Source organism: Megalobrama amblycephala, linkage group LG2 (genome assembly GCF_018812025.1).
Source record: "Megalobrama amblycephala isolate DHTTF-2021 linkage group LG2, ASM1881202v1, whole genome shotgun sequence".
In the NCBI taxonomy this organism is placed as follows: domain Eukaryota; kingdom Metazoa; phylum Chordata; class Actinopteri; order Cypriniformes; family Xenocyprididae; genus Megalobrama; species Megalobrama amblycephala.
In genome coordinates this window covers 8,577,061-8,721,239 of record NC_063045.1, presented here as the reverse complement: position 1 = coordinate 8,721,239, position 144,179 = coordinate 8,577,061, and the positions used below count along the sequence as shown (strand labels likewise).

Sequence of the window (144,179 nt, the reverse complement as noted above, 5' to 3'; positions counted from 1 at the left end):
ATCTCAGTACGATCTGTACAGATGTTCAGTGTAATGAAGGAACTGAGAGATTCAGAGACAGACTGAAGCTGGATAATCAGACTGGATCTCTGACCATCATGAACATCACAAACACAGACTCTGGACTTTATAAACTACAGGTCATCATCGAGACCAGCAACAGTGAAAATGTGTTCAATGTTACTGTCAGTGGTGAGCCATTAATGAATGTTTAAATTAAAATATAGTACCTGACTGTATATGAATTCACATACAGTTATAATATCTTAACAAACCTGCTGTGCAAGTGTTAGTTTTGGCCAGCTTATATTTTTAAGAGTATTATTTATTTATTTTTCATAAGAAGCTGCTGTTGAGCTCAGATTGAGTTGACAGCATCTAATCATGCCATCTCTGATCATCTGTTTAAATTAGGAAAATAAAAATATATATATATATGTAAAATGTTTATGAGCATTGAGCATGTTTAAATGGTATTTTCAGAAGGGCTTGTTCAGTCGCATTCATCTTCACAGTCCTTACATTTTTTGTTTGTTTTCAGCAAAGATCCTCCAGTATCTGTTGGTTTGTGTTTCAGGTGTTTCTGCTGCTGAACGAGATGAAGTGAAGAGAAAGTCAGTGAAGGAGGGAGAATCTGTCACTTTAGATCCTGGTGTAATAAACAACCCAAATGATGAGATGACGTGGTATTTTAATGAGACTCTCATCTCTGAAATCACTGGAGATCAGAGTAAGATCTGTACAGATGTTCAGTGTAAAGAGAGATTCAGAGACAGACTGAAGCTGGATCATCAGACTGGATCTCTGACCATCACAAACACCAGAACAGCAGATGAAGGACTTTATGAACTACAGATTATCATCATCAATAGCAGCTTCAGCATCACTAGAGTGAAGAGATTCATTGTCACTGTCACTGGTGAGTAAATAATTCAGTCATTCAATGCATTTCCTTTGAGGAGAAATAAAAAAGTAGTTCAATATTTTTAAATCAACGCAATAAAAGTTGTGATATGGACTGTTTAAAAAAGCAAGCTTTGAGTTAACCATCTGATATTTTCTTAGGAATCTTTTTATTTTCAGTAAAATCAAGGTAATACATGCTTGTTCCAAAAAAATTCTGTTTTTATTTTGTATTTTGAGACTTAATATGGTGCTAATTAATGTTTATGCAATAATATTTTCTATTTTTTTTTAAATTTTCAATTAAAGCTGTTTTTCATGTTAAAAGAGAGACAAGGCCTTTAAAGGGTTAGTTCACCCAAAAATGAAAATAATGTCATTTATTACTCATTTATTACACTTATTTATTAACCCCAACCCTCATGTCGTTCTGGACCCATAAGACCTTTGTTAATCTTCGGAACACAAATTAAGATATTTTTGATGAAATCCGATGGCTCAGTGAGGCCTCCATAGCCAGCAATGACATTTCCTCTATCAAGATCTATTAAGGTATTTAAAACAAAGTTAAAACAGTACTTTTTGTACAGAAAAAAACGAAATAACCGCTTTTCAACAATATGGGCCGATTTCAAAACACTGCTTTACGAATCGAATCAGTGACACGGAGCGCCAAAGTCTCGGGATTTCAGCAGTTTAGCCATTTGATGGGAGATCCGAATCACTGATTCGATTTGTAAAGCTCCGAAGCATTGTTTTGAAATCGGCCCATCACTATATTGTTGAAAAGTCTTTTTTATAGTCTAAATAATATAGTCTTTTAAAGTCTATTTTATATTTTAGAGCGTCACCCCTTAATTTGCTGTGCACTTTTTCTGCATCGTGGCTGATTTGTAGATCATACAAATTCTCTGTATTTTTGTATTTTTCCTGTTTCACATTCACAATTTCCTATGGAAAACCAGGAACAACACGAATGCGACGAATGAGAATATTTTCTTACAACCATTTATCTTTTTTGAATCAAGCCCATGATTTATTTTTGTGATCACATCAACTGCCATAAGCGTCACAGAAGGTGTGTCCCAATTCACGTACTTATGCACTATTCTATGACGTTTTTAAGTATAAATAGTGCAAGTAGTGCGTTCACACAGAAAATTCCAAAAATAAAAAGTACACTTTAAATACCCGGATGATGCACTAAATTAACGGAAAAAATGAAGTGTGGAATGTTGGACACTTCGTGCACTCAACTGTCGCAGCTTTAATTACGCAGTGGAGGGGAAGGGAGGATCGGACTCTGTTGTTAAATGACAAAATAACCTTATATAATTCACGCACTACATGGATAAGTACATAATGCATAAGTACATAGTGTATGATAGCATAGTGTTTAGTGCATCATTTGGGACGCAACTAGAGTTTTGTACCATTCCGATAAAATAGCATTTTTTTTAAATAGTCTTTTTAATAGTTTTTTCTCTAGTCTAAAATGACCAAACAACACCAGCGGGTCAATAACACTTTGACTAATGTTAACATGAAACAATGCGTACAGTCAGTTTTCCAGTGCGCTCTGATTGCTGTTTCCTGTTGATCTCACAGTGCTGCCATGCTTTTAGCTGCTGTTGCTAAGAACACCAGATGGCGCCATTTATTAGTTAAACCAATATCATACAACTGATGAGCAATGTAAAAAGATGAATGTCAATATTGTGAAATATTGGATGTATAATCATTCACTCTCTAGTAATAATGACTGTCTGTCTTCAGCTGTTCCAGATTCAGGTTTGTCTTCAGCTGTTGTAAAAGGAATATGTGCTGCTGCTGCTGTTATTGCTGTTCTGCTGGTTGTAGCTGTAGCTGTAACTGTTGGTGTGATTTACTGTTGCCGCAGGAGCCATGCGCTAGTACCACAGACTGTAAGTATTACATACAGCTGATTTAACACAATATATAAAATTTACTTTGCAAAAGTCCTTAAAAAAACACAAAATAAATACATTTTTAAATTATTAAATAATTACGATTAATTAAAAAATGTTGGATGTAACAAATGTATACTCTATTTTATCCTTTTTTTAACACTATTAACACAACAGAAGCAGAGTTTACAGGTGAGGCAGTGTCAAAACAATCAAAAACACAAAGAACTCCCTAACTTTTAATATAAAAACAATGCAACTTCTTTCTGTCACAGTCACATGGACTTTCAGTTTGTTTGTTGTCATCTGTCACATGTTCCTTTGTTCTAGTTTCCCGCCACACTCAATATCCATGGACACTAATCGATTCATCACAGCTGTTTGTCATTTGAGTTAATCAGTCTGTCTATTTAAGTTCCTGTATCTGTTCAGTTAGTGGTCGGGTGTCGTTTATGTGTACCTTGGTGTATGTTCCTGTCCTGTTCCTGTACTCGCCAGTTGAATTCTCTAGTAAAAGACTTTTCTGATCTTATCTCCTCGTCGTGTGCTTTATATACACCAGTGGTATTGTAACAGAACACCCGACCCAAACCAGTAAGTGACGTGTTTGTTGGTAGTATTTTCTTTTTTGTTTTCGTGTTCAGTGTTTTTGTTTCCGTGTTTCACTCCTGCTTTCTCTATGGACCCAGCCGTTAAACTCATGTGCCTTAAGCAGGGGGAAATCTCCCTCGAGAGACATTTAGAAGAATATCTGGATCTCGCACATCACACCACCTTCCCGGACTACTATCTGTGCTCGTTCCCGCACACCGGACTCAACAACACCGCACAAGCACAACTGTCCGGGGAGGGTCCTCGAGGGAGCTTCATGTCATATGTGGAGTGGGTGCTGGCATCCTGTGGATCAGCATTCACTGTCGGAGTTGCCGCCAGCCCCACTCCCCAGCCAGAACCACCCAGACGGTGAGGATTTTCGACCTGAGCCCACCGCAGGTAGCACGATGGAGACCGCCGCGATTGAGCCGCCCACGCATACAAGAGCGATCGGGGGTAACATCGCCATGGAGCCTGAGCAGCGTGAACCTGACCAGGTGTGTGAGCCGGCCGAGCCATCAATCGCCGAGGGAGTGTTGGTGGACGTCGAGGGACTGGAAGTGAGCCCGCCCACCCACCCACCCGCTACTGAGAGTGAGTTATTTGCTGAATCACTGCTGGACCTAAGGTGTTCGAGAGGACATTTTCCTTGGCCCTGTACTGTCGCCTGTCCAGCTGGTCCCGTCCAGCAGGCCTCCCCCACCTTATCTACAACCTGTTTCCCTGCCTCCTACCATCTGTGCCATCCAGTCATCTACGTCTCCCTTCAGTCCCACAATACCACCTCCTCTCAGTAGCGTGGTACCATCTCGGGCCTGCCGGGATCCGTTTCCTCCTGGGCACGAAGAGCCCGAAGCTCCGCCTCCAGCTTCGGGCGGTCTCGAGCTGCCTTCATCCATCGCCCTGACCCTTGCACTTGCGCTCCTTCCACCTTCGACCTCGGAGGTGACCATCGGCCTTACGACCACGCTGGACTCCCTCGGAACGTCGGCTCCACCTGAGTCAGACATCGCTGCGCCTCCGCTGTGGACCTACGGACCATCCGCTGCTCTCTGGTCCTCCACCCCCTTCACTACAGCTTGCTCCGCCCTACCTCAGGCTCCGTCTCCACCCTCGGTCACTCCGACGCGTCTACTGACCTCCGGATCCCCTCCTCGATCGCCGGAGGTCGTCATTGCGGCTCCATCAGGGCCGCTTGGATCATCACCATCTCTCCACCACCTCAGCATGTCGACTACACGGTGGGCTCAATCCTCGCCGTCGTTGACTGCGGTCCTCCCCATGGCGTTCTACAACTACCTTCCATGGCTCCTCCCTCCATCAACGCCGCCATGGGGCACCATCCTGGCTGTGGCCTGGCTCAACATTCTGCAGCCCCTGTTTAAGGCCATCCACCACCCTTCATCACCTCCTGCACCACCCTGGACCCCTTTATTCCGCCTCCTCCCGGTGAGCCGTCCGCCTCCTGAACCACCTCCAACATCGTCATCTGCATCCCATCGTCAGCTTCCTCCCTCTTTACGGCGTGAGGACACGCCTTTCCGGGAGGGGGTGTAATGTCACAGTCACATGGACTTTCAGTTTGTTGTCATCTGTCACATGTTCCTTTGTTCTAGTTTCCCAACACAATCAGTATCCATGGACACTAATCGATTCATCACAGCTGTTTGTCATTTGAGTTAATCAGTCTGTCTAAGTTCCTGTATCTGTTCAGTTAGTGGTCGGGTGTCGTTCGTGTGTACCTTGGTGTATGTTCCTGTCCTGTTCCTGTACTCTCCAGTTGGATTCTCTAGTAAAAGACTTGTTTGATCTTATCTCTTCGTCGTGTGCTTTATACACCCTAGGTAATGTAACACTTTCAGAGAGCAAGTGTCTTATTGGAAAACAGCAATACAGAGTGTTAAATTTAGTAAAAGAAACACTCCTCCAACAACAGGAAGAACACAATCCTAATTCTCAATCCACCTCATTACTTTAAACCTTATGAATCTGTATTTTCATACAGGAGCATGATACTCCGATGGACGAGCAGCCGAGCGAGGGAGGGGCTGGAGGTGGAGTGAGGATTTGACTAAAAATGATTAAGAAACAATACTATAATAAAAAAAAAAAAATTGTCAAAACTCTGTGAAACTACACTGCTCAATGCTGCAAATACATGTTAGGCATGTAAATGACACTGAAGAGAATTGTTGGAGAGAAGAGGTCACTCACAGAGTAAAGTGTCACAATTACAGGATTTTAATAGTCGGCACCGTGCACTACCAGTCATATTTCACCTATTATCAATTTAATAGTTTACATCCTCAACATTATCAAGTTTACATCCTCTTATAACTGATACCTTACCAAGACAGGCATTATGACCCAGACTTTACTCCTCAACACAGTCTTGTACTGAAGGACAGTCTGTACTATACTGTGATCATACGGTGCCACTACTAACACCAACACTAGACATCCGTCTTCATCAGAAAACACTCTCCGAACAAAACCTACCTTAATAAGTTTGAGTATTTATTCTGTTACGTACGTGATACAGGCTGTGTTAAATGTTGAAAAACACTTGATGGAGGAATGTTCCAGCAAATAAAACACACAAATGAGTTTATACTTGATAAAACAATGTGATTCATTTATAGTGGTACCTAACATGTTTGTTAGATATATATCTTTATCTGCTGCTGAAATGTGCAAAAATAACTAACAGGGAAATTGCAACATTTAGTCTTTTTACCAGAAGTTGTGAACAAATCTGTGACATTTTATGAGGTGCTTATTAGTTTTATTTGTTGACATGTGAGGAGATGAAGACCTGTCATGTCATTTGTCTTTTTTTCCACATCTTGTGCCTCTTTTAGTGTTCAGCTGTTGTCTTTTTAAACTCGTGGCATTTTTGTATTTTGGTGGTTGTGTTTGTCTTGTAGAATATTATGACTGTTTGATGGAGACGATTGCCTTCATTTAAATACTCTGTTTGGCCTTCTAGTCAGACTTTTCCATGTTCTTATTTTTGGATTTATATTTCATCTGGTGCTCATTATAAATATATAAATAGCCTCAGAGTGTCTCATGAAGTTTATGTTAGGTAAATGTTACAAAAGAAATCAAATGTGACAAAACTAATATATGCTAAAAGCCTGCACCAAAGGTTTCTTTTTACTAATTATTTTATTATTATTATAAAAATAAGCTGTTAAAGACAAATATTGTGGGGGTTTTTTGCACTCTGGGTAGAATATTTTTATATTCATTTGTTTTTCTGTCTTCCTTATATTTTATATTAGCCAAGGGGAAATGCGCCTTGAAATAAAACGTACATAATTGTTTTCTGAAACAAGGCAATAAACTTGCAAAATCATTGTATGTTTATGTGATAAATGTTATTAAAAACTTCATTCATTTATATTGGCTGGAATCTGTGTGTCTCTAATTTTTTTGTGTGTTATCAGAAATAATAAAGCTAATACTGAATTATTGAATAAACTCTTACTTAACAAACGACCAAATTTAACTATAGATATTTTATTTGTATTTGGTATCAACCCTGGTAAAAATTGGTGGGGACATGTCGCATATGTTACGCATATGTTCACTATTAATCACATTTAATATAAATGTGCGGGATGCAGCTGATGAGCTTGAGTTTATTGTCGATGAAATTTGTACAGGAGCTCAGAATGCAGAAATGAACCAGCGCACTTTAAGGCATTTATAATATTTAAGTAGCATTTATAATTGTACATAAATTATAATTGTAAAAAAAGGTGTGCATCTTGCATATTAATGCTCCATTTTCACTCTAAAACACACATTCAAATGCACACATTGAATTTAATATGAAATTGAAAACTGTAAAACATACAAGTGTAAATCAAAGTGTAGACCATAACTCTAGCCATAAACCATGTAGGCTATATATAGTGTTGGTAGCAGATTGGTCTCATATACTAGTCATATAATAGTCAGAACACCAGCAGTATAATATTGTCTGTTTTCTGTTGATTTCACAGTGATGAAGCAGTTTGAGCTGCAGTTCTTCAAAAACACACCAGATGGAGCCATTTATCAGTTCAATCAATATCAACTGATGATTATTCTAGAAATGTTTTACAGTTTTTCTCGAATGCTTACACACATTTTCTGAAAGCATGCCTCATATTCTCAGAACTCTACACACAAATCAAAAAACACACACACAATGGGCAAAACTCCTCAATTCTCCTGCAAAATGAAACTTTACATTCAAAACAATGTTATTTCTTCTCAAAATGGTATTTTGTTTTCAAATGACACACACAAACCATCATATGAATAGACATTTATAAGAACCAGTTGAACACTGATGTGCTCTATGTAAAACACTATGATGAATGGAAAACACTTCTCCATTCATCATAATGACTTTGGTCTTTATTTGGTTCAGTGTTACATTTACTACAGACAGTACATACATAAGTGTGTTGTAAAATATTTGTAGTATATATATATATATATATATATATATATATATATATATATATATATATCGGATCTCATTAGAGATTACGGTCCTTGCCCTTCCTCGTCCCCGTCCCTGTCCTCTCCATCCTCCTCCCTGTCCTCCCTGTCCTCCCCATCCTCCTCCCCATCCTCCTCCCGGTCCTCCTCCCGGTCCTCCTCCCCATCCTCCTCCCTGTCCTCCCTGTCCTCCCCATCCTCCTCCCCATCCTCCTCCCGGTCCTCCTCCCCATCCTCCTCCCGGTCCTCCTCATCTTACTCTCACTCCTCTGGCTCTGGCTCTGCCTCTGTTTCCATGGTTGGCATCCATTGCTCCAAAACAGAAGAGCTCACCTGTTGCCCTTTTATGCTAAAGCTCTGTTTGCTAATTGTAAAAATGTGTGACAGGTGTTTGCCCATGTGATGAGTCAGTGTGCATATTTGAATGGCAGTGTGTTCCTTGTGAAAACAAGAGATTTCTCTGCCCGAAAACTGTGCCAAATGCAGAGAATTGTGTGTAGAGTTTTGAAAAAAGTGTGTTTTAGAACTGCAATGTGAGTGTAAAGCAGGAATAGTGCTTGTAGTTTAGCAGAATTGGTTCAGGGGGTTGGTGCATAAGTTACATGTTGTGGTCATTGTGTCTCAAGTACCAATATTTGTGTGTAAACAATTGAGAAAAACTGTAAGATTCATCTTTTGACCTTTACCTAAGCCAACCATCTGATCACAGTCTTAAACGGTCATCATGTTGATTAGAAATAGAGAAGAGGTTCAACATCCAGTCGAGTGGTGTTCAGATACTGTGTCCTGGTTTTGAACACCACCAAAACAAAGGAAATTGTCATAGATTACAGGAAAACCAGGAAAACGTCAACTTCCCCTCTCTATGGAGAGGAAGATGGAAAAGTTAGCAACATCAAATTCCAGGGCCTGTTTATCACAAACGATCTAACATGGACTGGTGATACACGGTATGTAATAAAGAAAGCTCAGCAGAGACTTTTCTTCCTGAGAAAACTCAAGAAAGCCACAGTACCCAGTAGCTTTTGGCAGATTTCTACAGCAGAAAGCATTCTTTGCCGCTGTGTGACACTGTACCAGCTGGATACACAGAATCAAAGAGATTTGGCCCGGATAGTCAAGACTGCACAAAGGACTGTGGGAATCCAGCTTCCCAATCTGGACACAGTTAATGCCAGCTGTCTGCATGAGAAGGCTAGCAACATCATCAAAAGTTCAACTCACCCAGGTCATAGACTGTTTGAACCACTTCCTTCAGGGAAAAGATACAGAACAATCAGAACACACACAAATAGGCTGAGGAATAGTTTTTTTTTTTCCAGAGCTGTAGCGTGTATCACACCTGTTTCCCATACATACACACACACACATAGCTGTGGCAGACTGGATTGAACAGTGACACACTTATGCATTGCTGCTAATGTACATATACTTGGTTAAATTTGTTTGCACTGTGTTGTTTGCATTATTTAATTTCACTGCATACTTTGCATACTGTGATATTATTTTGTAGTTATCTATACTATGTGGATTCTGCTTTTTGTTTTTCTGAGGCTGCTGGTCTCTGAGTGCTACTAAACAAATTTCGTTATATTTTTTAATGACAATAAAGTTTCTATTCTATTCTATTCTATTCTAAACGGATAATTCACCCTAAAATTAAAGTTATTATTTACTCACTATTGTTCTAATGCCGTATTGTATGCCTTTTATTCTGTTACATCGGTCACATGTCGTATATTCCCAGTGTTCTGGGGGTATACGATATGAAATTTAATGTATTTAATGAAAATTCTGTGTGAGTCTCTTGTCGCCACAGTTCATTCTGACTTGCCCATAAAAACACATAAGTCAAGATTAAAGGGATAGTTCATCCAAAAATACAAAATCTGTCATCATTTACTCTCCCCCAAGATGTTCCAAACCTTTGTAAATTTCTTTGTTCTGTTGAACACAAAGGAAGATATTTTGAAGAATGTGTTAAAGTGAACAGTTCTGGAGCACCATTGACTTCCATAGTATTTTTTTTTTCCTACTATGGAATTCAATGTTGCCCCAAAACAGCCTGGTTACAAACTTTCTTCAAAATATCTTCCTTTGTGCTCAACAGAACAAAGAAATTTATACAGGTTTGGAACAAATTGGGGGTGAGTAAATGATGATGACTTTTTGGGTGATCTGTCCCTTTAATAAAGAGGTAAGATTTGTGATTTGCAGTACAGTATAATTTCTCTCTCTCAAACATTACACACACACACACACACACACAATTTAGTACACACAAACCATACTCTGACATCCATACCACCCGTATAACACATTTATATTTACAAAATGTATTCACTTGTCTTGTAATGGAGCAGATGCAGAAAAAGTGAGTAGCCAAACCTGAGAAAATGATGCCATTTTGTAAAAATAGTAAAAAATCTAATTATGAAGCCTTGCCAAAAGAATGAAAGCCTATAAACTGACTGTGTCAATTTAGAGTTTTATTGATTAACCTGAAGCTTTCACCCGAACGAACAGTAAAGCTTAATTAAGTAAGAACGAGAACAATTTTTTTAGAGCAACCCAACATAATATTCAGAGAAAAAAGGCTCTACTCACCATAAACAGAAACACATTTGATCTTTAATGTGTTGTAAAATACTATTCTTATTATTGAATTTCTATAACATTTGCTGTTGTTTATTATTACCGCAGAAGTATTTAAAATGATTATTTTTAGAAATTTGTTTGGGTAGGATTTGCATCTTCTAAAATAGCAATACAGATTTGAACACAATAGATTAAATTAATTTAATTTGAACCACAGCAGGATCTTATTAATCAGAAATGTGAATAAATGACACAATTATGTTTATAACTTACCGTTCAGATGCCAGTAGCACAAACAGAACAAAACAAGCGTGTGAAACATTTTCTTATAATGTTAGTGAAAGTCTGTCTACTGATAACAAGCAGCCTGTGTGAATCCTCCCTTCACACACTTGTGTGTGTTGTATAGTTACAAATATAATATAAACACTTTCTGCCTCTTAGAATTTAGAATTTAACTTTTGATAGTGGATAAAATTCTTAATTTTTAAAATTAACAGTGATATTTTTTAAAAGCTAGTTGCCTCACTGTGTTGCATATGTAAATAGAAGAATTTTGTTGGATTAACTATATTTCATGGTAAAATGGAGAGTAACTCTTGTGTGATATTAAAAATTGTTGTTTATATTATTCTCAAGTATGTGGGTGTGTGTGTGTGGGGGGGGTAAGGAGGGGTAAGGGGGTAATTTGTTTAGGTAAGGAGTTTCTTCATGGGCTGCTACTATGAAGAGTTTTTAAGACTCTTTAATCTGCAGGGAAATAAATATGAAAACTGTGTTTGACACAGAGGGAGAAAAGCAATAGAAATGATGATAATATTTAATACTTCCATTCACAAGTTTAGCTTGTAAAAGTTTTTTGCTGTTTTGTTTTTGAAATTGATACATCTATATCAAGCTAAAAAAAAAAAAAAACATTTATTGGAAAATAATGCCATCTAACCTTTGGTTCCATTGATTACTCTTGTTTACATCATAACACATAACACATATCATAAGACAACTTCTAAAAGTTTGTAATATTTTGAATCAAGAAAATAAAAATCACCATGTTCTCTCCATTCCTGCAGATTCATAGCCTTGGTTCCCTTCATCTGAGAGGGAAAAATCAAACAAAGCACAACAACAGAGCCACAGATTCTGGACTCTATAAACTACAGCAGAAGAATCATAACAGCTTCAGTGTTTCTGTTTTAGTAGTGGTAGTGTTTGAAATTCTGGTGAAAAACAGTTAATTATTAAGCTTTTCTAAGACATGTGGTCAAATGGTGGAAAAAGCTGCCTTTGTGTTCCAGATGACTCTGCGAATTTTTGGACTCTTTCGTATAACCAGTTAATGCTATGAAAACCTGACCTTCCTATAGCAATGAAAATATTTAGACTGTAGGTGGAGGAGTGAATGAACAGCGCTCTCTTTCACTCTTTACCCACAACTGGGGTGCCCTTGAGCAAGACACCAAACCATCACACCAACCAGCAAGACACCATTACTCACCGTCACCACAGCAGGAAAAATGTCACTCATCTAGGTGTGTGTTCCAGTGTGTGTGTTCAATACTCACTGCTGTGTGTGTGTACTTGGATGGGTGAAATGCAGAGCACAAATTCAGCGTGTGGGACACCATACATTTCTACACGTCACTCACCTTCAGTTGTTGGCGAGTATCATTTAGTATTCCCCTGCGTATTCCTTTTAAGGAAAGTGAAATCGATTATTTTGATTATTTGATTGATTATTTTGAAATCAATCCAGATTAATGATGATACCATAAGCAGGTTTAGCTGGATAGGTAAATTTCAGTTTAGTTTGACAGAGAAAGTTGATGATCAGCATCATGGTACCAAGAAAACCGGGCTGGAATGGTTTTGTTTTGTCAACTCGAAACTAATCCTGTAACTCTGAGTTTGTTCAGCTACCATCATGGTACTGACCTGATGTCTTTGCTGAAAGTGGCTTTTTTCACTGATATCACTGGTAAATTCCATACTAGATGAGTAAAGTTTCTCAATAAGTTTGAAAAACACTTATCTGTCTGAAAGTTTGAAATAACTTTGAGAAGCTTAAAGTCTGAATTAAATTGTTGAAATTGAAGTTTGGGACAGAGAAGGAACATATTTCTAGCATGATTTTTCATGATTCGTATGTTGCTAGCATTTTAGAGTGATTTATGAAATTGTTTGCATATTTATTTCATGTTGATAACATGATTTGGCATGTTGCACTGCAAAAAAAAAAAAAAATGCTTTTCTTACACAGTATATTTGTCTTCTTTACAGTCCAAATATCTAAAATCCTTAAATCCAGATGCTTTTACTGGATAAGTAAAATGACATCAATATTTCAAAATCAAAATGAAGCAAGTTTTTGCTTAAAACAAGCAAAAATATCTGCCAATGGGGTAAGAAAAATTGCTTGTTCAGCATCTGGATTTAAAGGGGTTAGTTCACCAAAAAATGAAAATAATGTCATTTATTACTCACCCTCATGTCATTTCACACCCGTAAAACCTTTGTTCATCTTCGTTCATCTTTCGGAACACATTGCTAGGATAATACCACGCAAAAAAAAACAAAATAACGACTTATATAGTGATGGTCGATGGTGGTTTGACATACCACACGCTTTATAACACTCCGAAGCTTCCTGAACAGTGTTTTGAAATTGGCATCACTAAATGTGTGGGGTTTTTTTGTGTTGTTTTTTTTTACGCACCAAAAATATTCTCATCGCTTTATAATATTAATATTGAACCACTTACTCACATGAACTGATTTAGTTTTTAGTACCTTTATGGATCTTAAGAGAGGAAATGTCTTGCTCCCTAACATGATTTAACATGTTAAAGATTAACATCTTGCGGGTGTGGAACGGGATGAGGGTGAGTAATAAATGGCAGAATTTTCATTTTTGGTGAACAACCATTGATTTTTATATTTACACTGATTAAAAATATTAAATAACCATGTTGATTTAGTATGTTGTCTAGCAAGATTTAACCTGCTGCTAGTATGATTTAACACATTTAACACATTGTTAGCATTTAACACATTGATTTGGTATGTTGCATGATTTAGTACATTGCTTAGATGTTACTTTAATGATTTGGTTTGTTGCATGATTTAATACATTGCTTAGATGTTACTTTAACACATTACTAGCAGGATGCTAAAATTAAGCAGATTTTTTTCTTTTTCTTTTTTTTAGTTTAAAAACAAAAATGAAAAATGAAAAAAGACACCTTTTTTCATTTTTCTGATTTCAATATTAAATTAAAAAATAAATGATCGGAAGATACCCTAGCTTAGGGTATCTGGAGGAGCTCCAGCCCTGTACTTGTTGTATGTCTCTCTATATCTGACACATCCAGTCTCTACTAATGAGCTCATGAGTTGAATCAGGTGTGATAGATGAGGGAGACATACAAAATGTGCATATTGCATTGCATATGTTGGCGCCGATAGCCTAGTGGTTAGCGCGCTGAAATATTCTATTCCATTCAAATTAAACAAAGACAAACATTTCAGACATAACAGTATAAATTTATAAAAAAAACAAAACCAAACAAAAAAACAGATGAAATTACATGATGTGATACAAAGAGCAAAATCAAATGACAGTAGTAAATATACTGGCAGAAAATAGGTATGAACCAAGAGGTGTGAGTCAATGAGCTTGAACATTTATTCCAGCAGATGCAGCATTATATCGCTGTATTGTCATGCGGTTTTCATACACGGTTTCCTCTTTTGATTTCTGCAAGGAAACACACATTCAATCAGGAACCTGCTGATGCAATATTTTAAAAAGTATAGACATTTAAAAATAATTAAATTTTACTTAAAATTCACTAACTTGAGTCCAACCTTTACAAGACCTTAACAAAGTTTCTGTAAAATAATTTCTTTCACTGGTCACTTTCCCTCCCTACACCTGCCCCTGACAGGATGAAACTTTCTAGAGCGTGTGCTGCGCAGCGACCCCCTGCGCTGTCGCATTGATTAAATTATTGGATGTGTTCAGAACCCATGATGTCTTTATTGAAGTTTTTGGTTAATTCACTCAAAAATGAAAGTCTACGCAACTACCACTTTCAAGGTCCAGAATGGTAGGAAAGCCATGTGACTTTTATTTACAAAATACACCAGCGCACAAGAGCACCATGATACTTCAATTTAACGAGTGCCACTAGATCCTTTTAAGACTTTTTTTCAAAAGCCTAACAACAAATTTACAAACTTCTTGGTCAGACCTTATCTATATTCAGAGACTCGCTCACTGATCTATATTTATATTCATGTGGACTATTATGACATCATCTAGTGACATTTAGTGACCAGTTTTAGCTACTTCCCATACTGTTATAACCAGCAGCAACCTCCTCCAGTTTCTCTTGAAGCCAATAAGGAAGTGACTTATACTGCAATTCATTGACTGGCCGCTAGGGACAGGCTCCAAAAGAGAGCAGAATCTCATTGAGCCCCATGGTAAAATGCCCAACTTTACAGCAGAAAGAAACATGTTTACAGCCTGGATAAAATTGTGGAAGATCAACAGAACACACGTTGTTGGATCATCTTGACATTGGCTAAAAGATTTTTTTCGTGAGATTTACAATGACAATGTCTGGAGAATATGCCTCTCAAGACATCACAAACTCTGACAGCACTGGATATTATAACTAAGACTGCTGCACTATTTTGAACAAATTATACTTTGGACCCTGGCTCATTTGTTTGTGAGAGTCCAATGTTCGTATAGAGTTTTACAACATAAACAGTGCTCATGTTGCAAAATTTCTTGAAGAACGATGATGGACAGCAGATCATTAAGAAGAAATGTGATGCAAACAATGGATAATATATCAATATTTCATAAATGTATAATGCTTTTGTGGACAAAAAGTGCTGTTGTTTGTTTTTTAATGGATGCTCATGGACATTTTAACCAAGTCCTGTTTTGATTTTGCGTGTTGTCATTTGAACAGCCAACACAATTACTGGTGCTGAAGCATCTATATCATAAAAAAAGACACCGTAGATTGACAGTAAACCTTTTAGAGCTTTCAAATGATATAACTTGTTATTCTTATTAATATTAGATAGTATCTAAGATAGATAGATAGCTTCTTTTGCCTGCTAACATGATCACATCGAGCTAGGGAGGCGTGGTTTCAGTAATCAGGCACCTCCGTTTCAACCACATCCCGCCTCTTTGCCCATTTTCAGTTTTCTGGGAGTGACGTGCAGTGACGCGGCCTCATTTTCACTTCAAAAATGCTCTCCAGAAATCTACGGGTGACGTCACGGACACTACGTCAATATTTTTTTACAGTCTATGGTTATAACTCGCTATGGAGATATGTTTTTTTTTTTTTTACAGGAAACACAAAAGGTGGTGGTAGGCAGAAAGTTAGGGACTGACGGATACAGTTCACATTTGGAAAAAAGATGTAATGAAAGTGAATAGTGACTATGGCTGAAAGAAACTAATGCTCTTGTAAACTTTTGGATGAAATAATCATTGAATATAATATTTTTTTCAATAATAATAATAATAATAATAATTTTAAAAAGTACAATACTAATTAAAATTTGCTTTGAACAAAGTAATTTATGGATATACTGTAGTATTAACAATCAGGTGCAAACAGTACAGCATAAAATCTGGGATCTGTTCACTGACCGCTTGATGCATATTGCAAAAAAACTTCAGACTAACTGACAGCAACAACACAGTCATGAAGTGTCTTACCTTATTTCGTCTTTTTGGTGTAATGAATGAATCAGTTCTGTGGTTCTCCCGGATCACGACTGCATAAACAAAATCACAGATGTGTGAAAACAACAAACCTTTCAATCTTACATTGAAATCTGTGCCTTATAAAAGATAAATATTAAACATTAATTGCTTGCTGTACTGACCTCTTTTTCTACTTTTCTTGCAGAGGCAGCAGATCAGGACTAGAACGACTATCAGAAGAAATACAGCAGCACCAGCAGCAGCAGCAGAGATCAGCACTATCTGAGAGACTGGAGAAACTGAAGGAGAGGAAAAGAGAGACCGTCATTAATGTAAGTGACTGTCAGTCTGATCTACAACAGAAGACAGAGATCAGATCAGTAAATAATCACATATATCAGCTCTGCCGTACCTGCACATGTGTGACAGAGGTGAGTGATGTCCAGATGTTGAGTCTGGTTGCTGATGGGATTGTTCAGCACACAGCTGTAGGTGTTTTTATCCTGATATTCCACCTCCAGAGGTAGAGAGAGACTGATGCTGAGATCAGACACACTGATGCTGGACAATAAACTGTTTCCTTTGTACCAGGAGAGAGTCACATGACTCACATTCACAGCTGAACACACCAATGAACAATTTGATGAAGATGATGAAGAACATTGTGAAGAGTTACTGCTGATGACAGGAACAGGCAGACGAGCTGAAAAACATCAGAGAGTAAGTAACCTGGGTAAATCTAGACAACAATCATATTTGCATATTTACAAATTATAGCTCAAATAATAAACAAGGATTACGATTTTTAGATTTCATGCAAGTGCCTTTATAAAAATAAGCTTCACATTTCTGCTTTTAAAATTTCCATTGACATAAGTCTCCCACAATAGCAATGAGTTTTGCTATAAAAAAACAAACATAACCAAAAAAAAAAAAAAAAAAAAAAAAGGGAACTATTTATATTTGGTAATGACCATTATGTCCAAATGCTGTTAACTGAGCTCAACTTGAACTGAATATTCTTTTAACGAAACAAGAATATTTGAATATTCGGTAACACTTTAGATTACAGCCCGGAAAGTACTGCGTAATTACAACAAATTTACAGCATAACTTTCGATAACTATAGTGTAACTATACAGTAAGTACATGTAAGTATAGGGGAACAATATGTAAAGTATTGGGAACAAAGGGGTAACAACCAGGAAAATAACAAATTATTTATAAATATTTTATAACTAGGTACTTACGCTGTTATTATGATAGACAGCAATCTTACATTTGGGAGCAATTTAGCGAGAAAGTGCACTGATTAAGTTGTTTCAAGGCAAAGTAGAAAGAACTATTGGGACCCACTTTATATTAAGTGGCATTAACTACTATGTACTTACATTTAAATTAATCATTTAATACAATGCACTTATTGTGTACATACATGTTTTTACAATGTACTTATATTTTAAAAACACCTGCATGTAATTACATCTGTAATTAATTTTTGTAATTACATTTATAATTACACTGTTGACCCATCCCTTAACCCTTACCCCTACCCTTAAACCTACCCATACCACCAAAGCTGTCCCTAACCTTACCCATATCCCACCTCAATAGCTGCAAATGTGTTTTGCAATTCATTATGAACCCATAAGTACATTGTACTTACTTTCTGATGTAAGTACTTAGTAGTTAAGGCCACTTAATATAAAGTGGGACCAACTATTGCAATCTTTTTTAATACATGGGGAAATATGCTTTTGTTTCATGTAGTTACAGGGTAAGTATGACATTACGGGCCGTAAATTAATGTGGAGCTTGTTACCCTCTTAATTCATGTAAATACAGGGTAAGCAATTAAAAAAAAAAAAAAAAAACAGCACAAACAGTCATATCATTTGGAAATCCTTTATTTGAAATACAACTTATTTCAATTTAAAGTTACAACACTTCTTGTTAGTTTCTCTTGCTTGACTACCTCCTCTTCCTCCTCTTGTTCCTCTTCTTCTTTCTTTCCACCGATGAATCTTAAGAGGGAATCCCATGTCATTTGCTATTCTGTATTAAAAGAAAATACAGTACACCCAGAAATGTGGTCACCGTTTACTCATCTTTTACCCTCATGCCATCTGAGATGTATACGACTTTCCTTCTTAAGATGAACACAAAAGGTTTTTTAGGAAAAAATAAATCATCTGGGAACGCTTTATATTGCAAGCTCACGTGTTCCTAAAAGTCGAAGCATCAAACAGCACAAAGAGTAATAACTACGGTAGCCTAATCCATACGACCCCAATGGATGAAGCAATGTCTTCCGAAGTGAAACGATACGTATTTGTAAGAAAAATACCACATATTTGAATATTTTTTAAACTGTCTTCTGGTTTAGAGTTCATGCTTGACGTAACTTGAAGCGTGACGTAAGCGTGCCGAGAAACTCACGCAGATGTTGGATGCGTCAATTTTTTTTTATATTTTTTGATTAATGCTTACAACAAAATACACAGAATAACAGATCAATGAGAAACAAACCAAGACAGAATAACAGAGACGGCAGTTCTCGCATGAATCTCCCGCGAAAACGTCATGAAAGCTTCACGTTGCTCATTTCAATGCTTCGTCGAACGCGAAGTCGACTCTCATGCAGGCGCTGGTGACAGCCTAAACCATGAGAACATTTCTGGGTGTACTGTATTTTATTATAATACAGAATAGCAATGAGATTCCTTCTTAAGATTCATCAGTTGAGAAACAAGAGGAGGAAACCAAGCGAGAAACAAGAGGAAGAAACCAAGCGAGAAACAACAACAACCAAAAAACGGACAAACTTGTTACTTTCTCTCAGGACTTTAGAATTTGAAAAGAAAAGTTGATTTAAAAAAAATAATAATAAGTGTTGTAGACCTGTTTTTAATAAAATTGTCTTTCAAATAAAGGTTTCAGAGTCAGTGATATCAGATTGTTTGCATTTTATTAATTACTTACCCTGTAACTACATGAAATAAGAGGGTAATAATAATAATTAATAATTAATAATTCCTTACATTTATATAGCGCTTTTCTGGGCACTCAAAGCGCTTTACATATTGAAGGGGGAATCTCCTCAACCACCACCAATGTGCAGCATCCACCTGGATGATGCGACGGCAGCCATATTGCGCCAGAACGCCCACCACACACCAGCTTATTGGTGGAGAGGAGACAAAGTGATGAAGCCAATCAGTGTATGGGGATGATTAGGAGGCCATGATGGACAGAGGCCAATGGGCAAATTTGGCCAGGATGTCGGGGTTACACCCCTACTCTTTTCGAAGGACATCCTGGGATTTTTAATGACCACAGAGAGTCAGGACCTCGGTTTAACGTCTCATCCGAAGGACGGTGCTTTTTGACAGTATAGTGTCCCCATCACTATACTGGGGCATTAGGACCCACACAGACCACAGGGTGAGCACCCCCTGCTGGCCTCACTAACACCTCTTCCAGCAGCAACCTAGTTTTCCCAGGAGGTCTCCCATCCAGGTACTAACCAGGCTCAGCCCTGCTTAGCTTCAGTGGGCAACCAGTCTTGGGCTACAGGGTGATATGGCTGCTGGTAACAAGCTCCACTTTAATTTACGGCCCGTAATGTCATACTTACCCTGTAACTACATGAAACAAAAGCATATTTCCCCATGTATTAAAAAAGATTGCAATAGTTCTTTGTATTTGCCTTGAAACAACTTAATCAGTGCACTTTCTCACTAAATTGCTCCCAAACGTAAGATTGCTCTCTATCATAATATCAGTGTAAGTACCCCTAGTTATAAAATATTTACAGATTAAATAATTTGTTATTTTCCTGGTTGTTACCCCTTTATTCCTAAGACTTTGCATATTGTTCCCCTATACTTACACATACTTACTATATAGTTACACTATAAGTATTGAAAGTTACTCTGTTAAATTCCTTTGTAATTACGCAGTATACTTTCCGGGCTGTAATCTAAAGCGTTATCGAATATTTAGATAAAAGTTCTCTACTCACCATAGACAGAAACACTGAATGTTTTTGATGATCTTTTCGCTCCACTTATATCTAGTTTATAATCTCCAGCATGTTCAGTTGTGATGTTTGTGATGGTCAGAGATCCAGTTTGATCATCCAGCTTCAGTCTGTCTCTGAATCTCCCATCAGTACCATTAAATGTGTTGAAGATTTGCTTCCTTTTTTTAATCTTGGCTATTTGCAACTTTTTAACTCCATATTCCCACAGTATGTCGTCATCTTCATGTATTTCAGTTACAGTGTATAAAGTGACAGAATCTCCCTCCATCGCTGACACTGAATCACCAAACACACCTGGAGAACAGACAGATTTTACACTGATTAAAGCTTCTGATGGCCTGAAATCAGCTGAAGTTTGTTAGTAAATGTGAAATGAAAAACATTCAGAACAGAGAAGCAAATGCAATGTGAGATATATGAACATGATATTAAAGGTATTTTAGAATATTCTCCTATCTCGAGCACGATCTATGAAGTTACGAAGTCAATTACAACATGAAAAGTTGAATTCGTCTAGATATTGTCAAAGCCTTGATATTTTAAATATGTGATTAGATCAGTAGACAAAACCGGGTTCTTGCACTTTGACTAATGAATTTATATTATTTTTATTGCTGTTCATGGTTACTACTGAAAGAGGATTTGCATTTGTGATACTTGAAATTAAGATAATTAAAAAACAGCCAGAGATTTTGAAAGTGCCTCACTTTCTGAGTTTCCAATGGTAGAAGCAAGTGAAAAATGTTACTGATATTAAGCCAAAATATATATTTATAACTTACCAGTCAGACTCCACCAGCACAAACAGAGCAGAACAAACACATGAAACACCATCTTCCTTTGAGTGACAAGTCTGAACTAATAATAAGACAGTCTAATGGCAAGTGAATCCTCCCACAACAGATTTTGACCCTCCTATTGGGTGAAATGCACAGGCTCTTTATGATGCATGGTTACATATAAGCACTTAACTGACTAGAAAACATTCTATCATTCAGCAGTGGTCATTTTTATGAAGTAGTTACCTTACTGTGTTAAATATGAAATATTAGAAGATAAATGAGTTATTGTGTACGCATGTGCCATCTCACTCTATCAGCTCATCCTCTGAGTCAAACTGAAACCTGTTGCTGTCAGGTTTATTCTGAGATGTGGTTTGTTCTGTTGGATGGGAAAACATCTCAAAGGTGTGAGTGGGCATTCAATGCGTATGTTTAGTTTGTAGATAAAGAGTTTAGTCCTTTTCTGCTTTTTATGAACCTCACAGTTGATGTCCTCACAGAAAGTGGAAGTGACGTGTCATAGCCAACTAAGTATAGTGTCCTTTGGAATTTGTGCACTAAAAATAGTATTGAACATCCTCACATAATAAAAACATGATGTAACATTACCAGCAGGGCCTGAAACTAACTTTATAAAATGGTTAGTTCCAGTCAACACCGTTAGCAAGCAGATTAGCAACATAAACATGTGTTTGTTCTCATTAATATCGTTCATTGAAGCTTACTGTATTATAGTAGACTATTGTGAGAGAGAGATCGAATGAGCGACTGTATTTTCCTCATGTCAGTCCTGTGTTCGTAATAAAAAATTTGAATGTCTGCTGCGATATCTTGTCTTTTAACAGTTAAAAAGTTTCCCCGTGCCCTGACACTAACAGCGCTAGTCAAAGCATTTGGCAGTGCACAATAGAGGTACTGAATTAAAGGTCTTTGCACACTGAGTCCGAAAATTTCATATGCATTTTTTTGTATTCGTGATCCTAAAAATTCGTCACGCACAGAGACCTAGCATACTGATCTGATGTGTGTTAATGAATCCGTTGCGAAAAAAAAAAAAAAATTTAAAAAAAATTGCAAAACAATACAAAATGGAGTCTTCAAGCAGTGAGAATAATTTAGTTGTCTTCTAGCCTAGTAAACACTGCACATTCGGTTCCGGTTGTAGAAGCCACGCAGCAGGCTAACTGGGTGACTGTGAGGCGGCATAATGGCAAGAACAAACACCACTCTTCCGTTCCGATTAGAACATCAAACAGGTTCTCCCCACTCAGTGACGCACCCACTGAGAATCCTGTTGAAAGTGCCCTAGTTATTGGCGATTCTATTACACGGAACGTGAAAATAGAGACACCAGCCACCATAGTCACATGTTTGCCGGGGGCCAGAGCACCTGACATCAAAGCAAATTTAAAAGTGCTAGCTAATGCTAAACGTAAATATTCTAAAATCATTATCCACGTCGCACAAATGATGTTCGACTTCGCCAGTCGGAGATCACTAAAATTAACATTAAAGAGGTGTGTGAACTCGCAAATTCAATGTCAGCAGAAGTAATTTGTTCTGGCCCTCTTCCTGTTCGTCGGAGTGATGAGATAGTTAGCAGGTTATCATCACTCAATGGCTGGCTGTCTAAGTGGTGTCCGCAGAATAATATAGGTTTCATAGACAATTGGAAAAGCTTTTGGGGCAGACCTGATCTGTTGAAAAGAGATGGTATTCATCCCTCCCGGGATGGTGCTGCTCTTCTATCTAGAAATTTGGCAAATAGTCTTAGAGCTGAAACATGACAAACCAGGCCCCAGATCAGGACGCAGACAAACTGGCTAAACCGACCGTCTGCTAGCTGCCTCACGTCACAGAACTCAAATAATTCACAGCACATAGAAACTCTTTCACCTAGATATTATCACATAGAGACTGTGTCTGTACCTCGAACTAGTAAATACAAAAAACTTCTGAAACCTTTTAAGGGTAAAAATTTAATTGATGTTCAAAAAATGAAAATCACAGATAAATCAGATAAACAAATGATAAAGCTTGGGTTACTGAATATTAGATCTATTTCTTCAAAAGCACTTATTGTAAATGAAATTATCACAGACAATAAACTAGACTTGCTGTGTTTGACAGAAACCTGGCTAAAACCAGACGATTACATTACTTTAAATGAATCTAGTCCTCAAGGTTATGACTATCGACACAATCCTCGACAGAAAGGCAAAGGGGGAGGTGTTGCTGTAATTTATAGTAATATATTCAGAATCATTCAAAAGAATTTCAAATATAATTCCTTTGAAGTGATGGTGCTTTATGTAACATTATGTAAGTTGACATTTGTGCTGGCTACTGTATACAGGCCACCAGGGCACCATAATGACTTTATCAAAGAATTTGCTGATTTTCTATCAGAGTTAGTACTGGCTGCGGATAAAGTCCTTGTTGTTGGTGATTTTAATATCCATGTAGATAATAATAAAGATGCATTTGGATTGGCATTTGCAGACATTTTAAACTCTATTGGAGTTAGACAACACGTGTCAGGACCCACTCGTTGTCGTAATCATACCCTAGATCTAATACTGTCGCATGGAATTGATATTGATGCTGTTGAAATTCTACAGCAGAGCGATGATATATCCGATCATTATTTAGTCTCGTGTATAATACAATTAGCCAAGGCTACAAAACCACCACCCAGCCATAAATATTGTAGAACCATCACGTCTACCACTAAAGATTGCTTTATAAATAATCTCCCGAGCAGTTTCATCGCCTTAGTATACCTGACAACTTAGAAGAACTCGATGCTGCAACAGAAACTATTGGCTCTCTCTTTTCCAGCACATTAGATGCAGTCGCTCCTTTACGTCTAAAGAAGATTAAGGAAACTAATCCAACGCCGTGGTATGATGAGCACACTCGGGCTCTAAAACGAGCTGTGAGAAAAGCTGAACGTAGTTGGAAGAAAACAAAACTAGAAGTTTTTGCCTTTCGTGGAAAGAAAAAATGATTGAGTACAGAACGGCTATAAGAAATGCTAGATCTACTTATTTTTCAAATCTCTTAATAGAAAACAAACATAATTCTAGGTATTTATTTGACACAGAGGCTAAATTAACTAGAAACAGAGATTCAACTGCTGACGTTTCCATAGAGCACAGCAGTAATGACTTTATGAACTTCTTTACTTGCAAGATTGATAATATTAGAGAGAAAATTAAAAACATGCAACCGTCTACAGTTTCGCTTCAGACAGTGCACTGTAGTGTCCCTGAGGTAAAACTAGAATCATTCGCCGCTATAGGAGAGGAAGATTTATCTAAACTCATCAAATCATCAAAATCAACGACATGTATGTTAGACCCAATGCCGACTAAACTACTGAAAGAAATGCTTCCAGAGGTCGTAGGTCCACTTCTTGATATAATTAATTCATCCTTAACACTAGGATACGTGCCAAAAACCTTTAAGCAGGCTATTATTAAACCTCTTATTAAAATACCTCAACTAGATCCGAGAGATTTAGTAAATTACAGGCCAATCTCGAATCTACCTTTTCTGTCAAAGATACTAGAAAAGGCAGTTTCAACACAACTGCGCTCCTTTTTAGAAAGAAATGGAATCTGTGAGGATTTCCAGTCAGGATTTAGACCATACCATAGTACTGAGACTGCTCTCGTTAGAGTTACAAACGATCTACTCCTATCATCCGATCGTGGCTGTATTTCTCTATTAGTGTTATTAGATCTCAGTGCTGCTTTTGACACTATCGATCACAACATTCTTTTAAAAAGACTTGAAAACTACATTGGCATTAGTGGAATTGCTTTGGCATGGTTCAAATCGTACTTATCTGACCGTTATCAGTCTGTAGTAGTTAATGAAGAGATGTCGTATCGATCACAGGTTCAATATGGAGTACCACAAGGCTCAGTACTAGGACCGTTGCTTTTCACTCTGTACATGCTGCCCTTAGGAGAGATAATTAGGAAGCATGGTGTTAGTTTTCACTGCTACGCTGACGATACTCAGCTCTATATTTCCTCGCGCCCTGACGAAACCTACAAATTCACAAAACTAACAGAATGCATAGCTGACATTAAAAACTGGATGACAAGAAATTTCTTATTATTAAATTCAGAAAAAACTGATATCCTAATCTTTGGACCAAAAACTTCCTCACGAAAAAACCTTGAATACTCTCTAACACTTGACGGGTGCTCCATTAAATCTTCGTCCTCAGTTAAGAACTTGGGTGTGCTCTTCGATACCAATCTTTCATTTGAAAGTCATGTTTCTAGTATCTGTAAAACCGCCTTCTTCCATCTAAAAAATATATCTAAATTACGACATATGCTCTCAATGACAAATGCGGAACAGTTGGTTCATGCATTCATGACCTCAAGACTAGATTATTGTAACGCTCTACTGGGTGGTTGTTCTGCTCGGCTTTTAAACAGACTACAGTTGGTCCAAAATGCGGCAGCTAGAGTTCTTACTAGAACCAGAAAGTATGACCATATTAGCCCAGTTCTGTCAACATTACATTGGCTCCCTATTAAACATCGTATAGATTTCAAAATCTTGCTACTTACTTATAAAGCTCTAAATGGTTTAGCTCCCCGGTACCTAAGTGAGCTCTTAATGCATTATAGTCCTTCACGTTTATTGCGATCTCAGAATTCAGGCCAGTTGATAATACCCAGAATATCAAAATCAACTGAAGGCGGCAGATCCTTTTCCTATTTAGCACCTAAACTCTGGAACAATCTTCCTAGCATTGTTCGGGAAGCAGACACACTCTGTTAGTTTAAATCTAGACTAAAAACACATCTCTTTGCTCTTGCATACACATAACACATTATCAATACATTAACATTTTTCAAATCCGTTAAAGGATTGTTACGCTGCAATAATTAGGTCGGCCGGAACCGAGAACATTTCCTATAACACTAGATATACCTGTACATCAGAATAAGAATGGCATCTACGCTAATATCTGTCTCTCTGCTTATCCTGAGGTTTTCCGGGTGCTGGATCCAGGCCGTATCCAGATCAGATGGAGAACCTGTGTCTGGACCTGACTACAACGTAGCCCAGGAGACAATGGGCCTACAGATCCAGTTCTGGCTGCATCTATAAATTCAGATTTTTAATCCCCGTATCCGCTTACATATATTTATATATAATCTATTTTTAATCTCTATAATAAAAATGTATAATTCAGATTTTGATCTCCATATCCATTTACATATATTATATATATCTTCCAAGGGGTTTTTTCCCTCCTAGGACTTTTTTCCCAGTGTTAGCACGCTGGGTTTTTCTCCTAGGGGGTTTTTTCCACCCCTGGGAGTCAGCCGACATTGGCTTAATGTAGCACCATCTTGTATATGTTACATATTACCACGCTTGTTTGTACAGCTTATTTCTAACCACTTCCCTTTTTTCTGTGCTTCTAATATGTAAAGCTGCTTTGAAACAATTACCAATTGTAAAAGCGCTATATAAATAAATTTGACTTGACTTGACTTCTCTTCTTAAAAAAGAGGAAATATTGGGTCCATCCAATCCCGAGATTGCGTAGAGAGAAAGAGGAAGGAGTGTTCTACCTCATCAAGGAGCTGCGTGATTATCCCGAGCATTTCACAACGTGAGGTTGTATTTATTTTTTAACGTGCAGAAATTTTGGATGCGAATTTCGAACTCAGTGTGCAAAGACCTTGAGTCCAAAATTTGCGTCTGAAAGTTTTGCACGTTAAAAAATAAATAGCCTACAACCTCACGTTGTGTCAATCATGTTTACACACTGCCTCCAAAACTTTCGTCCATCATAAAAATATTCGGATCAGGTTCGATTTTCTGCGTTTTTCGCATTCGTGGCACACATTTTGACAGACGTTTTGACAATTCAGAGCCACCATACAAGCGAACGTCAAAATCCTGAATGCCATCTGACAAACGTCCACAATTAAAGCAGTAGCACTGTATGACAAAGTGTGGAAAGAGACAGAATATAAAGACAGATTGTGCCATTGTCACTAGCAAAGCATCAAAATGAGCCACTGACATCCAGGTGGAACTCTCCTTCCTGTCTACGCAATCTCGGGATTGGATGGACCCAATATTTCTTTTTCTCTTTTTCAGAAGAGAGAGGACAACTAAATCATGCTCACTGATTGAAGACTACATTTTGTATTGTTTTGCAATTTTCTTTCGAAACGGATTCATTAATACGCATCGGACTCAGTGTGCAAGGTCTCTGTGCGTGACGAATTTCTAGGATCACGAATACAAAAAACGCATACGAAAATTTTTGACTCGGTGTGCAAAGGCCTTAAGTCTGTACTAAGGACACTATCATTTTGCAGACCATTTTCTTTAGCAAGTAGTTACAAGTTAAAGTTAATGCTCTTTATGATACATGGTTACATGCTTAACTGACTAGAAATCATGCTATCAATCGTAGTTACCTTACTGGTTAAATATGAAAAATTTGAAGATAAATGAGTTGTTGTGTATGTAAAAAAATGTTTACCATGTGCCTTCTCACTCTATCAGCTCATCCTCTGAGTCAAACTGAAACCTGTTGCTGTCAGGTTTATTCTGAGTTGTGGTTTGTTCTGTTGGACAGATAAACATCTTGAAGAGTGGGCATTCAATGCATATGTTTAATAGATAAAGAGATAAAGAGTTTAGTCCTGTTCATATACTCGCCAACACTGCATTTGATGCTTGGCGGGTGTTCATTTTAGACCCTGATTACCCGTATTGGCAGTGCAATAAAGGTACTAAATTAAGTCTGTACAAAGGATGCTATAATTTTGCAGACCATTTTCTTTTGCAAGCAGTTACAAGTTTTACCTCTTAAATTTTTGGCATTTATGTTAGTTCAACCCTGTAACACAGTTCGTAGATACGGGAAGGAGGCGGGAACCGGCAAATGTTCAAACCATAACTTAAATATAAAATAAACAAAGAACAAAACGAAAGTAATGCCGGCAGAACCTCACGGATGTCTGCTGGCCACACAAACATAATAAAATATAAAGTAAAGTCCAGGCCTGGTCCTCTCTCGTCCTTCACTGTCGTCGCTCCTCCTTTTATGCTTCAGGAGCTCCTCCGTGAGAGACTCGAGACCGGTGCAACGTGCAGCTGACGCTCATTAACACTCGCATCACCGGCCTCGTGCCCTTCCTTCATGGCTCTCGCCCGCCCTGCTCGTCACATACCCCCATTGCCTCCCGCAGGGGTAAGGACAGACGAGACGAGAGAAAAGGAGATGGAAGCACAGGGAGAGAGAAACGAGAGAGGGAAGAGAGGAAAAAGGGAAAAAAAGGGGAAAACAATTCTTGGTCCAGTTCCCTGACACACTGCCGCTCGGTCCTCAGCCAGCCGAAAGGGCTCTTCCTCACGGTGCCATGCAATGGTACTGGACGCCCGGTGGACAGCTCGATCCTCCTCCGCCCCCTGGCGGCCAGCGATGGTTCCTCCCCCATTCCCTGCTCCTCCCCTTCATGGCGGACAGCAGCGGCGACTACTCCGCTCCCTCTTGGATGGCAGCCACCCCACCTCGTCCCAGGAGCACGGGAGCGAGCTCTCCATCCCACCCGATGTATACTCGCTCCAGCACCACCGCCACACTCCTGTGCTGCCCAACCTCCTCAGCAGCGAGTGCTCTCCGACACAGGGGTGGATCTACCGGGGTGGCACGGGGTGGCAACTGCCACCCTAAGAAAAAGCATTGCCACCCCATCTGCCACCCCAAAATTATCACAGAATAAAATATACATTTTAGCAGTGTTTCAAGTACTGCTTTTCAGAAGCGGCGCTTTAATGTGATGATCTAAATAAAGTCAGCGTAACGCAAAATAATGGCAAGAAAACAACTCTTTCAATATGGTTGCATGCGCACGCAGCGCGCTCAGTGTAACATTATTCAGCTTCATTAACAAATGACTCTTATGAACCGGTTCTTTGAGAGTCAAAAACACAGCGCAGTCAAGTTCACTTACGATTTTTTCCCCTATTTACACGTGAATCGGAAAATTACTGCTTCTCGGCTCACTCAGAAGTCCTGTGAGAAACTTAATCCCATCCGAAAGTGAACATGAAACTGAATATTAATTTCATTAGTGACAGGGTATGATTTATGTCTTCAATATATAAACATGAGAAAAACAGAATGTCAAAACTTTATTATACATGCAGTGCTGCATCCTGACTACAACACAAAGTATTTTTAAATACTTCTAACATTTCATCCCATTTGTTTGTACCCTTCTCTCATGAAGGAGCCACAGATCACAGAAGACTTCTGCGCTGCACTTGAATGGCTGCACAACAACCAAAAGTCTTCAAGGGTTTAGTGGAGGAGCTGTGCTTTCTGATATTAAAAGAGGAAGTCCAGGGAAAAGCCCTTCTTCAACTTTCACAGGCTGAAATGGATGATGACAGATAACAGGCCAAAGAGCCTTTAGTGTTTTGCTTACAAATTAAGGATGATATGGATATTTTTCTTAATGAGTGTCTGGACAAAAAGAGTCTTGTAATTAATTGCATGTTTATGGATTTTTTTTTTTTTTTTTTTTTACCTGCTGTGTAATAATTTGTTCAATTTACACTCTTTGGTTTGGTCACTTTGACGCTAGTCATTCACTTTGACGAGGCGGTGTGAACACACAGTTAGTCTGGCGCTGTCGTCCTCAGACTGTCATGACGTATGGATCTGCGGTTCTGCAGTTAGTCCTATCTCGAGATACAGGGGGTGTCTCACATTACCCGATAGAGATCTGCATTCCCGCGGCTCTCCGCGGGACCCTATAAGATTTCTTGCTGCGCGGGATTAAATTTTGAATTTAAATTTTGAATTTTTTTGCACTCCCGAGATGCTTTGACATCCGCGCATCTGTGCTTGAACTTGAAGTGAACAAAACTTTCTGCAGTGGTGGCGTTCAAAAACCTGGCAAGATATGTTCTTTGCATTAGAGGTCTGCGCGAGTGCACGTTCAGAGAACATTCAACCTTTGTGATCGGATTTTGGAGGAGAGACGTTCTGATACTTAGGTAAACTTAGGACATCCGTATTCAATAGCCTTGTTAATCACACTACATTGGACATTCAGTGGACATTCACAAGTAAATATGCCATTAAAACAGTACTTGTCTATTTTGATTGACTGTAATGTTGTAAGTTGACAATCGACAATGGTTGTCAATATCATGTCGGTGGATGGTGTTGACAGCATTATAGACAAATAACAAATCTTGTGGAGTGGAGTTGTGGAGTTTGCAGCGTGTTTGTCTATTTGTAAGTGTTGTAGAGTTTGCAGCGCGTGTGTCTATTTGTAAGTGTTGTGGAGTTTGCAGCGCGTTTCACTATTTGTAAGTGTTGTGGAGTTTGCAGCGCGTTTCACTATTTGTAAGTGTTGTGGAGTTTGCAGCCCGTTTGTCTTTTTGTTAGTGTTGTGGAATTTGCAGCGCATGTGTTGTCAAACTGATGAAGATGTTTTCTTTATTTGCTGGTGTTTTTTCTATTTGCATGTGTTTTCTTCATTTGCAGCGTGTTGAGCTCTCTCGGCCACCGTAGTTTTCTTGTGGTATGAGATAGAGCGTTCCCGGAAGCGCTGCCGCGTGACGTCAGACATAACAATCGAATTACAAGGCGTTTCTCAATGTCAAGGATACTTCCTTGGCAGGACTGGTCCTTCCAAGTCACTACCTTCAGATAGGCGAGGCTCCTCTTTAGCATTCGGAGAACACGTAAATGGAACAGACTAGCAAGTGCACGTCATTGCGTCATTACGTCAGTGAAAAGGTAAAAGAAATGCCGGTGACAGCAACCAAGCTAACAATTGTTAAATGACGGTCCGGTTCAGTTAGCCATCAATAACGTAATTTGTATTTGTATAATTTATAATATCAATACGGTAGTAATTTGTACTGACATTTAAACGTTAAACTTTATTTATCTGACATATTTACCACAGTTATAACAAATGTTTGGTGACGTAAATATACTTACATTTGAAAGCATATTGCCCGCTAACGTCCGACATTTTTTTTTAAATTTTTTGAACAAGATTGCAAAGCTGCGCGCATAGGATTGTGGGTTATTTTAGAGTGCGAAGAGCGCGAAGGCTACACATATGCATCCTTTCCTGTATATGGGATATTTTTCGAACGAAGGACTCAGTCCTTGTTTGAAATTCCGAGGATCCTCGACATTGGAACAGTCCTTCGACGGATGTCGATGACGTAGCATCCTCGAAATTCTGGCTTCCGAGGTTCCTTCCTTGACATTGAGAAACGCCTACAGTATTTCACAATTGCTAAAACACTAAACCCCATTCTCTGAACCCAATGCTCAGTGGCCTAAACCCATTTGTCGAATCAGTCACTTTGTAGGCAAAACAAGTTCAGGTAGTTAAGACACTGTTTGCAAATCTCATCCACTCTTTTTGCAAAACTCTAAACACATTCTTACTCACTAAAACACATTTTGCACTGTGTTGCAAAATGGTAAATACATGTGGCAAAAGTTAAACACAACTACAACACAGTTGTCATCCTTTAAACACAATGACTCAAAATTATTCACACTTATTTCTAATGATCTGATCAAATCAACTGTATAAAATATAGGTCAGTTCAGAGTGCACAGGTAACACAGGTGCTGAATGATGATACCAACAATAGATGGAAACAATCTGAAAAGTAGAGGAGGAAGACTATGTGTAAGAGGATGATGAGGAGAAAGAGCAAGGGATGTGGAGACAAGGCTGTCAAGGCTGGATCCGGCACAGGTTTTTCCCTTTGTCTGGCAAGAGACGACATTGCCTGTGATGTGGAAAATGTCCTCAACAATATTCAATAATATTCAACAATATTATTGATCTGACAGTACTGACATTATAGGATGAGAACTGAACTAAGCTAGCCTAGATGATGACATCACTGATTTCTGCAGAACTGCTTTATAGAGGAAAATAATTACAGTAATTTACATAATAATTGATGGTCTTTACAATGTAAGTGAATCAACACTGAACTGACTTCAGCTGAACAATGACACTATTTTCTTTTAGAGCTGTACAGCCAAAATGAACCCTCTTTGCATTACTGATCATCATGTATCTGTTATCACTGTAAAGCTGCTTTGACTATACTATACTAGACTAGACTAGTATCTGTGTAGTATCAATTGCAATTGAAATAAAGGTGACTTGACTTGATTTAGGCCGGACCCAACATGAAGACGTGATGCTGAAGCAGAATGAATCTCTCACTGACTCTGAACTTTGTTTTTTTTTGTGTGTGTGTGTACTGTATCATGCTTTTCATTTAGTGTTTTCTTTGACCTTTTAGTCATTTGCATTTAGACTGCTGTATGTTTCCAGCATGTAAGTACTGTATATACAGACATTCAATACTATATAATATTGAATATAATACTGTACTTGCAGTACATACAGTATACTTTAAATTCACATTACTTGTGATTTCTATACATTTTATGTAATGGCAAAATGTGTTTACTGTGTTACAATATACTTTTTTCCTGTAACCTCATGTTCTGGATGTTGTGTTTTCCATTTTTTAATGTAGTGTCTAATGAATGATCTGTAGTGTTTATATATTGCTTAATATGTGTATGATCTGAAAATTCTGCTTTGTTTGATTTTGCCATAAGAGTCAGAGGTTTTGTGAAATTAGTTTGAAGATTGGATTTGTGTTTAATGTTTTGAGAAAATGAGTGATGGTTTCAAGAAATGTGTTTTAGCAATTGTGAAATACTGTAATGAAGTGCTTTACACCTCTGAACAACCTGCACGATCCGTTCTACGCATGCGTAGTAGACTCTTTAGAAAACGCACATGTGCAAATGATAATTCTGTTTTGCGACGATTTTCGACACTGCACGATCTGTTCCATATTTGTGTGTGTGTGTGAGGGAGGGAGAGAGTGTGTGTGTGTGTGTGTGTGTGTGAGGGAGAGAGAAAGAGAGTGTGTGTGTGAGAGAGGGAGAGAGTGTGTGGGAGGGAGGGGGAGGGAGGGGGAGGGGGAGGGGAGAGGGAGGGAGAGAGATAGAGTGTGTGTGAGGGAGAGAGAGAGAGTGTGTGTGTGAGAGAGGGAGAGAGTGTGTGGGAGGGAGAGGGAGGGAGAGAGATAGAGTGTGTGTGTGTGTGTGTGTGTGAGGGAGAGAGAGAGAGAGTGTGTGTGTAAAGAGAGGGAGAGAGTGTGTGGGAGGGAGAGGGAGAGGGAGAGGGAGGGGAGAGGGAGAGGGAGAGAGAGAGATAGAGTGTGTGTTTGTTTGTGTGTTGGTAATCTTGTAACGTTAGGAGGTCGTACTGACGACGTTGTGAGATGGTAATCTGAAGGAAATGAAATTACTGGCATGCAACGTCGTAGTTACGTTGTCAGTTAGTAAGTCATGAAATTACCAAAAACTCTCTGTCATATTTCTCAGTCATGCTATATGTGAAAATAGTCTAACCAGTAACAACTGAAAGGTTATGATCTCAACTAATCAACAGATATAATGTTCTCGAATGATTCCTATTTCTTTTAAAATTCATCATTAATTCATGTTGTGCACTTGTGCCAACCAGCCAGATGCTATAGTTACAAAGAATGAGGTGACAAATGTAAAAAAAAAAAAAACTTGAGAATTTACTTCAAAACAGAAAAACATTCAACAGAATTTCAGCCCATTTTCTCCATAGATTGTATTTAATTGAATTAAACAACAGTTTGTACGTGTGTGTGTGTGTGTATGCGTGTCACTGAAGACAAACTTCCCCAGGCTGGCTATTCCTATAAAACTCAAAACTGTCATGATTGATCACAGGAAGCAATAGCAAGTTAACACGTTTATTGAAGATAATAATAAACAGTCACTGAATGGCGGGCCTCGGATGACGCAGGGACTGAGATGGTCAGCTGGGAACAAGTGCATCGATGTGATGAAGAGTGCTGGTGAAAAGTGTAATCCAGGTTCAGACGTAGAACGAACTCACGAAGACACTGAACTGGAAACAGGAAGCACAAGACTGGACCGCCGACAGGAACGGGATGGGACACACAGCACAGAGACACCAAACGATCTGACAAAGGAGATGAGAAATGAGTGAGCTTATGAAGGGTGAGTGAATGAGCTGCAGCTGGTGATGTGATGCGTGGCAGCTGAATCTGCTGATGATCCACGTGGCCTGGGCACGCCTACAAACACCCACAACATACACACCCACACCTGTCACAACAAAGACACGTGACAAGAAGGAAACAATGCATTCGTAAACCGTGACAAAAACAAACCAGATTGTATATTTATTTGAACTAAAGAGCAGTTTGTAGGCTACGTGTGCACTTTTTGCAATACAGGCACTGAAGCCAAACTTCCCTATAGGTTGGCTATTCCCATATGGCTCTAAACAAACCAGACAATATCCCTCTTCATCTTCATCAGGCTCAGATGATGATCTCCTTTTCCGATTCTTTTTAGGAGCAGGAGCTTTGGATGGAGCTTTCAGTTGTGGCTTCTTGTTTTTTTTGAAGAGTCTCTTCTTTGTTCCTTTTGTTCCTCTAGTTGTCGCTTGACTGGTGTGTCTGTCAGGATGGCGGTCTTCCTCTTCCTCCTGATGGCACCACCAACTTTCCTAGGCCCAGCCTTAGGGAATGGACGCAGCTCTTCTGGGGTTAGGGAATGTCTCCCAGTAGGTCTCCCAGTACCAGCAGAAACTCCACTTGCCGGACCAAGTATTGCATTGTCAGTGGCAGGGTGTAGATTATCAGGGACAGCATTGTCAGTGGCAGAGTGCAGCTCATCAGGGACAGCATTGTCAGTGGCAGGGTGCAGCTCATCAGGGACAGCAACAAGATTGGCAGTTGGGACTGGGTTTGGCCAGTCTGTAACATAAGATGGGACAAAGGCCTCTTCTGGAAAAACTTCCCTGTTATAGGGGGAAATTCCAGTCACCCTGAATCCTGATTGTATGTTATTTGGAGTTGCAACCAAAGGGTATGCTGTGTTCTTAAATATTTTCTGACCATTTTGACTTCTAAAAGAAAATTATTTCATACATAAGTTAGCTCATTATATTATATTACATTATATTCATTATGTTTTAACATGTAAAATACATAAATTAATAATTTTTTTAACCAAATGGCTATACTACAAATCAGTGTGTCAACCAACCCCATCCACACCTCTTTACTGACATGAAGTTAGCCACATAGCATAGCTCATCAGAAACTTGTAAATGTTCCTGTCAAAATATAGATGATTCCTATCTCTATAAACTGAAATCCTTACATTTTATATATCTCTATCTATCACAGTTCTACAATATATTTAGTGGGGAGAACTTTTTTTTGTTTTGAGACTTTAAAATAGAAAAGTTGTCCTCACCTCAATAGAGTCCCTCAGGGATGACGCATTTTTGTAGGCAAAACCCGGAAGCGAGTTAGCATTTTAGGACTTCCGGTTCCAACGCAGTAAAGTCTATGGGTTTTTTGAATGGGTTTTTGCTAAATCGCCTGAAATAAGGTCTGTGGTTAACAAAGCCTCTAAATACTTTCACGTTTTGATCTATGACATAAAACACACCAGTTATAACCCACTTGTGATTTTTTAAACTTTTATTGTGTCTTAAAATCGGCGGTTGCTAACAAATTGCTAAAAGGGACTACTTCCTTTGGTGGGACTTTAGACGTCATCATTAAAAACGGGACATTTGGACAGCATTTATCATGAAAAAGTGGATAAGTATTCATAACAGTACAGATCAGCAGCGAGCATGTTTATAAATAAAGTTGTTTTCTAAATACAGTTTGAGGAAGCTTGGTGGTGATGATGTTGATCCACGGCTATGGTGTGCTGTGTGCTGTGGAGCCTACTGTTAGCCTTTTACAGGTGCTGGTCATATAATTAGAATATCGTGAAAAAGTTCATTTTTTTTATTGTAAATTATTTAAAAAAATGAAACTTTCATTTATACTAGATTCCCTACATGTAAAGTAAAACATTTCAAAGGTTTTTTTTTTTTTTTTTTTTTTTTTTTTTTTTAATTTGTTGATTAGAGCATACAGCTAAAATCCAAAATCCAGTATCTCAAAATATTAGAATATTTACATTTGAGTTTCATTAAATGACCATCCCTACAGTATAAATTCTGGGTATCTCTTGTTCTTTGAAACCACACTAATGGGGAAGACTACTGACTTGGCAATGGTCCAGGAGACAATCATTGACACCCTCCACAAAGAGAGTAAGTCACAGATGGTCATTACTGAATGTGGTGGCTGTTTACAGAGTGATGTATCAAAGCATATTAAATGCAAAGTTGACTAGAAGGAAGAAATTGGGTAGGCAAAGGTGCACAAGCAACAGGGATGACCACAAGCTTGAGAATACTGTCAAGTAAAGCCAATTCAAACACTTGGGAGAGCTTCACAATGAGTAGAATGAAGCCGGAGTCAGCGCATCAAGAGTCACCACACTCAGACATCTTCAGGAAAAGGACTACCAAGCACTTCTGAAACAGAAAAAATGTCAGAAGCATCTTACCTGGGCTAAGGAGAAAAAGAACTGGACAGTGAACAGTGGTCGAAAGTCCTCTTTTCAGATAAAAGTAAATTTTGCATTTCATGTTGAAATCATGGTCCCAGAGTCTGAAGGAAGACTGGAGAGGCACAGAATCCAAGCTGCTTGAAGTCTAGTGGGAAGTTTCTGAAGTTAGTAATGATTTGGGGGGCCGTGACATCTGCTGGTGTTGGTCCATTGTGTTTTATCAAGTGCAAAGTCAATGCAGCCATCTTCCAGGAGATTTTGGAGCACTTTATTCTTCCATCTGCTGACAAGCTTTATGGAGATGCTGATTTCCTTTTCCAGCAGGACTTTAGCACCTGCCCACAGTGTAAAAACCACTTCCAAGTGGTTTGCTGACCATGATATTACTGTGTTTTATTGGCCAGCCAACATGCCTGACCCCTGAATCTATGGGATATTTTTCAAGAGAAAGATGAGAAACATTCGATCCAACAATATACAAATGATCTGAAGGCTCAATAGTGCCTCAGCAGTGCCACAGGCTGATCACTTCCATGCCACACTTCACTGATGCTGTAATTTGTGCTAGGAGCAAGTCATTTGCTGTAATATGTGCTGCCGACCAAGTATTGAGTGTACAAATGAACATACTTTAAAGAACTTGAACTTTTCTGTTTTGAAAATCCATTTTTTGATTGATCTTAGGAAATATTCTAATATTTTGAGATACTGGATTTTGGACTTTCATGAGCTGTACGCTCCAATAATCAAAATGTAAAAAAAAAAAAAAAAAAAAAAACTTTTGAAATGTTTTACTTTACATGTAGGGAATCTAGAATATATGAAAGTTTCATTTTTAAAAATAATTTACAATAAAAAAATGAACTTTTTCACGATATTCTAATTATATGACCAGCACCTGTATATCTGACGACTTTATTTAGGCTTCAAAATCTATAAATGTTGTGTTAACTTGTAAAGATTATCTTGATAGACAAAACATGTAAGTGTTATAACCCTTTGTTAAACACAGAGCTTATTTTCTGTGATTTTCCAAAAGTCTATGGGAAAAATGCATAGGCTTTCAATCGAGGGAACCCGTGCGCCGCTAACTTCCGGGTTGGCCTACAAAACACGTCATCCCTGGGGTACTCTATAGTTAGTGACAGTTGAGTGATTTCAGTAAATGGGTGTGGTCTGGTCAAGAGGGCAGTCATTTTAATGTTAGATTATTGTGGCAGCGGCCTCTAGTGTACTGGGATTTAACTGCGTGCCAACCAACCCTTGACCCAACCAGCCCCACTCTCCCCTACGAATACATTACTTAACTGTTACGTGAGTTATTCTATGAAATGGGTGCCATTTGGGTCCGCAACATTTGATCAGATGCATAAGGCACAAAAATGTCCCAAAGTCTGTTTCCAAAGCTTAAAGTTATTAATTCAAGTGTTCTTTTTAGCCTGATATATGATCAAATGTTTTTTTTTTGAAGATTAGCATACTATTTTTAATCATTTTTCATTATTACATAGCCAATTTCACATGTCCATGTTGACCAACATGACACTTGCATCTAAAATATCACCAAATAAGTTATATATTTTTTTTTCAAACATATACTATTTTCAGGATTATATGTGTGTCCCTGTTTACACAAAATATATTTATTCACAAAAAACTTTTTTTTTTTTGTAAATATTTTATGATTTGTATGCGTCCCTCAGTTTGACTTACCACCCCGTCACACTAACCGAGTTGTGCACGATTTAGCCCCGATTTTGGCTCGCCGACAAATGCCCAAATAAGGCAAATGGTGCTCTTCATGCGAGTGACAATCCGCAGTTGAATAAAAGATGACAGAGAATCGCAGACAGTCGCCGAACCCGTGAGATATTTGGCATGCTAAATATCTGGACCTGTCGACATTTAAAATCCTGCTGTGTGAAAAGTTTCTGACTGAAAACTACTCGGCAATATACAGCCAATGAGAGAGCAAGATACAAGAGCGTGGAGTTCAAGTTAAGCCACAACATCAGCAAGCATGGCTTCATTCACATAAACATTACAATTCTATCAAACGGAAACAAAACACAAACATTTGCTTGACCATCCGCAAAGCAGCAATTGAAAAGTTTTACCTCCAACTTGTTGCAGAACACACAATCCACAGTTCCCCAACCATTTCCTCCTCCATATTTTTCTTTTCTTTTTCTTATATTCGCTGCAAATCAGCGCACAGGCAACTCGTATTGCAAGCTTCTTGCGGGCTACCGTTTTAATAATAATAATAACTCCGGTTGCAGGTGATATCGCGTTGTTTCCTTGTCACATCTCGCGGTGTTTGGTTGTGAAACGTAGTTTGCGTGCCAGACACAGTTGTCGGCGATTCTTCCTATTGTAAAGTCATGCAGTGTGAAACCTTCTGTCACCGATCCATCGTGCAGTTTGAACACAGCAGCGACTGAATGCTGGCCAAGATAGTCATGCAGTGTGAAAAGAACAGTGACCCGACTGCTTTGAAAATTGTGCAGTCTGAACTCGGCTTAACTTGTTTTATCTATAAATAATGCTCTGTTCCTTTAAATGACATCACAAAGCCTAAGTGACATAATTTGAGCCTTATAGCCACCAAGAACAAAAGCAGGCAACTTTAATCTGGACTGAAAGACTGGACTCTGGCGTATTGTTTTATTGTTATATGATGATGACAATTGTTGTTATTGTTTTTTTGTTTGTTTGTTTGTTTTTCTTCTGTTAAACATTTAATAATAAAAAAAAACAAAAAAACAAAAGCAGGCAACTATGTAAATTTTTTGTTGTTGTTGTTTATTTTGTTTATTTGTTGCTTTTCATGTTAGACAGGGCCCGTCAAGCTTAAACTTACCACCCCGTCACGCAAAATAGATTTTTACATTATTAATACAAAGATAATTATATTTCAGATTGATTAATTTTACCACTCCGTCACATACATTTCATACATACATAAATTTCATCCCAAAATGTCCCCTGATAAAAATCACATTCTGGGGGGTAAAACTTTTTTTTTTTTTTTGACAGGGTTCCCTTGGTAAATGTGCATTCCAAGGGCTAAATATCATGTTATTTGGGCTCGCTTCAACCCGTGGACATGAAAAACAACCCACCGCAACAGTGTAAAAGTAGCCTAGCCCAATTTCGCAGGAAAAAATGCAGACTTGGCAACACTGTTTGGTTTATTAATTCACTCATTCACTCACTCATATCACTCACACACTTTTTAGTCAATTTGAAGGTCTCCCCTCCCCCAGTTTTTAAAGTTTAAAACCAGCAGATCATATAGAGAAACACTTCGTCCATACCACCCCGTCAAATCAGTTACCACGTGCCCCGTCACATTTACCACCCCGTCACAGGGTCATTTTTTTAAAGGTTTATGGAAAGAAAATGAAATATTACACAAATGAATGTTGAATGATGTTCTTGTTGTGTGGACTGATCAGATAAACGTAACCTTTATTTGTATTTTTTAAGTGAATTCAATTTTTTTCAGTACAAACAATGAGGCCATTGAAAGGTCAAATTCATGTTTCAAGATTAAAAATCTAAAAATAAAAAATATACATTAAATTACAGACTTTCTATTGATGGTTTCCAAAAAAGGGACATTTTTCTATTAGGAATACATTAGATTTTAAAAATTTATTTCTTGTTTTACTACTCCAATGGCATACATATTGTCTGTATGGAATGGCTTCCTTGCTAAAAAAAAATAAAAATAAAATTAAATTTAAAAAAAAAGTAAAAAAAAAAAAAAGTAAAAAAAAAAGTAAAAAAAAAAAAAAAAAAGGAATGGCTTCCTTGCCTGAATAAAAAGGATAATATTAATAAAGATTTGTGCCTGAGGGGGGAAAATATGTTTTTTTGGAGGATTAACATAACTTTTAATTTGTAGGTTTGTTTAAAAAAAAGTTTGTTCATAATGAAAATGTTGAAAAATGCAAAGTGGAAATGGCACCCGTAGCTGGGGACATTTTGCTTCGAGCCATGAATTCCAGCAGCGCCCTCGCCGCTCCCATTCGTCAGCCTGTACAGACTCGTGCACTTGTCAGCACTATAGCCTACTGTGTACTTTGGAACCACAGCTAACTTCCCGATGGAGGCTCCCAGATTATTACTTAACTTTACTTTTCACTGCAAGAACTGTGTCGCATTTTAAAGTAGAAGAAAAGAACGCTTATATGAATCTGAGTTTATATTCTGAGGGGCATCGTGGTGAAAATGAAGCTTCACTTTCATTGGCTTGCATGGACTTTTGTTTTTGCTCGACAACGGTAATGGCTTGTTACAGTTTCGCTTAACACGAATACTAGGAGTAGTGATGGTTAAAGTGACCACAGTGCCTACCACAGTCACAGAAATCGGTGAAACACCTGTTAGACATAAAAACCCGAATGTACCGCAGTTGAAACGCAGCCCAGATCAGTTTCAGCGGCGTGAAAATGGTGTTCAGGTAGTGATTGTTGTGAAAACTTAACATGGCGTCACACCGTGACTATGTTGGTATGTTTTACCTCCGAGCATAAACTGATCAAATATAGTCGGAAGATTCTAACAGTATGTTTAATTAAATGAATGTGCAAAATTTCACTGCTATGTTGTAGCCTATATTTGGCTTTGGTTTGTTTTTTCTTCAGGTGTGTCTGGTGTTGATTCAGATGGAGTGTCAGTGAATGAGGGAGATTCAGTCACTCTGAACACTGGTGTTCAGACAAACCAACAAGAAGAGATTAAATGGTATTTCAATAGCACTCGCATCGCTCAGATCAGTGGAGATCTCAGTTATAGTTGTACAGATGTTCAGTGTAATGAAGGAACTGAGAGATTCAGAGGCAGACTGAAGCTGGATCATCAGACTGGATCTCTGACCATCATGAACATCACAAACACAGACTCTGGAGTTTATGACCTGAAGATCATCATCAGCAGCAGCAGCAGTGACAAGGCCTTCAATGTTACTGTCATTGGTAAGTCATTAATAAATATTTACAGTGCTTTTCAATATTTTGGATGCTGCAGAGTCAGACCCCCAAATATGATCATCCTTATGCGAGGGACCCCATCCTAACTATCTTTTACATCATAAACACCTCATTTATACACCGAAAAATTATTATAAACCTTAAATTAGTTTCTATTAGGTTACATTATATAGGCTATTTCCTTTACTTATTAATGTATGTATTTATTTAAAGTGCATACTGCAGGTTAAACATTTTTTTTCGAGATGAATATATAACCTTGTACAAAAATACCATATAAAAAGATACTGCAGGGTTTAAAAATGTTTTACAGGACATAAGGGCATGAATTTAGTAGATAAAGTGACGGTCTCTGTAAAAAACCGCTTTTTCACTCCGTCACTAAAGGGAGTCGATCGCCGAGCTCTGTGTTGACTTAGTGCAGAGTAGGCAGTGACAGCGGTCATGAATCATGTGTTTTCGTAGTTTTTGTATTAATCATCGTTATGGTAAATTATTGTGTTTGTGGAGGTTGCACAAACTCTAGCCTGTCAGGACATCGAGTCCAGAGGTTTACTAACAAGAAAAAAGACGCTGCTACACTGTAAAAAAAAATCCCGTTGTTTCTACGGAAAAATACCGGCAGCTGTGGTTACCAGAACAATACTGTAAAAATGACATCAAACCGTAAACATACTTACGGAGTTACATGTGAATTTTACATTTCAAATCTGTTAAATTTACGGTAAAATAATGTATTTCATTAACTGATATAATGTTAATTTACTAACCTAATGAAGTACTAATATCTGTTTTGTACCTTTATAATACACTGACAGTCACCAAACACAGTGGTGATGAGAGTCACATGATGAATCAAAGTTCATCACAAGCAGCTTTTCCACAAGCTGAGAAGCACAATACTAATATATAGAAGGCGCACACAGTGTCATTCACACACACACTAAACACCATCATGGTAACATGCATGAAATTTTAAAAATGCAATAAACATTAATTTAACAACATTAGATGTAACATAAAACCCTAATGTACATAACTGATTAGAAAAAAATCGTTATTTCAACGAAAATATATCAAATGTGAAGTATCACGCAGGGAATTGTGGGAATGTCAATATACGGTTTTTCACTGTAAATTTTACAATGAATTGTTATTTTTCACTTCCAAAAACTGTGAATTTAACGGTATTTTACCGTAAAATTACATTAAATGTACCATTAGATCTATTACAGTTATTCACCGTATATAGTATGGAAACTTTCTGTAAACCAATCAACAGTTTTTCACCGCAGCATTTTTACAGTCTTTTACTGTTAAAATCACGGTCATTTTTTACAGTGTATCTTCCGTGCCGGTGTGTGTTTTGTGCAGGTGAAGAGACGGACTTCACTTCTGCATCTGCTTCGATAAACGTGTTCATTATAGACCGGAGGATTATCATCCTGGCGATATGATGGAGTTCAACATTGTAATACTACTGTAAATGATTATATTAAATCAATAAACTTACACACGCTATGCTTCTTCACCGTTTTTACTTGAATCAATTTCAACACTGATGAATACAAATTATGTTCACAAATACGTACAGTCTCACACTCACACAAAACAGTTTTGAATTATGTGTTGGTAATGTAAATACTCCAATTTCATTCATGCCATGTATGTAAACTTGACTGTAAACGTATATAGCCTATACATTCAAGTTCACACAACTACATAATCATATACATCCCCACACAGTGATCGGCCTGGAATAAACTCATAACACATAATGAATGAATAAAGAATAACGTTACAAGAAACACATACAGTAACACTTATGTTCGTCCGCCGGCGGGAGACATGATCACGGATCCGTCAGAGAGATGAAACGTGAATGGTGCACTGTACGTCTTGTTTTTTTATCTTTTTTTTTTTTTTTTTTTTTGTTACATTTGTTAAAGGATTAGTCCACTTTTAAATACACTTTTCCTGATAAATTTACTCACCCCCATGTCATCCAAGATGTTCATGTCTTTCTTTCGTCAGTCGAAAAGTAATGAAGGTTTTTGAGGAAAACATTCCAGGATTTTTCTCCTTACAGTGGATTTCAATGGCTACCAACAGATTGAAGGTCAAAATTACAGTTTCAGTGCAGCTTCAAGGGCTTTAAACGATACCAGATGAGTAATAAGGGTCTTATCTAGCGAACATTGACTGTAAAAAAATATGGACGTAGCGTCCGTGACGTCACCCATAGAGTTCTGAACAGCAGTTTTGACGCCTAAATGAGGCCGCGGCCATCTTAGCTGCGCGTCACAGCACGTCACTCCCGGATAACTGAAAATGGGCAAAGAGGCGGGGAGGTGGTTTGAGCTGATATGACTGGTTGCTGAAACCACGCCTGCCTAGCTCGACGTGACCATGTTAGCAGCAAAGGAGCTATATCTATCTTAGATACGATCTAAAATATTAATGAAGACAAGTTTTATCATCAGAACGTTCTAAAGGTTTACTGTCAATCTACGGTGTTTTTTAAGATATAGATCCTCCAACACCAGTAGTGTTGGTTGTGCAAATAACATGGAAAATCAAATGGGACTTCATACCTTTATAATAGAGATCGCGAGATGAATCCAATCTGTGGCACTTGGGTAAAATATGAGTGTCATTGCAAAACAAAAAAACATGTCACATTTCTTCTGAATGATCTGCTCTCTGTCATCGTTCTTCAAGAAAGGATGCAATCTGAGCAGCCTTTATGTTGTAAAACTGTATACGATCGTATCTAACAAACAAATGAGCCCGTGTCCAAAGTATTTTTTTTTTTTCAAAATAGTGCAGCAGTTTTAGTTATAATATCCAAGCAGTGCTGTCGGATTTTGATATCCTCCCGCCATTGTCATTGTAGTAAATCTCACAACCAAAACTTTCAGCCAATGCCACGATCCAACAACGTGTGTTCTGTGTCTCTTCCCCATGCATGCACATCTAACGTTACACAGACACACATCAGTCTCGAATATTATGCAGCAAGCCATATTTTATAATTGTATAAAATAATCGAGCACAAATACGGCTGAGATGCCAAATTCAGCGGCAGCTGAGGTAACATGACGGCTCACAGACAGCAGCGCAATCTACCTGTCACTCAAGTGACCACGCCCTTAATTATGCAGAACTTTAAGGCTTAATATAATTTAAACGGATAAGTTATAAAAAAAATTCACCCCCCTCAGAGTTGTCATGAAGGGCAAAAATAGCAGTATAGACCAAAACCACAATTTGAACCAACTTGTAAACATGTTTTTTTCTGCTATAAACTTGGCCAATTTAACATGGGACTCTATGAGATTATGCTCTCTTTTGGAGCCTGTCCCTAGCGGCCAGTCGATGAATCGCAGTTTAAGTTACTTCCGTATTGGCTTCATGAGAGAAAGGGGGAGGTTGCCGCTTGCTAGCGAATCGATCGGTCATTTTCGAAAAAAATACAACCGTTTATGCTTTATAAACAAAATATCGCATTGAACGGGCTTTCCGCTTCCGCATTCTTCATAATGCTTACGCTGAATGTTCTACGTTTAAGGCGATATTTTGTTTATAAAGCATAAATGGTTGTATTTTTTTCGAAAATGACCGATCGATTCGCTAGATAAGACCCTTATTACTCATCTGGTATCGTTTAAAGCCCTTGAAGCTGCACTGAAACTGTAATTTTGACCTTCAACCTGTTGGTAGCCACTGAAATCCACTGTAAGGAGAAAAATCCTGGAATATTTTCCTCAAAAACCTTCATTTCCTTTCGACTGACGAAAGAAAGACATGAACATCTTGGATGACATGGGGGTGAGTAAATTTATCAGGAAAAGTGTATTTAAAAGTGGACTAATCCTTTAACTAACGTTACCAAATCAGTCGTGATGAGAAACCGCTATATCACGTAAAGATGTGGACGGATATTAACAAAATTTATTAGTTTCTGGTTATTAGTAATCAATAACGTTACTCCAAGATGACCAATACTAGCTTTGCTGTTGCCTGATTCATGATAACAATCTGTACAATATTGTGATCTGAGAACAGTGTCGCATATCGTTAGCTAACGTGTATATCTATAAGCTAACACCGGTCTCTGCCCTGTTCTCCACTGCTTCTCCTCACACAACAGCTCAATTTGTCTCTTTTGACCGTTATTCTGTCTAATCCTGGCCTGTCGCTGCTCTCTTGGCCACATAGCAGACTAATTGTATAGGCTGTGGTTTGTTATACGAGTGTGAATAAACATTTACAATTTCCTCAGCGTCCGAACTGTCATTGCGATCCATTGTTTTCCTATTGTTTATATTGATCGCGCTCCCTTCAGTTACGTCACGTTCCGATTTGGCATTTTTCAGATGCGGAAGTAAAATTTTCTCACAAAAAACGACTCCAGAAGCCTAATTAGCGTATTTATACGTGTTTTTTTCAAGAAAATCTATTTCATACATTATTTTTCTATACATTGAATCACTGAAGCTCTAACCTGCAATATGCCCTTTAAATATTTTTATATTAATCATTCATTTAATATATTAACTTTTTAATCACATATTACATTTTCTTAATCTAATTGATATACTTCTATATACTATATACTACTTCAATCTTATTTGTTGTTACTGTTTTTTAACAGCTTTCCTCTAAACTTTTGTTTATTCTAATTTATTTTAATTTTTATTTAAAGATTATTAGTTTACAGTTTTTTTGAGAAAATAATAAATGTATTTATTTATGTACGATTTTGTTTTTCTCTAGACTTCTCCACATTTATTTAATCTAATTTACATTTATTTTTAAATTTCTACAGTTTTTCACTGGACCACAAAACCCATGTTTTAACATACATATTTTGTATTTATTTATTAAAACAATTATATTCAGAGTGATTTTTGTTAATTCACATATAGTTTGTAGATGATCTGGTTTTTTTGCTGTTAAAGTGTTAGATCACCCAAAAATTTAAATTCTGTCATTAATTACTCACCCTCATGTCATTCCACACCTGTAAGACCTTCATTCATCTTCAAAACAAAAATGAAGATAATTTTGATGAAATCCGATCAGTGAGGCATCTATTGCCAGCAAGATCGTTTCCTTATCAAATTCCCAGATAGGTACTAAAAACACTTTTTAGTTAAAACCAAAACGAGAATTCTTTTTGTGCGCCAAAAAAAAATGTATTCAACAATATCTAGTGATGGGTGATTTCAAAACACTGTTCTAAAGGTGAACAAAGGTCTTATGGGTGTGAAACAACATGAGGGTGAGTAAATGATGACATTGTTTGGGTGGACTAACCCTTTAAATTGCAAGCTGCAGGCAGTGGGATGAAAAGTGAAAGTTTTAACTTCTGAGTCACATTTTTAATGCCCTTTTATAGTAATAGTTTAGAATGCCCTTTTATATAATAGTTAAGGATATCCTATCTAGCAGTGAAAAACAATGGAAAGGTATGAAGTGGAATTAAAAAAATATTCTGTGAGAACGGCCTCTTTCTGTGTAAGAATTATCTCAGTTTACACTATTAAAGATTTCATGTTGATTTAAAACTAAAAGATTTTCATCTGTTAGAATCTGTTTTAACATTTTTTTAAAAAAAAATAAAAAGCTGCAGTTGAGCTCAGATAGAGCCTTGTGTTTATAAGCACAAACCTTTGATCGTTTTTAGATAAAAAGACAAGAAAGAGCTTGTCTCGTTCATCTTCAGTTTTTGTTCATCTTCATGTTGTTTGTAGTTTCAGCAGCTGTTGGTTTGTGTTTCAGGCGTTTCTGCTGCTGAACGAGAAGAAGTAAATAAAAATCAGGGAGAAGATGTCATTTTAGGTGTTGGTGAAATAAGAAAACCAAATGATTCAGTGATGTGGTATTTTAATGAGATTCTCATCACTGAAATCACTGGAGATCAGAGTAAGATCTGTACAGATGATTCAGTGTGATGAGAGATTCAGAAGACAGACTGAAGCTGGATCATCAGACTGGATCTCTGACCATCATGAAACACCAGAAACACAGACTCTGGAGAATATAAACTGCTGATCAACAGCAAAAGCAGCAGCTTCAACATCAACAGAGTGAAGAGATTCAATGTTTCTTTCACTGGTGAGTAGAGTTCAGCCATTCAGTGCATTTCCTCTGATAATATCCGTTTTCCACTGTGAACGTTGTTTCCTGCTGATCCCACTGATGCTTGCTAAAAACAACAGATGGCACCACTGGAAAGCTGTAAATTTCAGTCAAAGATAAATACTGGGTAAATTATCATCCACTGTTTCTCTTTATCTGTTTCAGGTTCAGGCCTGTCTTCAGGTGCTGTAGCAGGAATAGTTGTGGTTCTGCTATTGGTTGCAGTTGTAACTGCTGGTGTGATTTACTATCGCCGCAAGAATGTAAGTATTACATTCAGCTGATTCAGCAAGATACATTCGATTTAATGTGCAAAATTCCTTTTAATGACTAATGGTATGAATAATACTATTTAGGGGTTCAAGCACATAGCGTTTGTATTGTAAATATTAAAATTTCCAAGGATCAGCATTCTCCCCTAAAAGTAATCGGGCAGACCAAACCGTATGTCGTAAAGACTTGAAATTTTGAAGGATGGTAGTTCTTACACCGTCTACAATGTCACCGAGGCTCACCCCGATTGGCCTGATGGGGGCGCTACAGCAGTGAAATGTATGGAATCACTCATAACTCCTAAACTGTTAGGCATAGGCTCAAGTGTCTTATATTTCTAAAGTCCTTCAAGATGGACAAATTGGTTCAAGATGGACAAAATCCAAATCCAAAGCAGTGCAGTGAGATTCTCTGGAGTCTGAAATGGCCTATAACTGTGAATGGAATCAGATATTTTTCTCCTTCTGTGGTTACGTGAAAAAGTATGCAGCAGCTGGCCACTTGGTGGCGCTATAATATGGAAAAAACACTTAAAGCACTTACAAATGGCTATTACTAATTAACCCGAAGTCTGAATGACTTGAAACTTGTCATGCATTGTCTTTGTCCAAGGTGGCCAAGACTGCCTTTGAGGACATGCGTGTATCTCGAAAAATACAAGCAATGAAACCGCTGTCAATTGAATCATTTGCCAAATATTGCAGATTATTTCATAAACCAACTTTAGCAAACTAGTCCTAGGTTTTTAGCCCAAGCTAGATAACTGTTAAAAAGCATTGAAACATACATTTCTTTTGTAAACTGCCTGTATTGGCTGTTTTCCCTCTGTGATGTAATGGATCGTTTCCACCGAGCGGTACGGTTCAGTTCAGTACAGTACGACCCCTGATCCTACTTACCTTTCCACCGCCAACAGTACCCTTACTTCAGTGGCGTGCAGTGGTGTTCTGAAATGAGGCAAATTTTTTACTTATTTATGAATCATTGTAAATTCATGTGCATTACTCTTAACATTGACACATCTTTCTTGTTAAATGAACATTACTTTACATTTATATCAAAAAAGAAAAACAGAAACCAAATACAATTCTATTTTGTACCTTTACAGTATTGTAATAAATGTTCTATTTATCAAAACCAAGTCAATCTTGTTTTAAGCATTTCTACATTCATTCCAAAATAATAAACTAAAGGCAATAACAATTTAAACAATATATTTTATTAGTGTATTGATGTTGTTGGGGATAAACAGTTTAGGACCCTTGAAACCAGATATGTTGAATAAAGACCCGGAGTCAAAGTTTAAAAAAATTAATAAATTGAAGAAAAATTTAATGAAGAATAGTTTGCAGTTTCATCAGCAGAAGCCAGCTTCAAGTCTCACAAGGAGTTCGTAGGCCGCTCTGCGTACATTCACATTTCCATATCAATTATACTCTAACAGAGTCTACTGACTACGTCATTACTTCAGGTTGAATGATTGTGATTGGCTAAGAAAAATAGACAAATTTGGTAATCTTCAACACATGGACAGATAGTCAGAAGCATATCTCCATTCGTCAGGATGCTGACGAGGGGAATCTGGATTTAGGTACTTGGATGTCCTGTTTGGGGTCATGACATGGCGTCTGCTGGTCTCAAACAGAGTGCCAGTTGTCCAGTACAAAGGACCTGCACAGAACACCTTAGCGCACATACACGATTCACACGATTCACAGCTTCTTCAAGGTTGAAGCTGATCTGAACAGGAAACTTTCCCAAAACATACTGATAACATGTTCTTTTCTCAGTGAGAGGTACAGACAATATTCAAAATTATTTTCTAGTGTTTAAAAAAGGAAAATAAATGCTTTAACATGCATTGAAGAAGTCATTAAAATAATTTAACAGAAAGATAAATGTTGATTAATGACTTAAAAGATATATTTTGAAGCGGAAGTCCTTCAATGTTTTTCTTTTTGATTGTCAACTTAGGCTATTTTGGATCATCAGTCATGCTCCGTAAACACATCTGTCACAGACACAAATTGTATTTTTAATTTCACCAAGCTGATTGCACTAAAAAACCAAAAAAAAACCCAAAAAAAACGCAGTCATCATGTTTTCAGTCCATTTCAAGTTTGATTTTGACGTGACATAAAGCGGTGATATCTAACTGGATGATCTGTTTACTTTCTTTTCAATTAGTCTTCCCATTGATGCCATCATTTGTTCAGTCAAACTGACGCACGAAACACGCACATCAACAAGATCAATCATAGCACGATGAAGACCTTGCCTCCTCTCACCTGATCGACATCATTCTTGCGTGATGAAGAAAGTGACAGCAAACGACAATGCACAGTGGAAACGAGCCATACGCGTTTACAATCTTGCTAAAGAAAACACAGAACTTGCTTTGCTTTAAAAGGGTTCGTTCACCCAAAAATGAAAATTCTGTCATTTATTACTCACCCTCATGCTGTTCCACACCCGTAAGACCTTCGTTAATCTTCGGAACACAAATTAAGATATTTTAGTTGAAATCCGATGGCTCCGTGAGGCCTCCATTGGGAGCAATGACATTTCCTCTCTCAAGATCCATAAAGGTACTAAAAACATATTTAAATCAGTTCATGCGAGTACAGTGGTTCAATATTAATATTATAAAGCGACGAGAATATTTTTGGTGCGCCAAAAAAAAAAATATAATGACTATAATGACTATGACGATTTCAAAACACTGCTTCAGGAAGCGTCGGATCATTATGAATCAGTGTATCGAATCATGATTCGGATCGCGCATCAAACCGCCAAACTTCTGAAATCGTGACTTTGGCGCTCCGAACAGCAGATTCGATACACTGATTCATTTATGATCCGATGCTTCCTGAAGCAGTGTTTTGAAATCGGCCATCACTAAATAAGTCGTTATTTTGTTTTTTTTTGGGAGCAGCAAAAACTAACCCTTTAAAGCGCTTGAACCCCAATAATTGCTGCTTGGAACTTATTACTGTTACATAATTATATAATTATTTTTTAACATACATAAATGTAAACTGTGAATAGTCATCTTTTTTGTGCATTATTTTTGACTAAGCAGATATTCACTGGTGAACCATTGTCAAAACAATCAAAAACACAAACAACTTGCAAATAAGCTAAAAAGTAATATAATAAATTAAGTGTAACCTTTTTTCAGACATCAAGCATCTTATTGGAACATGGCAATTCAAGCATTTTAGATGCGATTTAGATGTAGTATTTTTGTGTTTGTGTAACTGAAACATCAGCTCTTCTCATTACTTTTCGTGAATCTGTATTTTCTTACAGGAGAATAATACTAATCACTCGACGTCTGATCCAAAAGATGTTCCTTTGAGAGACACAGGAACGACCTTAAATCAGACTCGGGTGATGTAGCATCTCATAATGAAAGAACTGCACAATGTAAAATTATTATAATGTAATAAATATTAAATTATTATTGTAATAAAATGTTAATTTTCTCAAAACGTAATGAAATCTTGAGCTCATAATATAATAATTTTTACATTGAGAAATTTATTACATTATAAACTCATATTTTCATAATTGTAATAGCTTTTAAAACAAACAGTATTCCCTTACAGTACATTTTTACAAATCTAACTCCAGTCTTAAACTACCTGTGTAATGCAACACACACACACACACACACACACACACAAATGCACGCACACATTGTTGGTATTTAACACTGTTTGTCATTTAACAGTATGTATGCCATATGTATAGAAGTAGAAGTAGTAGTTATAATAATATTAATAATAATAATAATAGTAGTAGTAGTAGTAGTATCAATAATCTGGTGTATTTTGTAGGCAGGTTAAGATTGGATTTACTTTTTTAAAATTTACTGTAAAAGGAATATGAGTGCTTTATGTTTAATAAAAAAAAATATGAGAATAATAATAATTGCATGAATATTTAATTGTTGAATTTTGCAGGTAGTTTAAGACTGGAGTTAGATTTGTAAAAATGTACTGTAAGGGAATACTATTGTTGTTTTGGTTTTAAAAGCCATTACAATTATGAAAAATTACATGTTTTTGCTGAGTTCATAATGTAATAAATTTCTCAATGTAAAAATTATTACATTTTGAGCTCAAGATTTTATTACGTTTTGATATTTTTCAGTATATAGAGGTTTATAGAGAGCTGCTACAGTGATCCAGACATCATCTCTGTTTCTTGGCTTTTGCACTTTAAGACATAATAATGCTAATCTGTTTTCACATATCAGTTATTGTGTCCTGCTTGTTCATATCTTCTTATAACTGATAGCTACTAAGACCAAGATTTTGGTTTAAAGCACAATGTCTGCACTACTGATGCTGTAGCTGTTTTTACTGGAATTGTAACTACTGGCATTATATCTCTAATGTGTATGTGATTAGACGCTTTATTAGAAAACACAGGCACCAAACCCAGCCTTAATAAGTTTGGAAATTTGTTGTTTAAATTTGAACGTTGGTGAAACACTGCACTGAGAGTATTTATTCTGTTTAGCGCCTGCAGGATGAATAAATTATACAGGCTGTGTTAAATGATGATACATTGGTGTGATGTATGGAAGCTTGTTATAAAGTCGGAATTGAGAGACAAACTTACAATTGCGTGATATAAAGTTGCAATTGTGAGAAAAAGTTTGAGATAATGTCGCAATTACCTCTTATTTTTTATTCTGTGCATTGTGGAAAGCTTTCATAGTGATGTGATGTTTGTCAGGAGGAAATATTACAGTGCAATGCCCACACATCTGTAGAAAACAAAGCATTTTTTAATTAAAGTAAGTCTTCATACATTTGTAAGATACACCTTTATCTTCATTGTTGAAATGTGCAAAAAATGACATGCAATGAAATTGGAACATACAATCAAAGTTTTCATCTGTTGCTCAGTTTCTCACTGCCAAGTTCTCTCATTTTTTTCATCTATTTTAGTTTTAATATGTTTATCCTGTAGATCACTGTTTGATAGAGATGATTGCCTTCTCTTAAAGGGATAGATCACCCAAAAATGAAAATGTTGTCATCATGTACTCACCCTCAAGTTGATCCAAACCTGTGTGAGTTTCTTTCTTCTGTTGAACAGAAGATATTTTGAAGAATGTTGGTAACCAGACAGTTGACAATCAGTAGCTATTGACTGCTATAATTTATTTTTTTCCCTATGGAAGTCAGTGGCCTTTCTTTTGGCAGCACTCTTGTTTTCTTGTTTCTGTTTTTGGATTTGTCTGTCATCTGGTGCTGTATCATGATGTTTATTCATGTCAGGTAAATGTTTTTAAAAAAAGTCATTTAAGTGTCAAGTTAAGCTCACAAAAAATTGCGGGATATAAACTCAAAATTGCAAGTTACAAAGTTAAAATTGCATGACATAAACTGGCAGTTGTGAGGAAAAATGTCTGAATCATGAGTTTGTCTCGCAATTCTGGTGGCATTTTCTCGCAATTGTGAATTTTTCTCAATTCCGACTTTTTTTCCAGAATTGTGAGATATAAACTTATAACTTGCGAGTTATAGTAACAAATTGAGGAAAAAAAAGACTTTATAACGCTCAGTGGTGCATTTATACCACACAATTCTGATTTTATAACTTTAAATCTCTCAATTCTGCGAAAAATGTCAGAATTGTGAGATTATGAAAATCTCAATTACCTTTTTATTTTATTTTATTTTTTATTTTTTTTTGTGTGGCAGAAACAAGCTTCCAAACTCAAGCCTGTATGGTTTTTTTTTTTTTTTTTTTTTTTACCATAAATATGTAAGAACTAGACAAAAATGTATTAGCTTTCCTAACACTAAAGATTTTTAGTAAGCCGTAAGTTTACTAACCCTTCCATTCAGATAGCGGAATTCTGTTTTTACTGTTATTTCTATTTCTTATGCATTCCATTTTTATTATTATGTATTTGGTTCTTCTTTATTTAAAGCACTTTGAATTACCATTGTGTATGAAATGTGCTATACAAATAAAATTGCCTTGACTAAGTATGACAAATATAGTGTTCCTTGCACTCTGGCAAAAGTATTTTTAGACATTTACTTTTTTGTTTTCCTTAACCATCATCCAAGGAAAAAAGTGCCTTTCAACCTTCATCAACAGTTACTGTTACTGTAATTATTGTTACTTACTATAGTAAAACCACTGGTGTCAAAAGTATTCACGTTCATTACTCAGGTAGAAGTATAGATACTAGGGTTTAAAAGTACTTCTGTAGAAGTTGAATATCAAAAAGTGTAAAAGTACTGGTTTCAAAACTACTTAAAGTATAAAAGTAATGTAAGGGAAAAAATGCCATTAAGGCCATTAAGGACAAACGCTTAGGCCGAGCCACATGGGCCTACCTCCTCCTCAAAAAAACATTTTTCTAAAGGCCATAATGACTATAATGTTATATTACCTCTTCTCTGGTGCTTGGTTGGGACATTTTGCTCGAATTCTCTTCTTGAGTCTTTGCCACGGACATCTACATACGTCTGCTATGTCCAGTGTTGGGGGTAACGAGTTACAAATTTAGTATAGCCTACTTATCACAACATTGTCAATCGCGTTGTCAATTGCAAACGCTAATTTATTCAAACGTCTCTACTACTAATGTGACCAGATTTTTTAAATGGAAACTGGGGACATGTCCTATTTGAGTGGTCAAAATATCACCAAAATCTAATTTATTGTTTCTATTTATTAAAAAATGGGGACAATACATTTTTTTTAATGTTTTTGTTGTTAATTGTTGTGGATTCCTTATTATTAGCTAGCTACATTAATAATTATTATGATTTAGTTTGATTATATTTTTGCTCTGGTTTTAATACAATTCACCAAAAAGCTATTAGGCCTGGCAATGCAATGTTTGTGAACACAATTGTGTATGTCAGGCCGCTTTGGTGTTTCCACCCCTCATAGACCTCATGCCACCCAAATCATTTTCTAGATCCGCCCCTGGGCACAGTCCAGTGCATTATAGTCAGACTCATTTTTATGTTGAAATAATGACATAATTCAAATGACATTTTTCTGTGCCACCCAAGACTGGTTGCTGACTGTAAGTATGACAAACATATGATTCATTTATAATGGCTGGAATCTGTGTCTCTAAAATACTTTGTGTGTGTGTTATGTAATGTGAAATAATTGTGGAATTGGCCATTGAGTTATGATTTTAACACTGGTGCCCTCAACCTTCATCAACAGTTACTGTAATTATTGTTACTATAGTAAAACTGCAGAACTTAAGCAGAACAACAGTAAACGGCAAACATATATAGCTTACGTCAATGTTTCTCAACAGGTGGGTTGCAGCGCACTTTTCAATCACACGCAAATACGGTGCGCTGTATATTACTCACTTAAAAATAAAGTGCAAAAGAAACCAAGAGCATGCAACGTCGTATTTATGTCATCAATTAAGTCATAAAATAACCAAAAAGCCGATTAAAGCTACGTTTAAACTGTGCATGCATGTATGTGGGCCTTTTTGATATATATATATATATATATATATATATATATATATATATATATATATATATATATATATATATATATATTCTGTGAGATCACAATATAAGGCACAAGCTGATATGTTTTTTTTTTTTTTATGCGTAAATAACAGAACTGCATTTGTAGAAGTATTTGTATCACATTTAAATACATAAAATAATTAATTTTACATTCTGGCATTTATGTGCTGTTGACTTCCACATCAGCAAATGGGAATTCAAAACGGAACACTTTTTTTCTCTTTGTACTGAGTTTAATTTAGTTATGAAGGGTTGAAATTATTTATTTTGACAATATAGAAAGTTAAACATTTAGTGTTTACATTTTTGGTTAGTTTTTGAAACAGACAAACTCAGAATTGTTGAAGTTCATTGATTATACATAACATTCAATGAAGGTTGAATAATCTCTGAACTACAGTATGTAGTTATCTGCATGTCTCATCAGAGATGCAACAATGAAGAACAAGCTTTTGGGAGTTTTGAAAACCAGAACTGACTGAACAAGTTGAAATTTATAGTGTGAGCCCCTTTATTAAGATGCCTGTAAGTGAGGAATGATAATAAAATTCACTCAGCATTCCATGATCGAATTCACTATCTCAATTACAATAGGCTTCGAAATTAACTGTATTCAGTTGTGTTGTAGGCACAGTCCAGTACATTATAGTCAGACTCATTTTTATGTTGAAATAATGACATATTTCAAATGACATTTTTCTGTGCCACCCAAGACTGGCCCCTGCCTGGCCATCCCTGTGGAAAAAATCCTGGCTCCGCCACTGCATTATTGTTCTATTCTGGGTAAGAACTGCAGTGAAAACCCTCTTAGGGAAAACACAACAGGACCAACATAAATGTATTACAGTTATCATTGATGTTCTTAATGAGGATCATTTAATGAATAACCTGAGCAATCAGCTCTGAGGAACGCAATAAATATGTTGATAATACTGAATGGGCCTTGTGCTGTATTCTTGTAGGTAGGCGTGGATCAGACATGGGCAACAAACTCAAGCTGCTTATATCAAAGTCCTCTGACATTTCCCTTTAAATATTCTTGTTTTAGATTTGTTTTGTTTTATCCTCTGTGCTTCCGCGTTTATCAATACGTCATCCATCGGGTCAGAGTTTACTCTTCTGCCGAAACTCGACTTGGCTGTTTGCCAGAAAACAGTTATGTAATGTATATATATACATTTATAATATTAAATATGGATATTTTTCTTACAAAATCCCATCACTTAAGAACCCCCTGGAGCTGTATGGATTACTTTTATGATGTATGGATGCACTTTTTTTTGAGCTTCAAAATCTATATTTCTAATTGTGTTTGTTTTGTCTAGAAGATAGTCATATACACCTATGGCTTGAGGGTGAGTAAATCATGGGATAATTTTCAATGTTGGGTGAACTATCCCTTTAACAGAGTTGGACCTGAAATAGTCATGTCTTGTCTTTCCTATGCTTGTTGTTGACCAAAGAACCGGACAATAAATGGATGGGACTATGCAATTTTATTTTCAAAGATATGGACAATGCATTAATTGAATGTCATTAAATTGAATTCCTGACCTTTCTCTCTGCATGTTCTGCAGATGCAGAAGATCCCAAAGACAGCAACAAACAACAGAGATCCAGCAGCAGCAGAGCTCAACGCTATCGAAGCGACTGAATAGTGGAAAAAAGAGTGTGTGTCCGGCTCTGTAATGATAAATAAAGAAGGGAATGCATCAATGTGATCTACAGTTACATAAATAAATGGATACATCAGCGCTGTCGTACCTGCACATGTGTGACAGAGGTGAGTGATGTCCAGATGTTGAGTCTGGTTGCTGATGGGATTGTTCAGCACACAGCTGTAGGTGTTTTTATCCTGATATTCCACCTCCAGAGGTAGAGAGAGACTGATGCTGAGATCAGACACACTGATGCTGGACAATAAACTGTTTCCTTTGTACCAGGAGAGAGTCACATGACTCACATTCACAGCTGAACACACCAATGAACATGATAATGATGATGATGAGGAACATTGTGAAGAGTTACTGCTGTTACTTGCATTGAAGGACCAAGCCATATCTAGATGGGATCTTTTGGCCAATAAACAAGCATCAAAGTACACTGTTATTGTTCCAGACCTGAAGTCTTATGTTGAACACTAGATGGCGCTCTATGCAGTGGTATAAACACATTATGTGGGGAAAACTACTTCCAGAATGGTAGGAAAACCATGTGACTTTTATTTACAAAGTACACAAGAGCACCATGATACTTCAATTTAGCGATTGTGTCACTAGATCCTTTTAAGACTTTTTTTCAAAAGCCTAACAACAAATTTACCAACTTCTTGGTCAGACCTTATCTATATTCGGAGACTCTCTCACTGATCTATATTTAGGCCTATATTCATGTGGACTCATTATGACATCATCTAGCGACATTTAGTGACCAGATTTAGCTACTTCCCATACTGTTATAAGCGCAACCTCCCCCAGTTTCTCTTGAAGCCAATAAGGAAGTGACTTAAACTGCAATTCATTGACTGGCCGCTAGGGACAGGCTCCAAAAGAGAGCAGAATCTCATTGAGCCCCATGGTAAAATGCCCAACTTTACAGCAGAAAGAAACATGTTTACAGCCTGGATAAAATTGTGGAAGATCAACAGAACACACGTTGTTGGATCATCTTGACATTGGCTAAAAGCTTTTTTTCGTGAGATTTACAATGACAATGGCTGGAGAATATGCCTCTCAAGACATCACAAACTCTGACAGCACTGGATATTATAACTAAAACTGCTGCACTATTTTGAACAAATTATACTTTGGACACAGGCTCATTTGTTTGTGAGAGTCCAATGTTCGTATACAGTTTTACAACATAAACAGTGCTCATGTTGCAAAATTTCTTGAAGAACGATGATGGAGAGCAGATCATTCAGAAGAAATGTGATGCAAGCAATGGATAATATATCAATATTTCATAAATGTAATGCTTTTTTGGACAAAAAGTGCTGTTTCTTTTTTAATGGATGCTCATGGACATTTTACCCAAGTACGAAAAAGGTATGAGCAGTGTTGTCTAATGTCCGTTAATGCATCATGTATAGATCATTATGTTTGTATGATCCACTAAAATGTACAATAGTCTATAGCCCATTTCAATTCAGACCTATATTATTACTACTATTCCACTAGGTCTAAAATATATTGTTCGCTGTAAACATGATGATCTTAAATGTATTAATTATTAATTTACAATTAATAAATGTGTAAAGTTGCATAAAATGGAAATACTCAATAAAGTAGGCTAACTACAGATGGATGAATGGTTGAATTCCACAACTAAATAAAACATCTATAAGACATACAACATTTACTGTAGGAGCCATACAATTTACTGGTGACTTAATTAAAAAAAAAAAAAAAAAAAAAAAAAAGTTCTATTGCGCTTCTGATTTGGCAGAGAAATTCGCCGATTTTGGGTGCGTAAGATGTGAAGGATTTTATGGTCCAGTTAGTATTTTCACCCCATAATGGCGGCCGCGCTACCGGAGCGCCACCTAGTGGCTGTTAGTACCAAAAAGTATCAAAGTGTCGCCTCTTGGGTTCTAAGCTCTTTGACACAGGTCTGGGGTCAGCTTTGCTGTTCGAGTTAACATGTAAGTTAGGCTACTAAACATTGAGTGGAGTTTGCACCGCAGCGCCCCCTTAAAGCTCATGACAAGAATAGCATGTGAAGTTATCTTTATTTAAGTGAATTAGGTTTAAATCGCTGTCATGCATGAATGAATGATATTTTTTTGCAATTTTAAACATAATAATCCACGATGCTCACATTACTCAAAACTGAAATTGCACGTCAAAATAACACATTGTCAATATTTCTTATATTGATATAAGTGATTACTCGGATTCAAACCTACCTATATTGTAGTTATAGAAAATATTCACAGGCAGATTTGCTTTATGTATTTCCCCGGCATCGAAATCAGGCACATATCAGGAAACACGATTCCATGGCAGTAAATATCCATGGATTAGGTTTATTTGACAAGTTGTAAGAAACACTTTCGAGCCCAACCTTTAGTGTAATAGTTTGTTTTACTCGAGTTTTCGCAGTTTCCCCTATTAAATCCAGTCATACAGCAGGTTCTTTTGCCACTCAGTCCAGCTGAGGGAGCGCGTTCCGGCGGGAAACGTTGCAGAAAGTGTCCTCATGTGGTGCCCACCAGCATTGGTACAGCAAATAATGCCAAACTTACTGAAATTAGAGGGAAGAATACACAAAAACATCTGAAAACCTTAATGGTCTTTGATGATTGATAGCCATGACAGTGTGTTCAAGGTATTTTGTTGTTGTCTTTGGAGTGTGTTTGTGTTTGTTTGTTTGTGTGTGTGTGTGTGTGTGTGTGTTTTGTCTTCGCAAGTTCAGTTTGATATTAAGTTGTAATTTTAAATTACTCTTGTGGAGTATAATTTGATTGTCTTGTTGATTGTGTTGAAATAAAAGTATTTCTAATGTAAATTTGTGCAAGTAATTGACTGAAATCATATATGATATATATATGCAGAGATGTTGTAATATTGACTGAAATCATATAAGATAATTATATGTAGAGATACGAGGAATTAGGTGGAAACATATAAAGTTTGAAGAACAGACACACAATTTACCTTTTAAAAACATATAATCTGTATAAAATTCATATGAGCAAATAATGCCAAATTTAAATGAATCCTATATGACTTGCATATGATTCAATCAAGAATTTTAAATGATTTGTATAGGAAATTTACTGATATTCATACACATTTTCTACTAAAATCATATACTATTACATACTGTTGTCATGTAAAACTCATATAAGAATTTTGCAGTATTCATATATGATCTAAAAATCCCATATGAGTTTTATGTGTGCTTTTTAGTATGAAAGTGGCCATAATCGGTCTGATTTTGTATATGACATGTATTGGACTTACATGAAACACATAAGGAAATTCTGGCTGATTTGAGTAAAGAATATATATGGTTGCTGTATATGAAACATACAGGTTTTTTTCATATGGGTTTCCAAGGAATGATGGAATGTTAGAATGTTGCAGACCATTTTCTTTTGCAAGAAGTTAAGTTACGCGTAGTAAATAATTATGTGTGCCTTAAACAAAAGCCCTCTCTCTTCAGGCATTCCTCAGCGCCCCCACTGCTCTCCTTCATAGCCTGTCCAGACTGGTGCGAGAACTTATCTGCATTACCGTGTAGCTACTTTGGAATCACTAACTTCCCGAGGGAGGCTCCCAGATTATTACTTACCTTTACTTTTCACTGCAAGAACTGCATCGCATTTTAAAGCAGAGGAAAAGAACGCTTATATGAATCTGCGTTTATTTTTTGTGGGGCATCGTGGTGAAAATGAAGCTTCACTTTCATTGGCTTGCATGGATCTTGTTTTTGCTCGACAACGGTAATGACTTTTTTACAGTCTCGCTTCTGAACACGAATACTAGGAGTAGTGTTGATAGTTAATCAGTAGCAAAACACGAGTGGTTGCCGATTTGAATGTGAGAACTTGTCGTATTAATATTTGTATTTGTAAACTGAAATTTACACTCACAGTCCTGATGTGAAAAGCTAAATGTTGCGATTTGCACACACAGACAACAATCAAAACACCCGTATTACGAAGTTGTAGTTGCAGATTAATAGTTACAAATGTGTAAAATGGCATTCACATAAACAAAATGACAGACACAAAGAGTGTGAGACATATTTACTTTTACACTTTACTTCAGTTTCGCTGTACAGCTTCAAGTCGCCGCTTACAACCTCTCAGATCTGGCAGTACAAGTTCAATTCCTGGCGCTTTGACTTTTGCTACTCTTTTTGCAATATTCCTGTTGCAAAACTGACTTGAGCACTTGAAAGCAGATGTGAGAGAGCAGAACGGGAGTGGGGGGTATTGAAGCCGTTTTATTGGTTGATGCCTGACCAATGAACAACGCCATCCAGTGCGACTTGGCATGCGGGAAGAAATAATTGCATATGTATGTGAATATTTCGATTTGCACACATACCCTGCGTCTCAATCAGCTCCCTAGTTCCCTAGGTCGTGAATCAGTATATCATGCAAGTGAATGTGGCTGATTCCCTGATCAGTGCCCTGACTACTGAACTAGGGAGCTGATTGAGACATACGGATAGACAACAATCAAAACACCCGTGTTACGAAGTTGTAATTGCATATTAATGGTTACAAATGTGTAAAATGGCTAAAGTTGGTTTTATATTCGCACATTCGGACTTCTGATAAATTCAGACTTTCCAATAAATGTGCAATAAATTAATGTTTGCGAATTTTAAGCAGCGACATGATATTGACAACCAACGATTGTCAACTTACAACATTTTTCACAGTCGATCAAAATAGGCAAGTATTGTTTTAATGGCATATTTACTTGTGAATGTCCAATGTAGTGTGATTAACAAGGCTATTGAATACGGATGTCCGAATGTGCGAATATAAAACCAACTTTTCCCAAGTCTACCACAGTCACAGAAATCTGTGAAACACCTGTTAGCCATAAAAACCCGGATCTACGCAGGAAAAACAGCCAAGATCAGTTTCAGTGGCAAAACTTAACATGCGTCATACCGTGACTAGCTGTTGGTATGATTTACCTGATCAGATATACCCTAAACACGTGGAAGATTCTAACAGTATGTTTGATTAAGTGAATGTGCAAATGTACGTATAGGAAAAGGAGTTAAAATATGAAATATGTGTTGTTGTATACGATCCTACGTGATGCTTGTCTGATGAGTGAATGTGTAGCCTATTTCTTTCATGAATGCATGTTTCTCTACTCAACATCATGATATATGGAAAAACATTTTCACATCTATGTTGTAGCCTATATTTGGCTTTGATTAGTTTTTTCTTCAGGTGTGTCTGGTGTTGATTCAGTGGGAGTGTCCGTGTCTGTCAATGAGGGAGATTCAGTCACTCTGAACACTGGTGTTCAAACAAACCAACAAGAAGAGATTAAATGGTATTTCAGCAACACTCGCATCGCTCAGATCAGTGGAGATCTCAGTTATAACTGTACAGATGTTCAGTGTAATGAAGGTACTGAGAGATTCAGAGACAGACTGAAGCTAGATCATCAGACTGGATCTCTGACCATCACAAACACCAGAAACACAGACTCTGGAGATTATGAACTGAAGATCATCATCAGCAGCAGCAGCAGTGAAAAGATCTTCAATGTTACTGTCATTGGTGAGTCATTAATAAATATTTACAGTGCTTTTCAATATTTTGGATGCTGCAGAGTCAGACCCCCAAATATGATCATCCTTATGCGAGGGACCCCATCCTAACTATCTTTTACATCATAAACACCTCATTTATACTCTGAAAAATGAATGTTATAAACCTTAAATTAGTTTCTATTAGGTTACATTATATAGGCTATTTTCTTTACTTATTAATGTACTGTTAAATGTATTTATTTAAATATTTTTATATTAATCGTTCATTTAATAGATTAATAACTTTTTTAATCACATTGTTATTAATAACTTAATCTAATTTATATACTTCTATATACTATATACTACTTCAATCTTATTTGTTGTTACTGTTTTTTTTACAGCTTTCCTCTAAACTTCTGTTTATTCTAATTTATTTTAATTTTTATGTAAAGATTATTAGTTTATTCTAGTTTAATATTAAATGTATTTATTTATGTATGATTTTTTTTCTCTAGACTTCTCCACATTTATTTAATCTAATTTACATTTATTTTTACATTTCTACAGTTTTTCACTGGACCCCAAGACCCCTGGTTTAACATGCATATTTTTTATTTATTTATTTTTAAAACAATTACATACAGAGTAATTTCTGTTAATTCACATATAGTTTGTAGATGATCTGGTTCACATAGAAAATGTTGATTTTTTTGCTGTTAAAGTGTTAATCACCCAAAAATTTAAATTCTGTCATTAATTACTCACCCTCATGTTGTTCTACGCCCGTAAGACCTTCATTCATCTTCAAAACACTAATTAAGATATTTTTTGATGAAATCAGATAGCTCAACGAGGCATCTATTGCCAGCAAGATCGTTTCCTTATCCATTTCCCAGATGGGTACTAAAAACACTTTTTAGTTAAACAACGAAAATACTTTTTGTGCACCCAAAAAAAAAAAAAAAAGATTTTTTTTTTGAATATATTCAACAATTTCTAGTGATGGGTGATTTCAAAACACTGCTTCATGAAGCTTCAAAGCTTTACGAATCGTTTGCTTCGAATCAGTGGTTCAGAGCGCCAAAGTCAATTGAATTTGAAATCGCCCATCACTAGATATTGGGGAAAAAGGTTATTTTGCTTTTGGAGCACAAAAAGTACTCTTGTCGCTTTAAGGTTGAACCACTATAGTAACATGAGCTGTTTTAAATACGTCTTTAGTATCTTTCTGGGCATTGAAAGTGTTAATTATCTTGCTGGCAATGAAGGCCTCACTGAGCCATTGGATTTTATGAAAAATATCACTTTACACTTTATTTGTGTTCTGAAGGTGAACAAAGGTCTTATGGGTGTGGAACAACATGAGGGTGAGTAATTAATGACATTATTTTTGGGTGGACTAACCCTTTAAATAGCAAGCTGCAGGCAGTGGAATGTAAAGTGAAAGTTTTAACTTCTGAGTCACATTTTTTAGAATGCCCTTTTATATAATAGTTAAGGATATCCCATCTAGCAGTGAAAAACAATGGAAAGGTATGAAGTGGAATTAAAAAAATATTCTGTGAGAACGGCCTCTTTCTGTGTAAGAATTATCTCAGTTTACACTATTAAAGATTTCATGTTGATTTAAAACTAAAAGATTTTCATCTGTTAGAATCTTTTACTTTTAACATTTTTTTAAAAAAAAATAAAAAGCTGCAGTTGAGCTCAGATGGAGCCTTGTGTTTATAAGCACAAACCTTTGATCGTTTTTAGATAAAAAGTCAAGAAAGGGCTTGTCTCGTTCATCTTCAGTTTTTTTTCATGTTGTTTGTAGTTTCAGCAGCTGTTGGTTTGTGTTTCAGGCGTTTCTGCTGCTGAACGAGAAGAAGTAAATAAAAATCAGGGAGAAGATGTCATTTTAGGTGTTGGTGAAATAAGAAAACCAAATGATGCAGTGACGTTGTATTTTAATGAGATTCTCATCACTGAAATCACTGGAGATCAGAGTAAGATCTGTACAGATGATCAGTGTGATGAGAGATTCAGAGACAGACTGAAGCTGGATCATCTGACTGGATCTCTGACCATCACAAACACCAGAAACACAGACTCTGGAGAATATAAACTGCTGATCAACAGCAAAAGCAGCAGCTTCAACATCAACAGAGTGAAGAGATTCAATGTTTCTGTCACTGGTGAGTAGAGTTCAGCCATTCAGTGCATTTTCTCTCTTTGATAATATCCGTTTTCCTGTGTGAACGTTGTTTCCTGCTGATCCCACCGATGCTTGCTAAAAACAACAGATAGCACCACTAGAAAGCTGTAAATTTCAGCCAAAGATAAATACTGGTTGGATTATCATCCACTGTTTCTCTTTATCTGTTTCAGGTTCAGGCCTGTCTTCAGGTGCTGTAGCAGGAATTGTGGTTCTGCTATTGGTTGCAGTTGTAACTGCTGGTGTGATTTACTATCGCCGCAGGAATGTAAGTATTACATACAGCTCATTTAGCAAGATACATTAGATTTAATGTGCAAAATTCCTTTAAATGAATAATGGTATGGATCAGGGATCAGCATTCTCAGTGATCGGGCAGACCAAACCATAAGTCGTAAAGACTTTGAAGGTTGGTAGTACCAAAGTCCCTTTAAGACAAGTCATTTCACTCGGCAGCCATCTTTGAAATGACTCTCGGGTATGGAAGTGCAACTCCTATCTCTCTGAATGGGGAAACATCAAATTCTCCAAAGCTGTTTGCCAAGCTTTCGATTAAATTTCATATTTGTAATCACCTATGAAATCTGACAACCACTGTCTCATAAATGTCTTTTCCAAATGCTCGAATCGTGACAAAAAAAACTGTATTTTTCAGGCTGAATCAAGCTAATGCACATGCACAGACCTAAATGCGCATCTCTTTTGCCTAATTTCGGAGGCGCGCGTCTGACTGTTTCTATAGAAACCGGTGTTTCTATTCTAACCAAAGACTATAGAATAACACAAGACGTGTCACTCGTATTGTTTTGAATGGGAGAAAGTGTAACGCGCAATATGGCGGAATAAGTCCCGCCTTCTAAATAAGAGCCAATCGCCGACTGGTAAAGTCATCGCGTCACTTCAGCGGCCGTTAGAATCACCGGTTTCTATAGAAACAGTCAGACGCGCACCTCCGAAGAGACGCGCATTTAGGTCTGCGCATGCACATTAGCTTGATCCAGCCTGAAAAATAGTTTTTTATCATGTTTCGAGCGTTTAGAAACTAAATTTATGAGCCGGTTGTTGTTAGATTTCATTGGTGATTTCAAATATGAAATTTAATCGTAAAGTTGGCGAACAGTTTTGGAGAATTTGATGTTTCCCCATTCAAAGAGATTGCATGATGCCCAGGATGCCCGAGAGGCGTTTCAAAGATGGCCGCCGAGTGAAATTACTTGTCTTAAAGGGACTTTGTTCTAATGGCTGCTGCAGTGACGCAATGACTTTACCAGTCGGCGATTGGCTCTTGGCTTTAGAAGGCGGGACTTATTCCGCCATATTGCGCGTTCCACTTTCTCCCATTCAAAACAATATGAGTGACACGTCTTGTTATTCTATAGTCTTTGGTATTCTGTGGTTACATGAAAAAGAATGTAGCAACTGGCCACTTGGTGGCGCTATAATATGGAAAAAAACACTTAAAACGCTTACAAATGGCTATTACTAATTAACCCGAAGTCTGATTGACTTGAAACTTGGCATGCATTGTCTTTGTCCAAGGTGGCAAGACTGCCTTTGAGGACGTGCGTGTATCTCGAAAAATGCGACCAATGAAGCCGCTGTCAATTAAATTGTTTGTCAAAGATTGGTGATTATTTCATAAACCAACTTTAGCAAACTAGTCTTAGGTTTTTAGCCCAACCTTGATAACTGTTAAAAAGCAGTAAAGGGGTGGTTCATTGCGATTTCACTTTTTTAACTTTAGTTAGTGTGTAATGTTGCTGCTTGAGCATAAACAGTATCTGCAAAGTTACAGCGCTGAAAGTTCAATGAAAACAGAGAAATTGTCTTTTAAACTTATGGCAGTTTAATGCCTACAATTACGACCAGTTTGGACTACAACGAGCTTCTTCCCGGGTTGGTGACATCATAAACCCTGCAAAAACCCTGCAAAAACCCTAGGTAAGCAAGCAAGGAAAACAGCGAAAAATGGCAGATGGAGCAATAATAACTGACATGATCCATGATATCATGATATTTTTAGTGATATTTGTAAATTGTCTTTCTAAATGTTTCGTTAGCATGTTGCTAATGTACTGTTAAATGAGGTTCAAGTTACCATCGTTTCTTACTGTATTCATTTTTAAACACTTGCAGTCTGTATAATTCATAAACACAACTTCATTCTTTATAAATCTCTCCAACAGTGTAGCATTAGCCGTTAGCCACAGAGCACAGCCTCAAACTCATAGAGAATCAAATATAAACATCAAAATAAATACTTTACTCACATGATTCGATGTATGCACACAGCATGCATGACGAACATCTTGTAAAGATCCATTTGAGGGTTATGTTAGCTGTGTGAACTTTGTAAATGCGCTGTAATATAGTCGAGAGCTCGTGTGGCAGGGAGCACGCGATTTAAAGGGGCGGCGCGCTGAAAAAAATCAGTGTATAGTTAATGATGCCCCAAAATAGGCAGTTAAAAAAATTAATTAAAAAAAATCTATGGGGTATTTTGAGCTGAAACTTCACAGACACATTCAGGATTACATCTTGTGAAAAAGCATTCTTGGGCACCTTTAAATGCTACCTTTACAAAAATGCGACTACGCAGTCATGTATTCAGCTACAGGATCAGGATAAAACCGTATATTGAAAGCTAACAAACAGCAGTGACAGCATATCTAAACACTTTGACACAAATACTAAATGAAATACCATTCATAGACGTCCTTTAAAAAACGCGATTGCAGAGGTTCTGCTTGACCCTCTTCATCTGGGTCTGATTCAGGCTCAATTTGATACAGCAATATAGACGCCATTATTTACATTTCCACTTAAGCACAAGTAACAACAAATGGTAAGGGGCGTGGCATTTCCGGAAGCTGCAGCGAATCACAATACACTGGGCCAACTAACCAATCTGAGCACATTGTGTATTTTGGAGGGAGCGGCTTCATAGAAGCAGGAAGTCAAACGAGCCGTTCATATAACAGTGGAAACAGAGGTGTAGAATAAAGGTAAAATATATGAAAAATACAGCTTTTTTAAAAAAACGAAGCATTAAGACTGCACCCCAAAAACACAATCAAGCCTAGAAAAAAACCACTGAACCACCCCTTTAAACATACATTTCCTTTGTAAACTGCCTGTATTGGCTGTTCTCCCTCTGTGATGTAATGGCTCATTTCCTCCGAGTGGTACGGTTCGGTTCAGTGCAGTACGATTTGGGACAGTAAACCCTGATCCTGCTTGTGTTGCAAAGGTATTGTGTTGTCATTCCCCTTGTAGCACACGCAAGTGACAATTCTCTGTCAACCAATCAATGTTCTGCACTGAGTGTAGCTCCACCCTTTTAAAAATGTGGTATGATACCTTTCACAACTTCTGACAATAGAAACGGCAAAAATTGCATACTGAACTGTACCGCATGGTGGAAATGAGCCATATGTGTTTACAATCTTGCTAAAGAAAACACAACACTTGCTTTGCTTTAAAGGCCATAAAGCACTTGAACCCAAATAATTATTACTTGGAACTTATTACTGTTACATAATTATAATTCTTTTTTAACATGCATAAATGTAAACTGAATAGTCATCTTTTTTTGTACTTTTATTTTTAACTAAGCAGATATTCACTGGTGAACCATTGTCAGAACAATCAAAAACACAAACAACTTCCAAATAAGATAAATAATTAATCTAAAAAATAAAGTGTACCTTTTTTTTTTCAGACATCAAGCATCTTATTGGAACATGGCAATACAACAATTCAAGCATTTTAGATGTGATATTGAAATCACAGTACTTAAATTTTGTAAGAATTGTGTTATGTAGGAAATGAAAATCTCTGTACGAACAGAAACGTACAAATTTCCAAGTCTGTAGTATTTTTGTGTTTGTGTAACTGAAACATCAGCTCTTCTCATTACTTTTACCTTTCGTGAATCTGTATTTTCTTACAGGAGAATAATTCTGATCCAAAAGATACGGGACGGGACGAGACTTGGCCCGAGGCTGTCAATAAAATGATGTAACATCAGGCTTTCTTTGAAATGATGGAAATGATTCAAATGGATGAAGAGAAGTAGATCTTTCTTCAGAGTAATTGTGCCACGATTGCAAGATTAAATTAAAATTTTAGATTTAAATATCACTTTAAAAACTGATTTGTTCGAATTTGCTTCTAATGGATTACATGATGTAGCATCTCATAATCTAATAACTGCACAATGTAAAAACTGCACATAATGTAATAAGTATTATATTATTATTGTAATAATAAAATGTTCATTTTCTCAAAACACCATAAAATCTTGAGCTCATAATGTAATAACAATTTTTGCATTATTAGAAATTTATTACATTATAAACTCACCAAAAACATGTCATATTTTCATAAGTGTAATAGCTTTTAAAACATAAAAACAGTATTCCCTTACAGTACATTTTTACAAATCTAATTCCAGTCTTAAATTACCAGCGTAATGCAACACACACACACACACACACACACACACACACACACACACACACACACACACACACACAGTGTTTGTATTTAACACTGTCATTTAACAGTATGTATACAAGACGTAGAAGTAAAAGTAGTGGTAGTAGTAGTTATAATAATAATATAGTAAAAATGTACTGTAAGGGAATACTAATGTTTTTTAATGTTTTAAAAGCTATTACAATTATGAAAAATTACATGTTTTTGCTGAGTTCATAATGTAATAAATTTCTCATAATGTAAAAATTATTACATTTTGAGCTCAAGATTTTATTACGTTTTGAGAAAATTATTACATTATAAACACTGTATTACAATAATAATGTGAAACTTATTACATTTTGCCTTAAACAGTCCATGAGCAAGAAACAAAGCAATAGATCAGTGAATATTTGATATTTTTCAGTATATAGAGGTTTATAGAGAGCTGTTATAGTGATCCAGACATCATCTCTGTTTCTTGGCTTTTGCACTTTAAGACATAATAATGCTAATGTGTTTTCACATATCAGTTATTGTGTCCTGCTTGTTCATATCTTCTTATAACTGATAGGTACTAAGACCAAAATTTTGCTTTAACGCACACGGTCTCATACTGGAGGCCACAAGTGCTCTTCACAGTCTGCACTACTGATGCTGTAGCTGTTTTTACTGGAACTGCCATTACTGTCATTATATCTCCAATGTGTATGGATTAGAAAACACAGGCACCAAACCCAGCCTTAATAAGTTTGGAAATTTGTTGTTTAAATTTGAACGTTGGTGAAACACTGCGCTGAGAGTATTTATTCTGTTTAGTGCCTGCAGGATGAATAAATTATACAGGCTGTGTTAAATGATGATACATTGGTGTGATGTATGGAAGCTTGTTATAAAGTCTGAATTGCGAGACAAACTCATAATTGCCAGTTATAAACTCATAATTGCGAGTAATGAGGTCAGAATTGCGAGAAAAACTCACAATTTCATGATATAAAGCTGAATTGCGTGATATAAAGTTGCAATTGCGAGGAAAAAAAGTCAGATTTTTGAGATAATGTCACAATTACCTATTTTTTTTTTTTTTTATTCTGTGCATGGCGGAAACAAGCTAGTGATGTGATGTTTGTCAGGAGGAACAAATGTGTAGAAAACAAATGCATTTAAAAAAAAAAATCTTCATAATTTTTTTTAGATGCATCTTTATCTCCATTGTTGAAATGTGCAAAAAATGACATGCAATGAAATTGGAAAATAGTCTTCTTACCTGAAGTTTTCATCTGTTGCTTTTTATGAGCTGCTTAGTTTCTCACTGCCAAGTTCTCTCACTTTTTCACCTATTTTAATGTGTTTGTCCTGTAGATCACTGTTTGATAGAGACGGTTGCCTACTCTTAAAGGGATAGTACACCCAAAAATGAAAATATTGTCATCATGTACTCACCCTCAAGTTGTTCCAAACCTGTATGAGTTTTTTTCTTCTGTTGAACAGAAGATATTTTGAAGAATGTTGGTAACCAGACAGTTGATGATCGGTAGCTATTGACTGCTGTAGTATTTATTTATTTATTTATTTATTTATTTATTTTTTTCATACTATGGAAGTCAGTGGCCTTTCTTTTGGCAGTACTCTTGTTTTCTTGTTTCTGTTTTTGGATTTGTCTTTCATCTGGTGCTCATTATGCAGAGCTGTATCATGATGTTTATTCATGTCAGGTAAATGTTTTTTTTTTTAAGTCATTTAAGTGTCAAAGTATATGTTAAGCTCACTAAAGACTTTTTCTTCTCAGAATTGCGAGATATAAACTCAAAATTGCAAGTTACAAAGTTAAAATTGCATGATATAAACTGGCAGTTGTGAGGAAAAATGTCTGAATCACGAGTTTGTCTTGCAATTCTGGCGGCATTTTCTCGCAATTGTTAATTTTTCTCAATTCTGACTTTTTTTCCAGAATTGTGAGATATAAATGTTTGTGAGTTATAGTAACAAATTATGAGGAAAAAAAAGACTTGTTTATATCTTTAAATTCTTACTTTATAATATATATAATATATTACTTTATAACACTCAATGGTACATTTATACCACACAATTCTGAATTTATAACTCACAATTGCAAGTTTAAATCTCTCAATTCTGAGAAAAATGTCAGAATTGTGAGATGTCGAAAATCTCAATGACCTTTTTATTTGTTTATTTATTTTATTTTTGTGTGTGTGTGGCGGAAACAAGCTTCCAAACTAAAGCCTGTACAGATTTGTTTTTATTTTTTTAATTTTTTTTAACCATAAACATATAAGTACTACACAAAAATGTATCAGCTTTCCTAACACTAAAGATTTTTAGTAAGCTGTAAGTTTACTAACCCTTCCATTCAGATAGCGGAATTCTCTGTTTTTACTGTTATTTCTATTTTTTATGCATTCCATTTTTATTATTATGTATTTGGTTCTTCTTTATTTAAAGCACTTTGAATAACCATTGTGTATGAAATGTGCTATACAAATAAAATCGCCTTTCCTAAGTATGACAAATGTAGTGTTCCTTGCACTGTGGCAAAAGTATTTTTAGACATTTTCTTTTTTGTTTTCCTTAACCATCATCCAAGAGAAAAAGTGCCTTGAGGTAAAACCCACAAACATTGTTTTCTTTTCTGAAACATTGAAAGGAACTGGAAAGAACTTTGTATGTTTGTTATTTATATATTAAAAACACATGATTCACACATAATGTCTGGAATCTGTGTCTCTAAAATATTTTGTGGGTGTAGTTTGAAATAATTGTGGACTTGGTACTTTAAATCATTGAGTTATGATTTTAAAACTGGTGCTCTCAACCTTCATCAACAGTTACTGTTACTGTAATTATAGTTACTATAGTAAAACTGATGTGGTAGACACACACACACACACACACACACACACACAAATGCACTCTTTAAAGAAGATCCCATATTAAAGCATGTTTTTTATAGTAGGAACAATAATTGCAGTAACTATTTTGGGAAAGTAGGAATATGTTGTGGTTTAGCAATGCATAATTCTTCAAACATCAAGGATAGTTGAAAAGTAAAAAAAAAATGGTTTGGCAGTATGGTTAGATTCTGGGCAAGAACTCCACACCCATCCATGCAGCTTAGCAAGGAAAAGAGCAGAGAGTGCAGTGAAAACCCTCTTAGGGAAAACACAACAGGACCAACATAAATGTATTACAGTTATCATTAATGTTCTTAATGAGGATCATTTAATGAATAACCTGAGCAATCAGCTCTGAGGAACGCAATAAATATGTTGATAATACTGAATGGGCCTTGTGCTGTATTCTTGTAGGTAGATGTGGATCAGACATGGGCAACAAACTCAAGCTGCTTATATCAAAGTCCTCTGACATTTCCCTTTAAATATTCTTGTTTTAGATTTGTTTTGTTTTATCCTCTGTGCTTCCGCGTTTGTCAATACGTCATCCATCGGGTCAGAGTTTACTCTTCTGCCAAAACTCGACTTGTATATGGCTGTTTGCCAGAAAACAGTTATTAGTTTGTAATGTATACATATTTAAAATATAAAATATGGATATTTTTTTTTACAAAACCCCATCACTTAAGAACCCCCCTGGAGCTGTATGGATTACTTTTATGATGTATGGATGCACTTTTTTTGGGCTTCAAAATCTATATTTCTAATTGTGTTCATTTTGTCTGAAAGAAGATAGTCATGTACACCTAGGATGGCTTGAGGGTGAGTAAATCATGGGATAATTTTCAATTTGGGGTGAACTATCCCTTTAACAGAGTTGGACCTGAAAGGGTCATTTTGTAAAGTGAATGAAATAGTTGTCTCTTGTCTTTCCTTATGTTTGTTGTTGACCAAAGAAACACAAATGGATGGGAATATGCAACTTTATTTTCAAAGAAATGGACACTGTTTCTTGAACAGATAAATAAAATGCAAACGCTTGAAAACCAAGACCTAAAAATAAGAAAAACGCACGGAGAGGCGCTGTTTTTTGGGAGCATTTTCAAGCACAGCCTCCATATTTGATTTCTGAAAGGAAACATAAACTCAATCAGGAACCTGCTGATGCGATAGATAAAACACAATAGAGTTTTGCTTTGAATTCACTCAACAGAAATGCAAAACGATTCAAATTTTTCTTCTTTTATAATTTAACTGAATATTTCTAGTTGTTTATCAACTGAAAACACGTCACAATGCAACTACACAACTCTACTGAGAAAAATGGCAACAATCCAGCAGTCAAAATGATGATACACTGCAAACATCACAAAAAAGTGTGATTAAATCACGATTAAAAATTTTAGTTTAAACCTGCGACGGATGAAGTGATGCAAGACCATAGCATATGACCAAAGAAATAATAAGGAAAGAAAATTCTTCCACAAACACAAAATCTGTTGGGTTTTTAGAGACACTGAGTCTCTAAAAGTGATTGTTGCAAATCCATTTGTCCTTCAGATGTAGTGCAGATGCAAAAAATGCAAAACTTTAATGTGCTAATAAATTTTAGTTGTGAACTTGTGGCTCATTAACTTCTTTAGTTCTGTGTTGCGTTCTGAGGTGCAAACAGTACATAAACTTAAAGGGTTAGTTCACCCAGAAATTTAATTACTCACCCTCATGTTGTTCCACACCCGTAAGACCTTCGTTCATCATCAGAACACAAATTAAGATATTTTTGATGAAAGCTTTCTGTCCCTCCCTTGGGAGCAATGAAGATAGAAAGAGATCATTAAAGTAATCCAGTGGTTTAACTTCAGTTTTATAAAGCCAAGCAAGTGCTTTGTTTGTACAAAAAAAAAAAAAAAAAAAAAAAAATCCTGCAATCCAGTGGGGGAGCACCATGACATGTGCGAGACCGGAAATTGCTCTTTGAGTCTGGTTTGGATACATTATTTTGCAAATAAAGTGGTACATTTTTCGCATCCCTTCATAACTTTGAGGTTAAACCACTGGAGTCACGTGGATTACTTTAATGATGTATTTCCTCCCTCTCTGGGGTTTGAATGTGTAAGTTGTGTAGGTCCCAATAAAGGGACAGAAAGCTCATAAAAAATATCTGACGGGTTTGGAACGACCTGAGGCTGAGTAATTAATGACAGAATTTTCAATTTGGGATTGAAAACATGCTTAAAACTGTTCTGTTCCTAACTGAAGGTAATAATAATGACGGATTGGCCGTTATTTACACGTCTGTTCACTGACCGTCTGATGCTGCAAACTTCAGTCACTGTCAACTTCTTGCAACACCGTCATAATGATCTTACCTCCATTCGTGTTGTTGGTTTGCACACTGCTGAATCAGTTTTGTCTGTCTCCTGGGTCTGAACTGCATTGACAAGTCACATGATGAGTTAAAAACAACAATTGTATATAGAATTTTGTATGTGATTCAAATGCATTAATTGCATGTCATTAAATTGAATTCCTGACCTTTTTCTCTGCATGTTCTGCAGATGCAGAAGATCCCAAAGACAGCTACAAACAACAGAGATCCAGCAGCAGCAGAGCTCAACGCTATCGAAGCGACTGAATAGTGGAAAAAAGAGTGTGTGTCTGGCTCTGTAATGATAAATAAAGAAGGGAATGCATCAATGTGATCTACAGTTACATAAATAAATGGATACATCAGCGCTGTCGTACCTGCACATGTGTGACAGAAGTGAGTGATGTCCAGATGTTGAGTCTGGTTGCTGATGGGATTGTTCAGCACACAGCTGTAGGTGTTTTTATCCTGATATTCCACCTCCAGAGGTAGAGAGAGACTGATGCTGAGATCAGACACACTGATGCTGGACAATAAACTGTTTCCTTTGTACCAGGAGAGAGTCACATGACTCACATTCACAGCTGAACACACCAATGAACATGATGATGATGATGAAGAACATTGTGAAGAGTTACTGCTGATGACAGGAACAGGCAGACGAGCTGAAAAACATGAAAAATGTGGGTAAATATAATCAGCAATCTTATTTTTGATTCAGCATGCTGAGAGTTTAGTGTGTCAATGAGCAGTGATTGTGTCCGTCATCTCAGACATAATTTGGCATTTCATTATGTAAATAGCTAATAAAATAAACAGGACAAATTAACTTCTTACTCACCATAGACAGAAACAATGAATCTTTTTTTCAGCCATCGCCAATGCATATAACTTCTTATCCATTGTTCATAAACTCCAGCATGTTCAGTTGTGATGTTCGTGATGGTCAGAGATCCAGTTTGATCGTCCGGCTTCAGTCTGTCTCTGAATCTCTCATCAGTAACATCATCATATACAGTGCTTCTGTAAGCCTGTACAATGATTTTAGCTTCTAGATTGTCATTAGTTTCAAACCTCCACCGAATCAGATCAGCATCCATTATTTTAGTAAGATCAGTGTATAAAGTGACAGAATCTCCCTCCATCACTGACACTGAGTCACCAAACACACCTGATGAACAAACAGATTTTACACTGATTAATCCTGTTATTAATTTAGAAAGCCTGAAATCAGTTTGCATTCTTTAATAGTAGCAGAAATGCAAAACAAACTGAAGAGTCACATATATGAACAGACAGATAAATCAATCAAGTATTAATAATTTTATCAGTAAAGCGTTTTAAAATTATTTGCTGTAGAGAAAAATGATTAATTACAGCTTGAAAGCGCAAGTGTAAATATGTTGAGTATATTCAAATATTTCCATGACATTTTTAGTTGTTTATTTTTAAAACATTGCTTATGAATGATTTTCAATTTAAAATCATTAGAATTAAGATTTCTAAAACAAGACGGACTTCATCACAGTAGATGAAATCGCAGCAGGAGTTTACTGTTACTCTGAAATGTGAATAAATGGCACAAATGTGTTTATATCTGATAGATTTTATGTTGGTCTCAGCATTGAAGGAAAGTGGACAGAGGCTCCTTTGTCCTCGGTTGAAGCTATCCTATGTTTTAACATATGGTTTTCTTTATGTACCGGAACCATTCCCATATAAGGAACAAGGCTCTACTAGGATAGAATGGGAGACAGGGAATGGTCCCTTGCTTTTTGTATTACAAAGCATAGGAGAAGGTCTTTGGGATAGCAAGGAACTCCTGGATAGTTAACCGGTAGATGACCATATTTAGACTTGTTTTTCTATATGTATCACATTCCTATACCATGATCTATATGATGTATTCTCTCTCTCATTGGCTGAACCTATACTACACCCCTTGTACTCTTTCTATATATTCTCTCTTTTCTTATCAATAAAATGAGATTATATTCTCCCTCAGCGCTGAGTGATTACTCATTCAATTGCCAATTAAGAGGTCTGGGATGAGGCACGAATTAGGAGCAAAAACCTAACAATATCTTACCGATCAGACTCCAGCAGCACAAACAGATCAAAACAAACACGTGAAACATTTTCAGCTGTTCAGAGAAACGTCTAATCTAATACTATCAGTAAAAGACGATCACAACTGATCTAAAGAAACAACAACTAATGTGAATCCTCCTGTGACAGAGTTTGACCCTCCTGATGGACATGCACATTATTTATAGGTAATATCAGAAGAATTATTGTGTTTGTATTAAATCATAAGCTTTACAAATTTGACCTCATTGACTTCCTCTACAAGCGCCTTGCCGTAAACTTTTTTCTTTCAGAATTATTTTTATGGTAATCAATATTATGCTATCAATTAAGTTTAACTTGTCTTGAATCCAAAATATTCATCAACAATTTCCTAATAACAAGAATATATAAAGGACAGAAGAAATGACGTCTCTGCTCACCATAGACAGAAACACTGAATGTTTTTTTCGTCAGTTTCGCTCCACTTATCTCTAGTTGATAATCTCCAGCATGTTCAGTTGTGATGTTTGTGATGGTCAGAGATCCAGTTTGATCGTCCAGCTTCAGTCTGTCTCTGAATCTCCCATCAACGCTATCATATGTGAAGAAGATGCCATCCTCTCTATTCATTATAGCTATGAGAGAGTTTTCAGCTCCATATGTCCACAGTATGTTGTCTTTTTCATGTATTTCAGTATCATCAATGTATAAAGTGACAGAATCTCCCTCCATCACTGACACTGAATCACCAAACACACCATGATGAACAAACAGATTTAAACTGATTAAAGCTGTTATTAGTTTAAAAAAGCCTGAAATCAGTTTTTTCAAAATCAATTTAAAACATTGCTTAGGAATTATTTGCATTTGAAATCATTGAAATTAAGATTTCTAAAACAAGACAGACTTCATCACAGTAGATGAAATTGCAGCAGGAGTTTACTGTTACTCTGAAATAATGGCACAAATGTGTTTATATCTTACCGATCAGACTCCAGCAGCACAAACAGATCAAAACAAACACGTGAAACATTTTCAGCTGTTCAGAGAAACATCTGATCTAATCTATCAGTAAAAGACTATCACAACTGATCTAAAGAAACAACAACTAATGTGAATCCTCCTGTGACAGAGTTTGAACCTCCTGATGCACATGCACATTATTTATAGGTAATATCAGAACTATATGTCATGGTAAAATGGAGCCTAACTTTAGTGATTTTAAGATGGTTGTCTATTCAGTTCTCAATTATAGCATATGGGGAAAGTACAAAGTTAAAACTGTGTCTGATCTCACAGTTCCAGTTTTACTGAGTCAGACTGAAACCTGCTGTGGTCAGAGATGTGGTTTGATCTGGACAACATCTTGAGGTGAGACTATATATTCAGAGCAGTTGTGTTTAGCTGGAAGACGAAGAGTTTATTCCTGTCCTGATACTATAAGACCACAGGCACACAACGAGAAACGCCATTTGACACAGAGGAAGAAAAACAATAGGTTCAGGTTGATTGGGACACATTTTGCCAATGAGATGACTGGGAAAAAGTGTCCCAATCAACATGAATTCACCCTATATAGTGTTAGTGGAAGATTGGTCTCATATATAGTCAGAACACCAGCAGTTTAATACTGTCTGTTTTCTGTTGATCTCACAGTGAAGCAGTTTGAGCTGCAGTTCTTCAAAAACACACCAGATGGAGTCCATTCATCAGTTCAATCAATATCAAACAAAGTTATAAATATCAAATGATTCAACTTCTGACCTTTACTCAAGCCAACTAGCTGTTCAACTCAGTCCTTAACAATATGAACCCAGTGTGTAATCTACGGAGACACTAAAGGGACGTGGTTGTAGAAAAAAAAAATGGGAAGGAAGGAAATTTTACGTGGTGGTGGAAAAAATTTGGGATGGGAGGATTTTTTTTTTTTTTTTTTCAAATCTTTTGCGCTCCCTCGCAAAGATATTTTGCGTTCCCACGCAAACCTTTTGTGTTCCCACGCAAAGATGTTTGCGTTCCCTCGCAAAGTTATAATCGTTCCCTTGCTGTGAGCTCGGACAAACACTTACCTCTTTAATGTCCCGCTGGCTGGCAGTAGTGTTTCAGTTAGTAACATACGTTAATAATGCACACAAATAATGCGCGGCTCATAGAGTTTGAACTTGTTGGACTCAAAAATGAAGAAATGCAGTCAGTGCTTATGTCAAGCAGTTCAGTTGAGATACGCGCCTGAAGGGACCGTCTGAAAAGTGCAAAACCCAACACTTAGTTTGATAAAAAAAAAAAAAAAAAAAAATGCATAACGTTTATGATTATTAATTATTAAATAAAATAATATAATAATAACTTCACTGTTATTAGTTAAAAATATTAAATAAATTGTAATGCCATCAAATCCAGTAAGCCATTATCATGCAAAAGCTGTTGTATGTAAGCTGTGTACCAACATCATTTGTGTAAAGAAGGCCTTTAAGTGCTACTTGCCAAACTAAGTGTTGTAGTACCTATAACCAGCAGGAGAGCAGTGATGTATGAACTGAATTTGGTGCCAGTACAGTGTGTTACAGTGAAGTTATTGAGTATTTTTCGTAATATAAAATGAGCAAAAGGGTTTCGGGTTTTGCACTTTTCAGACGGTCCCTTCAAGGCGTGTATCTCCGCCGCCTGCTCATAGAGACCAATTTATTATAAAACACATTTGAGGAAAATTGGGTTGTTGTAGCTTGTTGTCTAGGCTACTATGATTGGAAGTAGCTGCATTTGTGTTTTAACAACGTTTAGCTCACGAGTTATTAATCCGGGAAGCTCGAATCTGTGAATATATTGCCAACTGAACTTGCTTGACATAAGCACTGACTGCATTCATTTTTGAGTCCAACAAGTTCAAACTCTATGAGCCGCGCATTATTTGTGTGCATTATTAACGTATGTTACTAACTAAAACACTACTGCCAGCCAGCGGGACATTAAAGAGGAAGTGTTTGTCCGAGCTCACAGCAAGGGAACGCAAACATCTTTGCGAGGAAACGTAAAACATCTTTGCGAGGGAACGCAAAACATCTTTGCGAGGGAACGCAAAATATCTTTGCGAGGGAACGCAAAACATCTTTGCGAGGGAACGTAAAACATCTTTGCGAGGGAACGCAAAACATCTTTGCGAGGGAACGCAAAATATCTTTGCGAGGGAACGCAAAACATCTTTGCGAGGGAACGCAATCTTTGCGAGGGAACGCAAAACATCTTTGCGAAGGAACGCAAAAGATTTGAAAAAAAAATTCCTCCCATCCCAAATTTTTTTCCACCACCAAGTAAAATTTCCTTCCTTCCCATTTTTTTTTTCTACCAACATGTCCCTTTAGGGGCTCCGTAGTAATCAACTGTAAAAGCATTTTATTTAATATAGTGTACTTATATTAGATAGGTGGAGCTGATTCCTGATGATGATCTACCATGCATACGGCTTATAGGATGCATTCTTTAATAGTATACTGTTTTCATCTGTTTTGTAGATCTCATGATTTGCTGGAATGATAAACTAGTGAAAAAATCCCATCTACTTGCATCGAAGGACCAAGCCATATCTAGATTGGCTTTTTTTGGCCAATAAACAAGCATCAAAGTACACTTGTGTTATTGTTCCAGACGTGAAATCTTATTTTGAACACTAGATGGCGCTCTATGCAGTGGTATAAGCACATTAGGCTATGTAGGGAAAACTACCTACTTCTAAATTCACTGCAGTTAATTCATAATATTATAGCAGATTTTTCACCTGCAATTAAAACACATTATTTATTATCACACATTATCAAACAAACTCAACAGCATATTTAACAAATCCAAAAAACATATAGCCTAATAGGCTGTGAGTGCAATTCAGTTCACTCAATTCATGTGTAAAGTTCAACACAATTGACTGAACATCTAGAGGCTATTCCAGAAAGCAAGGTTAACTTACCACAAACTCTCGGTTGATTAACCCAAACCTTGCTTACTCGAGGTATGCTGGTTCCAAAAACACGTTCGGGAGTAATTTAGTCAACAGAGTATGTTCCCGGTGTTAACACACAAGACATTCTCAACCGAGTGAAGAATCAATGATTCACCATGGAAACAGCTAAGAAAAAGCATGCAATTCTACTTTTTCCTTCTTCTGCTCCGGAGCAGGTTATGTTCAGAGATACTTACACACCTTGAAAGTTAGAGAAAGGGAGAGAAATAAGCTCAATGTGCTAAACCATGCTAGCAACATGTTAAATCATACGCAACATGTTAAACAATGCTAGCAATGTGCTAGTGATGAGTCAAATCATGCTACCAATATCCCAATCATGTTAGCAATGTGTTAAATCATGTTAGCACCATGTTAATAATTTCTAGCAACATGTTAAACTGTGTTAGCAACATGCTAATCATGCTATCAACATACTAGCAATGTGCTAAATCATGCAAGCAACATGTTGACAATGTGTTAAATCATGCTAGCAGCATCCTAATCATGCTAGCAACATTTCACTCATGTTAACAACATGCAAGCATCTGCTAAATCATGCTAGTTACATGTTATATCTTATTAGAAGTGTGCTAAATCATGTTAGCATCATTTAAAATCATGTTAGCAACATATTAAACCATGTTAGCAATATCCCTGCAAACAAGTCTGCACTGGCCCTTTACGGGCCCACTTAGTGCTGCCAGCGCAGGGCCTGTGACCTGTAACTGTGTGTTTTTAATTTGTTATATGCTATGATCTGATGATTCAGACATCATCATGTAGTGTCCAGATTCACTGATCTCTGAGGACATTATTTAGATTTAATAATTTCACATTATAGGAGCCCTAGAATACCACTGCATTAAATTTTGTCCTGCTTTAATATTTTGAACGTTTTTAAGAGGTATTCTAATTCATGGTATTCTAACCTCCATAACGGTGACTTCAAACTTTATTATTTTCAATAAAACAGCGCTAAGGCTTCCTGGAGGATAAGTGAGGGCTGCCCGTGCAGGGCCAGTGCTAAAGGGGCCAACGTTTTGCCAATGAGCAAATTCTCTGGGGCCCTGCGCTGGCAGCCCTAAAGTGGACCCATAAAGGGTTGTTTGCAGGGATAGTAGCAACATGTTAAATCATGGAAGCAACATGCTGGCAATGTGTTAAATGAAAATAAAAGTGATGTGAGTCATGTGATGCCAAGTACGGCCATACTCAGATTTGTGCTCTGCATTTATACCAACCAAGTACACACACACAGCAGTGAGCAGTGAACACACACACCATGCACACACACCTGGAGCAGTGCAAATCATGCTAGCAACATGCAAAAATATGCTAGTGTAGCCCCTCCTGTTCGAACCTGAGGCCACAGTCTCTGGCATCAGTCGCAAGAGCACCTTTTGAGATCAGGGGAATGAGGTTTTGAGCTTCTACTGGCCTACGTCTGATACATGCTAAATCAAGCTAGCAACATGTTAAACATGCTAACAATATGAGAAATCATGGTAGAAATGTGTGTGTTTTCCCTCTGTGTACCAAACTTCAATTTTAACAATTCAATTCAAACATTAAGCTTGTCAAAGTTATTTCAAACTTTCAGACAAGGCATTTTCAAGCCAACTTCAGTGTTTGTTTATGTATTTTATTCCTTGTTAACTGTAGTAACATTCAAAACAGCAACTGTCACAATAATGTTTAGTGTTTACACAGTGTGTACAGTTTATATTTAGTGCTTAAGTTAGAAATAAGTTTTGTGTAAAACAGAAGTGAAATGATTTAGTGTGAGCAGGAATGGAAAAAGCCCTTCACCCGCACGCTTTTCTCACAGACGCACTTTTCACACCTCGATAAGCTCGCAAACAAACATCAAACAAACATCTAGCAGTAGAAACATTCTCATGCACAAGCTATCTGTCCAACAGATCAAACCACATTTGTGTGCAGATGTAAACAAATGAGACCACAGCAGTCTCTTGTCTTGTCGGTCTTGTACTTTGAAAAAGACTGAAGTTTGATCATCATCTCATTGTGATTGGTGCATATTCCACATGACCCTCCTCTTCAACTTTCTGTAAAAAATGCATAACACAAGATATGAAGGTAATAATAATAATAAGAAGAAATATGATGTTTAATTGTCATAATTTCGAATATTAAAGTCATTATTTTTATTTGTTTGTACACTGTAAAAAAGTTGCTGCATTAAAATTTTAAGTACAATCATCTTAGCTGTATAAGTCATTTCTATCTAAATGACATTAAATTGACTTTAATAAAATGATGAAACATTTGTCTTAACTTATGAGTCATATATTTTGTATCTGGTAGATATGGGCTTCCATATTACACAGACAAAATCACAAGCACATACTGATCTACATCGGACCCTTTTACGATTACTCAACAAATGAACAAATTGTCTTACCAGTTCTTGTGAGTTTCTTTTGTTGAACGTTGTTTCAGCGTAAGTGATCTCTTGTTCACAAGTCTCAACTGTTTCAACAGCAATAATAGATGCATTAAAACCAGAAAACTCAATCTACAGTAACACTTTACAATAAGGTCTGAAGCTACGGTAACACTTTACAGTAAGGTCTCATTTGTTAACTTAACATTAGTTAATGTATTGACTAACATAAACAAACAATGGGCAGTAGAGTATGTATTAATTTTTGTTAACATCATTAGTTAATAAATACAGTTGTTCATTGTTCATGTTAGTTCACAGTGCATTAACTAATGTTAACAATTACAACTTTTGATTTTAATAATGCATTAATAAATGTTAATATTAACCTTAACTAAGAATAATAAATGCTGTAGAAGTGCAGTTCAATTAGGTTGTTAAATGACTTGTTTAAAAGCAGTAACTCTTGCCTTCTTTGTCTGTTTTTCTATGTTTCTTGTAGATGTAAAAGATCCCAATGACAGCAGCTACAATCAGTAGAGATCCAGCAGAGATCAGCACTATCACAGAGACTGAGACTGGAGGAACTGAAAAAGAGTCATTAATGTAAGTGACTGAATCAGTCTGATCTACAACAGAAGACAGAGATCAGATCAGTAAATAATCACATATATCAGCTCTGTCATACCTGAACATGTGTGACAGTGTTGATTAATATTGAGGTGTCTCGTCTGGTTGTTGATGGGATTGTTCAGCACACAGCTGTAGGTGTTTTTATCCTGATATTCCACCTCCAGAGGTAGAGAGAGACTGATGCTGAGATCAGACACACTGATGCTGGACAATAAACTGTTTCCTTTGAACCAGGAGAGAGTCACATGACTCACATTCACAGCTGAACACACCAATGAACAATTTGATGATGAACAGTTTGAAGAGTTATTGATGATGACAGGAACAGGGAGACAAGCTGGAAAACATCAGACTATAGTGATAAATGTGAACAAAAATCTGTCTATTGATTGTGAATTGGTTGTAAATAGTACATTTTGTGTTAATAGTAATTTTTGTTTTTGTGTTATGTTTGAATGTGTACAAATAACAAGAATATGTGAAAAGTTAAACAAATGATCTCTACTCACCATAGACAGAAACATTGAATGTTTTTGATGATTTTTTCGCTCCAGCTATCTCTAGTTTATAAACTCCAGCATGTTCAGTTCTGGTGTTTGTGATGGTCAGAGATCCAGTTTGATCGTCCAGCTTCAGTCTGTCTCTGAATCTCCCATCAGTACCATTAAATGTGTTGAAGGTTTCGTTCTTTTTCTTCATTTTAGCTATGAGAGAGTTTTCAGCTCCAAATCTCCACAGTATGTCTTCATCTTCATGTATTTCAGTTACATCAGTGTATAAAGTGACAGAATCTCCCTCCATCACTGACACTGAATCACCAAACACACCTGATGAACAAACAGATTTTACACTGATTAAAGCTTCTGATACTTTATAAAGCTTGAAATCAGATGTATATTGTAAACCAGTAGTAAATGAAAAGCATTCAGAATAGCAGGAGAAACACAAAAGCAAAAGAAAGGTGAGATATATGAACAGACAGATGTGTGAGAGCCAAATATTTAGGGTACAATACTGTAAATAAATTATATGACTGATGATTATATGAATGATGTTTTTACATTACTTTAACTCATTTAAATAAGTTAAGAAAATGTCAACTTTTTAAGTTATACAAGAGTCAACTACAGCTAAGTTGATTGTACTTAAAAAAATTAACGCAGCAACTTCTTTTTACAGTGAATAAGGATTATAGTTGGCACCAATAAGAATTAAATTAAGTTATTTTATAGCTGTACATCACTGGCATATGGACAGTCCTTTGACATAGATAAATTTGTTATAAATGTGAAATGTCTTTATAAACGGATACCATAAACTGATAACCGCTACTGTTACTGAGGAACCGTTAGAATCATGAAGACAGAAAAAAGATTGCAGCTGCACAGCTGATTTTTAAGAAAAATATCATTTAACAGAGTGATATGGAGAGATAAATTGTATTGCTACTATTATTATTATTACTTTTACAAATGTCCATTTAAACAAGCACATAACCCAACACAGTAATACACTGCGCATATAATATTTACGTAATAATAATAATAATACATATAATGTTTAAATGATCATACTAAATATTCCAGGCTAACTGATGCATTGAAAACATAAAAAATAGCAACAGTTTTGCTGTCATGCCTTTAAGGGTCAAAGTTATTTTATCTTAAATGTAAATGAACACCAGGATCAAAATGATGGTTTAAATGTAAGTGCTTACATTACAGATTTATTAGCTAAACTTTAATTTAAGGTGCAACACATCCTTAATCTTTAATTTCTTTTGAAGTGATCTGCTGTAGAGAGAGAAAAAAAATAAATAAATAAATAAATGTCTAAAGTAACAATTTATTAAAAACAAGATTTTTATTGCAGAGCAAAAGTACAAGTTTAATTGTGCCTTTTTTATTTTTTTGACTAATGGATTTCAATGAGTTATAAGACTTGTGCCGTCTGAAATGTTCTTCTAAAATAAGCATTTTTAATATGTTGATCAGTAATTTCACTAATAGGAACAAATAGGTCATTTTTGTTGGCATTACAGTGAAATAACTGAACATATGAAGACTTCAGATGCAAAATCCTCTAAGTGTTGTTTGATAGAAATTTTGAACAGTAGCAGCAGCTTTGTTACTTTACTAATAAGCCATAATAATGCTTTCATAACTTACCGATCAGACGCCTCAAGCACAAACAGAACAAAACAAACGTGTGAAACATTTTCTTCAGTGGTTCAGTGTCTGATAATAAAACCACCTGTGAAACATGCAGCAGAACTGTTAAAGTGTGAATCCTCCCACCACAGAGTCTGACCCTCCTATTCCCACCCTGCAAGTGCACGATATGCTATTATAGTTCATCTGGCTTTTATTAAAACTTTAACTGTTTTTAATGGGTGAAACATTCTTTATTTCTTAATAACTTGCTTTTTGTAGGGTGCTTCTAAGAAAAAAAGGTACAAAAGCTGGGGTGGCACATTTAAAAACATACTTTTGTACCTTATTAACCCCTGAAGGGTGCATATCATTATCACAAAGGTACATATAAGTGTCTAAAGTGTACATATTGCTATCTAAATGATATTAGTACCTTTTGGAAAGATACCGCCCCAGTGACAGCTTTTGTACCTAAGTACATAGATAAAATTGTCTGCCATCTCACAGTACCAGTTTTCCGAGGTTCATCTTCTGAGTCAAACTGAAAGTGGCTGCGGTCAGTTTTCTACAGAAATGTGGTTTGATCTTTTGGGTCTGCAAACATCTTTCAGATGAGAGTGGGCATTCAGAGCGTTTGTTCAGTTTGTAGATGCACAGTTTCTTCCTGTTTTGCTACTTTTAGCAGATTTTTAAAGAGATAGTTCACACAAAAATGAAAACATTGTCATCATTTACTCACCCTCATGTTGTTACGAACCTGTATGAGTTTCTTTCTTCTGTTGAACACAGAAGAAAATATTTTGAAGAATGTTGGTAGCAAAACATTGGCTGTAACCATTGATTTCTATAGGAAAGAAAAACACTATGGAGGTCAATGGCTACCATCAGCTGTATGGTTACCCACATTCTTCAAAATATCTTCTTTTATGTTCAGTAATTCAGAACAAGAAACTCCTACAGGTTTGTAACAACATAAACGTGAGCAGAATTGTCATTTTTGGGTAAACTATCCCTTTAAGACTCTTTAATCTGATCAAAACAAGATGAGAAACACTGAGGGAGAGAAACAATAACTAAACTATCATATTTAACTGTCCAAAAGTTATTAAAAAAAGCATTAAAATAAAAAGTTATTAAAATAAGCATTTTTAATATATTGATCAGTAATTTCACTAATAGGAACAAATAGGTCATTTTTGTTGGCATTGAAAAAGTGTAAATCAATAAAGTTATTTTTATTTGTTTGCAAGTGTTATATGACTCCAAACGTAGGCCTATTTCTCAACCTACCATCTTTAGGATATGCAGAAAGACTTTTCACAGTTCTTCACAGTTTTTCACTTTTCCACACTCTCCAAAGAAAGGTTTGTAATTATTACTTTTTTTATTTCTTGAAGTGTTCTCAGTGTTCGGACAGAAGGAATGTGAGAAATTATGATTTTCAAAGCTTCGAATCAATTGAATCAACTGCTTCGCGAAATGATTCACTGGTTCGAATCGCCACACGCTGGTGACTCCTGCTGGTCAGAACAGTGTAAAAGCAGCGAAAACTAAATTCAAACATGCATAAAACACCTTTTACAGGCCAATTGTAAATGTTTTAAGTTGTAATCTATTAAATGCCATTAACAAGCCATCTAATACCATCATGAAGTGTCTTTATAATATGTGATAAGCCAATTTTATTAGGCTACATTTCCGGGTTTGTTTTGTTTGTTTTATGGAGAGCTAATCAGTCCAAGAGACTTTTAACTTAAACTCTTCCTTTTTATTTATAGAAATGTGATAGTAAATGCGTACAAATGTATAAAACTGGTCCGAGAAGGTAAAAAAAACAAACACACTAGACTAGTTCGTGGGTTCACAGTGATCATCGCCCCCTAGCGGCGCACCATTGGAATTTCTGGATAGTACTCAAACCACGTGACTTTTATATTTTGATCCTTGATATCCTTTTTTTACAGTCTATGCTTGATACGCTTTCCACGTCACCGAATCGAAACGAATGATTTGCAAAAGTGTCGAAGCACTTGATTATATCAAATTCATCAAAGCATTATTTGTGAAACATTTATATATGTTGAATATATGTGAAATTTGTTCAATTAAAAAAAAAAAAAAAAAAGATTATTATTAATGTTGAAAAAAAAAAAAGTGTCGAAGCACCATGAAGCGTGTTTCGCGCATTACTAATTCCTTATATTGGGTTCTTCAGTTCTTCCTCTGTGTGAACTGCAGCATCTATTTATAGCGCACTGTGTCGGGTAAAATTAGAGCTATTATTAGAGAGATGTGAGTTTCTGCTTTGGACACTAGAGGGCGATGATGCGCTGAATTTGCCTAAATATCCAGCAGAACATGTGAGATACTGTGAGCAACTGTGCATTGATGTTCAGTTTACTTTTTAAACAGGACTGTGTGTGTGAACAGTGAAGGGTGGGATCAATATTTAAAAAATTAGTACATTTCAATGTGTGTGAGCTAAAAATAAAACATTTAGTTTTAATTTCTGGATGATTTGCCACTTGTGAATTACTAATTAAATTAATACAAAGCAACAAAATTTCAGATACAACAATATCAACTTATGAGAGTTGCAAAAGAAAAAGAAAAAACAGATTAAATTGAAAAAAAAAAAAAAAAAAAAAAAAAAACAGTGAGGAAGAAAAACATCCTGGAAGAGTTGTTGTATCTGATCAGCGTTTTGGGATATTTCCATACACGGACTCCTTTGAATCCTGCAAGGAAAAATATACATTCAGTCAATAGCAACAGTTTAAAACATTAAAAAAATTACAGAATTTTGCTTCAAATTCCCTCAGATATGCATGCTTTATATGCTTCTGTAAAATAATTTCTTTGACAGGTCATGGTTTTAAAGATTTGAACATTTTAATTGATTCTACTTGTGATACTTAAATTTGTGATGTGGTGCCAAACTATAAAACGCTCTGATTTTTTTTGTATGTTTTTATATGTGTTTTAAGGATTGAAATCAGTTTTCAAATCAAATATTAACATTACTGCACAAACTTCTTCTGATTAGGATGTCTACATCATAAATATTTTGAAAAGTATGGAAAAATATGGTTCAGATCACTTTTTAATTGATTCTACTTGATGTATATATGTTTATCTAGAGGATAGGCTGTATATTTTCTAGGTTTTCCTTCCACAGTAATGTACTGATCATTTGTATTAGACTGATCACATGATGCATTGTCAATGGTCATTGTCCCTATCACCGAAATCAGTGATGTACAGTCTGACAATCAGCCACTTGTAGCTAGTGTAGCTAGAACTCAGATCTATTCATCTATGAGAATCTTATTGATATGAAAAAATACTATGGAAGTTAATTTAAGTCCTTTTAAAGGGATAGTTACATACCTAAAAATGAAAATTATCTCATGATTTACTCACCCTCAAGCTGTATATGACTATCTTCTTTCAGACGAACACAATCAGAGTTATATTTAAATATATCCTGACTTTTCTAAGCATTATAATGGTAGTGAATCGGGGTCGAGATTTTTTTAATCCCAAAAATAAAAAAAATCCATATTTAAAACATTATAAACTATAATAACTAGCTTCGGGAAAATGGTCGTACACACGTTGAGTTTTGGCAGTATAGTGACCTCTGACCCGACACATGTCGTAGGAACAGAGGTGAGAGAAGACGCCTCTCACGGTTCAAATAGGGCTGCTGGACAACAAACTTAAAGGGATAGTTCACCCAAAAATTTATATTTTGTCATAATTTACTCACCATCTGGTTGTTCCAAACCTATATAAATTTCTTTGTACTGCTGAATGCCAAAGATGATATTTTGAAGAAAGTTTGTAACCAAGCAGCTTTGGGCCATCATTGACTTCCACAGTAGGAATGAAAAATACTATGAAGTCAATGGTGGCCCAGAGTGGTCTTTTTACAAACTTTCTTCAAAATTTCTTCCTTTGTTTTCAACAGAGCAAAGACATTTATACAGGTTTGGAACAACCTGAGGGTGAGTAAATGATGACAGAATTTTAATTTTTGGGTGAACTATCCCCTCTTTCACCCTCATGCGCTGTTGATTTCTGGCGACTGCCTGTATGGTCCGGGTCAAACTGATTCTAATTGAATTCAATATAATTCCTCAAAAATCACACTGAAAAAAAAAAACATACAATCACAAATAATTAGCTTTTAATATCAATACTTTTCACACATTACAAAGAATAAATATCTGAATTTATGATTTATAAAAATGTTTTAGCACTATTTTTATAACTGCCCCTCACAATTTACCATTATACAGTAATATCTTAGTCTAAGCCTAAAGTAATCTTGACAAGCTATATATCATTTGAACGTTTTCAGACTCTAGTTTTCATAATTTTTGACTGATTTTCAAAAGAAATGAGCAATAGATAAATAGCGATAAATTTGTGATGTGGTGCCAAACTATAAAACGCTCAGATTTTTTCTGTATGTTTTTATATGTGTTTTAGGGATTGTAATCAGTTTTCAAATCAAATATTAACATTACTGCACAAACTTCTTCTGATTAGGATGTCTACATCATACATATTTTGAAAAGTATGGAAAAATATGGTTCAGATCACTCAAACCATATATGGAAATCAAAGAGTCCTTATATGGTCACCGGTGGAGTCTGGATGTCATCTAGTGGAAAAGTTTGGTACTGCGCTCAAAGAATCTTACTGAAAGTTATTTTTTTATATTAACCTAAAATGTGGCAGAGAACTTGTTCAGAATTTAACTTTTGATTTGCTTGAAGTTTTAGAGTTGAACATGTTTTGTTGGCATGTTCATGACCCTAAATAAGAAAAAGTCACAAAAATATCAAAATATTTTTTTGTATTGAAATAAGTCAAATGAAGGCAAGTCATCTTCATTCATATAGCGCTTTTCACAATACAGATTGTTACAAAGCAGCTTCACAGTGATAATAGGAAAATTAATGGACAGATTGTTTTGGCTTTACAGCAGTTTTTAGGAAAAAAATTATTATCGAGCTAAAGTATGTTTTTGATTGAATCACTTCCATTGTAAAAATTGTTAATTATTAATTTAGGAGCCGCTTAAATTACACTTTTTAAACTGAAAACAGAAGACTTTTAATGCTTTGTTGACGTTCATTTACATGTTTAATCTATAGGTTTGTGCATTTTAATGTGTATGTGCGCAGATGCTTAGTCTTTTTTACAAAGTGACATCACCAAATTGCTTGTCTGGTCCGCATAATACAGAAAAACGAGTCGTTTCCGCAGATCTATGCGAACTGGAATCATTCTGATAACGTTTAATCTATACATAAGGAAAGAGGCCTTCGTAGGGTATAGTTTAGTTGACACTTCAGGGCTGCGTTGTCGTCGTGTCTAGGTGCAGGTCCTTCATCTGGATATGGCCTGGATCTGGCAGACTACGGCAAACCTCGGGATAAACAGAGAGAGACTAATATAAACGTAGACCCCATTCTTCTTATGATGTAGCGAGTACATCAGGTGTTATGGGAAGTGTTCCTGGTTTTTATTCTAGATTTAAACTGACAGAGTGCGTACCGTTGCCGGAAACGTATTATTATTCATTTATAAAGTTTTAAAAATAGAAATCTTTCTTGCAATAATGACATCACTTCCCTTTCAGAAGGCCTTTATTAACCCCCTGGAGCTGTGTGGATTACTTTTATGATGGATGGATGAATGCATGCACTTTTTTGGGCTTAAAAATCGCAAGCCCCATTATAGAGCTTGGTAGGGCAGGATATTTTTTAATATAACTCTGATTGTGTTCGTCTGAAAGAAGATAGTCACATACACCTGACTTGAGGGTGAGTAAATCATGGGATATTTTTCATTTTTGGGTGAATTATTCCCTTTATCCCTAAGGCTAACATAAAGGAAAACAAAAAACTTTGAGTTTCATGGAAACTTTAAAGGGATAGTTCACCCAAAAATGAAAATTATTCCATGATTTTAGTTTCCTTCAAGCCATCCTAGGTGTACACTGATCAGGCATAACATTATGAGCACTGTCAGGTGAAGTGAATAACACTGATTATCTCTTCATCACGGCACCTGCTAGTGGGTGGATATATTAGGAAGGAAGTGAACATTTTGTCCTCAAAGTTGATGTGTTAGAAGCAGGAAAAATGGGCAAGCGTAAAGATTTGAGCGAGTTTGACAAGGACCAAATTGTGATGGCTAGATGACTGGATCAGAGCATCTCCAAAACTGCAGCTCTTGTGGGGTGTTTCCTGGTCTGCAGTGGTCAGTATCTATCAAAAGTGGCCCAAGGAAGGAACATTGGTGAACCGGCAACAGGGTCATGGACGGCCAAGACTTAATGATGCACGTGGGGAGCGAAGGTTGCAGTGTGGTCTGATCCAACAGATGAGCTACTGTAGCTCAAACTGCTCTAGAAGTTAATATTGGTTCTGAGAGAAAGGTGTCAGAATACACAGTGCATCACAGTGGACACGTGAGCATCAGAACTGGACCACGGAGCAAAGGAAGAAGGTGGTCCTGGTCTGATGAATCACGTTTTCTTTTACATCACGTGGATGGCCGGGTGCGTGTGCGTCACTTACCTGGGGAACACATGGCACCAGGATGCACTATGGGAAGAAGGCAAGCCGGCGGAGGCAGGGTGATGCTTTGGGCAATGTTCTGCTGGGAAACCTTGGGTCCTGCCATCCATGTGGATGTTACTTTGACACGTACCACCTACCTAAGCATTGTTGCAGACCAGGTACACCCTTTCATGGAAACTGTATTCCCTGGTGTCTGTGGCCTCTTTCAGCAGGATAATGTCCTGCCACAAAGCAAAAATGGTTCAGGAATGGTTTGAGGAGCACAACAACGAGTTTGAGGTGTTGACTAGGCCTCCAAATTCCCCAGATCTCAATCCAATCCATCATCTGTGGGATGTGCTGAACAAACAAGTCCGATCCATGGAGGCTCCACCTCGCAACTTATAGGACTTAAAGGATCTGCTGCTAACATCTTGGTGTCAGATACCACAGCACATCTTCAGGGGTCTAGATTAGTCCATGCCTCGATGGGTCAGGGCTGTTTTGGTAGCACAAGGGGGACCAACACAATATTAGGAAGGTGGTCATAATGTCATGCCTGATCTGTTTACACTGAGGTGCAAACAGTAATAATAACCCGGAAATATGCTTTTCAAGCTGTTCCTTACTGAAGGAAATAATGAACAAGGCTGACCACCATTTGATGCTGCAAACTTCAGTCACATTGACAGACTGCATCAACTTCTTGCAACACAGGTACAAATGATCTTACCTTCTTTCGTTTTCTTTGTTTACACACAGCTGAATCAGTTTTGTGTTTCTGTTGGGTTTGGTGTGCTATAACAATAACATAACATAACACATACATGTTAAAACAGCAGTTTTCATTCTTATATTGAAATTTTGCATTAAAAAACATTAATATTTCAACACATGCATTTGATCTCCTGACCTGCTTTTTTACATTTCCTGCAGATGCACCAGATTCCGACTGCAACTATAATCAACAGAGATCCAGCAGCAGCAGCAGCAGAGATCAACACTATCAGAGACACTGAGTCTGGAGGAACTGAAGGAGAGTCACAATGAGACAGTCATTAATGTGAGTGAATGTGTAAATAATCACATATATCAGCTCTGCTGTACCTGCACATGTGTGACAGAAGTGAGTGATGTCCAGATGTTGAGTCTGGTTGCTGATGGGATTGTTCAGCACACAGCTGTAGGTGTTTTTATCCTGATATTCCACCTCCAGAGGTAGAGAGAGACTGATGCTGAGATCAGACACACTGATGCTGGACAATAAACTGTTTCCTTTGTACCAGGAGAGAGTCACATGACTCACATTCACAGCTGAACACACCAATGAACAATTTGATGATGATGAAGAACATTGTGAAGAGTTACTGCTGATGACAGGAACATGCAGATGAGCTGAAAAACATGAGAGAATAAACAGAAATATTAACATATATTACAATCTTATTTCCAGCTGAATGTGCTGTTTAGTGTGTTAAAGTGTGATCATCTCACACAACAACATGTTTAAACCATAAACAAGAATATGTGAACAAAACAAAATAAAATGATGATCTCTACTCACCATAGACAGAAACACTGAATGGTTTTGATGATTTTTTCGCTCCACTTATATCTAGTTTATAAACTCCAGCATGTTCAGTTGTGATGTTTGTGATGGTCAGAGATCCAGATTGATCGTCCAGCTTCAGTCTGTCTCTGAATCTCCCATCAAGAACATCAGATATGTGGAAGATTTGGTCTTTTTTCTTCATTTTAGCTATCAGAGAGTTTTCAGGGCCAAATCTCCACAGTATGTCGTCATCTTTATGTATTTCAGTATCATCAGTGTATAAAGTGACAGAATCTCCCTCCATCACTGACACTGAATCACCAAACACACCTGGAGAACAAACAGATTTTACACAGACTGAGACTTCTGAAGTATTGCAAAACCTGAAATCATCTGTAGTTTGTAACTAAAGGTAACTGAAAACCATTCAGAACAGCCGCAGAAACACAAAAGCAAAAGAAAGGAGAGGCGTATGAACATGTTATTAATAGTGTTTTAAAGTTATCTGCTATTTAGAGCACAATAAATGTATGAAGCAATGAAATTTTGAATTCACCTGCATACTTTCAACATTTTGACATTCAGAAATATGGGACATTTAGATCGTTAGATCTTCTTGACTAATGAATTTATATTATTTTTTCTGTTGTTGCATAATCGCAATTGCCTCATTAATCGTTTCAATTACAATTTATTCCATTTATTTAATTAATAATCAAAATAAAGCTCTCTTTCTTACATTATCTTTAGTATTAAAAATAAGATGAAAGATGCAAATAACAAACAGTGTCATTGTGTATTGTATTCCTCATAAATTATTATTAAAGCTTCAAAAGAAGTTCAGTCAAGAACAGCAAGTTCTATTCTTTTATTGTTTGATTAACATTAATGTCACATATGGCAGCAGGTTAATAACTAACCCTAATGCTGTCATGGTGTCTGCTATAAAGAGCATATGATGAAAGAATAGACAAACAAAAACCGACGATAATAAAATCCACAAGGAAAATCAGGAGATCGCAGAAGAGTAACATACACAACCGCTTTACATAGATGATACAGAACAATGAAACACAGGAAACTGAGAGCTTAAATACACGAGGAATACATGAAACAGAACAATGTAGGCCTAACCATGAAAACAGACTAGAGAAAACAAGAACAGGCACAGGAACTGAAATGAACGAAAACAGAACATAACAGGATTTACACATTACAAATATGGCAATGCTACACTTTTTACCAACAGCTTGTGCCAGTACAAACCCTACTTTTGACATTGTTAAACAACTGTCAGGATTTACTAAAGACACACAGTGGACACAGTTATTTTTGTGGCTGACCTTATTGCATATGCATTTGTTGGAGTTTCCCTTTCAGAAGCTAAATTTATGGGAGGAGAGTATTTAAATTCCATACAAATTCAAAGCATGGGGTTACCATACTTGCCAACACATAACATCACTTTCATTTTTACTTAGATGAATCATGCAACATGATTTTCCAAGGTTTGCACTAGTCAATTTACTGGAATTTGTGCCATTATTTAATACCCTAAAAAGGTTCTTTATTGGCATCTATAGTTCCTTGAAGAACTTTAACATCAATGGAAACTTTTCATTGCACAAAAATTCTTTATAGTGGAAAAAGTTTCTTTAGATTAATAACATGTTCTGCTCACTAAGAAGAAAATGTTTCTTTTAAAAACTGGTTACTGAAAGAGAAGCAGTTGAGAGACATCTTTCTCTGTGTGTGTCATTCAGCACAAGTGAGATCTTTTTGATGGTTTATTTCTTTTAATAACTCTTTTTAAGATCAAGCAGGTCCCACGCTTTATTTTCACATTCATGCATGTTCTTTTCATAAAAGAAAAAAAAAAAAAAAAAAAAACGAAACTGAAAAATCAGACGCACATGCTTTGCTTCTGATAGACCCTACAACTTCATATATAATGAGAGTTCTTTATTTAGGTTACAAACTTAATTACATGTTTTAATCATCCGATTATTTTGTTTTTATGCGTCAGTGCAGAATTGTTCACATCAGCATCACAATGCATTGTAAAAATGGTTATATTACACAGTTCTGTTCAAAGTGCCACTAATATACTGTCTAGACAAACATGGAAAAAACAGGGAATTTTAAAGCTGTGAGCATTTTGTGGCATGGAGGATGAATGGATTTCTAGGGCAAGAAAAATGGAAATAAATAAAATCAAATAAAATGTGTTATTTTGTTACATGTTTTGCTGAGTTATGCTCAGCTCTAAAATATTTTTTTCAGCATGCTGAACTACACATGCACACACATTTTTTTTTTTTTTTTCATCAATTGATATGGTCATCATAAATTGCATGTTGGTTTTTGTTTAGTCCTGCCTTGAATAAGCTAGGGCAGTTGAGCTGACCACTTTTCTTCAGAGTCCTCCAGGTCCAGCACATTCTTTGGTTTTCTAACATCACCTGCATATTTCACCCATTTCCAACATTGATTGTATGATTTTGGGATCCATTGTTTTACACTGAGGACAACTTGATTATACACAGCTATTACAAAAGGTGCAAACATTCGCTGATGCTCAAGAAGGCAACATGATGCATTGAGGGTTTGCGTTATTATTTTGTCTTGAAACATGTAAAAGTCTTATGCACTGTAACTTCTCAAGTACTAAAGATCTCAAGACCTGCTCAAAAATTCAAACAATCATGTGTCAAAAGTCTTAAAGTGTTATATGTTCCCTGCGTCAGTGAACATTTTCAGATTTTGATCATCCAGGTAATGGCACAAAATATAAGAATCATATGAATCATTTGACCTAGGACCTAGGTTATTTGTTTTGTTGTCTATAAGTGAAAATCTGTTATGTGAAATAGCTTATTTTAAAATACTGAGTCAAAACAAAATGTTTTTTTTTTTTATTATTATTACGCTCTAGAAAAATTTTGACCCAACAGTTCATATTTTACCCAAATTTGGGTTTAAATAACCCAGCATTTTTTATAGTGTCACATTTTTCACAGTATCCACTGCAGACTTATGTTTGCTTACTGCACACTTGTAATGTTGCAATTTACTTTGCAGTATGTGTACTTGCAGTGAACTTGCCTAAAAAGTACTGGTTAATATGAGGTAACTACATGGGTTAAGGTTAGGTTTAGTGGTACGTTCAGGGTTAGTACTTACTCGTTACATGGTTATTGTAATTATAATATTAAGTACATGGTACAGTACATGGGGATCTGGACAGTAAAATAAAGTGCAGTAAAATAAACTGTTTTAAGTCATTTTTTTCTTGCTCATTTGAATGCACTTTATTTGAATCTAAATCTGAATTTGCAAAAGATGCTTTAAATCTAATCAATTCAGTTCAAATATGAATTATGAATTAAATCTGTTTCGTATCATTTAAAGATAGTGTGCTGAGTTTTCCGCAAACACTGGTTGAAGATACATTCACGATGCATTTTCCATGACTTTTAACATCTGTGAAGAATGTCACTGATATTACAGCAAAAAAACCTATAACTTACCAGTCAAATTCCACCAGCACAAACAGAACAGAGCAATCAGGTGGAACATTTTCTTCAATGCGAAAAAGTCTGAAAAATAGGTAAAAATGTCTGCCACTCTTTCAGCTCGTCTTCTGAGTCAAACTGAAACCTGCCGTGGTTGTTTTTTTTTTCAGAGATGAAAAGTGTGCGTTCAGTGCACATGTGTTTATTTTCTAGGTAAAGGGGGCCTTTTCCTGTCCTGTTTTTAATGAATCTCACACTTAATGCCTTCACTAAACAGCTTTACAGTCAAATAAAAAAAACCAAACACAAAAAAACAAAACAAAACAAAAAACCCCAGAAAATTCATCAAAAACGCCCAAATCAATATTGTCCTCGATTAAACTAGACTCTTACCCATCATGCATCTTTTTGATAACATACAAAGATTATCAGCTTAGAGAGTGTTTCTGCAGCGCAGCGTTCTTCCGTTGAGATGCCATGATTCAGGATATCTGCGGAAGTGTAAACTAGTATCTGATTTCACAGATATAGATTGTTTCTGATTGTAAAAAAGGTCAACATGATAAAGTATTTTCTCTGGTTCTTGTTTTAACTGATTTTAAAACAGTTCTGTTATAATGCTTATTTTCATCGATTGTTGCCATTATAAGACGTTTTGAGGGCCGTCGGTGTTTGTCTGTCAGGCTGTTTTTTTTGTTGGTGTGATCAACACATCAACTGTTGTTTGGCTCACAAGCTGCTTTGTTTAAGATTTGCATATCTGCAGTCCTAGTTTCGGTTTGTCTTTTTGTACTGTCTCTTTGTCAAAAGTAGGTTACTGTCAAGTAAAACACTACATCATACACTATTCTCATGTGTATTTAAATATTTCAGTGTGTCTTTAGATGTTTGCAACAACAGGTGCATTCACTGAAGGTCTTACAAAGTTGCCTTGGCTTATGATAGTAAGAAAACAGGTGCATCTCTACAGCCACAGATTTCAGTTTAGTCTTAAACTTTAACCTGTTAACGTTCCACTGTATGACTCTTGGTACACAATCCTTTCAAAATGATTTACTGACACATAGACAAAGAACATCTGACTGTACACGTTTCATATCAGATCAGGCATTAGAATCAACAGTTACTTACATGTTGTTGCATTACTGTCATGTCCATATTGTAAAAGTCTGTTTGCAAAGCCTGCACCGAAATGTGATTGATTTTTTTTTCAACATTGTTCAAAATAAATAATCATATTCCTAGCATTAGGAAAGGTAACACTTTTTTTTAAATCCTGTATCTCTCTTCTCTCCTTCTCATCTCACTAATGCTGCTTTCACACCACCTTGTATTTACCGAAGTCTTGAGATTCACATGACGTTGTATTCAGAGCTGTTCACGTCCTTTGACTGGGAATTATGCATTTCTATGGCACCACTATCAAAGCCTACATCTTGGAGCTTCTGGTCCCACAACTCTATCATTGCTCATTCTTACCTATGTATGTGTGTGACCTGCGTGTATGTTATGTGTTTGTGAATTAGTTAATGAAGATTGTGCACAATACATGTTTGGTTATGACTCTGTCTGCTAATAAATTGCCTCTTAAATGATTTAGATCTTGACTACATGCTCTGAGTAGTACGGTACAATAAGAATGTTGCTTTCCATAACCTGGAAATGAACATTTCTTAGAATTAATAAACGATTAACACTGAGTGTTCATTGGACGAACAGGTTAATTGATTGTAATATTAATTTTAATGTAGCTACATCCAGTTAATCTGATTAGCTGATTCACATATTCATAATTAATCATAATTAATAATCATAATGAGTTATGAATAATTATTAATATTCCCCCTTTGAGTTAATTCGCTACATTTGACATTGACTTGCCACATCCCAGCTTTTAAACAACAGTATTCATAAATAAGTTGAAAAAAATACTTTGAACATCTAAATTACATTTACAGTAACTTTTCCTATGTTTTGGACATTGCCTCAATGATTTCTATTGACTACTGATCATAATATCATTTGACTACTGCCAGGTTAGTCCTTCTCTCTCCTAATTTGCAATTTTTGACCTTTGTGTTGTGTTCTCTCTTTGTGTCTTTGCAGGCTGGAGTCAAGCAGCAGGTGCTGTGGGTTACTGACTGATGAAAACATTTCTCTCCCAGTTTGGTTGTTGCTGGAGGCCTCTCCAACACCAGGAGATTTTGTGTATTCATTAGCTATTTATTCTTTTTTTGTTTCCTGTTTAATGTTGTTTTGCTCAATTCATTTATGTATTACTTTAATAAATATCTTCTTTTGTGTTGATTCAATTTTTACACTATATTGCCAAAAGTTTTGGGACGCCTGCCTTTACGTCCACATGAACTTTAATGACATCCCATTCTTACTCCGTAGGGTTTAATATGGAGTTGGCCCACCCTTCGCAGCTATAAAGCTTCAACTCTTCTGGGAAGGCTTTCCTCAAGGTTTAGGAGTGTGTTTATGGGAATTTTTGACCATTCTTCTAGAAGCACATTTGTGAGGTCAGGCAGTGATGTTGACGAGAAGGCCTGGCTCGCAGTCTCTGCTCTAATTCATCCCAAAGGTGTTTTATCTGGTTGAGGTCAGGACTCTGTGCAGGCCAAAGTTCCTCCACACCAAACTCACTCATCCATGTCTTTATGGACCTTGCTTTGTGCACTGGTGCACAGTCATGTTGAATGGGCCATCCCCAAATTGTTCCCACAAAGTTGGGAGCATGAAATTGTCCAAAATGTCTTGGTATGCTGAAGCATTAAGAGTTCCTTTCCCTGGAACTAAGGGGTCAAGCCCAACCCCTGAAAAACAACCCCACACCATAATCTCCCCTCCACCAAACTTTACACTCGGCACAATGCAGTCAGGCAAGTACCGTTCTCCTGGCGACCGCCAAACCCAGACTCATCCATCAGATTGCCAGACAGAGAAGCATGATTGGGGTGTCCCAATACTACTGGCAATGTAGTATTTGTTGCCTCCCAGTTTATTACTTCACCCTGAGTCAGACTGGTTGTAACAGTGCTTAAAGCCAACTTTATTCCTTTTTAAGTGAAGAGTTCAAGGGGTAAAGCAGTTGTAATGATTTTCATTGTAGTCCTCTCATGAGATACATGCTTTTTATAGCCTATGTGCTTTATTATTGGGGAACAGGACCAACTGACCAACAACAACCTATGTCATTTACTGGGACCGGCAACATTTCCCTGAGCTCTCCATATAATAAATAAGCTAATTTCATCAATTATCCTTAAAGTTCAAGTATATTTTAAAGACCCCTGTGGTAAAAATCAAATTTTCATTGTTATGTTTATGAGGTGTTTTAATGTGCTTTAAGTGCAAATTCATTAGTCAACACCATTGCTGGTTTGAAATCGCTGGTGTTTCTTACATCACAAACTACATTGTAACCAATCAACGTGCGGGCATGCTTTAGCATATCATTGACTATGATCTCAATGATTAGTATTGGGTTATCCCAGTATTTTTTTTCTATTGATAAAAATGTATACATTTAGCAATATAGCTGGTGCATTGTGCATATATTATGTATATTACAATGTTTTGATGAACTGTCTTTCTCCACTGAGGTTCTGAGTTGTTCAAAGTGTTTCTAAGGATAAGGCAGCTGGCTCTGAGATGAACGGGAACATGGTTTGTGTAACATTAACAACATATTATTAGCTGTTTGATAGTAGTCAAACAAAAGGCTAATCATATAAATTACTGTTATATGTCCAACGTTGTAAAGAGTGATATGCAGCGTTTACCGATTGGATCTTTGAGCTGATGTGAGTGAGTGGAGGCCTGGCTAATTTGCATATGCATGTTTCTGTGTGTGAAACATGGATATAGAGTTACAATCAAGCTATTTTAAGGCATGACGATTTTTTTTTTTCACTGGAAGGACATTTAAATATGTCATTTTGGTGATCAAAGATGAGTTTTAAGGGATACAGTTATTGACTAAAGGGGGACTTTTAAGTATACTTTATGTAATAAGTTTTCTAATATCAGTGTACTAGTAGTTTAACTTATAGGTATACTGGTAGTTTACTAGTTAAGTTGGCTTGAAAAAGCCAACTTACTGTTATGCTATTTTCTTCTGAGGCTAAAATTTCCAACTCTAACTCCTCCTAGAGCTTTAACTCTACATACTCCAAACACGGGTCAGATCTTCAGACTGTTCTGACTTAGTGTGCTATATCTTTTCTAACTGATCAGACTTACGGTTTTCCTAAAAAAGACTGTTAAAGCTCGGAAAAATCCCATTGACTTTCATTGACGGAATGTTCAAATGATCCAAGACTGTTCAAACTCCAACTGTCAAAATTCAAATTTAAACTACGGAAGCCCACTAGACTCAAAAACTCAATTAGACTCAAGTGCCATTCTATGTACTATTTCTAATCCATTGAAACTCATTCAAACTCATAAACTCATCTATCTATCTATCTATCTATCTATCTATCTATCTATCTATCTATCTATCTATCAAACTAAATCTATCTATCTATATCACCCTGAGTACCTTAGCAACCACATAGCAACACCCTAGTGACCACCCCGAGTACCTTAGTAACCACATAGCAACACCCTAGCAACTGCATATCAACACCCTAGCAACCACCCAGAATACCTTAGCAACCATCCCGAGTACCCTAGCAACCGCATTGCAACACCCTAGCAACCACCCTGAGTACCCTAGCAACCTCATAGCAACATCTTAGCAACCACTCAGAGTACCCTTGCAACCGCATAGCAAAACCTTAGCAACCACACAGAGCACCCATAGTACTCTATCAAAATTACTAAACTAAAACTGAAACTTTCAAACTGAAAACTTTTAAAACTGCTTCAAACGTTCTGGACCGGCTTTTTCAAGCCAACTTAAAGTTTGTCTCGACAAACTTTTTTATCTAGTTAAATACTGTACACTTTTTAGTTTATGAAAGTACACATTCATAGGAAAATATGTGTTTTGAATCGTTTGCCTCTATTCTCTCTGCTTCCCTGTTGTTGTTCTTCTTAACTCATATGTTTGTAAGTGCCACCTGACCTGTGTTCCAGCTCGTTAAGATGTGAGTGAGCACTATATAAGAACTATATATGAGTAATGACAGAATTAACATTTTTGGGTGAACTATACCTTTAAGACCGCTATTCAGCAGTATTTAAAATAAAATCCAGTCTGATGGTTGAAAACAAACAACCAATGTGATAAGCTATACTACTAACGCGATAAAGGTATTTTTTTGTAAACGTAATATTTTTACAAACAGAACAATCCCTTTTGCATATAACCACAGGCGCGTTCACGTCACTGCAGCTACTGTGATGCGGCTGCGGAAAATAGAGAACAACTGAAATGCCTTTATGAAACAAAAATCTGCATTCGTTTGTCTGAGGGGGAAATATGGAACTTCTCTTTAATTTGCTTCCAGTGATCTTTTTATTCATCGACAATGGTAAGACCTTTACATTCTTTTTTTCGATATTAATCCTGTTGTCTGTCAGCGCATCGTATAGGGGCTGTAATGACGGTGGGATTATTATTATGGGTTTAGCGTTGAGATCAATGTTAGTGTGACAACATGACATAGCTATCACGGTTTTTATAATAAGAAGAAATAACGCAGATAAATTAACGCAGTTTCATTGGCGTGAAAATGATGTCCTTGTAAATGATCAGGTCTGTGACTTGTTTGTTTTGTCCAGCTGCACTACAGGCCCGCAGCACCAGCAGTCAGAGCCAGAAGTGGGGTGGGCCAGTTAAAAAAGCAGCTTAAACATAGTTGTACTACCCATACACGTAATTTTCTTTTGTTACATATAAGATGTTTTCACATGGATTTTAATAGGATCGATGTCTACAAAATTTACCAAGAATAGGCTACTTTTAAGTAAAAAGTAAGTATGAGATATCATGATGTACAAAGAGCAAAATTTTAAAACATAGCCTATTGATCATGTTTGATGTCAGTGAATGGATACAAACACAGTATAGGCTAAGTTTATACTTGAAGGATATAGCCTACAACTACCGTTTTTTTTTATTAAAAATTAATAAATGTTTGTTTCCCCCCCATTTGACTAGTATTATTTCCTTCACGTTCATGTTGTTACAAATAATACTTATTGACACAGAGTATGAGAAGATTTATTGTTAATGGATACAAACACTAGTTTATTGTTAGGCTACTTCAATGATACTACAACTATACACGTTTTTTAAAATTATTTTAAACATAGCCTATATTAATAAATGTGTAACATAAGTGTTTCCCATTTGACTATTTAATTTCCTTCATGTTCTTGTTGTTACAAATAATGCTTAGATTATGTAACATATTTAATGTCAAATAAAAATAACCATTTAATACAAAGCCTTGAGCAAGTGAAACGTGTTTCTCTGTATGAAAACAAATAGGATATTTGAAAAAAAAAAACTAAAATAATAGGTTTAAAACATATTTAATTGGCTCATAATAAAAATAAAAACACGCATTAACAAATAATCGTCTTAAAACACACACAAAAAGTTGAGCCCATATAATGTCTTTTTATCCCTGAAAATGAAATTAATATGTTTTTATTAGTTAATATTTATTTAATATTAACATGAATAATTTATTTTGACAAATGCAAAAAAAAACAAAAAAAACTTTAATGATAAAATGTGAAAGATGTGAACAGATTCAATTTTAGCAGATAAACACTTAAAGGTGCCCTAGAATTAAAAATTGAATTTACCTTGGCATAGTTAAATAACAAGAGTTCAGTACATGGAAATGACATACAGTGAGTTTCAAACACCATTGTTTCCTCCTTCTTATATAAATCTCATTTGTTTAAAAGACCTCCGAAGAACAGGCGAATCTCAACATAACACCAACTGTGACGCAACAGTCGGGATCATTAATATGTACGCCCCCAATATTTGCATATGCCAGCTCATGTTCAAAGAATTAGACAAGGGCAGCCGTACAATCTGTAAATTGTCTTTCTAAATGTTTTATCATGTTGCTAATGTACTGTTAAATGTGGTTAAAGTTACCATTGTTTATTACTGTATTCATAGAGACAAGAGCCGTCACTATTTTCATTATTAAACACTTGCAGTCTGTATAATTCATAAACACAACTTCATTCTTTATAAATCTCTCCAACAGTGTGTAATGTTAGCTTTAGCCATGGAGCATAGCCTCAAACTCATTCAGAATCAAATGTAAACATCCGAATAAATACAATACTTACATAATCGGTTATGCTGCATGACGAACACTTTGTAAAGATCCATTTTGAGCGTTATATTAGCTGTGTGAACTTTGTTTATGCAATGTAATATAGATTCGCGAGCTCGGGGGCGGGGAGCACGAGGATTTAAAGGGGAAGTGAGCTGAATCGGTGCATAGTTAATGATGCCCCAAAATAGGCAGTTAAAAAAATGAATTAAAAAAAAAACTATGGGGTATTTTGAGCTGAAACTTCACAAACACATTCAGGGGACACCTTAGACTTATATTACATCTTGTGAAAAAGCATTCTATGGCACCTTTAATATAAATGTATACACTGCTCAAAAAAATTATAGGAACACTGAAAACACATCAGATCTCAATAGGGAAAAATATCATGTTGGATATCTTTACTGATATGGACTGAGTAATGTGTTAGGAACTAAAGGATGCCACATTGTTTGATGGAAATGAAAATTATCAACCTACAGAGGACTGAATTAAAAAACACCCTGAAAATCAAAGTGAAAAAATTATGCAGCAGGCTAGTCCATTTTGCTGAAATTTCATTGCAGCAACTCAAAATGGTACTCAGTAGTTTGTATGGCCTCCACTTGCTTGTATGCATGCCTGACAACATCAGAGCATGCTCCTAATGAAACAACGGATGGGGTCCTATTTCCTCCCAGATCTGGACCAGGGCATCACTGAGCTCCTGGACAGTCTGAGGTGCAACCTGGCAATGTCGGATGGACCGAAACATAATGTCCCAGAGGTGTTCTATTGGATTTAGGTCAGGCGAGCATGGGGGCCATTCAATGGTACCAATTCCTTCATCCTCCAGGAACTGCCTGCATACTCTCTCCACATGAGGCCGGACATTGTCGTGCACCAGGAGGAACCCAGGACCCACTGTACCAGAGTAGGGTCTGACAATGGGTCCAAGGATTCATCCCAATACCTAATGGCAGTCAGGGTGCCATTGTCTAGCCTGTAGAGGTCTGTGCATGGATATACGTCCCCAGACCATCTCTGACCCACCACCAAATCGGTCATGCTGAACGATGTTACAGGCAGCATAACATTCTCCATGGCTTCTCCAGACCCTTTCATGTCTGTCACATGCTCAGGGTGAACCTGCGCTTATCTGTGAAAAGCACAGGGCGCCAGTGGCAGACCTGCCAATTCTGGTGCCAATTAAGCTTCACAGTGCTGGGCAGTGATCACAGGGCCCACTAGAGGACGTTTGGGCCCTCAGGCCACTCTCATGAAGTCTGTTTCTGATTGTTTGGTCAGAGACATTCACACCAGTGGCCTGCTGGAAGTCATTTTGTAGGGCTCTGGCAGTGTTCATCCTGTTCCTCCTTGCACAAAGGAGCAGGTACTGGTCCTGCTGATGGGTTAAGGACCTTCTACAGCCCTGTCCAGCTCTCCTAGAGTAACTGCCTGTCTCCTGGAATCTCCTCCATGCTCTTGAGACTGTGCTGGGAGACACAGCAAACCTTCTGACAATGGCAGGTATTGATGTACAATCCTGGAAGAGTTGGAATTGCCTGTGCAGGTATCGCCTCATGCTACCAGTAGCGACACTGACCCTAGCCAAATGCAAAACAGTGAAAAACAGTCAGAAAAGATGAATAGGAAAAAAAAATGTCAGTGGCCTCCACCTTTAAAACCATTCCTGTTTTGGGGGTCATCTCATTGTTGCCCATCTAGTGCATGTACTGGTGTGTATATATACACCTTCTGTTGTTAAATGTCTCATTGGCTTAAATGCATGTTTCACTTGTTCAAGGATTTGCAGTGATTAAATACATGTAGGATTTGACATTAAATGCCCACACCTATGTCTTTACTATTTGTCACAAGTTATCTATTATCACATTACTATTGTCACATACAGTCAAGGGAGACATGTGTAGGGAAAACACCCTAGGAAGTAAAATTAGCTCAAATGAATAAAGAGTTGTTTAGATTACGACCGAGCAACTGATTTGTCCAGCGTTCATTTGCTCGAGCCGTAATAAGCTCTTGTAATGGATATAAATATCCAACAATCGTGAAAATGCTGATTAGAGCACGGTAACTTGAAATCGACAGTTTAAGACATTAAATCATAAAGCACATAATACAAGACACTTTCCTTTTAAAATCTACAAGAGATTTTATTTATTCTAACACAAACTAATCTAACACAAAGGCACGCACACACACACACACACACACATACATTCATACGCGTTGCAGTAAGAAGGAAATGAGAGAGAAAGAGTTTTGAAAGAGAGAGAGAGAGAGAGAGAGAGAGAGATCTGATTAACCGAATTCCTATCAATGCATTTCAAAGACCAGAACGAACCATGAATCATTCATTTAAATGCACCAGTTCAGTTTTCATCTGGAGGTACTTGCTTGCGTTGACTTAAAGGTATATTTCCCTCGTCGTGCAGAGAGGGGTTTCCCAAGTCGATGGTTGGTCCAGATCAGGTCCGTGTGGAACAATGAAGGAAGTCTCTTTGTCGCTGGAGTTGAAGCGGCAAAAGTCGTTGGTTGAACTTTGCGGCGAAACTTAGGACACGAGACTTTCAGCGGTAAACGAGAATTAAGTAAAAGAAAAGAAAAAGTGAGTGAAGGTTGAATGGCTTGAATGAGCTGCTTGTCTGTTCTTTCTTGTTACTCCATTGTTCTTGGTACTTTTCTTGGCTTCTTTTCCCAGAACAGAACCAACTCCCTGTTCGTTTACTAACCAACTTCTCCCCTTCACTATCTTGCAATATGATCATTTAAACTTAGTTGTTTGTCACCCCTCTGAGGAGTCCTGGCCAATCAGACATTGTCCTGTTTCAAGAGGGCCTTCCTCTGCCCCCAATAAAACATAAGTGTTACATCCTGTTTCTGCTTCAGCAGAGAGTGCCATTTTAACATAATTTCTATTAAATGGAATACAATACATTTTAAACAGATTTCATTCAAGTCAGGATATAGGAAAGGGGGAAAGAATCAAATTAAGTCCAAATAAGGCATACTTTCAGTCATTCAGTCAAGAGTTAACACATTTACATGAATTGTGAGTGTTCTAAAGCCTAACTGTTTACAGGTAGTACTTGTGGACACATAATGCAAAATGTATGTAGTTAAAAGATGTTTGATAAGTCCGTTAAAATTGTTGGAACAATTTTGAGGCAGATTTATTTGTTCAACAGTCTCTTTGGCTTTCCTGTGAAGTAAGGAAACAAAAGGGTCTGGATTGTCTCTGTGTCTTCTTGGGTGACCCTTTGGTATGTCGCTTCTGCTATCAGGAAGCATGTGTCGTAAAAGTAATCAGCCTGGCTTTATCTGCAGACGGGCCGGAGCCGGAACCTCAATTCTGAATTAGAATTATGTTTTGAAAGAATCATCTGAATGATTCATTTGTCTGGTTCGTCCACAGTTCCTACACGTTACTATATGGTTACACATTTATTAATATATTTTCAAAATCATATGGTTAAAAGGATTTGTTCTCAGTTTATACAAATTAGTTCATGCTGTATGAACTAACAAAAAATAGTTTGTATCGTCTATTAACATGGTAATTAAAAATCCTCATTGTACATCAAGATATCTTATGTATATATGAACAGAAAAGTGTCTTTATTTAAAAGTATTGTTGGTAAATATTGTAGACATATCAATCCAATCAAAATCCATGTAAAAACAGCTTATATTAATCAAAAGAAAATGATGTGTATGGGTAGCACAACTATGACTATTTAAGTCCCGCTCCTCACGTCCGGGTTTGAAACTGCTGGTGCTGCGGTTCTGCAGCTGGATGCTATTGTAAAAACTTGATATTGACAGTAAAAGTTTATTTTGCATCAGTCCATAAACTGGTCAAAGGTAGATTGAATGTAATGCTAAAAGTTTCTGCTTGTCAAATAGGCTATAATGTAGCCGGAATGTTATTGGGATATTAACAATATTTTGTAGAAAAACATTCATTGTATTATCTGTCTTAATATGGTGGAAAATAACATAATTATCTTATATTTTGGGCTAATCTTAATTAGTGTAATAAATAGGCAATGAATCAGGATGTGGATTGTGTGTCATTCGTGAGACTCTGTGTGAATGTGTAAATCAGTAATGTTCATCTGCTGTTTGTTTGCATGTTTTTTTTTAAAAATCCAGGCATATTTCTTTATTCAAAGTGTTTGTGATATGTAGGGGGAAAAAATACAGCACTATTGTTTATTTTTGTTTGGCTTCTGTTTCTTCTTCAGGTGCGTCTGTTGTGGTTATATATGAAGTTTCAGTGAAAGAAAGAGATTCAGTCATTTTTCACACTGGTGTTGAAACAAACCAACAAGAAGAGATTAAATGGTATTTTTATGACACTCGCATCGCTCAAATCAGTGGAGATCTCAGTAAGATCTGTACAGATGTTCAGTGTAATGAAGGTACTGAGAGATTCAGAGACAGACTGAAGCTGGATCATCAGACTGGATCTCTGACCATCACAAACATCACAAACACAGACTCTGGAGAATATGAACTGAAGATCATCAGCAGCACCAGCAGCAATGAAAAGATCTTCAATGTTACTGTCAGTGGTGAGTCATAAAATAAATGTTTAAATGTAGTTTATATATGTTTAAAATACATTTTTAATGTGTTTCTTGGTTTTTATAGGCTATTGTAGACAGATAATCTTTACTAACTTGCTTTTCAGGTTCATATTATCTCACTTCACAACTGATGTTTGATCATAAATATTAAAAAAAAAAAAAAAAAAAAGAAAGAAAGAAAAGAAATTCAAATTATGGGTAAAAAAAACCATCACAAAGTCAAATTTCAATATAAGCACCCTGAAACAAAAGCAAGAGCACCCTCAGTTGAAACAGATTTGGCAAAGGCTCCATTGTGTATTTGTGTTTGCGCTCTGGAGAACAACTTTATAACATGCTTTTGTGGCGTTGAAAAATGTAGCCAATCACAGACATGTCTACTGACCTCCTGAATGCAGTGGCCAATCAGAGGTAGGCTATTTAAGTTAGACTTCAGTCAAAACAGAGTTTTTGTTCAGTGCTGAGTTCTGCTCGTGAATCCTCTCATTATATCAAATCGTTATGCAGTGTAGACACTGGAACTTATTTTATATTAATTCCTCAACAGACAATAATAGAAGCTGGTCACAGATCTGGATGATTTTGAGTCGCTCCTAAATAATCCGCTTAACGGACAAGTTATGTTTTTCACTGCTGCTGAAGATGACCCGACAGGTCCAATCTACATAAAGCAAGAGATGTCAGAAGTGACATTGACACCTAAATGCATGATTCAATCTTCAAGAGTGCAATCATGCATTTAGGTGAGCCGTTGCTTACACTTCTGACAATCTCTTGCAGCATGTAGATTGGACCTGTCGGGTCTCTTAGCAGCATTAAAAACAAAACTTTTATTCAGTGGATTATCCGTTAAGCGGACAAGGAGCGACTGATCATCCATTCGCTGACCAGCTTCTATTATTGTCTGTTTAAATGAGGATTTAATATAAAATAAATATGTAAAAAATGTTTGTAAGCACAAATCATGCATAACTGTTTCTTTTCAGGTCGAAAAGTCAGGAAAAGGTTTTTCATCTTGCACAGTTCTTTAATTTGTTTGTAGTTTATTAGCATCTGTTGGTTTGTGTTTCAGATGTTCCTGCTGCTGAACTATATGAAATGAAGGAGGGAGAATCTGTCACTTTAGATTCTGGAGTAATAAGACAAACCAAATGATTCAATGATGTGGTATATTTAATGACACTCTCATCACTGAAATCACTGGAGATCAGAGTAAGATCTGTACAGATGTTCAGTGTGAAAGAGAGATTCAGAGACAGACTGAAGCTGGACAATCATCAGACTGGATCTCTGGCCATCATGAACATCCAGAAACACAGACTCTGGAGAAATATAAACTACAGAGATCATCATCAACAGCAGCAGCTTCAACATCAGCAGAGTGAAGAGATTCAATGTTACTGTCACTGGTGAGTACAGAATTACGTCAGCATGAGGAATTTTAAAATTACTAATTCTTGTTGATCTCACAGTAATTAGCTGCTGTTCCTAAAAAAAAAAAAAAACACTGAATGTTTCAGTTAAATCATTGTCAAACAACTGATGATCAAAGTAGAAAAATGCAATTATCAGAGATATTGGTATATTGGATGTATAATCATTCACTCTCTTGTAATGATGACTGTCTGTCTTTACCTGTTTCAGATTCAGGTCTGTCTTCATCTGTTCCAGGTTCAGGCCTGTTTTCAGGTGTTGCAGGCAGGAATAATTGTTGTTGTTCTGCTGGTTGCAGTTGTAAGTGCTGGTGTGATTTACTGTCGCTGCAGGACAATATGATCAAGTACCACAGAATGTAAGTGTTCCATACAGATCATTTAACACGATATATGAGATTTACTGTGCACAAAAACCTTTAAAAGAACAGTGGTTTGCATGTTTATTACTATATAGTGTGGTGTAAATGTACATTGTAAATAGTCATCTATTTTTGTCCTTTATTTTAAAGCTACAGAAGCAGTGGCCAGTTGCATCAACTGCTTAGACTAGTCTTAAAAGTTCTGACTATTTGTTTTCTTCAAGACTGGTCCCAATTTTTAAAGTTCCTTACATAAAAAGGTATAGATTGCTCTAATTGGAATTGGAAAATAAACACTGATTACCCCTTGGTTAACTGCTAGTTGGTCAAGCTAGTTCTTATAGTGGCTAAGTTTATGCGACTGGCCCCAGATATTCACGGGTGAGGCAGTGTCAAAACAAGCAATACACAAATAACTCCTCAAGAAACATAAAGTACTCTTCTAAGAAAGCAAATGTCTTAATAGAAAGTACATCAGTAAGCATTTTAGATGTGATATTGAAATCGCAGTACTTCAGGTTTGGAACAAAAGATGACAGTTTGATGGAGTTTAAGACACTGTGTTGAATATTTAGGGAAAGAAAACCTCTGTACAAACAACTGGAAAAAAATTCCAAGTCTGTATTATTTGTGTTTGTGTGTCTGAGACATCAATCCTCCTCATTACTTTTACCTTTTGTGTTTTTTTTTTTTTTTTTACAGGAGAATAACTTGGGATATCTCACCACCTGATCCAAATGACATTCCTTTGAGGTAGATGGGAATGTGACTTAAAATGTGACTTAAAAAAAAAAAAAAGAAATAAAAGATTTAAATATTTAGGGCCAGATTTACCAGATTAACATCTTGCTCCAGCACAAACCCTCTTTTGGTGTTAAAAAACCTACTGTCAGGATTTACTAAAGAGTATTTAAATGAATCACGCAATGCTATTTACTAAGGTTTGCTCTAGTCAATTTACTGGTATTTGTGCCATTATTTAAATCATCCAGCTGCATCTGTTCTTTAATGTGCGCATTATCACTAAATCACCCACAGAACTTTACACAGACATTGTCCGTTTCTTGTCATTTGCATTGTCATGCTGATCTGGTTTAACATATCAGTTATTTTGTCCCGTCTGTTTACATCCTCTTAGATCTGATAAAACGGACTGTGTTTCCATAATTTCCTCAACATGACAGGCATTATGACCAAGATTTTACTCCTCAACACAAGGACAGTCTGCTGTAGGTGCTTTTACTGATATTTTTGTTGTTACTAAAGAAGACTGGTATCAATATGTTGCTAATGTTTATATTTTAAACCAGGGGTGTCCAAACTTTTTTAAAAGGGGGCCATCTTCGATGTTGTGGACACATCTGGGGGCCGGTTCCTTCTCAATATATATATGTATATATATAGAGAGAGATATATATCAATATATATATATATATATAGAGAGAGAGAGAGAGAGAGAGAGAGAGAATTACATTTTTGTTTCTTGACAGATTTGACAAAAGCTTGAGCTGACAGTAGCTTGAGATAAGACAAAGGTAAATTTAAAGGTGCCCTAGAATTGAACAATTGAATTTACCTCAGCATAGTTGAATAACAAGAGTTCAGTACATGGAAATGACACACAGTGAGTCTCAAACAACATTGTTTCCTCCTTCATATGTAAATTTGATTTGTGCAAAAGACCTCCGAAAAACAGGCGAATCTCAACATAACACCAACTGTTACGCAACATTCAGGATCATTAATATGTACGGCCCCAATATTTGCATATGCCAGCCCATGTTCAAGGGCAGGGGAGCGCGAGGATTTAAAGGGGCCGCAGCCTGAATCGGCACATTTATAATGATGCCCCAAAATAGGCAGTTAAAAAAATGAATAAAAAAAATCTATGGGGTATTTTGAGCTGAAACTTCACAGACACATTCAGGGGACACCTTAGACTTATATTACATGTTGTGAAAAAGCATTCTAGGGCACCTTTAATACACAAACAATATCTGAAGACTTCAGATGCAAAAGCCTCTAAACATTAAAAAAGGAAATAAAATGAGATATTAACCTACATTTCTGACAAAATACCACGGTTACAGTTACCACAGTAAGTCCATGATAAATGTTGTTGAATTGTTGGTTGAAAAGTATTCTAACTGGATCGGGCGATCGGATCAATGTTTCTCCTAATTTGCACGTTAGTGTTGTTGACCCTTCAATATGGCAGCCATGATTGTTTTCACTCCAAAGTGCCCTTCGGTGGGTACTGAGGGTCTGTATCTCTTAACGTAACTTAATCATGTGCGGCACCTCTCAGCCTACTGTGTAATGGCAGTGACATCAATGCCCGCCGTTCAAAACTCCTTCCCTGTACCGCCACAGCCGGAGCGTTAGCATTAGCGCTTTTTTGGCTAAAGGTTGCAGGCTTGCCTTCCAGTGGCTTTTACACAACATCAATTGTTCTATCTGTTAAACAATAATGCGGCACATTTGCTGTTGGTAATGCCATAAATGAGTCCTACCTGTTGCAACATTCCCTATCTGCCTTCTCTTAAAAATAAAAACATTTATATCAAGCTAAAATCTACAGATATAGTTCCAAAAGAAAGTATTGTTTATTGTAAAACATGCTGAAGATTAGCAAACAGGCGGTGCGTTCCAAACGGAATATATCGTCCTCCGAAGGGCACCTTTGGAGTGAAAATAATCATGGCCGCCATACTGAAGTTCCCAAAACTGGCCACTTCAAAGGGCCCTTCGGAATGAAGGATTTCGAAGGGTACAACTGATGGACACTTCGGGCCCCCATGAGCACAGGGAAGTTGTTTGTCGTCACAGAATGAGTATAGGAGGCTCGGAGTTCGATTTTACCTATGAATGTATGTGAAGTATTTTTCTATAGTACTGTAATATTTATACGAGTTAGATTTGGTACATTATTATGGTCAAAATGACAGTCAACAAAAAATACTTTACAGCTCCCTTTATCAGTCCATTCAAATATTTCAAATACATAGATACAATATACATTATGGTGCGATGAACCTAAAATAAATAAAAAATAAATAAACTAACATTAAACAAAAGGCATAGCTTACGCAATCTACTCCTCTTTGATTGTCTTGTTAAGATGATGCAAAAGTGCGTTCCAAAAGAAGAGTTTTTTTGACCCCTACACCCTTCATCCCTTCGAAGCTCTCACTCCAGAGGGTAAACCCTTTGAAGGGATTAGGGATAGGGATCAGCCCTTCCGAATGGAATGCAGGGAGGCTGTCGATTAATTAAATGATTTGTTTTCCCACAAAAGCTGTTTAATCAGCATAGTGAAGCCTAAAATCTAATACTGCCCCCTTGTGTTGACATTGTGAAACTGCACGATTTATAAATTATGCCTGGCAGGCCACAAATAATAATTTTTAATAGACAAGTTGCAGGCAGTTTCAAATTCAATTTGGCCCACGGGCCGTAGTTTGGACACCCCTGTTTTAAACACTAACCCATAAGGTGTGTTCACGCCACCTCGTAATTCCTGTAGTTATGAGATTCTAGCTTGTAAAAAGTGTTCATGTCCTCGTAGAGCTCGTAATTACAGCTTGTAAGCTTGGTGTTTTCTGAAAGCTCCCAGATGTACCACGTGACCGCTGTAGATTAATTTAGGCGTTGATAGTGGTGCCATGAAAACACATAATTCTCAGTCAAAGGACGTGAACAGCTCCGAATACAACGTCACGTGTTTGTCATCTAAAGAATCCGGTAAATACGAGGTGGCGTGAACGCAGTATTAGTCATTGACCTTCATCAGAAAACACTTTCCACCAGCCAATCTGGACCCAAAACCAGCCTTGATAAGCTTGGAAAGTCAATGATTTATTTTAAAGTTGGTGAAACACTTTGCTGAGCGTATATTTTATGCATGTAATACATGCGTTACTCTGCATTAAACTTGAAAAATATTTGATAGTAGAGCTGGGAAAATAAATTGTTGAAACGACAAACTGAGAAACGATTCTGGATCGATTCTGAGATTTTCAGAATCCATCACGATTGTCTCTCGAATCAATTCTGAGATTAGTTTTTAACAGCAGATGGTACTGTGTGCTTTAGATACAGCTGTACTCTGCTCTCTTCCAATTCCTTACACACACCACTTGAACCTTCTATAAAATAATAATTCATAAAGTTTGAAAAGGTAAAGCGAATTACAAGGCTGTTTACATTAATCTCACATCATAAAAGCATTCTGAGGGGCAAATACATAACCAAATGCACGAGTGCTCTTCTTTGTGAGCATTTGAGTGTGCAGTTAAAAACTAGCCTAGAGCGCCATCTGCTGTTAAACACTAAGCTCAGAATTGATTCAAGAGAGAATCACGATGCATTTGAAAAATCTCAGAATCGATCCAGGAATCGAGATGAATCCAATTTTTTTCTCCTAGATCTACTTAAAACTGCAGTCCGCAACTTTTTTTGTGTTAAAAATTAAAAAAAAAATTATATAATGAGAATATACAACATGAATCCATTTTCCAAATCGTGTTTTTGTCTTATCCTGAATCATTATAGTACACTTATAATAAGTGTTTATATTCGGACTATTTCAGACCGGACTGGTAGGACTCGCCATAGACATAAGCTGTGTCCCAATTCAGGGTCCGCGCACTTCAAAGTGCATGAAAGGGGTGGGGTTTTGGAGTGGAGGGTTGCCAGGTCTGCGCAACAAAACCATCCCAAAAGTAGTGTAATCACAGCACAAGAGTAAAAGTATCCCAATCCCAGACATGGCAACAATGAGCCGAGCGTTGTTACATGGCTATCGGCTGTGTGACAGACAGCTGACAGTTGACGTTTATGTGTGCATTTTAAAGTTTATGACTTTCATTGGGTTTTGACATGCTTCACTGCCGGCGACGACGGGACACTGGACCAAAATATATATGGTTAAACTATGTAATGTTAGTTTTATATCATTAGCAACTAGTTAACCTTGTTTGCTTTTTATGTTAAATTATGTTAAATTTATGTTAACTGAAAATATATACATTCATATTTATACATTTACTCTGTATTTAAGTCTGAATTTAAAGTACAGTACTGTAGGATTTTATTCAACTGCACTCCATCTCAGTCGTTGTTTATGATGTTCAACCTAAGTTCTGTTGTAAACAGTTGTAAAGGTACTTTATGTAATGTATAGAATGATGTAGCCTATTTTAATGTAAAAATATTTAATTTACATGATGAAAAAATGATTGTATATGTAAAATGTTTCATGTAAAATTATAAGTTGCATAAAAGAAATAAACAATGAACAGAACAATTCTTTTATTTACAGACGTGAACATGCGTAAAAAAAATTATCAAACAGAAATTATAGTAATTAGAAATTACTCTGGCTCATTTACAAATAAATTACTTTACAAACATAATGTATAACTTATGCATTTCATTTTTAACTTACATCACAAAAATAAGCTGTACAGAAATTAGGCTGTTTCATTGACAAAGTGACATTTAAATAATATTTATATCGACACATTTTATGCACTGTATTCTGTTCTTGAGAAAAGTGGGGGAAAGCGGACTTCGAAGTGCGATTAACCGCGGCGCGAGGAGGGATGACGTAATTCGAGAGCGACTTCAAGTGCACCCTCTCCGTTTCGCAGTGGAATGAAGCTCCCATCTCAAGACACTTCGCGGTCTACACTATCCCACAATACATTGCGCGCCAGTGACGACAGGAGTTCTGTGTGAATTCACATAAATGTAAGCAATGCCCCGTGTTCACCAATATCTAAATCAAACTGTAATATCTGGTTTTCATAAATACAGTTTTTGTCTCTGAGATGGAGTGCAGTTGAATAAAATCCTAAAGTACTGTATTTTAATTTCAGACTTAAATACAGAACAAATGTATAAATATGAATGTACACAGTTAACATAAATTGGTTAACTATTGCGAATGATATAAAACTAACATTACATAGTTTAACCATACATATTTTGGTCCAGTGTCCCGTCGTCGCCGGCATGAAGCATGTCAAAACCATAAACTTTAAAATGTCACATAAACGTCAACTGTCAGCTGTATGTCACACAGCCGATTAACGACGCTCGGCTCATTGTTGCCATGTCTGGGATTGGGATACTTATACACTTGTGCTGTGATTACACTACATTTGGGATTGTTTTGTTGCGCAACCTGGCAACCCTCATGTCGAAGTGCGCGGACCCTGAATTGGGACACAGCTGTACCAGAGAAAAGTAGCTCCGGCTAGAATGTCCTCCACAAGACGCATACAGTTCTGTTTATTAACCGCTAGAGGGCCAAAAATGCGGACAGCAGCTTTAATAAAGGGATTTAGAGCACAGTTACCACACAAATGTGTGTATAGTGTCAAACAGTGCAATATTATAGTAAGTCTTCATCTATTTGGAATCACCGAAATATTGTATTTTGTTGATGTGAAGAAATTTGTTAAGGTGCTGATAGTTTTTCATTTTATTTGATTGAGATGTCTTTTTTCCATTCCTTCATTTAAAGGAATAGTTTTTGTTGATGTGTTTGTTAAATAGTTTGATTGAGATGATTCCCTTGAAAAAAAAGTTATTTAATTTTCATTTTTGGGTGAACTACCCCTTTAAATCTTCTCAGTTATTCTAGTCTTCAGCTTTAGACTTGGTTTTCTTAACACTGATGGGGCTTTTTTTTAATAAGCTGTTTTAAGACAAACTGTGCTTTTTGCACTCTGAACAGAATGTTTTTAGACATAGGCTAGTGGTCATTTCTGAGCGGGGTAACACAATGTCATCATGTTTAAACTATGAATCTTTGGGAGAGAAATGCATGAGAGGATATTTACATGACAGAAGCATATTAGCTGTAAGTAACATATAAAGCTGGATGTGGGATATTGAAGTAAACAACAGAAAATAGTTTCGTAACTGTTCGTCAACAACAACCAACAACCGTGTTTCGGGAAAACTTTTGTGCTGAAATAAACTCTATCTTAAGTTCTGCAGGGAAGACTCAAATGTTACTTATTATTTTAGATCTAACCAATCATTATGTAACACTTGGAGTATAAAAGATTGGTACACATCCGAGTTTGCAGATGTTGACTGACACCAACCTCCACCTCCATCCTCCCCACCACCACCCCAGGATGGTCCCTGTCCATACCTCCCAGGAGGTCGGCTACGCCCCTGCCTTTATCTCCAGGCAGGATCTACAGAGCCTACAACCCTGTGTGCTACGGACGGGGCCTACGCCAAAGAACTTTATCTCATAATATTTTGCTGGGTTTTATGCAATTAATTTAAAATTATGCACTTCCAATGTATATTTTGTTTTTCAAAATATATTATTTTCTGTTCCACTGAATAAAGAGTCACAGAGTGTTGGAACAACGTAATTTTCATTTCTGTTTGAACTGTTTTCATTTGAAGATTTTCAAACTGTGTTGGCTGTGGCCATCTGGTGGTCAAACGATGAATAGCATGTACCAAACTACTGTGTCCCACTCATGAATTAAACTGTTTTCAGTCCTGTGCTCCAGACATGATCGATTCCTCGTCCAGTTTTCCCGTCTGTTGTTGAGGAGAGGTGTGCTGTTATTACGGTGAATCAGGTGAAAAGTCTTGCATAGACTGAGAATAGAGATGTTGGCTCTTTTGTCTAGCAAACAACTGCACACTATAGTTAGGCCTACTAAAAGGTACTAGAATCTAGAACACTTTCAACTGACTTTGACAGAACACTAACTACGTATAAAATTAATATATTTATATTAATTAAATATTCAAAATAATTTATCAAAAAGTATTTTTCCTACTGAAGTTAAACAAAAAACACGTGGCTTATTATTTGTTAGATAACACATTCTGTGATGGATTTATTGTTTGTTTGTTTTAGCAGGGATAAGAAATGAAGTTAGCAGTGTTTCTCCTTTAATTTGTTTCTCCCCAAAATTAAATACAATCACTGAACATCTGCAGAGGTGGACATTCCAGGGGTCAGAAAGTAAAAGTCCTGCCATATTTTTATCTCATCCACTGAAGCATTAATGAGATAATTAAGTGATTAATTGAGTGATGATTGAGCATTATTGAAGACACCTGATGATAACAAGCAGAATCACCAAAGGAGAAAATCACAATTTTTAAGTTACCATCATCAAGGTCAGGGTTTGTTTTAGTTGAGCTCTTGACCCTTGCCTTTTTAGTGTTAGATTTTGTTTGGGCAGTTTTAACTGCATTAAAACCAACCAGACAAGCAAAGTTAAAAGATGATCAGGTGTTGTTGGTTATGTTTTCTCAAAATCATTATTTGATCTGAATCACTGAACTCATTTAGAGCTCAATCTCTGAGTTAGATTTACATTATTGATTACAGCAGCACTGTGATTCTGCAGAAGATCAGCTTATACAATACAGAATTTTTTTGTAAAAAAAGTTGTCCTTATCACAAAAAAAAAAAAAAAAAATCTTTTAGGCACACACAGACATCAAGTATCAGCATGTGAATCTCAACAACGGTGACAAGCAACATATTCTGATCAACAGATCAACTCTGAACATTAGAAAACAAGCTACTAAAAAGTCACAGAAAAACAGCAAAATTTTAATAGTGAGAATAAATGAAATTACTAAGACAATTTAGCTCATAATTTATTCATACAGCAATGCATGATGGGAGCCATGGATGAATTTTGATTGGTGGCTCCCAGAATGCACTGCAACATGCTTTATGATGGCCACCACTGTTGAGATTCACAGGATTATTCTTGATGTCTGTGTGTTTAAATGAGCTTTGCTTTTTTTTTTTTTTTAAATCAGAACTCTAAAAAAAAATTTATTGTAAAAGCTGATCTTGTGCTGTAGAATCATAGTGCTGCTGTAATCAATAATGTAAATCTAACTCAGAGATTGGGCTCTAAATGAGTTCAGTGATTCAGATCAAATAATGTTTATGTAAAAACATAACCAACACCACCTGATCATCTTTTAACTTTGTTTGTCTGTTTGGTTTTAATGCAGTTAAAACTGCCCAAACAAAATCTAATATTAAACAGTCAAGGGTCAAGAGCTCAACTAAAACAAACCCTGACCTCGATGATGGTAACTTAAAAATAGTGATTTTCTCCTTTGGTGATTCTGCTTGTTATCATCAGGTGTCTTCAATAATGCTCAATCATCACTTAATTAATCACTTATTTATCTCATTAATGCTTCAGTGGGTGGAATAAAAATATGGCAGGACTTTTACTTTCTGACCCCTGGAATGTCCACCTCTGAACATCTGCATAATGCCATAAATATTACAACAGTAAATCATACATTGAATTAATTATTAAAATGACTCTCAGACATTTATAGATAAAGGCAGGACGTGATCTTTATTAAAAAACTGTGTGATATCAAGAATAATTCCTAATAATAACTATGTGTAACTTGTGCTCTTGCTGGAAATAACTATTGAAACTAGCTCTGCATATCAAAGCATGTTCAGTATCATCTTCTCATGCTGACAGACACATACTCAACGTGACTGTACTCTTCAGCTCTCTGTGAAAACACACAAGATCACAAGAAAATAAAGTATATCAGGGGTTTTAGAAAATAATTGATATCAAATATTGAAATGTAATAATATTAACATGAGCTGCACAGGCCTAACTATGATAAATTATAGCCATAACACAAGCTGGATAGAAAAATATGTGTTACTCTGTTAATGATCATTATACAGACAAAAACACTCAACATAAATCAATAATAAATGATCTTACCGGTTTCTGTGTGTTTCTTTCGTAGAACATTAGATGATGAAACAGAGCAGAAGTTTTCTCATCTTCACAAATCTGAACTGTTTGAACAACAAATAGATGAAAACCACAAAAGATCAAGAAAAGAACAACATGTGTTATTAGTGCTGTCAAAGTTGAAGTGTTACTGCACACAATTAATGAAATATATTTAATGCTGCAGTTTTCAAAATTACAAGCTAATTTAATATGACATTATTACTTTTTCACTCAATTGCAAAGTAAAAGAATAAATACAGAATCTGTGTGTGTGTGTGTGTGTGTGTGTGTGTGTCTGCTCATGGAAGATCAATGATCTAACACACATTATATAAAAAAAAAAAATATTTAGGACCTAAATAGACTTATTTACATGAATTACATTACATTAATACATGGACTATCAGCAGAATAGATTTTTTCAAACATGCTTTTACTGTAATAAAAATAATTATTTGTTATAACACTTGTTAAATGCAGTAACACTTGCCTTCTTGATCAGTTTTTCTACATTTTCTGATCCCGAACAGAGTTATAATTATCACAGATCCGACCGAGATCAACACTATCAGAGACACTGAGTCTGGAGGAACTGAAGGAGAGTGAAAGAGAGACAGTCATTAATGTAAGTGAATGGATACAAAATCACATATATCAGCTCTGCTGTACCTGCACATGTGTGACAGAGGTGAGTGATGTCCAGATGTTGAGTCTGGTTGCTGATGGGATTGTTCAGCACACAGCTGTAGGTGTTTTTATCCTGATATTCCACCTCCAGAGGTAGAGAGAGACTGATGCTGAGATCAGACACACTGATGCTGGACAATAAACTGTTTCCTTTGTACCAGGAGAGAGTCACATGACTCACATTCACAGCTGAACACACCAATGAACATGATGATGATGATGAAGAACATTGTGAAGAGTTACTGCTGATGACAGGAACAGGCAGACGAGCTGAGAAACATCAGAGAATAAAAAGTAGTTTCTTCACTACTGTGAAAGATCCATCTACAGGCAGTTATGAATATTATATTTCTGATATTTATTTAATAGTATATTTTTGTTCTTAATGCTAAAATAAAAATACTCATATTCATGCTAAGGATTTGAGAGTTTGACAAAATGAGCTTATTTCATATTTCAGCTTGTCATCATTTAAATAAATGTTTTTATTTGTCACACTTCTGACTTGGTGATATCAGAATTTTGAATATGATATATATTAATAATATTTATATTTAATATTTCTTACAGTTTCATTGTTAAAGACAACTTTATAATGTGAATTCACAGTGAAACAAGAGCAGTAAGTTACTGTGATGTCAGCATCATGCTGCTGTTCTGACTACAGTAATTAATTGTAAAATAATACTCATTAATCCTGTAAATTTCTGTTTGTGATCTCACACAGTTCACATGGATCTGCGGAAACGACTCATTTTTCTGTATTATGCAGGCCAGACAAGTATTGTGGCGATTTCACTTTGTAAAAAAGACTAAGCATCTGCGCACAAACATATTCAAGCGCACAAACCTATAGATTAAACACATAAATTAACGGCAAAAAAAGCATTAAAAGTCTTCTGTTTTCAGGTAAAAAAGTGTAATTTAAGCGGCCCCTAAGTTAATTTATAAATGAAGATGACTTGACTAAAACCTTAAATCATTTTAAAATGAAAATCATTCTAGTAAAATAAAACAAGAATATGTGAAATTTTGAACAAATGATCTCTACTCACCATAGACAGAAACACTGAATGTCTTTGATGATTTTTTCGCTCCACTTATATCTAGTTGATAAACTCCAGCATGTTCAGTTGTGATGTTTGTGATGGTCAGAGATCCAGTTTGATTGTCCAGCTTCAGTCTGTCTCTGAATCTCCCATCAGGAACATCAGATATGTGGAAGGTTTGGTTCTTTTTCTTCATTTTAGCTATGAGAGAGTTTTCAGCTCCATATTTCCACAGTATGTCGTCATCTTCATGTATTTCAGTATCATCAGTGTATAAAGTGACAGAATCTCCCTCCATCACTGACACTGAATCACCAAACACACCTGATGAACAAACACATTTTACACTGATTAATTCTTCTGATGTTTTACAAAGCCTGAAATCTGCTGTAAATATTCTCAATTAAATATGAAGAACAGCCAAAGAAACACAAAGAAAGGTGAGAGATACGAAAAGACAAACATTTAGTTGCGCAACTTCAATTATAATCAGGAATTATAAATCTGACATGAGAACTTAAATTTACGGTTATTTTTGTCCACAATGGATTTACAATTGTAATTTTGACTGTCTAGAAAAGTTAGCTCTTGAAAGTTGAAATGTTGAAAATGTTTATAATAAACTGCTGTTAATGTTACAGAGAGAAAAAAGCAGAAACATTACAGCAGAACTTACATTTATTTATTCATTCATTGTAAAGTAAAACCAGAGAACAAAGTTTAAAGTTTATTGCAACAATTATTAGATAAACTTTTATTTAATCGAAATCAAAGCTTAATCATTATTGATACAACACAACTCATCTCAAACAATCATTTGTTTTAAATAATAATAATAATAAACACAAAAACGCATTTATAACTTACCAATCAGACTCCAGCGGCAAAAACAGAACAAAACAAACATGTGAAACATTTTCTTCATCAATTCAGTGTCTGATCTAATAAAACTATCCTCTAAACACATTAAACGTGTGAATTCTCTCTTCTGTCAAACTGAAACCTGATGTGGTCGTTTTTTGTTTTTTTTTGTTTTTTGTGGACAAACATCTCATGTGTGAGAGAACAGGCTCTGAGATCATGTGAGATTGTGTTAGTTTGTAGGTGAAGAGTTTCTTCATGTCCTGCTTCATGAACAGCTTTGAACTACAGAAACATGAGAAACTGTTTCACACAGAGACAGAAAAACAACAGAAACACATGATCATATTTAACACTGCCATTTTTTTTATTTATTTGTTTGTTTGTTTATTTGTACTGGGATGATTTATTACAGGTGAAATCATGATGTGTGTTCATATGATGTTCATTAAGTTGTTGATGATCGTTCATGAGTCTCTTGTATGTTTGTTTGAGGAGTGAAAGTGTGAATCAATGATGTTCTTCTGCTGTTTGTTACATTGACAGACTGAAGATCATCAGACTGATCTCTGAACAGCACAAACAGCAGAAACACAGACTCTAAAGATCAACAGCTTCAGTGTTTCTGTCATTAGTGAGTGTGATTTAGTCATTCGCTGCATTTAAATACAGTTTAGTGTTTTGAAATCAATCAGATTAATGCTGACTTTGACAAAACTGGCTTTGAATCTATTGCAGAAATTGCTAGTAAATTCCACAGTAACATTGAATTAAACGGGAAACTTTGATGTAGAGAGACCGAAATAGGCCTATTTTCTTCTTGAAATCATATTTTGAATAATCATTTTTAAAGTGTAGACCCTGAAACCATGTGAGTATAGTGTTGTCAGCACATCCTGATGTGTTTTAGGCTGATTACAGTCACACTGACAGTATAAAGTATTTTTGGAAGCTTTATAGTTTGTGTTTCTGGTGTATAATCAAACTTCATTTATCTTAATTTAGTGCTGTATATTGTGCAGTGGATGATGTTAAAACCATATACAAAACACATAGGCCTACATGAGGAAAAAATGCATTGGACAGGACGGTATAAATATCAAAAGTTATTTGATATGACCTGTAACTAAAGGCAACTGTTCAAATCAGTCCTTAAAAATATTTAGTTATTATACTAAAATGTGGAGTGTATTCTTGGTTATAATACTGGATGATTTTCTAATAGGCTAAACATACGTCTTGTGGTATTCATACTGTACTGCTACACTATTATAGGCTACTATCATCCATTGTGTACATCTTACACACACCATTTTCACTTCCTGGACAATATACAGGAGAAAAAATCCCCCAGACTTGCTTTGAAGGGACTTGAGCCGTAGAGGCCAGAAGATCACAGAGACTTGAGGTGGGCCTTTGTGTTTTCTTTTCTTTTTGATCTTTTTTGACTGATAAACAAGCACCGAGAGCACACTAATGTAATTGTTCCAATATGAAGTCTCATTTTGAACACTAGATGGCGCTCTATGCAGCGGTATGCACACTTTACATACAATTAAGCTCTGCTGTTCGGGGTATTTATCATGATTATGTGGAGGAAAACTACTTCTACATTCATAACTATTCATTTAATGTATTATAACAGATGATTTACCAGTGATTCACCTGCAGTTACAAACATGTGATTTATTTAACAACATATTTGACAAATCCAAAAACATATAGCCAATTAAGGCTATGAGTAAAATTCACTCAATTCATGTGTGAAATTCAAAACAACTGATAGAACATTTTATGTTGGCATTTAATTAGATGAAATCTGAATATGAGAATATTGATGAAAATTAACTACAAAATATTAAAAATGTGGCTGCAACACATTCAACAAAAAGGCTAACAAATAAAACTGAATAACCATTAATTTCCAATTTATTTAATGAATTTGAGTATAATTACTGAAAGTTAAATTCACCCACTTTACATGAATCCCACTTTAATGAACACATTCAGCCAAAGTGAGCCAACAAGAACACACGTTTTAAACCATTTTAATCTTTTCTTTTTATTCTTTATTAATCCTATAAACAAAACAGGAACTAATATTTTGTTTTCATAGTGTGCACAGTTTACATTTGGTGTTTTAGGAAGAAATCTAAATGTCACATGTTTTTCTATATTTCACCACCAGTGTCATATTTTGTTTTATTTTGACCTGATTTATTTTACCTATATGGACAGGAGACCTGTTATGCTCCTAAAAAAACAAGTTTGTTTTCAGTGTCTATTACTTTCTTATGAACCAATTATGTTCAGTAAATTATGAACAACCAACAGAAATCATAAATTATAAATCATACATTGCATTTATTCTTAAAATGACCCAGACAAAAATGACCTTTATAAGGAAAAACAGGTATCAAGAATAGTTCTGCTTAGAAAGATCTCTTGATCTGGAAATAACTACTGAAACTAGATCACTGCATATAAGATCATGATGCATATGCACACAAAGTGTATGATATTTCATATTTCACAGTAATATCTCTTGATTTGAGCCCTTTTTTGTCAAACATCAGCATTTATGAGTTTAGTATTATGTTTTAAAGCAGTTTGTCTGTCGAGCAGAAGTCAATGGTTTCATGTGAGCATGAATGGAAAAAAACACACTTCAACCACAAGCTTTTGACAGATGCACTTTTCACACCTCAGACACAATCACAAATAGACATCAAACTACAAACATCTAGCTGTTGACACATTCTCATGAACAAGCTGTTCATATACCCAGCAGATCAAACCACATCTCCGTTCAGACCTGTAATGAGACCACAGCAGGGCCTCCGCTGCTGTGATGAGGAGTTCGAATCAACGTTTCACATCTTTGACTTTAACAGTAAAAATAAAAATGTTCCAGTGGGCTATAAGATTTCCATAATTTGTAAAAAGTCCCTGCATTACAAGGTAAAGTCTTTTGAAGAAGATATCTTTCCATTTCTCAAGGTCTCTTTACATAGTACATTATAAATATGCATTATAAAAATGCAGACACATTTTTGAAAGAACATTTCAAACATACATATCAAAGTTTTTAGCTGTATCTTAAAAGTAGACAGAGAAGAAATGTTACACAAAGTGAGGGATTATGACTAGTGAGTTCCATAGTTTAGGAAAATGTCCTTCCACCTTTGAAGTTTTTATTAATCCATTGTAAGTCTATAAATCCTTCAGGATGCTCCTGCTCTGCGCTATGATTTCCTGATGTAACGCTGTGATTCTCACAATCTCAAAAGCAGTGTTGGGCTCGTTACTCAAAAAATGTATTTTATCAAAAAAAATCAAATAAGTTCATAAAGAAAATGTTTTGTTTACCACTTTTAATGATAGTAATAGCCTATAATTTACATCGGGATCAGAGGGATGCAAGCCATGAAATGCCAGAGTGAAGTAATGCCACAACTTACACAACGGTGTTCAGATCATCTTTTCTCCTGACAAAATCAATGTAATGGCAATATTTCCATTCGCTGAATAAGCTTTTCTATATTCCAAGCTCTGCTGCTGCTCTGGTGACTTCATGTGCCTGTGCGAGTCGTGAAAATTATGAAAATTTATTTAGGAATTATTGGATTTGTTTGTTGAGGCATCCAAAGTAACTAAATAACAAGCTGTTTTAGAAATGTAATATTACTGAAATCTTAGTAGTTATTAGTTACTCTACTGGTTACTGCAAAACAAATAATATTATTTCTGTAACTAGTTGCTGCCAACATTGCTTAAAACTCAACCATGACTCAGTCTGAGGTTGTTGCAGGAGCTTCCTGATGAAAATAATCTCCGGTCTTGTACTTAGAAAAATAATGAAAATTGATCTTCATCTTATTGTAACTGGTGTGTAATCCACATGATCCTCCTCTTCAGCTTTCTGCAAAAAATGCATAACACAACATTATAATTATAACAGACATGATGTAATGTGATAGATTTGTTTTTAAGAGATTTAATAGATCATTATCAAAGTCCATTACCGCCACATTAGAAAAAAAAAACCAAAAACAAAAAAACATGCTCTGGTAAATAATAATAAAGACATAAAATTGAGACATACATTGTGTCCATTGAAATTATGTCAAAATTAGTATGTCATGATTTCATCATTAACTTCAACTTTAATATCACAATTTCAACTTTGTATGTTATGTTTTCGACTTTAAAATCTCATAATTTTGACTTTTTGTCAGCGTGATTTTTTTTTCTTATGTGGTGGAAACTTTTATTAAATATTATACTGACAAAAAACAAAAACAACATTTGGTTCACTGCTGAAAATATATATACACTCAATAAATTAATTGTCTTACCGATTTCTCTGTGTTTCTCTTGTAGAATGTGGGATCAGCGTAAGTGATCTCTTCTTCACGAGTCTCAGCTGTTTGAACAATAATAGATGCATTAATACTGCAAAATTCAATCTCAACTAGATTTGGTTCCTCAAAATGTTATTATTAGGGCATCAAAACTTAAAGCAATAAATGTTTGACACCACACCTTTTAAAATAGCATTAACAAATTTAATTTGCCATTAGCTCTATAACTTTTTCCATATACAAAATGATCCTAAAACAATATATTTATCATCAGCCTTTAGCCTCAACAAGTACAACAAAAGTAATTTATATAATCTGAGCACCAGCTGCATGATTATGTTCATAAAATAGAGAAAGCTTTGTTTAAAATTTGAAATAAAAATAAATATTTATGTTTTTGCATTTTCAGCATTGATGCAGTTTGCTGGATGTTTGTGCAAATGAAATGACAAATGAGTGACATTCAGTATCATTTTATATGAATAGACAAATTCTGATAATATCCACAGATATGATCAAACACAATAACTACACATATTAGTTTGGTTTAAGGATGTTAACTACATAATCACAAGAATATTTGTAATTAAATGATAAAATAGAGCTATCAGGTGACTGATTTAGGGCCTATTTCCAAAAGTATTTGTTATATTACTTGTTTAAAAGCAGTAACTCTTGCCTTCTCTGTCAGTTTTTCTATGTTTCCTGAAGATCCAGAAGATCCCGAGAGCAGCTACAATCAACAGAGATCCAGCAGAGATCAACACTATCAGAGACACTGAGACTGGAGGAACTGAAGGAGAGGAAAAGAGAGACAGTCATTAATGTAAGTGAATGTGTAAATAATCACATATATCAGCTCTGTTGTACCTGCACATGTGTGACAGAGGTGAGTGATGTCCAGATGTTGAGTCTGGTTGCTGATGGGATTGTTCAGCACACAGCTGTAGGTGTTTTTATCCTGATATTCCACCTCCAGAGGTAGAGAGAGACTGATGCTGAGATCAGACACACTGATGCTGGACAATAAACTGTTTCCTTTGTACCAGGAGAGAGTCACATGACTCACATTCACAGCTGAACACAACAATGAACAATTTGATGATGATGATGAAGAACATTGTGAAGAGTTACTGCTGATGACAGGAACATGCAGACGAGCTGAAAAACATATGAACAAAAATCAGTATTTTTTTAGTGTTGTGAGTTATAGTGAGCTGATGTAATATATTTTGTGTTGAGAGTGTTTAGTGTGTTGATGGCCACGGATTGTGTCTGTCATCTCAAACTATAAAATGATTTATCATATGAGTATGTAAATATGTGCATGTTTGGATAAATCACATCTCTACTCACCATAGACAGAAACACTGAATGTTTTTGATGATTTGTTCGCTCCACTTATCTCTAGTTTATAAACTCCAGCATGTTCAGTTCTGGTGTTTGTGATGGTCAGAGATCCAGTTTGATCGTCCAGCTTCAGTCTGTCTCTGAATCTCCCGTCAGGACCATCAGATGTGGAGAAGATTTGGTTCTTTTTCTTAATTTTAGCTATGAAAGAGTTTTCAGCTCCATGTTTCCACAGTAAATCTTCATCTTCATGTATTTCAGTACGATCAGTGTATAAAGTGACAGAATCTCCCTCCATCACTGACACTGAATCACCAAACACACCTGATGAAATAAAAACAGATTTTACACTGATTAAGACTTGTGATGATTTACAAAGCCCAAAATCAGCTCTAGATTGTATCATTTACATGTAAAGTTTGAGAACAGCAGCAGAAACACAAAATAAACTGAAAGCTGAAATATACTAACAGACAGAAGTGTGAGAGCCACACATATAGGGTGAGTTGAACCAATAAGAATTAAATTAAATATAATATCTTAAAGCGGTATATTACTAACATTTGGAAAATGTCAGCTGTCTTTATAAACTGCTGTGAACTGCTACCGTTACTGAGAGACTGGTAGAATCAACCAGATGGAGAAAACAGATTGCCTGAAATATGTTTATAATTTCAATTAATATAGTAAAACTCTTTTAAAAAGCAACCCAAAATTGTGTAAAATATTGACAAACACAACAATAGGGTTCATTTTTTAAAATAAATGTTTAACCCATTGACTGGGTTGGTCCATATTTTATGAAATAACCCAGCAATTATTAGAATGAGGGCAGCGTGAATTTATGAAAAAATAAATAAAATAAAATAAAATAAAAAGCTTAATGCTAGTATTGTTATGCAAGAATTATTAGTATTATTAATATTGTTATTATTTTTACTTAAATGTCAGTTTTAAACAAGCACACGGCCCAACATGCAGTAATACATTAAAAAAATGTAAGTATAAAAATAACTTACTTAATAACTTAATAAGTCTTACTTAAGTAATTTAAAGGAACAGTGTCAAAAGTTAATCTATCTTAAATGTAAATGAACACCATGATGGTTTAAATGTAAGTCTGCTTACATTACTGATTTATTAGATAAACCTTCATTTACGCTTAACCCTTATGGTGCAAAACATCAACACTTCTAATGTTATCTGCTGTAGAGAAAAAGTAACATAATTTAATAAAAACAAATACATTATAATTATTGCAGATTGAAAGTACATGTTTAATTGTGTTGGATTTTTTTTCCTGACTAAAAGATTTCCATGGATCGGTTAGCAAAAAAAAAAAAAAAAAATGTTTGAACAGTAGCAGCAGCTTAATTACTCTGAAATGGAACAAAAATTAAGCCATAAAAATGCTTTCATAACTTACCGATCAGACTCCAGCAGCACAAACAGAACAAAACAAACACGTGAAACATTTTCTTCAGCTGTTCAGTGTCTGATAATAAAACCACCCGTGAAACATGCAGCAGAACTGTTAAAGTGTGAATCTTCCCACCACAGAGTTTGACCCTCCTATTCACACCCTGCATGTGCACAATACACTAGTTCATCTGGCTGTTATTAAAGGGCACCTATTATAACCCTATTTACAAGATGTAAAATATGTCTCTGAGTGCCCCGAGTGTATGAAGTTTTAGCTCAAAATACCTCCAAGTTTTTGTTTTCTTTTTTTAATATAGCATGTTAAAATTGTCAATTTTTGGGTGTGAGCAAAAACGCGCAGTTTTAATGTGTATCCCTTCTTTACATGCAAATGAGCTGCTGCTCCTGGCCTAAGAGGGAGGAGCTTCAAGAGCTCATTCTCTGGTGTCAGGAGTCAGGACACACTAATAATGTCAGAAACTGTCAGTAATGGTGTTCAGTCTGAACCAGATTCGGACAATGATGCCTACAGGGCTAGAGAGGATATGCCAGGTATAGTTCTGTCTCCATGCAGTTTAATTATGGTTATAACTTATGTTGTCATCTTGCTTTTATCCACTATTAGTACAAGGCTGTTGTAGTGGACCCTGTCCGAATGATGGCCAAAACTTTACTGATGAGTTTTATGATGTTTATTGTACTTCACACAGAGGAGGAATCGTCTGTTTTCACTCCAGAAAGTCACTGTCAGAGATTAATAAAACACAGTGCAAGAAGTGTGCATTAAATTATCCAGGAAGCTGAATCATGAAGGGGCTGAGGGTGGAAACTATGGTAATGCAGGACTGTCAGTCAGCGGCCGAGGGCGGGCCTTTATTGCCAGCAAGTTCATTTACACTTTCAGTGCCCAGAAAATTACTAAAACATATTTAAAACAGTTCATGTGACTACAGTGGTTCTACCTTAATATTATACATTTACACATTGTACTTATTTTCATTTTTGGGTGAACTAACCCTGTAACTGTTCTTACATGTGAGTTGCACACTTTCAAAATGTAGACTATTGTACTTTATTCTACCCTTAATGTGAGTATCACAAAGGTACATTTAAGTGCTTAAAGTTTACGTTGTACCTGGTACATATTAGTACCTTTTGAAAAGTACACAATAAAACTGTCTGCCACCTCACAGTACCAGTTTTCTGAGGTTCAAACTGAAAGTGTCTGCGGTCAGTTTTCTACAGAGATGTGGTTTGATCTTTTGGGTCTGCAAACATCTTGTAGGTGAGAGTGGGCATTCAGTGTGCGTGTTCAGTTTGTAGCACAGTTTCTTCCTGTCCTGCTACTATGAACACATATTTAAAGGTATAGTTCACAAAAATTCTCTCATCATTTACTCATCCTTGTGTTGTTACAAACCTGTGTGAGTTTGTTTGTTCTGTTGAACACAGAAGAAGATATTTTGAAAAATTACCAGACAGTTGATGGTAGCCACTGACTTCCAGAGTAGGAAAAAAAATGCTATGGAAATCAGTGCTACGTTGGTTACCAACATTCTTCAAAATATCTTCTTCTTTGTTCAACAGAAGAAACTCGTACAGGTCTGTAACAACATGAGGTTAAATGATGACAGAATTTGCATTTTTGAGTGAACTATCCCTTTAAGACCTTCTGGATAAGCAGAAAAACCTTTTCACAGTTCTTTCCTGTTGTAGCCTATGTACTTTTTTTTGTTGATGTTGTTGCAAAATTGGCTTATAATTATTTTTTAATTTGTTCAAGTTTTTTCAGGGTTCAGAGTCAGAAAGAATAGGAGAAATGAAGCTTTTCAAAGCTTCGAATCAGTTGAACCAATTGTTCCATAAAACGATTCACTTTTTTGAAGCGCTCGAATCGCCACACACTGGTGACCCCTGCTGGTCAGAACAGTGTAAATGCAACAAACTCAGGCTAAAACATGTATAAATCTCCTTTTACTTTATAATATGTGTTTTAGTAACTAGGCTAAATTGTAGTGCTTGTTTGTTTATGAAGAGCTTGGTTAATCAGAACAATAAGAGACTACAACTTCTTTTTATTATATAAATGTTTCATTAAATGTTAAATTATAGGTTCACAGAGATCATCGCCTCCTAGCGGCGAACCCGGAAAAGTGAAATTTCCAAACAGTTATGACGTAACGAAGCCACGTTTACTGAAATCACGTGACTTTGGCAGTTTGATATGTGCTCTCAAAGTAGCGTTGTTATTAGAAAGATGTGCTTTCTGCTGTGGACACTAGAGAGCGATAATGTGCTGAATTTGACAACATACTCAAAGGAACTTGTGAGATACTGTAAACCATGCATTGATATTCAGTTTTCTGTTTATTTAAACAGGAGAAGACTAAGTGACAGAACAGTGCAGGATCACTGTTTTTAATAAAGTTAGTAAATTTGTGTGTTAATAACATAATATTTTATAAGAGTGAATGTGCAAAAGAAAAAAAAAATAGATCAAATCAAAAAAGCATTTAACAGTCAGAGGAAAAATGTCCTGGCAGAGATGTATCTGATCAGCGTTTCGGGTTGATATTTCCATACACGGGCTCCTTTGATTTCTGGGAGGAAAAATATACAGTCAGTCAAGAGCAAAATTTTTAAAGCATTTTAAAAATTATAATGACAGTATTTTGCTTCAAGTTCACTCAGAGTGAATAGACTTTATAAGACCTACAAGCATTTCTGTAAAATATTTTTTTGACAGGTCATGGCTTTAAGATTTGATCATTTTAATTGCATTGTTTAAAGATTGCTGTGATCTATTTGATGAAATGAAAATTAACCATGGTTTTACTACAAAAAAAATGTAGTTAAACCATGGTAACCATAAATCAATTAATTTGCCAAAAAAACATGGGTACCACACTTTTACTATAATAAAACCATAGTTAGTTTTTGTAAGGGTTTATATATTTTATCTGGGGGATAGCCTGTTTCTAGTTGGTGTTCCTTCCAATGTAATCAGTCGACAGACTGTTTGCAGCCCCATGGATACTGAATTTGATCATTTGCATCAACGGTCACTGTCCCGTATTGGCAGAAATCATTAGCTTATCCAAATTTATGATCATGTTAAAATTGTCCATTTTTGGGTGTGATCAAAAACGCGCAGTTTTAGTGTGTGTCCCTACTTTAAATGCAAATGAGCTGCTGCTCCTGGCCTAAGAGGGAGGAGCTTCAAGAGCTCATTCTCTGGTGTCAGGAGTCAGGACACACTAATAATGTCAGAAACTGTCAGTAATGGTGTTCAGTCTGAACCAGATTCAGACAATGATGCCTACAGGGCTAGAGAGGATATGCCGCATGGAGACAGAACAGGTATAGTTCTGTCTCCATGCAGTTTAATGAAAATCACTGTAAAAGCTTAATAAAACACAGTGCAAGAAGTGTGCATTAAAATATTATCCAGGAAGCTGGATCACAAAGGGGCTGAGGGTGGAAACTATGGTAATGCAGGACTGTCAGTCAGCGGCCGAGGGCGGGGGCAGGCCTCTATTGCCAGCAAGTTAATTTACGCTTTCAGTGCCCAGAAAATTACTAAAACATATTTAAAACAGTTCATGTGACTACAGTCAAAGTCCCTTTAAGACAAGTCATTTCACTCGGCGGCCATCTTTGAAACGCCTCTCGGGCATCCTGGGCATCATGCAATCTTTTTGAATGGGGAAACATCAAATTCTCCAAAGCTGTTCACCAACCTTACGAATAAATTTCATATTTGAAATCACCAAAGAATTCTAACAACAACCAGCTCATAAATTTAGTTTCTAAACGCTCGAATCATGAAAAAAAAAACGTTTTTTTCTGGCTGGATCAAGCTAATGCGCATGCGCAGACCTAAATGCGCGTCTCTTCGGAGTCTGTCTGTTTCTATAGAAACCGGTGATTCTAACGGCCGCTGAAGTGACGCGATGACTTTACCAGTCGGCGATTGGCTCTTATTTATTAGAAGGCGGGACTTATTCCGCCACATTGCGCGTTACACTTTCTCCCATTCAAAACAATACGAGTGACATGTCTTGTGTTATTCTATAGACCTTATTTTCCAGAGAAACATGCGCGCCGCCATCTTTAGAATATTGTCTTTGAACTTCCGTTTTCGCGGTAGCCCTGTATATTTCTATTGCATCGCTGTTGAAGAATAATTAGCTGGTGAAGTGGATTTACGTGTTGTAGAGTTAACAAAAGTTATCATGAACATTGTAATGTTTAAAGCAGGTGTCTTAACAAATGTCAGTAGAACGGGAGGATTTTAAAATGAGCAGTTCATTCATAGATACATAAGATCGCTGTGGAAATACAAGCCGGAAGTCAAAAGACAACGAGCGCAGCGCTGAAAAGGGGCGGGGCTACATAAGGTCTATAGTCTTTGCTACAGTGGTTCTACCTTAATATTATAAATTTACATTTTAAATTTTGTACTTATTTTAATTTTTGGGTGAACTAACCCTGTAACTTACATGTGGGTTGCACACTTTCAAAATGTAGTCTATTGTACTTTATTCTACCCTTAATGTGAGTATCACAAAGGTACATATAAGTGCTTAAAGTTTACATTGTACCTACATGGTACATATTAGTACCTTTTGAAAAGTACACAATATAACTGTCTGCCACCTCACAGTACCAGTTTTCCGAGGTTCAAACTGAAAGTGTCTGTAGTCACTTTTCTACAGAGATGTGGTTTGATCTTTTGGGTCTGCAAACATCTTGTAGGTGAGAGTGGGCATTCAGTGCATGCTCAGTTTGTATGCACAGTTTCTTCCTGTCCTGCTACTATGAACACATTTTTAAAGGTAGAGTTCACACAAAAATTCTGTCATCATTTACTCATCACTATATCAGCAGAAGTCATCAGCTTATCCAAATTTATGATCTACGATCCCTTTGTCGCAGATAACCTAGTGTAACACTCCTGGAAAGAAGTAAAATGAAAGAAGATAAGAGTCTGCTGTGATGGCTTCTCGTCTCTTCATTTGCAACGAATGAATCAATAATGCATATAACAAAAGTTTGTCACATTACAGTGGTCAGCACATATATGACTTGTACATTTGTACAACAATGACTGGGTATAAACATGAACAACAACATTCCTCATCATCAGAATCCACCAAGTGACACTCAAATGTCTCATTCTTTTACAAGATTAAGATTCCTGAAATACACAGACAAGCATCAAACGCATTTATATATTATATATATAATAAACATATATTAAATATCTCTCTCTATATGTATATATTTGACATCACTAGTATTTAACCTTTATCTAAATAATAACATGAAATTTATGTCAAAATAAATACATTTAGAAGATGAACAATATTCCCAGTTCATTCTGATGCATTATATTGAATATGAAATCCACTCGTCACATATATTGTCAAATGTAACGCAAATAACCATGAATTAAACAACCATGTATGCAAGATGAAGATATCTCATAACGCTAAAACAATAATATATATATATATATATTTCTATTATAAACATTATAATATAGGCGGGCTTTCGCGCTAATCGCGGAGCACATGCTAATCATGTGCTCAACCACACTGAACTCACGACAAGTTTTTGTAAATTACAAAATAACAGCTTAGAACACATACAACTTGCTCGTTTTACTTTAGACAGTGTTTATGCTAAAACTGAAAGTGTGTTTTGTACAGTTTACTTCGCAGTTACCTGGAAAGAAGTAAAATGAAAGAAGATAGAGTCTGCTGTGATGGCTTCTCGTCTCTTCATTTGCAACGAATGAAGCACATCACAGGCGCGCACCAACTTATTGTGCGATGACGTCATGACGCAGGTATGCCAAATGAAAATAATTAATTTAGGAAATGCACAAAACAGACTTTACTTCTCAAAAAACACATATAATGAATTAAATACAATTTTATAATATTAGAAAAATACTATTAACTATATATTATCTTTGAGAACTTAATCACCATATCACACTAGCACTTGTAGCTAGAACTCAGCTCAGCATCCACGATAATCTTATTTGTATGGAAAAAATACTTTGGAAGTCAATGGGGACCAGAAACTGTTTAGTTAAAACATTCTTCAAAATATCTTCCTTTGTGCTCTTCAGAAGAAATAAACTCATACAGATTTAGAACAACTTGAGGATTTTTGGGGTGAACTATCCCTTTAAGGCTAGCATATACATTTAAATAATTTTAATATAACATTCTAATCTTAACGGTTAATGCTGACACAAGCTTCGTCGTTCAGGAAAATAGTCTAAATGAACAAAATGCTCTCATTAGGCCTACATTTCTTCACCAGATTTACTATGCTGCACGCAAGTTCACACTAACTCAAAAACTTGCATACACGAGCTGAGACCGTGAGATTTGATTGTAGCCGCCACTCACGTCCATACTGATAAATGCCAAGTTTTGCGTGGAAATGACCAATTTTCTGGTGTTACATTTGTTTCATAAATGAGGCCCAATATATGAAAAAAGTACTGAAACAAACCACCCCCTTGCTCCGCCCATGAAATTAATCATGACTGAGGATCACTTTCTGGCTGAAGGAAACTCATATGTGAGGTTGTAAAAGTATGGAGAATAAATTAACTTTTTTGGATGAACTAATAGTTGAATATAACAATATTTTAATGTTATTGATGAAAATTGCACACAAAACTTCAATCATCAAGCTTCAATCAGACTGCAACGACTTGCAACACAGTCATGAAGTGTCTTACCTTTTTTTGTGTTGTTGGTTTACACAATACTGAATCAGTTTTGTCCTTTTCCTGGGTCTGGACTGCATGAACAATAACGTAACACATGCATAATGAAGCAACAGTTTTCATTCTTATATTGAACAAATACTTCAACGCATGCAATCCTGACCTAAATGTTTACGTTTCCTGCAGATGCAGCAGATGCAGACTGCAACTATAATCAACAGAGATCCAGCAGCAGCAGAGATCAACACTATCAGAGAGACTGAGTCTGGAGGAGGTGAAGAAGAGGAAAAAAGAGATGGTCATGAATGTAAGTGACTAAATCAGACCAAGATCAGCTCAGAAAATAATCACATTTATCAGCTCTGCCGTACCTGCACATGTGTGACAGAGGTGAGTGATGTCCAGATGCTGAGTCTGGTTGCTGATGGGATTGTTCAGCACACAGCTGTAGGTGTTTTTATCCTGATATTCCACCTCCAGAGGTAGAGAGAGACTGATGCTGAGATCAGACACACTGATGCTGGACAATAAACTGTTTCCTTTGTACCAGGAGAGAGTCACATGACTCACATTCACAGCTGAACACACCAATGAACAATTTGATGATGATGATGATGATGATGATGATGAAGAACATTGTGAAGAGTTTCTGCTGATGACAGGAACGAACAGGGGTGCTGAAAGACATCAGACAATAAACAGAAATATTGATAAATCAAAACAATCTTATTTCTATCTGAATGTGTTGAGTGAGTGTTTAGGGTGTTAATGGTCAGCAAGTGTTTCTATCATCTCAAATGACAAAATGTTTAACCTTCTGGAGCTTTTTGGTCATTTTTGACTCAAAAATACTATGTTTTGGTTTTTTTTTTAGATTTTTTTTTTACTTCATTGGAATGGTACGAAAAAATTGGGGCATTTGCTATATAAAAATCTTCTCACAGTTATAAAGTAAAACTTGTTTTGCAAAATATATTTAATTTAAAAATCAAAAATGTTATTTTGTGCATTTTTCATAACAATTAATGTAAATTGTTAACTTTTTAAACTTTTTTTTTCCCACTTCAGCAATAAACTTCTAAGTGTTGTCTTTAAAAAGAGACCAAACATAAGCCTGTGCTCCAAAGTATTCAAGATTCATGATAGTTTAAAGTTGGCATGAAATCAAAATGGACTCTATTTACTTTGGTGAACTATTAATCCATGCAAGTTAATACACAGAAAAAAAAAAAAAATAGTTTGTCAATGTAATCTTGAATCAAAATCTGAAAAGTTACTTCCGGTCTGGAATGGCATTTCTTCTCTGATGACATCAGTTTGACGACTTGGGTTGAAAACACTTAAACCACTCCTCTGCAACCGTTAGTCTGCTATGAGCGAGAGATGGAGAGGAGGAGCGCTAAAGTAAAACTCTGCCCTCTATTCAATATTCTGTTTCACTTGGAAATACGTCACAACACTGGAGAAAAGACGTTTGCAACTTCCGGTTCACGACTTTAAGTTTGAAATTCCATTTTCAGGCCCATGCTCAAAAAGTGAACAAATCCTGTGTAAATATAATTTTGTGCCATTAAATAATAATAAAAAAAAAAATATTAATTAAAAAAACACATTATCAAACTAAAATATAGTTCAATAATTTCATTGAAAAAGGGCATTTTTTTAGCGACATGGAAACAATACCAGAGGATTAAACAAAAAATCTGCGTTACACTAAAATTAAAATACTGGAGACACAATACAAGTGTTAAAGGGTTAGTTCACCCAAAGTTAAATACAATTTGTGTCATTAATTACTCACCCTCACATTGTTCCACTTGCTTAAAATATGAATATTCTTTTAATAAAAAAAAGAATATTTGACGGTCATCACAAATGATCTCTACTCACCATAGACAGAAACACTGAATGTTTTTGATGATTTTTTCGCTCCACTTATATCTAGTTTATAAACTCCAGCATGTTCAGTTCTGGTGTTTGTGATGGTCAGAGATCCAGTTTGATCGTCCAGCTTCAGTCTGTCTCTGAATCTCCCATCAGGAACATCACTGTATGTGAAAAAGTTTTGCTTCTGTTTCTTCATTTTAGCTATGAAAGAGTTTTCAGCTCCGTATTTCCACAGTAAATCTTCATCTTCATGTATTTCAGTAAGATCAGTGTATAAAGTGACAGAATCTCCCTCCATCACTGACACTGAATCACCAAACACACCTGGAGAACAAACACATTTTACACTGATCAAAGCTTCTGATAGCTTACAAAGCCTGAAATCTGCTGTAGATTGTAAGTATGTGTAAAATGAAAGCTATTCAGAATACATAAACAAAAGAAAGGTGAGATATAGAGCTCTGCATATATTCAACATCTTGACGTTCTTAAATGTAGGACTTTTAGATCTGTAGATCATTTTGACCAATGAACTATATAACTTATGTTGTTGTTCAACATGAACAACAGCAAAAGTATTATATTGTTTATTATTAATAATCATTTTTTATGAAAGCGTACAATGTATATATATATATATATATATATATATATTAGGGCTGTCAAAATAACGCGTTAATTTCGATTAATTAATCTGAGAAAAAATAACGCATTAAAAAAAAATAACGCAGATGAATCCATTCCGTATTGACCTTTGAACCTGGAGCCGTTCTAGCCACCATTCGACTGTAAAATGAAGGAGGGAGACGACTGCTGCGCGAGCAGAGCTCCTCCCTCGTGCGCGCAAGAAAGTAAGCACCGTCTTTGCACTCTCTCTACCTCACACATAATATCTAAATCAACTGACACAATGCTAAAAGTTCGTAAGACCGAATCCATGTTTCACGAGGCGCATTCGGAGAATGACAGGCGCCATGCACATGCAGCTGACATAAACCACACTTTCAGTAAACAAAAAGAAAATCCTATCCAGTAGTGAAGTGTTTTCTGTGTTGACAAATCTTTTGCAATATCCTAATAACAGTCGCGATTCGCATGCAACATGTCAACGTCCGCTAATGTCCAGTTCACGACCTAATGACTCATTTGAACAGATTCATTTTAATGAATCATGACAACAACTGATGATCTGTCCACACGGTCTATAATAATCATTTACTCTAACAACTCTGAAATTAGAACATAAGTGTGCTTACCCCATTTAGCAAGAGTGGTTAGTAAAATTAGCCTTAATAATCCACAATACTTTTTTTAGGTTATTTAAATGATAATGTGTAATAAATTAGGCCTACCTATAAAATCAGTTAGTTTAGACTGGAGTGAGGTGAAACCAGAACAAAGCAAGCTGTTGTTAGCTAGGTGCATTCAATTGTATATGGTAGAAAATTATATTATTTAAAACTTCTAAATTCTACTTTTTAATACTTTTCAGGTTTGGCAAAAAAGCATCTTCTCTTACAAAGCTATAAAATCACTTTTTTGTCACCACCGAAGACCATTTTTGACCCAGGAAAAACCCTGCATTGATTCATTTGAATTGAAATATTTAATACTTTCACAGCAAAAAATATGTATGAGATTAATTAATCACAGAGTATGTAATTAATTAGATTAAAATTTTTAATCGATTGACAGCCCTAATATATATATATATATATATATATATATATATATACAATATATAAAAATATATTGAAGTCGCATTTCACTAGCCTGCTTTATAGCAGACTTTATGGGATTGCTTACAAACTACGTTCGTAAATCTCATTAAAACTTTTCTAAGGCTTTTTTGTTTTCCAAGTAGCCTGTGTATTTATAGTTGAGGTCATAAGTTTACATCAAAGTCAAAATTTATTTTATAAAGCACTTTCTAATGTAGCATGTCTAATGTAGAGGGGCAAACTATTCCAAAGCTTTGGGGCCGCTGCTGCAAAGGCTCGGTCACCCCTGCTCTTCAGCTTTACTTGTGGTAAAACTAAAAGCAAATGGTCGGCAGACCTAAGCGCTCTTGACAGAGCATACAAATTGATCAAGTCAGAAAGATACTTTGGTGCTAAACCATTAAGAGAATTTTAAAATGTATCCTATAATGGACAGGTAGCCAGTTAAGAGACGTGAGAATGGGGGTGATGTGTTACTGCTTTTGTATACCCATCAACAGGCGAGCTGCCGCATTCTGGACCATCTGCAGTCTGGAGAGAGAGGCCTGACTAATACCTAAATAGAGGCCATTACAATAATACAGGTGACTTGAAATAAAAATTTGTACAATTCTTTGAAATTCTTTAAAAGACAAGAAAGATTTTACCTTGGTGAGTTGTCTCAATCGGAAATAACTAGATTTAACTACTGAGTTAATCTGTTTGTCCAATTTATAATCACAATCCATGATAACACCCAAGTTTTTTATGTAGGGTTTTACAAATGATTTCAATGAAATCTACTGACTCACAGGTACCCCCCAGCATAAACAACATAACTTCTGTTTTCTTTTCATTAAAATGAAAGAAATGTAGTGCCATCCAGGCCTTAATTTCCTTAAGACACTGCAATAGAGGCGCTTTCGTTTCAAAGGCAAATACATTTGCATATCATCTGCATAACAATGAAAGGAAATACCAAATTTTCTAAAAAAAAAAAAAAAGTCCCAAGGAGAGCATATACAGAGAGAACAGAATAGGCCCCAAAATGGAGCCATGGGGGACCCCACGTGTGAAAAAAGCAGTTGAGGAGACATAGTCTCCAAAATGAACTGCGAATGTTCTTTCGGCCAAATCAGATCTAAACCATCCCAACGCCGTACCCTTAACACCAACACATTGTTCTAGCTGTGTAATCAAGATCATATGGTCAACTGTATCAAATGCAGCCAAAAGGTCTAGTAGAATTATCGCAGTCTCCTGGACTCCGTCGGACTCCGTTGTTAAATGACAAAATAACCTTATACAATTGATGATACATGGATGAGTGCATAGTGCACAAGTACATAGTGTATAAGTGCATAGTGTATAGTGCGTCATTTGGGACGCAACTAATAACATCAGATGTTCGGCCCCCTTGTGGCCACCTTGATGAACTGTCTATAAAGTGGAGTTGGCTGAGGCCTGCTTTCACTAAGCTCTGACTGTGAGTTTTATTAAAAAAGAAGCAAAACCGTCTGAGCTCCCTTTAGAATATAAAGTGTTGGCCCTCTCTAGGCTACATTGGTATCTGTCTTTACAGTCCTGTCATCTGAACCCTAAACTAAATAGTACAACAGGTGTCTGTTTATTCGCAGTTTGATAGAAACATCGAGTGTTCGACCCTATTTTGGGCCGCCTTGATAAACTGTCTTTGAAGGTGGGCATGATTGGCTGAGGCCACTGCTTCAGCTTTTTTGTCATGCTGCCTTGGTAAACTGTCTTTGAACTTACTGTGTTTGCCATCCTCTCGCTATAGAGTCTTTCTGCTGAGGCCTCTGCTCATCTCAGCCCTATTTAAGCTACTTTGCATTTGGCCTTCTTTGACCACCTTGATAAGTTTAACTTGTTGAGTGTGTTTGGCCTCCTCTCACTATAAGAGGGTCTTTCTGCTGAGGCCTCTGCAGTTAAAGTTAAAGTTCATTTTCTGAGAACTATCAGATTGGACTTTGTTCAGAGGGAGACGAGAGATCACTCATCATGTTAGTTTTCTTTATTTTACAAAAAGCACAACATTTTGTTTTTACTCTGAGTGTACACAAATAAAAGAAGATATTCCACAGATTAAAATGGTGTATAACTCTTAATTTGAGTTTGAGTTTCTTTCACACTGGTAAGAAAAAAACCGCGGTGGTATCGCCGGCGATACCTCAGACCTCAGAGTGTTAATGTTTTGTGATAGTTGTTTATGCATCCCTTGTTTGTCCTGAGAAGTAAAACTGGCTACTGTTCTTCAGAAAAATTCTCAATGCCCTGCACATTCTTTAGTTTTCCATCTTCTACACATTACATTTAAAACCATTCTAACATTGACTATAATTTTGGGGATCCATCTTTTTACAAACCTGATTCCAAAAAAGTTGGGACACTGTACCAATTGTGAATAAAAAAGGAATGCAATAATTTACAAATCTCATAAACTTATATTTTATTCACAATAGAATATAGATAACATATCAAATGTTGAAAGTGGGACATTTTGAAATGTCATGCCAAATATTGGCTCATTTTGGATTTCATGAGAGCTACACATTCCAAAAAAGTTGGGACAGGTAGCAATAAGAGGCCAGAAAAGTTAAATGTACATATAAGGAACAGCTGGAGGACCAATTTGCAACTTATTAGGTCAACTGGGTATAAAAAGAGCCTCTCAGAGTGGCAGTGTCTCTCAGAAGTCAAGATGGGCAGAGGATCACCAATTCCCAAATGCTGCGGTGAAAAATAGTGGAGCAATATCAGAAAGGAGTTTCTCAGAGAAAAATTACAAAGAGTTTGAAGTTATCATCATCTACATTGCATTATATCATCCAAAGATTCAGAGAATCTGGAACAATCTCTGTCCATAAGGGTCAAGGCCGGAAAACCATACTGGATGCCCGT

The 144,179-nt window shown here is 36.2% G+C and overlaps 4 protein-coding genes, 4 long non-coding RNA genes and 2 pseudogenes across 9 annotated transcripts in view; 5 read left to right on the top strand and 5 right to left on the bottom strand.

Annotated features, from left to right (window-relative positions):
- Positions 1 to 927, top strand: part of LOC125262627 — a 1,312-nt gene extending 385 nt beyond the window's left edge. Inside the window, exons 2-3 of the mRNA XM_048181454.1 lie at positions 1 to 192; positions 578 to 927. The exon at positions 1 to 192 is cut by the window's left edge and continues 144 nt beyond it. Of these exons, the coding sequence (XP_048037411.1) occupies positions 1 to 192; positions 578 to 927 (542 nt within the window). The remainder of the gene's footprint in view (positions 193 to 577) is intronic.
- Positions 928 to 2,692: 1,765 nt separating this feature from the next.
- Positions 2,693 to 6,831, top strand: LOC125263460. Its single transcript, XR_007183817.1, has 2 exons — positions 2,693 to 2,828; positions 5,431 to 6,831. It is a non-coding gene; the product is annotated as an uncharacterized LOC125263460 (long non-coding RNA).
- A 12,909-nt stretch (positions 6,832 to 19,740) lies between these two features.
- Positions 19,741 to 19,857, bottom strand: LOC125263851 (annotated as a pseudogene).
- A 20,808-nt stretch (positions 19,858 to 40,665) lies between these two features.
- On the top strand, positions 40,666 to 52,977 carry LOC125263458. Its single transcript, XR_007183815.1, has 5 exons — positions 40,666 to 40,956; positions 41,320 to 41,649; positions 47,452 to 47,787; positions 47,977 to 48,074; positions 51,397 to 52,977. It is a non-coding gene; the product is annotated as an uncharacterized LOC125263458 (long non-coding RNA).
- A 7,826-nt stretch (positions 52,978 to 60,803) lies between these two features.
- On the top strand, positions 60,804 to 75,154 carry LOC125263454. 2 transcript variants are annotated; one of them, XM_048182439.1, is made up of 5 exons: positions 60,804 to 61,083; positions 62,563 to 62,898; positions 64,718 to 65,050; positions 65,244 to 65,338; positions 75,023 to 75,154. In XM_048182439.1, the coding sequence occupies exons 1-5, from the start codon at positions 61,032 to 61,034 to the stop codon at positions 75,101 to 75,103; spliced, it is 897 nt and encodes a 298-aa protein (XP_048038396.1). In that variant the 5' UTR covers positions 60,804 to 61,031; the 3' UTR covers positions 75,104 to 75,154. The 2 variants fall into 2 exon arrangements, with proteins under 2 accessions (XP_048038396.1, XP_048038397.1); XM_048182440.1 differs by lacking the exon at positions 75,023 to 75,154 and adding an exon at positions 69,023 to 69,400.
- On the bottom strand, positions 73,430 to 75,271 carry LOC125263459. The gene is made up of 5 exons (XR_007183816.1): positions 75,210 to 75,271; positions 75,000 to 75,128; positions 74,834 to 74,895; positions 74,183 to 74,268; positions 73,430 to 73,592 (listed from the first exon to the last, which is right to left on the bottom strand). It is a non-coding gene; the product is annotated as an uncharacterized LOC125263459 (long non-coding RNA).
- Positions 75,272 to 75,444: 173 nt separating this feature from the next.
- LOC125263455 lies at positions 75,445 to 78,732 on the bottom strand (the record flags this gene model as incomplete). Its single annotated transcript, XM_048182441.1, has 4 exons — positions 77,887 to 78,732; positions 77,343 to 77,642; positions 75,674 to 76,003; positions 75,445 to 75,497 (listed from the first exon to the last, which is right to left on the bottom strand). Coding segments are annotated over exons 1-4 (732 nt in total), but the record flags the coding sequence as incomplete, so codon positions are not given.
- Positions 78,733 to 80,277: 1,545 nt separating this feature from the next.
- Positions 80,278 to 86,234, bottom strand: LOC125263451 (SLAM family member 5-like). The gene is made up of 6 exons (XM_048182435.1): positions 86,105 to 86,234; positions 84,446 to 84,763; positions 83,992 to 84,273; positions 83,774 to 83,890; positions 83,322 to 83,389; positions 80,278 to 82,965 (listed from the first exon to the last, which is right to left on the bottom strand). The coding sequence occupies exons 1-6, from the start codon at positions 86,151 to 86,153 to the stop codon at positions 82,915 to 82,917; spliced, it is 885 nt and encodes a 294-aa protein (XP_048038392.1). The 5' UTR covers positions 86,154 to 86,234; the 3' UTR covers positions 80,278 to 82,914.
- A 1,316-nt stretch (positions 86,235 to 87,550) lies between these two features.
- Positions 87,551 to 93,835, bottom strand: LOC125263452. The gene is made up of 4 exons (XR_007183814.1): positions 93,778 to 93,835; positions 93,584 to 93,700; positions 93,404 to 93,468; positions 87,551 to 88,827 (listed from the first exon to the last, which is right to left on the bottom strand). It is a non-coding gene; the product is annotated as an uncharacterized LOC125263452 (long non-coding RNA).
- Positions 93,836 to 103,017: 9,182 nt separating this feature from the next.
- LOC125263450 lies at positions 103,018 to 113,055 on the top strand (annotated as a pseudogene).
- Positions 113,056 to 144,179: the final 31,124 nt, after the last annotated feature.

Excerpts from the sequence above, each read along its gene's own strand:
- LOC125263454 (XM_048182439.1), top strand. The coding sequence starts at position 61,032 with ATGAAGCTTCACTTTCATTGGCTTGCATGGATCTTGTTTTTGCTCGAC. Across the intron at positions 62,899-64,717 it reads CTTCAATGTTACTGTCATTG|GCGTTTCTGCTGCTGAACGA; the intron begins GTGAGTCATTAA and ends TTTGTGTTTCAG. Across the intron at positions 65,339-75,022 it reads TTTACTATCGCCGCAGGAAT|ATGCAGAAGATCCCAAAGAC; the intron begins GTAAGTATTACA and ends CATGTTCTGCAG.
- LOC125263451 (XM_048182435.1), bottom strand. The coding sequence starts at position 86,153 with ATGTTTCACACGTTTGTTTTGTTCTGTTTGTGCTTGAGGCGTCTGATC. Across the intron at positions 84,764-86,104 it reads GTGCTTGAGGCGTCTGATCG|GTGTGTTTGGTGATTCAGTG; the intron begins GTAAGTTATGAA and ends TTTGTTCATCAG. Across the intron at positions 83,891-83,991 it reads ACACTGTCACACATGTTCAG|TTCCTCCAGTCTCAGTCTCT; the intron begins GTATGACAGAGC and ends ACTCTTTTTCAG.